This window comes from Manis pentadactyla, chromosome 1 (genome assembly GCF_030020395.1).
Source record: "Manis pentadactyla isolate mManPen7 chromosome 1, mManPen7.hap1, whole genome shotgun sequence".
Lineage (NCBI taxonomy): Eukaryota > Metazoa > Chordata > Mammalia > Pholidota > Manidae > Manis > Manis pentadactyla.
Window position 1 is genome coordinate 130,144,165 of NC_080019.1, and position 144,179 is coordinate 130,288,343.

Sequence of the window (144,179 nt, forward strand, 5' to 3'; positions counted from 1 at the left end):
TCAGAATGTTAGGTAGAAAGAAAGAGCAGCCAGAAAAGGGGAAGATAAAGTTCAGAGAAACAGCCTCCCAGACTCTGCCCAGGTGGGAGGTCCATGTGAAGACAACAAAGGCTTTGCAGGGAAGTAGCTTCCTTCCCAACCAGATCCTCCCCTAAAATCACTCATCTTTTGAATAAACTCAGATTTGCTCCCTACAGAGTTTTCTCTACATTAAGAATTAGTCATTATTGAGAAGTTTAATATATAACAATTGCTTTCCTATTACCTATTGCATGAAGAAAATTTATAATCCTATTTTGCTTCCCCAGGCAAAGAACATTTAAATTTAAATAAGGATATTTGCACAGAATTTAAATATAAAGAGACTGAAATCAACCAATTTAGAAATTATGAAGCCAAAGACAATTTATTAAACTGTTTTTGCAGTTTATAAATTGAATTTACATATTTCTTTAGGCATAGGATCAGATGAAGCATGGAAAGTCTTAATTTTTGTTATACATTATTTGTCATTATATTTCTCTCTACCCAAGATATTTCTGCCCCAAAGAGCTATGCAACATAGGTTGGTGCCTCCAAGGCCCTGAATACCATGGATCATATTGTAAACCCAAAAAGGCCAAGTAATACTTGGTTTGTAAAAATAACCCAGAGATATAAGGAAAATCACAATGCAAACAATAGATTCTAACACATTTTTCCATATTAAAACACACTCACACATAAACCCTCATACACATACCAGATAGGACACTGTTTAAAGTTTTATTTAAAAAGAAAAAACTTCAGTTTCTGGTAGAGTCTAGTTTCTATTCAAGTCAAATAAATGATAATTTGTATATATCTTTAACCCCTTTCCATAGGTTTTATAAATCAGTCTGATATATGCTATTCTAAAAACAAATTGCATTTGGAAAGTATTTAATACAATTAATTGTTAGGCTGGAGAAAGGAAAAACAAGGACATGCAAACAGAACAGAGAGATGCCATAGGGGGAGAACAGACCAGACCCCAAAGTCCGTGCCATATATGGAAAGGGGACAGCTCTCCCTGAATTCCATCCTGATGTGCCAACTGGGACCTGGATGTCAGCCTCCTCCATCTTTGAAGGAAAAAAGTTTCTAGTTGACTATTATGTCACCTTTAGCCAATCATACCTCTCAACACCCCTTAGGATAGCTTGCCCACTCCTCCCCCTCCTAATCCCTTATAAGCCCCGACCTCCCTAACTGGGCGTGACTTCTCCGGCTTGTAGTACCCAGGCTGCGAGAACATCACCCGGGGGTATTTAAATAAAGTACCTGGCCCTTTGTTGCCTCTCTTTGCCTGCTTATTGCGGCTAGAATTTATCTTACATTAATGTCTTATCATTTCTTGTGAGCCAAAGATAAAGTATACTTTTTATCACTTAATGAATTATTCATTTAAATAATAAAGCTTATAGCTTCTACGAATTTAAAGGTCTGGCTACAACTGATTAAATAAAACAGTATAGCTGAAATCCTGATAGATCCCATGTTATCAGAGTTATAAATGAAGATTATACTTCCTATGATTTGTTATAATAAATATTCAATATATTCTCTGGTTACTGTAAAGTTCAGAACTAAATTTGATGTTCAATATCTGTATTGCATGCTCTTATGATTAGAATATTTTCCACTTACTCCCTTTAATGGAGATGTTGCCTAGTCTGCATTTTTTTGTGTGTTTATGTTGCTTTAAATTTATTTGTGGAAATGAAATACATACCTAATTATTTATATAAATTAAATGTAGCACTAGTCTATTCCTGCTGAAAATTTCTAGTGGGACTTTCCAACTTTTTCTTACATATGTACAGATTCTTATTACATAGATAACACATCTGAATTACTATATACATTTTTCTTAAAAGCATATACTGGTTATCATTAACCATTGCCTCTAACAGTTTATTTTAAGAAATAGGTACTCAGATGATTGGCTAAAAAATAGCATATTTGTGGGGCCAAATCTCCACATTATCTAACTATTAAGTTAGTTGTCACCAAAATATGAATATGTAATTAGCAGGGGTTTTTTTTTGAGGGATGCCAGGATCTAAGTTTTGGATATTTTAAATGAAAAATATATGTCATATAAAGGATTGAGTGACATTTACAAATACAGGTCTGGAGTTGATGATCTATTCCCTACAATCCAGTAGAACTCAATGAATGTAGTGACTATCTAACTTATTTTCCTATTCAACTCACATTTGAAATTGAAACGAGGCACTGTGACTAGTTAAGCTAAAATGACAGATTTAAATTCCAGCAACTCAGGGTAAGCAAATTGTGTGAATGTTTTTCCTATTACAAAATTGATTATACTTCCATGAAAATTGTCTTAGACATTCATTATGACCAAGTGCTGCACTGCAGCATTTCCCATCTCAGCTGAAGGAAACATTTACTTCTCCAGCTTCTGTTTACATTCAATTCAAAGGGAAATTCTGTTATAAACATCTCCAAATAGCTTCAAGATACGGTTCTTTTCTACTTTTGAGCTTCTTTTATTCTTTGTCTGCTTTACTGAATTACCTACTAAACAATCTTCTTGCTTTCATCTCTCTGCTCTAAAGATAGTTCTCATAAGAGAAGTAATAGTGATTCTTTTAAAAGATAGAGTTGATGTCAATTAATTCAATAATATTTTTCAGAAGACTTCCCATTTTTCATTAATTAGATGTTGATTTCTTTCTATGACTTCCTCTGACGTCCTATCTCACTACACTTCCCTTGCTTTCTTGGTTCTAAGCAGACTGGTCTCCAAGATGTTCTTTGTATACATCAAGCATATTCCATCTCTAGGCACTGCCTTAAGTAATCACTAAGTCTAGTTCATTATATTTTACCATTTCTTTTGCAGTTGCTATATTTATTATTTTCTCACTGCCTTAATTGTCTAAGTGAGGAAACCACAGTTGCTAGATTCACCTGTGCATTTTCATAATATTTATATTTTATTATTTTTATTGTGGTAAAACATTTAATGTGATATATACTCTCATAAACAAATTGCTAAGTCTATAGTACAGCATTGTTAACTAAGGAAGAAAAGGGAAAAGATTCATAAAAGTAAAATCAGAAATGAAATGAAACATTGCAACTGCTACTAAGAAATGAAAGGGATTGTAAGAGACTACTATGGACAATTATACATCAACAAATTGGAAAAATCCAAAAGACATGGATAAATGCCTAGAAAAATACAACTAACCAAGAGTGAACCATAAAAAAAAAGAGGAAATCTCAGCAGATATTTAAGGAGATCAAGTCAGTAATCAAAACCTCCTAACAAAGAAAAGTGCAGTACCAGATGACTTTACCTATGTATTCATAATTTCTACCAAAAAACTTGGCACAAAGTGAATATTAAATTATGTTCTTTAGTATAAAGCAAAGGTTTCTTGAATAAATAATTGTCCCAGATCATCTCCTACTATTCTACTTTTTTATTATAGTTCATCCTCCCAGATTAAAAATTCTGCCAGAAAGGCCCAAGCTTTTCTGTATCTTTGTTTTCACTGAATTCTTGGTCTGGAATGCCATGCCTCTTATTACAAATATTATATTTCTTTCACATTCTCAAATAAGCTCCTCATCCTAGGAAAAGTTTACTTATGAGAGGGCAGAAATCATTGCTTTCTGTACTTTGATTCAAAAATACTTTCTTATATCCCTAATAAATATTTTTCTTATGATAACTCTTTAATTTTCTTTTAAGCATGAATTATACAGTTTAGATATTAGAGTATATATGATAATGTATCAATATATATCTAAGAATTGTATAATAATATGTAAAGTGATTCTATCAAAACATATTAAGCCTATTAAAACAATTGTGATATGAGAAAAGATATCTATATTTAATGTATATAGGTTTTATTTTTTCTTCTTTCATTTTACAGGGGGTAAGAAAATATAATGTGTTTCTATGTCTTAGTCTCATTTTCTTAAGTGATATGACAAAAATACAGAATATATATGTGTAAATCAAACATTATCCAGGCCAACAGTAGAAAGTGTCCCCTCAATGAGGTTCTATCTACTTCAAATATGATAGTTTTAGATGTTGAGAGGCCTGCGAGTCTAAGAAATTGTTTTAAAAAATTATTGCGCTATACAACTTTTCCTTTTATTTCCTTTTTAATGTTCTAAATCAAATCTATGTAAGTTAGTCTCTTATATTCACTGAGAGAGATAACAAAGACAGAGTTTCTGATGCCAAATGCTTACAATTATTTTTGAAGGAAGCAGCTTGGTGTATGGGATACAGCACAGATATTGGAGCCCTGGTCCTACAGTTTCGTTTTGGTTCATTCAAGTTGCATAAATTAAGACATCAGATAACCTCCCTGGGACTGATTTTTCATATTGTAAGATGATATATCACTTAGAAGAATGTCATTATGATTAAATGATATAATGTAGGTAAAAGCCAAGCAACTATTATGACATATCATGGATCTAATACTATAGTGCAGGTGAGGTTATCATTTACATATGATAACTCTCCTAAGAAATTTAGATTCTATTTGTTAATATAGATTTGTAAAAGCATATAGTTCTTCCTAGAAAATAACAATATATGCAGGTTTTACTGTGTAATCAGTGAACATTACATTAAGAGAAAAAGTAAGTACTTTAAATTACAGCTAAATTTAAAATTTTATGTTCAAGTTTTGTTGTTATCACTATAAAGAGTGGAAAATAATTATTCATTTCTTCTGAGACAATATTCTTTAAAGGACAAGATCATGATTGCTGCATAACAAAGATGTGGATGTTGATCGTTATTTATGGAAGATTTTTCAGGATGCCATGAGTACACTAAAGCTCCCAAAAGGGAATCACCTATAATGATGCATCCAAAGTCTTTCTAAATTGCTAGGAATTCTGATACCCTTTAGGCTATTTTGTAAGTAATTATTTTTCTATTTTATTTAAGTTCAAGATTTAATAGTTGGATTTGATTTTTTCTAGATTAGACTAGTTATGACTTTCTTCAAGTGGTTGTAAAACTTTCCCTCAATATTTAACTTCTTTGCTTGAATATTAAGGAATTATGAGTTAATGACATATCTGAGTTTGTACAGATTAACGTGTGAAATTTCTAGATGGACTCCAATAATTTTGTGATTATGAAAGGCTGTATACAAATATTAACTGGCTCTGTATCCTGCTTCTAACTAGTATCAGTTTCTGCTTTCTTTATGCAGTTTATAAAGACCCAGAGTCTATATTCTTATTCCTGTACAATCTCAAACACGAAAAATAACCTTTGCAATATATTTGATCACTATGTTCATTAGCAAGTAGTATCTGAAATTAGCCAAGTAGGCAGATGAGTTTCTAGCATCTACATGAAAATGGAGCCTCATGCAGTTTAATAAGGACTTATTTACAAGTTTTCTAATAGTAATGCAACTTTCCACTCAAATAAATCCCTATTATCACATAGATCATTCTTTAACCATGTATTTGCCTAGATTTGCTAGTATGTTTTGCAAAATTTTAATATAAAGGGATAGTCTATGTTTTATTATATTATTGCAACTTTTGTAAAATTTAGATGTTAGCTTTCAAAAGTAAATTTTGTGGGTTGTATCTTCTATGATTAATATCTCTTTAGATACCATAAAACTTTTCTGCTCACATATATTTGAAAGAACCTAGCTATAAAAGTATCCATAATCAGAGAAACAGAAATTGTAATCTGAGGGGTGGGGTACTGTTTCTCTGGTTTTATTTTGCTTGAATAAGATTTCTTTCTATTTTCAATAGTTTGAGGATTAGTTTGGCTTTCTGCTTTTCAGTTGATGCTTGATACTTTATATTTTCTAAAAACAAACAAGAATCCCATAAAATACTGTCATTTACTTTGCCAAAGTAAATTTACCTTCATAGAGGTGTAAAGATCTTTTTGTAACATTAAATTATATTATTATAAGAACTTGAATACTTTAACTCATCCATGTGATTTTTTTCACAGCTTTAATTATGAAAGCAACATAATATATATTTGCATATTTTTAAGACTTTATATTTTTAAAGCATTTTTATGTTTACAAAAAAATTGAGAGAAAGGTACAGAGATTTACATACTACCCATCTCCTCCATTCAACATCCTCACCAAAAGAGTCCTTTTATTTTCAAGTATGAACCTGCATTGATACATTATAATCACCTGAGTCCATGGTTTCCATTAGGGTTCGTTCTTGGTGTCATACATTCTATGGGTTTGAACAAATGTATAACAACGTGTATCTATTATTATGGTATCATAAAAAGTATTTTCACTACCTTACACATCCTTTGTTCTCTGCAATTATCTTTCCTCTGCCTGACTTTGGCAAACACTGATCTTTTTGTTTTCTCCATAGTTTTACCTTTCACAGCATGGTCATATAGTTGGAATCTTATAATATATAGCCTATACACATTGGCTTCTTTCATTTAGAAATATAAATTTAAGACTCATCCATGTCTTTTCATGGCTTCATACAAGTTATTTTTTTATTCTGTGCCAAATAACATTCCATTATCTGGCTGTACCAGGGCCTATTTATCCATTCACAAATGGAGGGACATCTTGGTTGCTTGTGTTTTATGCAATTATTAATAAACCTGCTATAACCATCTCTGAGTGATTTTTGTGTGGACATACACTTTTGGGTAAATACCATGGAGCACTATTGTTGAATCACATAGTAAGAGTATGCTTAGTTTTAAAAGAAATTGCCACAGTGTATTCCTAAGTGGTTGTACCATTTTGCATTCAACCAGCAATGTATGAGAGTTTCTACTGCTCAGTAGAAATAAGTTTCTACTTGTCAGCATCTGTTATCAGCGTTCCAGATTTTGACCATTCTAATACATGTGTAGTAGTATGGCATAGTTGTTTTAATTTGCATATTCCTGATGACTTATGATATGAAGCACCATTTCATATTCTTTTTGTTTTTGACAGCTGTAATTTTCTTTGAGTTGACTTGTCTGTTGATTCTTCAACTCATTTTTTTAATCTAGTTATTTGTTTTCCTACTATTGAGTTGTAAAAATTCTTTGTATATTTTGTATAACTGCCCTTTACCAAATGTGTCTTTTCTGATACTTCCTTCCAGTCAGTTTGTCTTCTCAATTTCTTGAAATTCTCTTTGGCACAGAAGATATTCTTAATTTTTATGAAGTCAAATTTATCAGCTATTTCTCTTATGAATTGGATCTTTGTTCTTGTGTTTAGAAGAGCATCATGATCCATTTTGAGTTAGTTTTTGTGAAGGGTTTTAGGTCTGAGTCATTTTTTTTTTTTTGCATGTGGATGTTGTTTCATATGTCCAGTTGTTCAGCACCATTTTTTGAAGAGACTATCCATTATACTACTTTTTCTCTTTTGTCAAAGATCAATTGACTACATTTATGAGTGAGTAATTCTGAGCTTCTGTTCTGTTCCATATACCTATTTGTCTATTCTTTCAACAATACCACACTATCTTGATTACTGTAGCTTTAGTAAGTCTCAAAGTTATATTTCATCAGTACTTCAACTTTGTTTTTCTCTTTCAATACTGTGTTTCCTACCCTGGGTCTTTTGTCTCTCTATATATATTTTAGAATCAATTTGTTGATATCCACAAAGCAACTTCTTGGGTTTTTTATTGGGATTGCATTTACTCTATAGATCAAGTTGGGAAGAACTGGCATCTTGATAATACTGAGTCTTCCTGTCCAATAACAGATTGTATCTCTATTTACTTAGTTCTTTGATTTTGTCTATTAGAGTTTTATAGTTTTCCTCATGTAGATTTTACACACATTTTGTAAGACTTACACCTAAGTATTTCATTTTTGGGGTGTTAATGAAAATGGCATTGTGTTTTTTATTGCAAATTCCACTTGTTCTTTCTTGGTCTATAGGAGAGCAATTGTTTTTTGTATACTGACTTTGTATTCTGATACATTACTGTAATCACTTATTAGGTTCAGCAATGTTTGTGAATTATTTTGGGTTTTCTATATAGATGTTCATGTCATCTATTAACAAAGACAGTTTATGTCTTCCTACCCAATATGTAAACTTTTATTTCCTTTTCCTGTCATATAGCATTAGCAAGAATTTCTAGAACACTGTTGAAATGCAATTGTGAGAAACAACATCCTTGACTTGTACTGATTATAAAAGGAAAGTTTTGATTTCTCACCCTAAATAATGTTAGATGTGCTTTTTTTTTTAGATTGTCATCATTAAGTTGAAATGTTCTCCTCTATTCCTAATTCTCTGAGTTTTTATCATGAATGGATGTTGGATTTTATCATATTTTTTATGCATCTATTGATATGATAATGTGAATATTCCTTTTCAATTTGAGATGTGATGGATTACATTAACTGATTTTCAAAAGTTGAAGCAGCCTTGTATACTTAGAATAAACCCCACTTGGTTGTAGAATATAATTTTCTATTTTATTTTTTTAATTTAATTTCCTAATGTTTGCTGAAAATTTTTATATCTATGTTCATGAGAGATACTAGAATATGATTTTCTTTTCTTGTAATGGCTTGGTTTTGGTGTTATAGTAATGCTGGATTATTAAACAAGTTAGAATATACTCCCTCTCTTTCCATTCTCTGAGAGAGATTTTACAGAATTTATATTTTCTTCTTTAAATATATTTGGGCCTACTGTGCTCTAGTTTCGAAGTTATTGATTCAATTTCTTTAACAGGCATAGGCCTATTCAGATCATCTATTTCTTCCTGTGTGAGATTTGGCAGATTATATATTTCAAGGAATGGTTCATTTCATCTAACTTATTAAATTTGTGGGCCTATGTGTAGTATTTCTTTAATATCTGGGGTGATATTTCCTCTTTCATTTCTGATACTAGTAAATTTGTGTCTCCTCTTTTGTTTCCTTAGGTTGGATACAGGTTTATTGATTTTATTGATCTTTTCAAAAAGCCAGTTTTCAGTTTTGTTGTTTTTCTCTATATACTTCCTGTTTTTAAGTTAATTTATTTCTGTTCTAATTCTTATTATCTCTTTTCTTCTTACTTTTTCTAGTTTCCAAAAGTGGAATCTTAGATTTTTTTATATCAGCTCTTTCTTCTTTTCTAATATATGCATTCAATGCTGTAAATTTTCCTCTATATATTGCTTTTTCTGCATCCCACAAATTTTGATTAGCTATATTTTCATTTTTATTTAGTCCAAAATCTTTTTAAATTTATCTGAAGAATTGTTCAGATAAATTAATTTTTTTTGCCCAATTTATTATTTACAAATGTTTAATTTCCATATATTTTGAGATTTGCCCATTATCTTTCTGTTATTGATTTCTAGTTTAATTCTACTGTGGCTTTGGAGTCAACATTGCATGATTTCTATTATTTTACATTTTTAAGGTGAGCTTTATAGTCCAGAATGTAATCTATGTTGGTCAATATTCTATATGAGATTGAGTAGAATGTACAGTCTGCTGCTGTTGGAAGAAATAATCAATAGATTAACTATTTCCAGTTGATTAATTATTAAGTCCAACTATGTTCTTCTTGATTTTCTGCCTGCTGAAACTGTCCATTTCTGAAAAGGGGGGTGTTAAAGACTCCAACTATGAAAGTGGATACTTTTATTACTCTTTGCAATGCTGTTAGTTTCTGTTTCACATATTTTGACACCCTGTTCTTAGGTGCATATATATATATTAGAATAATACATTTTTGGAGAATTGACCCCTTTATCTTTATGTAATGCCCTTCTTTATCCTTAATAATTTCCCGTACTTTGAAGTTTGCTCTATGTGAAATATAGCTACTCTTGCTCCTTTTGATTACTATTAGAAAGTTGTGCTGCCCTCCACACCTTTACTTTTACTCTATATGTGTCTTTATATTTAAGTGGGTTTCTTATAGATAACATATAGTTAGGTGTTGTTTTTTGGTCCATACGACAATCTCTTTTAATTGGTTCATTTAAACTATTAGCTTTCAAAGTGATTATAGACATAAATGGATTAAAATTTGCTATACTCACTAATGGTTTTAATTTGTTGTCCTTGCTTTTTGTTCCTATATTTGCTTTCTACTCCTTTTATGCTTTTTCTGGCTTTAATTGAGCATTTTATATAATCCCATTTTTATCTTTTCTTAATATATCAGTTATTTGTAATACACAATAACTAATCAAGATCACTTTCAAACAACCCTATACAACTCCAGAAATAGTTTTAGTATCTAACAAAATAATCTAAGCCCTTCCTGTACCTTATATCACTGCTATTATTCACTTCACTTATATATAAGCATACTTATTCATATACATATATACACTATTTATATCTGTATATAATATATACACCTAAGTGAACACAAACGAATGTTGTTGCTATTATTTTGAACAAACTGTTTTCTGTTAGATCAATTAAGAATAAGAAAACAAAAGTTATTTTACTTTCACTTACTCCCTATTTGATGTTCTTCCTTTCTTTACATAGATCTGACTTTCTGACTTATATTATTTTCCTCCTCTCTATAGTAACTTCTTTTACCATTTATTTCAAGGTAAACCCATTGGCAAAAAAGTTGCTTCATTTTTGTTTGTCTGAGAAAATATTTATTCTTCACTTTTGAAGGGTTATTGGGCAAGAGATAGAATTTAGGTTGGTGGCTTTTCCTCTCAAGCTTTAAATATTTTACTGCATTCTTCTCTTGCTTGCATGGTTCCTGAGGATAAATTAGATGTAATTTTTATCTTTGTTCCTCTATAAGTAGGGTGATTTTTCTCCCCCTTTGGCTTCGTTCAGGATTTTTTTCTCTATTATTGAATATTGTAGTTTTAAAATTATGTAACCTGTGTAACTTTTTTGGTATTTACACTGCTTGGTCATGTCTGATCTTGGATTTGTGGTTTGGTAACTAACATTAATTTCTGAAAATTCCCAGTCATTATTATTTCAAATAATTATTTTCTTTTCTCTCTTTCTTTTCTTGGCCTTCCATTACACATTATACCTTTTTCAGTTGTCCCACAGTCCTTGGATGCTCTATTCTTTTTTCACCCAATCTTTGTTCTCTTTCCTTTTCAGTTTTAGAGGTTTCAATTGATATGATTGCTAGGTCAGACATTCTTTTCCTCAGCCATACCCAGTGTATTTTTGCTTCTTTCTTAGCATTTCCATTCTGTCTAAATTTCCCATATGTTCTTATGATATGTATCATACCTGTCAGTCCAAATATAGTATCTTTACTAATGCATATAACTCAACCTCTAATATCTGATATTGTATTGATTTGGATAATGTTTTTGTTTCTATATCTGTTGTAAAGACCATCAGAAGAAATTTGCTTCAAACTGTAATACAAGCAATGCACCTTAATTCTTCCAATTCAGAAACATATATACTCTCCCCCACCCCCGCCATCACATCTTTTCTCTATGGAACTTGATCAGTTCTCCACTGTCTAGAAAATAATTCTGGTCCATCATATCAATGATATCATGCTGTTTGGATCTTTTCAGACATGTAAAATCCAGAGGATAGAAAATAGATCATACAAAAATCTAAAAATGGTTAAATTCAGTAAAATTTTTGGCGTCAGGAAATAAGGAGCATATCAAAATATCCCTTCTAAGATAAAGAACCTGTTACTGTATTTGGCCTCTCCTAACAATAAGAAATAAACACAATGACAAGTGGACCTCTTTGAACTTGGGGAGGCAACATATAACTTAATCAGAGATACTAGTCTATACTATTTACTGACTGACTTGAAAAGCTACTAGTGTTAGTGGTGTCTAGAAATAATAAGACTTCTTTATAGGTCTGGTCTGCCCATGAAAGATGCCACTGGGGTTCTATGAAAGATACAATGGTTGTTGAGGTATCTGTAGCAGATAGTAATGTTTCATGGAGTCTTTGCCAGGGCCCTTATGATAGAATACAATATAAACGTTTAGGTTTGAGGCAAGCCAATTCCACATTCTGCAAGGAGATATTTAATTTTTAGAAAAAACATCTAGTCTACTATTGGGCCCTAGTACAGACTGGATGCTTAACTATAACCCATCAAGTTGTTGTGTTTCTTGATCTTTCTATCCCAAAGTGGGAGTTTCCTGATCAATCAATCTATAAAGTTGGTGTGCACAGAGGCAGAAGGACTCTATCACTACATGGTAGTGGCATGTACAAGTTCAAGTTCAAATAATTCCTGAAGGATTGGATTGAAGATGGCGGCATGAGAGGAGACAGAGGCTTTCTCCTAAAACTGGATACAATTAGAAAATTTAATTGGTGCAACTAATCCTGAGACAGCAAAAGGAAAGAGGACGGCATCAGACTGCACACACCTGGAGAAAAGAGCAGACCTCAGTGAAAGGGGTAATGTAAAAGAGCTGTGGCTCCGCGGGACCTGAGCCATTCTCCCACCCCAGCTCACCGGCGGGAGGAAGAAAACTGGAGCAGGGAGGGAGTGGAAGGCTTGGGACTGCTGAATACCTAGCTCTGGAGATCTGCTCTGGGAGCACAAACCTACATTTCATGGTGCTTTCATGAGACTCGCATGACTACTGGGTTGGAAAGTTAACACAGGCAGAGTTCCTGGGGAGACTGGGGTTCCAGCCACTAGAGGAAAGCAGGGATCCATATCTGGCTGCTCTGGGACAAAAACTTATACCTGTGTGCCTGGCCCACTGGCTCAGGCAGTAGAGACAGGCACAGCACATGGGAGGCAGGGAACAGCTGTTTCCTCCCCCCAGGCACCAGTAACGCCCCCCTGTGACCCCCGACATTGCTTCAGGGACTGAGCAGCTCCAGACACTACAGCTTCTGGAAACTAGAGGGCACCATATACAAACATGAAACGCCAAAGGAACCTTGTCCAGAGTAAAATTATTAATACAACTCGTGAGAAAGATTTAAATGATATGAACCACATGACTCTTCCTGAAAGGGAGTTCAAAATAAAATAATCAAAATTCTAATGGAGATATGGAAAGACATCTAAGAACTCAGGAATGAATTCAGGTCAGAGATCCAATTGCTGAAGAGCACAATGGAGGGTATTAAAAGCAGGTTGGATACAGTGGAGTAGACAATAAATGAAACAGAAACTAGAGAAGAGGAATACAAAGAAGCTGAGGCACAGAGAGAAAAAAGGATCTCTAAAAATGAAAGAATATTGAGAGAACTGTGTGACCAATTCAAGCGGAACAATATTCGCATCATAGGGATACCAGAAGAAGAAGAAGAGAGAAAGGGATAGAAAGTGTCTTTGAGGAGGTAGTTGCTGAAAACTTCCCCAATCTGGGAAAGGACATAGTCTCTCAGGCCATGGAGATCCACAAATCCCCCTACACAAGGGACCCAAGGAAGACAACAGCAAGACACATAGTAATTAAAATGGGAAAGATCAAAGATAAGGACATAATGTTAAAAGCAGCCAGAGAGAGAGAGAGAAATAAGATCACATACAAAGGAAAGCCCATGAGGCTAACATCAGACTTCTCAGCAGAAATCTTACTGGCCAGAAGGTAGTGGCATGATGTATTTTATGATATGAAGCAGAAGGGCCTGGAACCAAGATTACTTTATCTGACAAGATTATCATTTAAATTTGAAGGCAGGATTAAACAATTTCCAGATAAGCAAAAGCTGAGAGAATTTACCTCCCACAAACCATCTCTGCAGTCTATTTTGGGGGGACTGCTATAGATGGAAATGTTCCTGGGGTTGGATAGCTGTCACCAGAGGTAGTAAAACCACAGTAGGGAGGGTGGAGCAGCTGATTGTGAGGCAAATGCAAAATTAAACTGACTATCCCCAAAGTCAATCAAGGGATAGACAAAAAGTACAGAATTTGATAACTAATATATAAAGAATGAAGGAGGAAGAAAAAGGAGGAGAAATAGAAAAGAACCTTAAGACTGTGTTTGTAACAGCATACTAAGTGAGTTAAGTTAGACTCTTAGATGGTAAGGAAAGTAACCTGGAGCCTTTGGTAACCACAAATGTAAAGAATGAAATGGCAATAAGTACATACTTATCGATAATCATGGTAAATGTAAATGGATTGAAAGCACCAATCAAAAGACATAGAGTCACTGAATGGATAAAAAAGCAAGACCCATCTATATGCTTCTTACAAGAGACTCACTTCAAACCCAAAGACATACACAGACTAAAAGTCAAGGGATGGAAAAAGGTATTTCATGCAAACAATAGGGAGAAAAAAGCAGGTGTTGCAGTACTAGAATCAGACAAAATAGACTTCAAAACAAAGAAAGTAACAAGAGATAAAGAAAGACATTACATAATGATAAAGGGCTCAGTCCAACAAGAGGATATAACCATTATAAATATATATGCACCCAACATAGGAGCACCAGCATATGTGAAACAAATACTAACAGAAATAAGGAGGAAATAGAATGCAATACATTCATTTTAGGAGACTTCAACACACCATTCACTCCAAAGGATAGATCCACTAGACAGAAAATAAGTAAGCACACAGAGGCACTGAACAACACACTAGAACAGATGGACCTAATAGACATCTATAGAACTCTACTCTCAAAAGCAACATGCTACACATTTTTCTCAAGTGCACATGGAACATTCTCCAGAATAGACCACATACTAGGCCACAAAAAGAGCTTCAGTAAATTCAAAAACATTGAATTTCTACCAACCTACTTTTCACACTACAAAGGTATAAAACTAGAAATAAATTGTACAAAGAAAGCAAAAAGGCTCACAAACACATGGAGGCTTAACAATACGCTCCTAAATAGTCAATGGATCAAAGACCAAATTAAAATGGAGATCCAGCAATATATGGAAATAAATGACAACAACAACACAAAGCCCCAACTTCTATGGGATGCAGTGAAAGCAGTCTTAAGAGGAAAGTATATAGCAATCCAGGCATATTTAAAGAAGGAAGAACAAACCCAAATGAATAGTCTAACGTCACAATTATCAAAACTGGAAAAAGAAGAAAAAATGAGGCCTAAAGTCAGCAAAAGGAGGGACATAATAAAGATCAGCGAAGAAATAAATACAACTCAGAAGAATAAAACAATAGAAAAAATCAATTAAACCAAGAGCTGGCTCTTGGAGAAAATAAACAAAATAGATAAGCCTCTAGCCAGACTTGTTAAGAGAAAAAGAGAATCAACATACATCAACAGAATCAGAAACAAGAAAGGAAACATCATGATGGACCCAACAGAAATACAAAGAATTCTTAGAGACTACTATGAAAACCTATATGCTAAGAGGCTGGAAAACCTAGAAGAAATGGACAACTTCCAAGAAAAATACAACCTACCAAGACTGACCAAGGAAGAAACACAAAATGTAAACAAACCAATTATCAGCAAAGATATTGAAACAGTAATCAAAAAACTAGCCAAGAACAAAACCCCTGGACCAGATGGATTCACCTTGGAATTTAATCAGACATAGAGAGAAGATATAATTTCCATTCTCCTTAGAGTTGTCCAAAAAATAGAAGAGGAGGGAATACTTCCAAACTCATTCTCTGAAGCCAAAATCACCCTAATACCAAAACCAGGCAAAGACCCCACCAAAAAATAAAATTAAAGACCACTAACCCTGATGAACATAGATGCAAAAATACTCAACAAAATATTAGCAAACTGAATTCAAAAATACATCAAAACGATCATACACCATTACCAAGTGGGATTCATCCCAGGGATGCAAGGATGGTGCAACACCCAAAAATCCATCAACGACATCCACCACATAAAAAAAGGACAAAAACCACATGGTAATCTCCATAGATGCTTAAAAAGCATTTGACCAAATACAACATCCATTCATGATAAAAACTCTCAACAAAATGGGTTTAGAGGGCAGGTACCTCAACATAATAAAGGGCATATATGATAAACCCACAGCCAACATCATACTGAGCAGTGAAAAGCTGAAAGCTTTTCCTCTGAGATCGGGAACAAGTCAGGGATGCCCACTCTCCCCACTGTTATTCAACATAGTACTGTAGGTCCTACCCATGCCAATTAGACAAAACAAATAAATATGAGGAATCCAAATTGGTAAAGAAGGAGTTAAACTGTCACTATTTGCAGATGACATGATATTTTACATAAAAAACCCTAAAGAGTCCACTCCAAAACTGCTGGAACTGATATTGGAATACTGCAAAGTTGCAGGACACAAAATTAACACACAGAAATCTGTGGCTTTCCTATACACTAACAAAGAACTATAGAAAGAGAAATCAGCAAAACAATTCCATTCACAATTGCATCAAAAAGAATAAAATACTTGGGAATATACTTTACCATGGAAGGGAAAGACCTGTACCCTGAAAACTATAAGACACTCTTAAGAAAAATTAAAGAGGTCACTAACAAATGGAAACTCATCCCATGCTCTTTGCTAGGAAGAATTAATATAATCAAAATGGCCATCCTGCCCAAAGCAATACACAGATTTGATGCAATCCCTATCAAATTACCAACAGCATTCTTCAATGAACTGGAACAAATGGTTCAAAAATTCATATGAAAACACCAAAGACCCTGAATAGCTAAAGCAATCCTGAGAAGGAAGAATAAAGTTGGGGGGATCTTGCTCCCCAACTTCAAGTTCTACTACAAAGCCACAGTAATCAAGACAATTTGGTACTGGCACAAGAACAGAGCTACAGACAAGCGGAACAGAATAGAGACCCCAGATATTAATCCAAACATATATGGTCAATTAATATGTGATAAAGGAGCCATGGACATACAATGGGGAAATGACAGTCTCTTCAACAGTTGGTGCTGGCAAAACTGGACAGCTACATGTAAGAGAATGAAACTGGATCACTGTCTAACCCCATACACAAAAGTAAATTCGAAATGGATCAAAGACCTGAATGTAATTCATGAAACCATAAAACTCTTAGAAAAAAACATAGGCAAAAATCTCTTGGACATAAACAAGAGCGACTTCTTCATGAACATATCTCCCCAGGCAAGGGAAACAAAGGCAAAAATGAACAAGTGGGACTATATCAAGCTGAAAAGCTTCTGTACACCATCAATAGAACAAAAAGGTACCCTACAGTATGGGAGAATATATTCATAAATGACCGATCCAATAAAGGGTTGATATCCAAAATATATAAAGAGCTCACGTACCTCAAAAAACAAAAAGCAAATAATCCAATTAAAAAATGGTCAGAAGAGCTGAACAGTTCTCCAAAGAAGAAATTCATATGGCCAACAGACATAAGAAAAGATGCTCCACATCGCTTGTCATCAGAGAAATGCAAGTTAAAACCACAATAAGATATTACCTCACACCAGTAAGTATCACCATCATCCAAAAGACAAACAACAACAAATGTTGGCGAGGTTGCAGAGAAAGGGAAACCCTCCTACACTGCTGGTGGGAATGCAACTTAGTTCAACCATTGTGGAAAGCAGTATGGAGTTTACTCAAAAACTCAAAATAGAAATACCATTTGACCCAGGAATTCCACTTCTAGGAATTTACCCTAAGAATGCAGCACTCCAGTTTGAAAAAGACAGGTGCAGCCCTATGTTTTTCGTCACACTATTTATAATAGCCAAGAAATTGAAGCAACCTAAATGTCCATCAATAGATGAATGGATAAAGAAGATGTGGTACATATACACAATGGAATACTACTCAGCCATAAGAAAAACAAATGCTACCATTTGCAACAACATGGATGGAGCTAGAGGGTATTATGCTCAGTGAAATAATCCAGGTGGAGAAAGAAAAGTACCAAATGATTTCACTCATATGTGGACTATAAAACAAAGAAAAACTGAAGGAACAAAACAGCAGCAGAATCACAGAACCCAAGAATGGACTAACAGTTACCAAAGGGAAAGGGACTGGGCAGGAGGGTTGGGAAGGGAAGGATAAGGGCAGGGAAAAAGAAAGGGGGCCTTACGTTTAGCATGTATAGTATCAGGGGGGCATTGGGAGTGATGTGCAACACAGAGAAGACAAGTAGTGAGTCTATAGCATCTTAGTACACTGATGGACAATGACTGTAATGGGGTTTGTCGGGGGGGACTTGGTGAAGGGGGGAGTCTAGTAACCATAATGTTCTTCATGTAATTGTAGATTAATGATAATAAAATGAATTTTAAAAAATTCAAAAGTCCTGAAAAAAAATTCCTGAAGGAATAACTGAGTTCCATAAACAAGATTCTTAGATTGTCATGGATCTTACTCCTGCTATATTACCTCCTATACCTCAGACTATATTTATGGCACCTTGAGAAATTCTCTATGATCATATGATTGAGAAAGCAAAACTTTAGTCCTGACATACAGATAGTTGTACACACTATCCATAATATGCTGGCACTACCAGAAATTAGACAACTGGTACACTACAAGCCCACTCTGGCATTTCCCTGAGGAAAGTTTCTGCTTAATTAAAATCATTTAAATAGGCAGAATCAGTTTACCTGATCATTTATTAGTCTAGAAAGATAGTCAGAAATAAGATTCTACAGTAAATAATAGTTTGTGGTACATACATTGAGTGGATGGCTAGGGTCTTGGAACGAACATAACTAGAAAACTGGTAACAAGTAGTTTTGGGAATGAGCTATTCAAAAAGATTTTTTGAATGAGTGTAGAACATACAGATATGCATACATATTAAAAAAGCTCAAAAAACACTAATCTTAACAGATATGATCCTAGTTACCCAGTGGCCAAAGTTAACTGTTTTTTGGATATCAGGTGCCAGGAATGACCTGCAATCCCTGAGACGACTGATGAAAGAATACTCCACACCTTACTTTACAGCAAGAGATGAGAAGGTGAAGTGGTCAGCACTCAGAGGTGAAGACCCTTTCCTTCTTTTTGCTCCAGTATTAATTATGTGCTTCCAAATCTTTACATCATTATTAAAAATACCACAGGTGCAGATCACAAGAGTGCAAAAAGTCACAGGATGTAATCATTCTTAAACCTTTCATACAATCAAAGTCTTTCATGTGCTGATTATTATCAGAGACACAAAGCAGAGCTCTATTTGTGCTACACGCTTGGTTAAATTAGAACTATACATGCAAAAACAGCATTTGTGAAAAACACCTTCAGGCTCATGAGAACAACAGGAGCAGGCAACCCTTGAGGCTTTCCAACAATAAAGTTTTTATGCAGACCAGGCATTCTAAGGGTCTACGCCCCATTCAGTAGTCCTATGATGCCGTCTGGAAGTTTCTATCTATATCTTAGCAATCCAGCACTGTGCACAGCCCTGTCATTAACATTTCTGTCCCCCACAGTCATGCAGGCTTTTTGCTCAGCTACATTTGCTCTTGTGCAATGAGGCCATAAACAGTGTCTATGGGGAAAGTCAACTGCAGAGTAGGAGCTGGGACAGTACAGCTATGAGTATGAACTTTAGCTTGATTATATCCTAGCAAATCTATCTACCTAGAAATTACTTCTATCTCAGGGTCTCAGATTCCTCCTTAGTAAAATGGGGATACTAATCATATATGTGTGATAGGTTTGAATAAAAGCTTTAGTGAGATAATACACATAAATATATAAGAATAATGGTCACTACAATGTAAGCTAGGCTTTTTTCATTAGTTCTACCTTTCATTCACTCATGTATCAAGGGTATTTTATAAAATGATATGAAACATTTATGAATTTCCTATTAGAAATAGAAAAGTATAAATGACAATTAAATTAAAAGGCTAAATGTATAACAGTCTGTATCCAAGTAATATTACTAATATTATACTATTTCATTATACATTCATATTTTCTATCAGCCAAATGCTTTTCTAGCAAGGATGAAGAAGTTAAAATAGACAAAAAATCCTACCCTACAGCAGAATATAGTCTATTGAGTAATAGAATATATAAAATAAGTAAACTTGTCTTGCTAATGGGTTTCAACCCAGGCAAGTTTGGTATGGATTCAGTGTGACCAAAGAAATTGACCGCAAAATACTCTTTTGGGTGAAAGGGTCTTTTACTCCTTTCCCCATGGGCGTTACTGAAGGGTCTATATATAGTGCTACTGGAGGTGCATGCACTGGCCACAATGATAAAACAAAACTCCCCGGAAAGATGCTCCTACCTTCTGGCTGTTCAGGATATATTACAATGACCTTTGGTGGCCACTCTGCTGTTATTCCAGCAATACACAGGAGCCAGCTTCCAGAACTTGTCCCCAAGGTGCCAGGAGAGCCAGCCATCGTTGGTCCATGTGCCAAAAGGTCCAAGGCCACATCCACTCAATGGAGTCTACGAGGTTCAGTGCAGTTGGTGATGGCAGCAAGAGGTTATTCTGGTAGTCAAACCTTGGCTCAGTGATTCTTCCTTGGTTTGTACTTGTAGTTGTATAGGGGAGGCAGCCATGTGTGTTAACATGTCTATGGGGCTCAGAGCTATCTTTTGGGGTCTCTCGTTCAAACGCCGTAACACAGTCCATAAGTGGACTGACCATCCCTGCAGACTATTGGTATCTGACTTTAGTCTGGATTTTAACAAGCCATTGTTTCGCTCTATCATGCTTGCTGCCGTAGGATTGTATGGCACATGAAACTTCCACTTGATTCCCAGCTGTCGTATCCATTCTTGCAGTGTATGTCCTGTAAAGTGGGTGCCCTGATCACTCTCAGCCACCTGTGGTTGGCCAGAGGCAGCAAAGAGATGCTCCAGGCCTCTTTTGGTCACCTGCTGGTCTGCACAACAGGTAGGAAAAGCAACCAGAAGTCCAGTAGCTGTGTCCACACAAGTCATCACATACTGATATCCTTCTGACACAGGTAGAGGCCCAATATAGTCTATCTGCCACCTGATGAGGGATATAGGCCCCTTAGCTATTGTCCTATGTTGCTGTGGAACTCGGTGTAAGTCCCTTTTGGAACACACAACACACTCCTTCTGGGCTTTAGTAACTTCCTCGAAGGTCAAAGGCAAGCCCCACTGACTGGCTACAGCCCACATTGTCTTTTGCCCTGTATGCAACAAACGCTGAAGTAGCCATTGGGCTACATCAGTGGCAGGCTTTCCTTCTAACCAACATATCTGGGCCAATTTATCAGCCTCATCATTTCCTGGTTATGCCAGTGGCAAATGACCTGTCACATGGTATACTGTAATTATTTTAGTCTGACTACAGGCCCATAAGTCTTGTCATAATACTTGCCCCCAAAGGGGTCAGTGACCAATCAGCCAGTTGGCATGGTACCAGGTTGGTAGCCACAGGGTCAAGCCCCAATAGACAGCCCAGCTGTCAGTGCAGACAGCTACAGGGGAGGGCTCCTTGGTGATCACAAGCCAAACAGCTCGCAAATCTGTCAATTGGCTGCTCTCCCCCTCACCGTCTTCCATCCATATTGTCTCAGTCTTAGGATGGAAAGCTATGGCCCTCTGTTTTGCGGGCTGCCCATGGCTGGAGAGATCTGTGTACCATGCATCTTTGGGTATCGGGGCTTTTCCCTCCCAAAAGGGACTCTCTCTACTGATAATGGTTCAAAAGCAAGTTCTTCCTGCTTTTTCACTAGTATATGTCACTGACCCCAACAAGTGTTGGAGTTCTTCACTCAAGGGGCTACTAGAGAGGGCACTATGCTGCTGTAGGTAAGCACCCCACTTGGCTAGTGTGCGTGTTTGTGCCACACCACTCCTTGGCTTTTGGGTCCAGTACCCACCCCAAGATAGGACAGGTGGTTATTACCTTTAATGGGGCCATTCCAGTGATGAGTTCTGTAGCCATCAAGGTGTGATATATGCAGTCAGTTGTTTTTCTTTCAAAGTGTATCCTACCTCTGCTCCTTTCCAGTGTTGTGACCAGAATCCAACAGTTTGGTGAGTTCATTCAAGCCGCTGCCAGAGACCAAGCCACAACCATCTTCAGTGACATGAACATCCAGCTCACAGGGCCTTGATGGGTCTATCACAGTCAAGGCCTGTATGGCCTTGACTGCCCATTTTGCTGTAGTAAAGGCAGATAAACATGTCTCATCCCAGTCCCACCTGACACCCTTTCGTACCAACCGGTGTAAGGGTTTCAGAATTTGTGACCAGTGCAGTATAAACACTCTCCAGTAGCCTAGAAGACCCAAAAACTCCTGTAGGAGTGCTACAGTTGTGGGATTTTGTCTGTAACTGCTTCTGGTATAACCTTGGTCTTACCTGACCAGACGACCCCCAAGAATTTAACAGACAAACCAGGTCCCTGATCCTTGGTGCTGTTCACAGCCCATCCTTTCTCCTGGAAATGTTGCAGCAGTCTAGGTGCACCTTCTAGATCTGAAAGAGAATCGTATGTGAGCATAACATCATCAATATAATGGTACAGCTGCACCGTTGGTGGTTTCTCCCATGTAGCCAAGTCCTGAGCTACAAGTCCATGACAGAGGGTGGGGCTGTGGAGGTGTCCCTGTGGGAGGACAGTGAAAGTCTACTACCATCCTTCCCACATGAAGGCAAACTTTCTGACTTTCCAGCTCAATGTCAATGGAAAAGAAGGCATTAGCAAGATCTACCACATAATGGTATGTTCCTAGTTCATGGCTAACGGCATCCATCAGGCCTGCAATAGAGGGGACAGCAGCATGCATAGGGGGTATGACTTTATTCAGTTCCCTGTAATCCACAGTTATACGCCAGGAGCCAACTGGCTTTTTTGCGGGCCACACTGGGAAATTGAAAAGACTATGGGTGGGCTTTATAATACCCACATTTTCCAGCTCCTGGAGAGTTTCTCCAATCTCTTTATGCCCTCCAGGCAGTTTATATTGTTTGGTATTAGTCATTCACCAAGGCACAGGCAAAGCTATGGGCTCGTGCCTAGCATGTCCGCTCAGAACTGCCTTCACCACACGTACTCTCAGTCTGAACTCACCTGCAGTGGTTTGCAACCATAGACCCTGCAGGATATCAATCCCCAAAATTTACTCAGGAATAAAAGATATATACACAGTATACTCTTTTATGGGTAGACACCCTATTCCCAAAGGGATCTGGGCTTTTTTTACTCTGATAGCCTTCCCCTAATATCCATCTATGACAGTGGGGGTCCCAGAGAACCACTCAGGGCTACCATGAATCAATGAACATTCAGTCCCTGTGTCCACTAGAGCCAGGACATGTTGTATATTCACTGGGGACCAATGGATAGCTATTTCAACATGTGGCCTCCGGACACCTCCTGGTCCCTCAGGGCAGATACCTTGACCTTTCCCTCAGTCAAACCGCATTCCTCAATCACCTTCCTGTGTGGGCTCAAGTTAGGTTGGTTTGTTTTCCAGCAGAAGTCTTGCAAACACACAGGCCGGACTCGTGGCTCTGTTCCTGACCTCTGCCTCTTTGGTCTTAAAGGCTGGAACTGCTGCTCTGGTTTCAACTGTTGCCTTAGCTCTAGTAAGATCCTATTGAAATTCTATCTAATTTCCTTCCATCTGCTCCTGCCCGTATTAAATTAACCCACCCATATCTGGGTCCTCGTAACCTTGATAGGGCCCTATAAATTCTTCTTGTGAGTAACAGGTCTTATTTCTTTCTGGATTCTCATTGCTTCTGCCTCTCCTAATTCTGCTACTGTATGTGTCACCTAGCTTATGGGATGCCCTAAGTGAGGGGAAAGAATGGTCACTAGAGACCCAACGAGGTATGTAGGAGCTGTTTAAAGTACAATATTTCTCATCCCAGTAGTGAAAATCCCTTCATCTAAGCCATAATTCTCTGGACTATAGATGGCATTTCTTATGCCTAGCTCTCATAGCACCTGTTGGAGCTCAGCATACGTCTGCCATCTTATAGGAGAGCATGGCAGATCACCCGGATTGGACCACACAGCATGAAGTGCAGCCATAAGCCAATCGAGGAGGGAGTGACTCCCTGGGGTCTGATGTGCATTTTGTAGTCGCTGCCTCAAGGCAGGCTGCATTGTCAGGGAAGACAGCTTTCCCATCTCTGATCCCAACAGAAGAATTCCATCCACCCCTAAGTCCCACAGACACAGGAGCCAAGCTGATATTGACTCTGAGGGCCTCTGTCTAAACCAAGAGCCCAAATCCACCAGCTCAGCCTGAGTACAGGGGCAGACCATAGAGTGCTCCACGACCTGGGGAGGGGACCGCTCCTCTCCTTGGGGAACTTTCAGCTGCTGGGTCTTTATTTTCTTTACAACCACTGGGCATGCTTTCAATACAGGAGGTGCCAGTGCCTCTGGCACCACCCCATCATCCTTCCCCAGCTCCTCCATTTCTGGGGCTGATGGCACCTTTCCTCCCTTGAGTGCCTCCTCTGCTACAATCTTTACCTTTTCTACTGTGCCTCGCAGCAATGCTACCTCTGTCTTCAGAAGCTCTTTTACCTTCAGCTCAATGCATTGCAGCTGATGTTCTCATGCCACCTCTGCCTGTGCTTCCCTCAGGAGCTCGTCTTTTTCCTTGATGGCCTCTTCCTCCTTCAGAGCACCTGGCAGCACTGCCGGCTAGTCTCCAGTGGCACCTTGCTGCTGGCACTCTCGTGCTGCCTCCTCCCGCATCAATACCATCCCAGTCCTCAGCTCATCCACAGAACTCTGCAGCTTGCGTTCTCATGCTGCCTCTTGCAACAATGCTACTGCCCTCTTTAAGGAATCTACTGAAGTTTGCAGCTCGTGTTCTCGCGCCACCATTTCTTGGGTCTCCTCTGTAGACCTTTCAAAGACTGTGAGAAGCAGCCAACGCACAGTTCCTGCTGCCTCACGGGCACTCTGCTTCTCAAAGTCTCTGCTTGCTATATTAAGAGCCACCCCTACTGCCTCAGGTGTCACTTCCAGTGGCCTCTAGTCCTGGGGTCGGGCCCAGTCCTCTCTCTAGGAGGCAAGCCACCTCAGACCACATACCCATTGGGGGACAATCCATTGTTTCCCCATTCACAGGGGCAGCCCACCAAAGTACCCCTTCCATAAGGGCAGCCTGTCTTCCCTTGGTCAACAGTGAACCCTGCGTACTTTGCCAATTGTCTTGCTAATGGGTTTCAGCCCAGCAAGTTCGCTATGGATTCAGTGTGACCAAAGAAATTGAATGCAAAATGCTCTTTGGGATGAAAGGTTCTTACAAAACTGCCATCTGGCCCATCTCTCTCTCCTGCTCCTGCAGCAACCACCCAGATCCTCCCCCTAACCTCTCAGGTACAGATAAGCCCTCTGTTGCCCAGTTAATTACCCATTGATATGGAGATGAAAGATGCAAATGCACTAAAGCATACTTCTTTACACCTCTGAACACCTGTTGATATGCAGATGTACCAAAGCCAGGGGAGATATTCTGGAAATATTACAATTTATCCACAAAGCTGAATATTATTTTAGACAATCTATGGTTCTCTGTAGTATTCAAATTTCAAATTAAAATATATTCAAATAGGAAAAGTGGTTGGTGCAAAAAGTTTTGAAATGCACTGATACTGGAAATAATTTTTTAAATGTTATTTTTTAAAAAGTGAAATGGTATTTTTTTATGCTGTCTTTCTTTTATTTTATTTTTCTTTTTAAGAAGCACCCATGCTCTCTTTTGTGGACAGATACATCAGAAAACCATCCTGGAGCCATTTTATTATATGTATGGAGACAGAAATGAAAATGACAGTTTATTTATATATTAGTGTAATTTACAAGTATATCAAAGTACTTCTGAGGTATTCATGTTTAATAAAAAACAATCACATACTATAGTGTCATCTACATGTATTTGTAATGATACCCATATAACAAAAGATAGGTTATTATTGCTAGTATATGGCCACATATAATAGAAAACACGATGTTTATACAGTTAACTCAGTGAGCATTTTCCTTCTCTTCCCTGGGCTTGATGGGAATAAAGACAGATCTAGTAAGAGAAAATTAGAACAAACACATGTGTACAAGATGAATAAATATTCCTACAGCATTGTATGCAATGAGTGCTCTGCTGAGAAGATAAGTTCTCTGGTTTCTAAATCCTTTTAAAAAGTGGTAAGAGAACTTTAGAACAGCTGTCAATAAGTTAGGCCTGCTATCTAAGTTCTGCTCATTACCTCTCTTTTAAAATAAGTTTTCACAGTAACACAGCAAGCACATTAATTTATATATTATCTACGGCTGCTTTCCCACTTCAGTAATTGACTTTAGTATTTACAAGAGACCATATGGTTCACAAAGCCTAAAATATTTATTATCTATCTCTATACAGAACATGCTTGCTGACCCTTTAGTTTAGGGTAGTAATTTCTTGATAGTTAGAACTAAAAGGGACAGGAAGAATGAGCCAAGGTAGATTTGAAGTTACAGTTGACTCTTGAACAACATGATTTTGAACTGTGTGGGTCCACTTACATACAAATTTTTTTCAATAAACATATTGGAAAAGTTTTGGAGAATTTGTGATGATTTGAAAAAGCTACAGATAACAAACTACATAACTTAGAAATATTAAAAAAATTTGGAGAACATTAGGTACGTTTGAATGAATAAAATATATGTAGATAGTAGTAGTCTATTTTATCATTTCCTACCATAAAATCAATAGTAGGTTAGTAGTTAAACTTTTGGGGAGACAAAAGTTATATGTGGATTTTTAGCTGCATGGTGATCAACATCTTTAACCCCTGCATTTTTAAAGAGTTAACTGTATACTTGTGTCTTGACTAATAAAATGATTTTCTCCATCAGAACCAGGCATTATATGTTAATACTTGTAGGGTATGGCTTTCAAATGAATCTGTCTACTGACCTTGAATTTCTGTTTCCACATACGCTGATATTCAAGGACCACATATGTCACTGTAAAGGTCTGATGAGCTTCATTCCATAGTCCAAAGATAATCATACCATGCATTCTTCACAGTTCCTATAGAGGTATTATTATAAAGTTCTCGCAATTCTAGCTTTCATGTATGGCTACTCAGTGGATATTGCTTTGCATGTGATATAAAGTATAAATAAAGAAAAGTAAGTATATGAATTGCAATGAGCACACAGCCAAATTATAGCTTCTTGTGGTGAGTAACTTAATGTTGCATTATATATGAAAATATAAATGTGCCTGTTACATATTAAAACTTTATATTTAATCCACATTAATGCATATTAGATGTTATTTTTAGAAGTAAATAGTAAATCATAAAATTAAACATCAGATGAGGGTATATGTCTTTTGAATAAATTTAAAAATAAAAGTAGACCAATATGAAATATACATTTTGACTATAGATACAGTACACAAATAGTTTAAGCTAGTGTTTTTAAGAAATGTCACAAACAACAGCAAGAGCTAATTCAATCATTTAAGAGATATTTACTGAGCATTTACTATGCTGTTCTTTATGGTTATACGTGCATTATAAGTACACAGTTTTAGGGATAAATAAAGCAGATAAAATCCTTGCTTAGATACCCAGGGAACCATTTTACTATAGTTTACAATTCAATTCAAACCATTTTGAATAATGTCTGTAAATTTCTAAAATCTAGTCACTCATTGTTTCAAGATACAGGAACTGAGAAAAATGAATCAAATTGATGCTCTGCTCAGAGAAAATGCTCAGAGCCCACATTTTCATTCCTGAAATTCACTGCAGAATTTTCCTAAAGAGCTTATGGTGCATAAAAATTGGCTCATTATTATTAGTCTTTCACACTGAACTAAATGGAGTTCCCATGAATCAACTGAACTTTATTTACTTTTAAATATCATTAGACTTGTTTATTTTTCTCTCTTGCTTGGATAGCTGTAGCAAATGTATTTGAATGAGAAACATTTTCCCTCAAGTTACAGAAATCATTCATCTATATTGGTGGGTTAAAGTATATAAGAATGAAGAATATACATGAAAATCAAATGTCCTGCGAATTAGATTTAAAAAAAGAAAACATTTGCTTTGTAAAGAAATGGAAAATTGCATTTTTGCTCACTATCTATCAAACAGGCCCTCATGGAAAATACTGTTCTTTATCTGGTTAGGGTACAAGCATTGTATTAACTGAAAGAAAATTGTTTGTAAAATATATTTGTGTACTCTAATATGAATTGGTATATTCTGAAAACATGTGTTGCTTATGTTCTACGGTAGTAGCTGCTATAGAAATGCAAAATTCATTAATTTACATGGAGATTGTGAAATCAATAATTTTTTAAATATCTGGCTAGTTTTTTTAAAACAATGTAATCAAATTATCTGCTATTTCTTATTTCTACTGCATTACCCTATAGTACTCTGTCTCCCCTGTCAGTTCTAACTTCAGCTACATAATCATGTATTTTGGCCAAACTTCAGACTTAGTAATCTTGCTAAGGTGCTTCACTGTAAGTCTGGGGAAAAGGAAATCCTGGGGCAAAATACCCCTAAAAACCAAAATCAGTCAAAGGAGAAATAAAGTATAAAACCCGTTTATTGCTTACAAAACTGCACTCCGGCCCATCTCTCTCTCCTACTCAAGCTGCCACAACACTGGCCCTCCCCCTCACCTCTCAGGTACAGATAAGCTCTCTGCTGCCCAGGTAATCACCCATTGATATGGAGATGAACTTCTTCATTCCTGTGGAAAGATACAAATGCACTAAAGCCATGCTTCTTTCCATGTCTGAACGCCTATTGATATGCAGATATACTAAAGCCAGGCGAGATATTCTGGAAATGTTTCAATTTTACCCACAATCCACCTTTCCAGAAATCTCACCTTACAATTTACTCGATCCCCCTCTTCCGACCAATCTAGTAACATGCAATAGCACCAGCAATAAAATCTTGATAATCCTCAAGCCAGAGGATTCAGCTAGGTTACTTTATAGCACAATCTCTCACTAAGCACAAAAATACATTTCTACACGTGTTTACTCATTCCTAACAATCATGCTACATTGCTCACAAAACTTTTACCAAACATTAGACAAAGTCAAGCCTCTCTTTAAACATTATTTTCTTGACAACAGCAACACAATCATAATTCTCAAGCCAGAGGATTCAGTTAGGTGCAAAGTCCCATGCAGATTAAGTCCAAAGCTCATCTATTCCAGCCATTATGGGGCAGATGCAGCCAGGGGGTGCATCCAGGACACAAAGATGGTAGAAGCAAATAACTGTGATTGTCAGGGGCCAATTTGCTGTTATTACAGGAATACACAGAAGGCCAGCTTCCAGACCTTTTCCCCAAGGTGCCAGAAGAGCCAGCCTTAGCTAATCCATGTATTGAAATGTCCAGGGCCATGTCCATTTTACTCCTAATTGCTGCACCCATCCTTGCAACAGATGTCCAATAAAGTGGGTACCTTGATCACTCTCAGTAACTAGTGACCAACCATAGGCTGCAGAGAGACACTCTAGGCCCCTCTTGGTGGTTTGCTGACCTGCACAACATGCAGAACACTCCTTCTGGGCTCAGCTGACTTCTTCAAAAATGAAAGATAAGCTACACCAATGGGCCCACACTGTCTTTCAAGGTGTCTGTGCCATGACACTCTGTGCCCTTTGGGTTCAGTCTTGCACCCACTCCATGATGGGATAGGAGGTTATTACCTTGGTTGGAACTATTCTGGTGATGGGTTCTGTAGCCAGCAAGGCATGTTACACAGCAGCCAGTTGCTTCAAGGTGACCCAGACCTCTGCTCCTTTCCATGGTTGTGCCCAGGCTCCGGCTGGCAACAAGAGTAGCAGCAGTGGCAGAAGCAGTAGCCTAAGGCTCGGGCCACAGGCCAAGGTCTGCGTGGCCAGCAGCAGTGGTGGTGCCTCCACGACCACACAAGTGTAGACACATGTGTCTCGGTGAGAGGGCCGGTTCTCCCTATTATTTCTGGGGATGGCCTTCCCAAAGGGCACATGCATTATGACAGATTTCGGGTTCACAGGAATCCTGTTGACTTTCACCATTTGTAAGTCCCAGGAAATGAAATCCCGGGGCAAAATACCTCTAAAAGCCAAACTAAGTCAAAGGGAGAAATAAAGTTTAAAACCCATTTATTGCTTACAAAACTGCAGTCCAGCCTATCTCTCTATCCTGCTCAAGCAGCCACAACACTGGCCCTCCCCCTCACCTCTCAGGTACAGATAAGCCCTCTGTTGCCCAGGTCATTACCCATTGATATGGAGATGAACTTCACTCCTGAGGAAAGATGCAAATGCACTAAAGCCATACTTCTTTCCACCTCTGACTGCCTATTGATATGCATATACACTAAAGCCAGGCGAGATATTCTGGAAATGTTTCCATTTTACCCACATTCACACACACACACAAAAACTGTATAGATAGAATTGTAAGATAAATTTTAGCCTAAATAAGCAGGCGAAGAGAGGCAACAAAGGACCAGGTAGTTTATTTGAATGCAACCCCTGGGTGGTGTTCCGTGGTCTGGGTGTCACAGGCCAGGGAAGTCACACCTGGCAAGGCAGGCAGCAAGTTTTTAAAGAAGGCAGGGGGAGGGAGAGCAAAGGTGTACAGTGGTGCAAGAATTGGCTCATCTAGGGTATGTGGGGGTCTCTCATTGGCCTTTAGTCAGGTACTGGAAAGTTACCACTAATCCTTTAGCTTGGGGGAAGGGCTCTAGTTGGGAGGGTTATCCGATCAGGCTCTGGAATGTTGTCAGACTGGAACCTGTTGGTCTCTTCACCTTGTTTGGTGAGGCCTGAGCTTGTCCATCAGGCTCACCCCTTCCCCTGATGCCTCCAGCCTAACATTTTAGCCTTTTAGTCATAATGAGCAATGACTCCATCTTGCTACTTCTGGCTGACAAGGGGCATCGTGGGGTGGGGGTTGTGGCTGGTATTAGTCCAAAGGAGGGGGTATAGTGGGAAGAGGTGCGTAACAGTGAAGTAACATCTGGTTGGCGGCGACCCGGGTCATCTAGGTTAGCCGCTGTTGGAGGAACCTGAGGACACAAGGGACAACTAAGAATAAACTACAAATTGTTATTAAGGGGCCCAGTAGAGGCATTAGCCAGGCCATTATGGGGGACTGGAATTCTGGAATTCTGGATCGAGTTTACATTTCAATGACTAGTATTAGGATTTAGTATAGATAAGACTGCATTATTGAAACAATACTTTTCTCTAAAATCACCCTCATTTTATTAAAAGTAGTCAGATTAAGAAAATAATTAAAAGTTGGCTTGATTATTTGCATAAGCGCAGCAAGAAGAGCAATTGATTACATAGGCTCTTTTAAATGTGCTTTGCTGGAACTTTTTATAAGGAATTTGAGATTGGACTTTTAAAGGCTTCTTGAGGCCAGAAAGCCAAGCCGGACTTGCCATCAGGTTGTGCCTGCAGTACCTGTACATTTGGGTGAATTCCTCTCTTCTCTGAGGTTCCCAAGACATTCTTGAGGTTCTTGCACTTGCCAGGCAGTGACCTTCCTTACTCACCTGGTAAGGCTGCTGGGAACTCTGTAAGCAAGGTACCAGGCCAGTTCTTCCAAGGGGCTTTGTTGGCTTTATAAAGTCAATCTTAGTTCCATAAAGCTGTCTGTTCATATCTGATTTTACACACATGACTCTCAGGTATGATGTTCCAGTTAAAGCCTTGGTGATATAACTGGTGTTTTTAATTGGTCTTCTTACAAGGAAAGCAGATTTTAATTGAACTTGTGCAAATAAACATACTGCCATGAAATATAAAAATAGTCATTGAGAGTTTTTAAATTCTGGAGGGATCAGGTAGAGAAAAAGATAAGGTTTCAATTCTGCTTATAAAGGCAGTCATTTACTAAACTGTTGTCAGCTTAAGAGAAAAAGCTTAAAACACTTTATCAACATTTGAAACAAAAAGCCACAAAATCATCTTCTTTAGTTTACTTAATCCTATGTAACTAATACCTGTTCTGCTGAAATCTAGTTCTTTACTAGCTTAAGAGTAATAAAACAGTGGCTATAAATAGTAAAAGACTTACAAATGACAATGGTTAAAAATATGATTAGAGCTTACTGTAAGACAGTTGACATAAGGAAATTCTGATATTTCTGTAACACAAAACATTTAGTAACAAAGTTTAGCATTATTCTTTTTGACAGTGCTTTCTAGATAATTAAGCAGATAATTATGTATCAGGTAAATAAGTTAAATTAGCCAAATACTTTCTCCAATAAGAAAAAGTTCCTCTGACATGTTCCAGGAGCCCTCTGGAAAATATCAGAGTTAACTAGAGGTAAAAGTACCTTTCAGAATTTGATTTTAGGAAGTTGTCAGAAGAAAGTTTCTTTGGCACTTGCTTAGATTATAGGTTGCCATGAAGCAATACTCATCCAATTAACTAGAATGACAACAAAGTACTTCAAAGGCAAATAAAGAAGGTTACACAGTTGTTAGCAAAGTTTAGCTTTTAGTCCTTTTAATATTAAGATCTCATTTTCTTAAAGACTCTGACAACTCATTGAGACTGTAAGCATAAGAAACTGCTTTGATAAAACAATTAGAAGAACTCTCTGCAACCTTTCAATATTAAGAGCAGGCTAACAGTTAAGAAAACTTTGTCTTTTTAACTGAAAACAAAATTCTAATTTTGTTGTGTACTTTATACCGAGACTCATTTGCTTTAATTTTATATAGCATGACCATATTAAATACTTCTACAAACTTTTTACAACTTTCTTTTTACATTTAGATTTCTCCTTCTAAATAAACAGCTGTATTTTAGAATGAAGTTACTTTCTTTCATCAAAAGATATATTTTTTAGCATGCAGAAATGTTTTCCTTACTACTTTCAGTAGTTTTGATTAGAACTTAAAACTATTACTTTAACCTTCAGTGATCACTGAAAAATAGGCTAGTGTAAACTGTTACAATAGCATTCTTCAGATTGATACATCTATGAATGTATATTATCATTTTTGGAAATGTGCTTTAGAGCACAATTTCTTATTAGGCACAAAATATGTCTATATAACTTAGCAAAATTTAAGAATTTTGGTTACTACAAAAATTCTCAGGCTGTTTGCATATATATACACTGTTATACATTAATACAGTATTATTATTAAGATATTTATTTGCTAGGCTTGTTTACTTATTTTTAGCAACTATGCTAGATTACTTACAAAACCTTTACTGAATGTTAGACAAAGCCAAGCCTTTAAGCATTTTATTATTAAAAGATTTAGCAGATAACATTGACTTATATGACCTTAGGTAAACTTAGACAGCTGATAACAACAAGGACATGCCCACCTCAGCCAAACCCAAATTAGCATTAATGCTTAACATTTTTATCAGATTTTCTCGAAGTTTTAGAATGCCCAATTTTCACAAGCACTTGTTTTTAAATAAAGTATTTTCTTTTTGGTAGATAATTATTTTTTATTGAAGGGTAGTTGACACACAGTATTACATTACATTAGTTTCAGGTGTACAACATAGTGATTCAACATTTATATACATGACAATTCTAGGTACCAGATATCACCCTACCAAGCTGTTACAATATCTTGACTATATTCCTTATGCTATACATTACATCGGTTACTTATTTATTTTACCATTGGAAGTGTGTACGTTTTTTTTTTTTTTTTGTGAGGGCATCTCTCATATTTATGATCAAATGGTTGTTAACAACAATAAAATTCTGTATAGGGGAGTCAATGCTCAATGCACAATCATTAATCCACCCCAAGCCTAATTTTTGTCAGTCTCCAATCTTCTGAGGCATAACAAACAAGTTCTTACATGGAGAACAAATTCTTACATAGTGAATAAGTTACATAGTGAACAGTACAAGGGCAGTCATCACAGAAACATTCAGTTTTGCTTATGCATTATGAACTATAAATAGTCAGTTCAAATATGAATACTCATTTGATTTTTATACTTGATTTATATGTGGATTCCACATTTCTCTATTATTTTTTTAATAAAATGCTGAAGTGGTAGATAGATACAAGATAAAGGCAGAAAACATAGTTTAGTGTTGTAAGGGAGCAAATGTAGATGATTAGGTGTGTGCCTGTAGACTATGTGTTAATCCAAGCTAGACAAGGGCAATAAAACATCCCTGTATGCAGAAGATTTCTCTCAGAACAGGGGGGGTGAGGTTCTAAGCCTCACCTCTGTTGATCCCCAATTTCTCACCTGATGACCCCCCTGTGACTGTGCCTGTCTTAGGTTGTTCCTCCCTTGAGGAATCTTACCCGTCTCTGGCTAACCAGTCATCTTCCAGGGCCATACAGGGAAATGTAAATTTGGTAAGTGAGAGAGAAGCCTTATTGTTTGAAATGGTTAGCTTTTTATTTCTTTGCATATTTATGCCCTGTAGCTTCTATGCCCAACATTTGTCTTGAGGTATCTTTACCACTTGGAAGAATTATGATACTCGGTAAATTTGATATGAGGAACGAATTCTATTTAAGGGTTGTAATTAGGAAGGAAGAAGAAAAGCTATAGAAGTAGCAGGTGGAAGAAAACATGGAAAGATTGATTATTTCTTTGACATATCTTCTTGTAGAGTAACATAAGCATGTATAGGTTTTAAGCTACTACTTAAATTGCGCACACACATTAACATAATAGGAGTATAGTTACATAACCAAAGCATATCTGTAATTACCAGCCATCTCCAGTGAAACCAAGAAAATCAGTTAGGCACCTTAGGCATTTGTGAAAACTTATCTATGATATGGTGGATATTGTCCAACTGAACTTGAACAGTCTGAGAGAAATCAGACAAATTAAAACAACCCATTCCTGGGGATTGTTCACATCCCATATGTTCTTTTAACAGTAGATAGTCTGTAGTTGTAAGATTTTGGAGCACTACAATTTGCACTTCTCCTAATTCTTGGTTGAGTTCCAACAGTATAGATCCAGTCAAATTTGTTGTTTTACTGTATGCACAGGCCAGCTTACATATCTCCTTCTTCATTCCCATGGCAAGTCCAGGAACTGGTGGGATGAGTGCATCTACAGCTGTAGCAGTGCGTGGATCTTTGTTGGGGTTTTTTGATGCTCATCTTCTGGCATGAGTCTTCCAGAGAGTGCTGATGTTGGAAGTTCTTTTTCATATCGTATCTTAGTTCATTTTCGGGGTAGCCCAATTAGGCTTTGATCCTCTGTATAAACACAAACAGACCCTTTGCCTACACTTTATTATGCCCTTTATACCCTTGTGTAGAACTCATTGCAGATTACCACACAGGAACTGCCCTTTTTTTTTTGTTGTTGTTGTTTTGTTTTGTTTTTGGTATCACTAATCTACACTTACATGATGAATATTATGTTTACTAGACTCTCCCCTATACTAGGTCTCCCCTATAAACCCCTTTACAGTCCCTGTCCATCAGCATAGCAAAATGTTGTAGAATCACTACTTGCCTTCTCTGTGTTGTACAGCCATCCCTTTTCTCCTATCCCCCTATGCATGCTAATCTTAATACCCCCCTACTTTTCCCCCCCCTTATCCCTCCCTACCCACCCATCCTCCCCAGTCCCTTTCCCTTTGGTACCTGTTAGACCATTCTTGAGTTCTGTGATTCTGCTGCTGTTTTGTTCCTTCAGTTTTTCCTTTGTTCTTATATTCCACAGATAAGTGAAATCATTTGGTATTTCTCTTTCTCCGCTTGGCTTGTTTCACTGAGCATAATACCCTCCAGCTCCATCAATGTTGCTGCAAATGGTTGGATTTGCCCTTTTCTTATGGTTGAGTAGTATTCCATTGTGTATATGTACCACCTCTTCTTTATCCATTCATCTATCGATGGACATTTAGGTTGCTTTCAATTCTTGACTATTGCAAGTAGTGCTGCGATAAACATAGGGGTGCACTGATCTTTCTCATACTTGATTGCTGCATTCTTAGGGTAAATTCCTAGGAGTGCAATTCCTGGGTCAAATGGTAAGTCTGCTTTGAGCATTTTGATGTACCTCCATACTGCTTTCCATAATGGTTGAACTAACTTACGTTCCCACCAGCAGTGTAGGAGGGTTCCCCTTTCTCCACAGCCTCGCCAACATTTGTTGTTGTTTGTCTTTTGGATGGCAGCCATCCTTACTGGTGTGAGGTGATACTTCATTGTAGTTTTAATTTGCATTTCTCTGATAATTAGCGATGTGGAGCTTCTTTTCATGTGTCTGTTGGCCATCTGTATTTCTTTTTTGGAGAACCGTCTGATCAGTTTCTCTGCCCATTTTTTAATTGGGTTATTTGATTTTTGTTAGTTGAGGCGTGTGAGCTCTTTATATATTCTTGACGTCAAGCCTTTATCGGATCTGTCATTTACAAATATATTCTCCCATACTGTAGGGCTCCTTTTTGTTCTATTGATGGTGTCTTTTGCTGTACAGAAGCTTTTCAGCTTAATATAGTCCCACTTGTTCATTTTTGCTGTTGTTTTCCTTGCCCGGGTAGATGTGTTCAAGAAGACGTCACTCATGTTTATGTCTAAGAGGTTTTTGCCGATGTTTTTTTCCAAGAGTTTAATGGTTTCATGACTTACATTCAGGTCATTGATCCATTTTGAGTTTGCTTTTGTATATGGGGTTAGACAATGGTCCAGTTTCATTCTCCTACATGTAGCTGTCCAGTTTTGCCAGCACCATCTGTTGAAGAGACTGTCATTTTGCCATTGTATGTCCATGGCTCCTTTATCAAATATTAATTGACCATATATGTCTGGATTAATGTCTGGATTCTCTAGTCTGTTCCATTGGTCTGTGGCTCTGCTCTTGTGCCAGTACCAAATTGTCTTGATTACTATGGCTTTATAGTAGAGCTTGAAGTTGGGGAGTGAGATCCCCCATACTTTATTCTTCTTTCTCAGGATTGCTTTGGCTATTCGGGGTCTTTGGTGTTTCCATATGAATTTTTGAATTATTTGTTCCAGTTCATTGAAGAATGTTGCTGGTAGTTTCATAGGGATTGCATCAAATCTGTATATTGCTTTGGGCAGGATGGCCATTTTGACGATATTAATTCTTCCTAGCCATGAGCATGGGATGAGTTTCCATCTGTTAGTGTCCCCTTTAATTTCTCTTAAGAGCAACTTGTAGTTTTCAGAGTATAAGTCTTTCACTTCTTTGGTTAGGTTTATTCCTAGGTATTTTATTTTTTTTGATGCAATTGTGAATGGAGTTGTTTTCCTGATTTCTCTTTCTGTTGGTTCATTGTTAGTATATAGGAAAGCCACAGATTTCTGTGTGTTGATTTTGTATCCTGCAACTTTGCTGTATTCCGATATCAGTTGTAGTAGTTTGGGGGTGGAGTCTTTAGGGTTTTTTATGTACAGTATTATATCATCTTCAAATAGTGACAGTTTAACTTCTTCTTTACCAATCTGGATTCCTTGTATTTCTTTGTTTTGTCTGATTGCCATGGCTAGGACCTCCAGTACTACGTTAAATAACAGTGGAGAGAGTGGGCATTCCTGTCTAGTTCTAAATAAAGTATTTTTAAGCTATACACTTAGACACGCAAATGCACAAACTGAGATATAACGACTATAGTCAGCTACACCCTCCACACAAAAGCATATACACAGACAGACAAACTGATATAAAGACTTGAGTCACTGATATCCAATTGCCTTCCCTCTCCTCAGCTTCTGGTCCATGGCTTCTGGAACCAGAGGGTGGGAAGAGCGTGTTCTGATGGGGGAAGAGGGTGGTGAAGGTGGAAGGAGAGGGGGTGGTGCAGCCACCGGAAGAGGAGAGCAGGACAACGGCATGGTTGAGAATGTAGGACTTTAAGATGGAGGCGACATGTGTGAAGACAAAGGACTTAAAGATGGTGGTGGAGAGAGGGGGAGGGGATCTCAAGCTGAGGGAGGTAGGCGAATGAGGTTTTCTGGCGGATCTGAAAAGGAAGGACTGACCAGAGTAAGAGGCTGACAGTCTTTAACTGGAGATTGGGCTAGGAGAACCTGAGTCATTGAACACAACATAAAGGTTTGGACAGGAGTGCAAAGTCCAAAAGCCTGCACATATGGGATTTCACTCTACTCTCTGCTCCAGTGGCAATAATTTATCAAGGTTGGTGAGAAGTCTAAAATTGAAAGTTCCCTCAGGGGGCCAGCAAGATTGATTGTCCAAGGGATACTGAGACCCGGCCTCAGAGCAAAGAAAGAGTAGCTTCTATTTGCGAACTTCCCGGGACAAATATAGAGTAGCCAAATTAGAAATGAGACACCACCGTGGGTTCTGAGCCTCTGCTTTTGAGGGCTGGTTCCTAATGTCTGCGCCACTCCCCAACTAATCCTGCTGAGAGTAGCGCCCAGCATCCCAAGTGCGCCAAGTCAGGGAAGACATCCTGGGAGTCTGGGTGAGGAACGTCTCCCACACCGCAGGGCCTGGGGGGGGCCGGATGCCTGCAGAGGGTGGGCCACCTGGACATACGTACGATTTCTAATGGACCAGGTGAAATGGAGTTAGGGAGGGAAACAGATCAGGGGAACCTGAGGGACTCACCGGAAAATAGTCCATGCAGCGGAGAACAGTCTGAGGTACCGGGTCGGGGAAGGAGGGTGCAGAGCCACCAGTGGCCGGCCGGGGCTCCACACTCACATCCCTTCCCGGGTTTTCCATCACCAAATGTAAGATAAATTTTAGCCTAAATAAGCAGGCGAAGAGAGGCAACAAAGGGCCAGGTAGTTTATTTGAATGCAACCCCTGGGTGATATTCTGTGGTCTGGGTGTCACAGGCCAGGGAAGTCACACCTGGCAGGGCAGGCAGCAAGTTTTTAAAGAAGGCAGGGGGAGGGAGAGCAAAGGTGTACAGTGGCGCAAGAATTGGCTCATCTAGTGTATGTGGGGGTCTCTCATTGGCCTTTAGCCAGGTACTAGAAAGTTACCACTAATCCTTTAGCTTGGGGGAAGGGCTCTAGTTGGGAGGGTTATCAGATCAGGCTCTGGAATGTTGTCAGACCGGAACCTGTTCGTCTCTTCGCCTTGTTTGGTGAGGCCTGAGCCTGTCCATCATGCTGACCCCTTCACCTGATGCCTCCAGCCTAACAAGAATAACCAAATTTTTTTTCTTTACTAAGATTTTCTTACTTTTTACCATTATAGTTGCTCTCAGAGTCTTTTTTTCTTTTGTGTAGTCAATGGGTTGGGGTTGTTTTCTAACTTTAGAGAACATGAGAATCTCCTAGAGGGCTAGGGGAGCAGCCACCTGAGCTGTGTCTGATTCACTCTTGGGGTGAGGCCTGAATATTTTTATTTACATCATGTTTCCAGGTGATGTTGATGCTTTGTTTCAAACTACTTTTGGAAACATTGCCTGAGGCCATAAACAAACTTTTTAACTTTACTGCCTGTATCTTGATGCTCATTTTCCTCAAAATAATATAGACTGCATTTTTAAGGTAAAATAATAAACTAACTCCGAAAGTGTGATATTTGCAAATGAAAGTGGAAATTAACAATTGCAAGAGCCAAGGGTCTACTTAGTATTCTCCTTTTAAACAGTGCCTGGTCTGCAATTTTATTTTCCATTTTTTGCTTGTTTGCTATATTGTTTTAGTGATATAAGCTATTTTTTGTTTCTGCAACAATTGATTTATGGTTATTGTTACAACACATCTGAAAAACACCCATCAGTGAGTATCATTGTATAACATGGAAAAAATAATTTTGATATTACACAAATATCAAGCATAAATACAATTTTCCCAAAGCCACTAAATTTGATGTATTGTTTTGATGAAAAAGATAATTTTAAACATATTGCAGTATTCAGTACTTTGGATTGGTGCAGTAAAAAAGCCAGCATTTCCAATATTGTATTACCTGGCATTTGAATTTAGAATTTTTGTTATAATGCATTCTTGGTTATTCTTTTATAGAATAAATTAAAATGGATATTAATATTTTCATGAACACTTTGGAATAACAGGAACAGGCACAAGGTCACAGTATACTTTATTTCAAAATCTATACAAAATGCAAGAAGAGGTACCTACTTTTATTTCAAATATTAGTTTAAAATTAGAAGCACTATGAAGGATATGATACTGGGGTAGGCAGATTAATGCTCCTGTTCAGTACCACCCTCCCCAAAAAAGAAAATTCCATAAACTAATATTTTGAATATACTATTGTACATGCTGTCAGTCCGGGGAAAGGAAATCCCAGGGCAAAATACCCCTAAAAATCAAAATCAGTCAAAGGGAGAAATAAAGTTTAAAACCTGTTTATTTCTCACAAACTGCAGTCCCAGTCCATTTTTCTTGTCTGCTCCAGCAGCAACCACACCAGCCCTCCCCCTCACCTCTCAGGTACAGATAAGCCCTCTGTTGCCTAGGTATTCACCCGTTGATATGGAGGTGAACTCCTCCACCCCTGAGGAAAGATGCAAATGCACTACAGCCATACTTCTTTCCCCCTCTGAACACCTATTGATATGCAGATATACTAAAGCCAGGCGAGATATTCTGGAAATGTTATAATTTTACCAACAGCCCACCCCTGCAGAAATCTCGCCTTACAATTTCCTCGATCTCCCTTTTCCCACCAATCTAATAACATGCAATTGCAACAGCAATAAAATCTTGATAATCCTCAAGCCAGAGGATTCAGCCTATGCAGATTAACCAAATGTACTTTACAGTACAATCTCTCACTAAGCACAAAATATGTTTCTACACTTGTAAACTTTTCCAAACATTAAACAAAGTCAACCCTCTCTTTAAACATTATTTTCTTGAGAACAGCAACACAATCATAATTCTCAAGGCAAAGGATTCAGCTAGGTTACTTTCAGCACAATATCTCACTAAGCACAAAAATACGTTTCCACACTTGTTTACTCATTCTTAACAATCATGTTAGATTGCTCACAAAACTTTTACCAAACATTCGACAAAGTCAAGCCTCTCTTTAAACATTATTTTCTTGATAACAGCAACACAATCATAATTCTCAAGCCAAAGGATTCAGCTAGGTTCAAAGTCCCATGCAGATTAAGTACAAAGCTCATCTATTTCAGCCATCATGCGGCAGCTGCAGCCAGGGGGTGCATCCAGGACACAAAGATGGTAGAAGCAAATAACTATGATTGTCTGGGGCCAATTTGCTGTTATTACAGGAATATACAGAAGGCCAGCTTCCAGGCCTTTACCCCAAGGTGCCAGATGAACCAGCCATCATTGGTCCATGAGTAGAAATGTCCAGGGCCACATCCATTTTACTCCTAATAGCTGCACCCATCCTTGCAACACATGTCCAATAAAGTGGGTTCCTCAGTCACTCTCAGTAACCAGTGACCAGCCATTGGGTGCAGAGAGATGCTTTAGGCCCCTCTTGGTGGTTGGTTTGCTGATCGGCACAATGTGCAGGGCACTCCTTCCTGGCTCCGCTGACTTCTTCAAAGTTTAAAAACAAGCCACACTGATGGGTCCACATTGTCTTTTGCCCCATGTGCAACAAACACTGATGTAGCCAATGGGCCACATCAGAGGCAGGCTTTCCTTTTAGCCAGCACATCTGGGCCAATGTGCTTCATCATTCTCTGGGAATGTCAAAGGCAAGTGGCCCATCACATGATATACTGTAGGTGTCTGTGCCACACCACTCAGTGGCCTTTGGGTCCAGTCTTGCACCCATCCCACAATGGGATAGGAGGTTACCTTGGTTGGAGCTGTTCTGGTGATGGGCTCTGCAGCCAGCAAGGCGTGGTACAGAGCAGCCAGTTGCTTCAAGGTGGTCCGGACCTCTGCTCCTTTCCATGGTTGTGGCCAGGCTCCAGTCGGCAGCAAGAGCAGCAGCAGTGGCAGAAGCAGTAGTCTTAGGCTCGGGCCACGGGCCGGGGTTGGCATAGCCACCAGCGGTGGTGGCACCTCCATGACCACACAAGTATAGATAGATGTCCCTTAGCGTGAGTGCCACTTCTCCCCATCATTTATAGGGGCGGCCCACCCAAAGTTCACACCCATTATAACAGATTTTGGGTTCAGAAAATGCTGCCGACTATGCCAATTGTCAGTCCAGGGAAAGGAAATCCCAGGGCAAAATACCCCTAAAAATCAAAATAAGTCAAAGGGAGAAATAAAGTTTAAAACCCGTTTATTTCTTACAAACTGCAGTCCCAGTCCGTCTTTCTTCTCTGCTCCAGCAGCCACCACATCGGCCCTCCCCATCAACTCTCAGGTACAGATAAGCCCTCTGTTGCCCAGGTAATCACCCATTGAAATGGAGATGAACTCCTCCACCCCTGAGAAAAGATGCAAATGCACTACAGCCATACTTCTTTCCATCTCTGAATGCCTACTGATATGCAGATATACTAAAGCCAGGCAAGATATTCTGGAAATGTTACAATTTTACACACACATGCCAAAGGGGAATTAAGTTTGTGCATGAAATTAAGGTTGTGGCTTGTATGCAATGTATAAAGGTGGAGACACTGTAATCTCGTGATTATTTTTTAAAACACAGGCTTCTTCTGAAAAATTTTACATATGTCCTTATTCATTTTGGGCAGAAATCCTGACGCTAATTTGGTTTGATAAAGGCTGAAAACATTTGAGATTCTTATAAAGGATTTATATACTTACTGTTGTAATTGACTAATATAGTTTAATTAAGACATTTGTATTGTGAGATTACAAAATCACAAATTTATATTATATTATGTTCCATTATTATTTTATTCATGTCACACATATTTTAAGAGTTTTACTGCTATGCCAACATGCAATATATCTTGAGAATATAAAGATGAATATAGCTATGATCCCCCACCTTTTAAGGTGTTGCCAGACTAATTGAAGATGACATACATTAAAAAAAATTACAGTTCTGTGCAATCTGTCTTACCAGTTTTATATATGTACTTTATTACCCTTGAATTTAAATCTATTGCTTAAAATTGCCAAAAAAATAAAAAAGAAGTGGGGAAAGCTTATTACATTATTTCCTCAGGAAAATTAATTAGCATTGCAAAGCTAAAATCAATTATAAATTAGTAAATTATTCTTGAGAAATGTAACAAGACTTTTCTTCTGGTTTATTAGCTTAAATAACCTGAAAATATACATAATTAGGTGCAATTACTTTAATATACCATTTTATTCCTCAATGTCTACCTACACATATAAGTTTTCTTTACAATTTTTTTTGTTACATTAAATATAACAACTTATAATTATAGAGACAACCAATTTCTAAAACAAAAAAAGTACAACTGACAATATGAAATGTTTCTAAAAATATTAATAACCCATTTTAATTTATTCTCTAAAAGAAAAATCAGAACAATTTTTAGGTCCAGAGCATTCTTCATTGTGATTTATAATTATTTGACATTGAAATAAAAAGGATATTTTAAAAAATTATCTTCTCTGAAGTGGAACCCTCTTACACTGCTGGTGGGAATGTAAACTAGTTCAACCATTGTGGAAAGCAGTATGGAGGTTCCTCAAAAAACTCAAAATAGAAATACCATTTGACCCAGGAATTCCACTCCTAGGAATTCACCCTAAGAATGCAGTTTCCCAGTCTCAAAAAGACATATGCACCCCTATGTTTATCGCAGCACTATTTACAATAGCCAAGAAATGGAAGCAACCTAAGTGCCCGTCAGTAGATGAATGGATAAAAAAGATGTGGTTCATATCCACAATGGAGTATTATTCAGCCATAAGAAGAAAACAAATCCTACCATTTGCAACAACATGGATGGAGCTGGAGGGTATTATGCTCAGTGAAATAAGCCAGGAGGAGAAAGACAAGTACCAAATGATTTCACTCATCTGTGGAGCATAAGAACAAAGCAAAAACTGAATAAACAGTCTAGTAACCATAATGTTGCTCATGTAATTGTACATTAATGATAAGAAAATAAAAAATAAAAAATTGAAGGAACAAAAAAACAGCAGACTCACAGAACCCAAGAATGGACTAACAGTTGCCAAAGGGAAAGGGAGTTGGGAGGATGGGTGAGAAGGGAGAGAGAAGGGGAATAAGGGGCATTACGATTAGCACACATAATGGGGGGGGGCACGGGAAAGCAGTATAGCACAGAGAAGACAAGTAGTGATGCCATAGCATCTTGCTATGCTGAAGGACAGTAACTGTAAAGGGGTATGTGGTGGGGACTTGATATTAGGGGGAATCTAGTAAACCACAATGTTGCTCATGTAATTGTATATTAATGATTCTAAAATAAATTTTTTAAAAATTATATTCTCTGCCTTGAGTTTATTTTTAATATGATTTTTGTGATTTTAATCCATGATAGAGAATTAATATACAAGAGCATATTATATTATGATCATAAACATCCACTCACTAAGTGGCACTCTTCTAAAACACATCACGACAATTTTTTTTCCCATTCTCAAAAACATAAAAAAAATTGTCAGTTTATTGTACAACTAACATTTAATTATATTAGTCATTTTAATATGCTATTTAATGGTGCACAAATTGATCTGCAGATGGGTTTTGTCCATAATACACATGTGTGCAATGCTAGTCTGTAAATCCATTTCTTAAATATTATATGTATAGGTTCAGAAATCATTAATTAATTGTGATTTTTTTCCTTATCTTGACTACAAAAATTGCAATATAGCAATTGCAACTGGAAAAGAGTAGAATGCAATGATTTTAACTAATCTAAATATTCACAATTGTGATTTTATATAAAATATTATAGGTATAAGCAACTTCATTTGATAAATATTTTAATGTAAATAATTATATAGAGTGAGAGATATATATACACACATATATATAATCATTCACAGATTGTCTTCTTTGTTTCTCACAAACTTAAAAAAATGTATGAAAGTACATCATGGGAGATCTTGATGGTCATCTCTGTGTTTTTAATGAAGACTGGTGGATTAAACACACACATACAAGAAGACTTAGAAAAATATTACCTTTTCCCCATCTCCCTGAGTCTCTGACATTATTACTCAAATATTATTCCAGATTCATTTTCATCAGTATAAATGATAGACAATTATGGAAATAAATTCTGCCTTCCAGTATGGTTTGATTTGCATTGTGTTTTATGAAGATGGCTGAACATATTCAGTTATCTTTTGTCCCCATCAAGCACTCTCCTTCCTCTCACCTCTCAGTGCCTTCCTCTTCTCCTCAAAGCCTTCCTCTATACTCTGTAGAAATTCCATTCCATGATCAGCAAATTATCCTTTATCCTTAACACTGTTTCAAATGTTTTTTCCACTTCCTTGCCATAACTGGAAATGGCCTGTTCACCAAGCAGGCTGATCTGTATCCCTCTTATTATTATTCATTACCATTATTTAGAACTCTTGTACTGGGGTCACTCAGTCTTCCTTTTTCCCTAAAGCCATTTCATGAAAGCCATTCATCACTCACCTATCTTTTCAAACTAAGAGAAATGATAATACTAATAATATTAATACTGATAATTCCAAGGCATCCAGGGTCACCACCATCTATCCTTCCCCTTGTTGTCATTCTCCTCCCTCTGGTGGGAACCTCCAGGTTCATTGAAGACTTTAGCAAAATGTTTTACTATATTCTCTACTCCATTAGCTTCTAAATTATAAAATGACTTACTCATCTTGAAGAAATTGCTCAAGCATTCTAAGTAGACAAGATAAAAAGGAGATACTGATATTATAAAACTTCAGAGAGAGTGTTTTGAGCACAGTGCTGAGGGAGGAATGGACCTTGTAATACTTGGTGGATAAGTGTTTGTTTGTGTTTGTGTATATTAATTTACAGAATTAAAAAAATACTTTGTATAAGAGGAACTGGAACATAATTTGTATTAAAAAAAAGGATGAGCAAATGAAAATTTGATGATTAAGTTATGGCCTAATATGGAGATTTAGAAAAATAAAGGTGTAGGCAAAGCTGTTATACAATAAAATCTGTGGCTTGATTGCTTAAAGTAGTCAATCTCTTTTACTTTAATAGATATTTTTAAAATTTATATAATGGGGATGAGGACATTACTTTAATTTAAGAATGACTGCACATTTACAAGACTGTGATGAAATAAAGATAAAGAACTTTAAGAACTAAATCTGGTAGTATTTAATACTATTTAATTTTAAAGATGATTTAGAAGGGATTCTGGTAGGAGAGAGTGAAAGGGAAACTATTCTAAGTCATGTTCACAATTTGAATATGAGTTAAAACTGCTCGTGTGTTGCATTATTCAGTAATAGATTTAAATAGGCAATTTTCAAATTCGCTGTTGTATCAGAATCAACTGGAGACTTATTAAAAATACAGATGTTTAAGACTCAGTGTCAGAAATTTGATACAAAAAATATGGGTTGAGGCTTAGTCATTTTCTCTTTTAATAACCACTCTCAGTTATTTTAATGCCCTTCTAAGTTTAAGAACCAGTGCATGTAGTAGGTGGGTTTTCCATAATTGTGCTATTAGAAGCTTGGAGAAACCTCTCTCCTAAAGAGATCCCTATTAAGATGGGCAAAATTAGAACACACATGTATCAAATTATCAAAGACTTACAACAAACCGAGAAGCATTTATTCAACTTTATGAAACTCAGTAAGAAAAGCAGGAGACTGTGGCATCTGAGCTAGGAGCTGTACCCATGCCCCACTGCTCAGTCTTGTGGAATAGCTGTTTCATGAGGTTCTGCTGCTGGGTAGCAGTTTGCATTTCCCACTGATCCTTAAATGGAAAGACTATTTTGTGTGGTTTCAACAGCTGGTGAGCATTGGGGAAACACATTTTCACAGCTCTGTGCTGTAGAAGGCTTTTATTGAGTGGCTAGAGTCAACTAGGTAGCACCCATTTCCCACTAACTCTCACTGCACAGGAAAGATCAAAGAGGGGGATCTTGTAAAGAAAGCCATGTGTTCTCCCTTTAACACATAGCTGTGTATTGAGGGAGAAACTTCCCTGGTGGACTTGGTAGATGAATGGCATCTCACATCAACCCAAGCCACCCAAAGAGAAGATCTAATTCTGGATTGATTGGTCAGACAGTGAACATTGGCAGATGATTCCATCATCCTTGGCTTTGTGTTGTGCAATATCCAGGACACAAGACAGTGATAGCAGGTCCTGTTCCACTGGGCAGAATTAGTGAGGACTGTTGTAGAAGAACAAGTTCCTTCTTCCTCCTCTTTTTCCTGCTCCATATCTCAGGACTTTGGCCAGGAGGAGGGTCTTAGCAAACCTCAAAGACTGATGATGCCTGTCTGTTGCTCAGAGGCTTGACTTACTTTGTTAGATAAGATTGAGCAGTGATGAAAAGGTACTAATGAAAAACAACAGATCATCCAAGTAATAATGAGTCAGAGCTAACAGTTGGTGTAATAGAAAAAGAGGTTTACCAACCAAATTTAGTGAGGAGATAAGAGGAGACAGTTCAAAAAATAAAAGAAAGCTAAAACCTGGTTATCCATGGTGGTCAGGAAGACTATGTGAAAGACCAAGGCTGTGCTCTTTGGCTATCAGAGGCTATGCAGAATGGGAAGCTCAACAACTAAACAAATTAGAAAACAAACAATAATAACAAGCCCTTGAGACTTGGGGTGGAGGGTGGGATTCAGAGCTATTGCAATATACTATCCAAAACGGTCAGTTTACAATGAAAATATTTAGGACATACAAAGAAACAAGAAACAGTGACCCATACACAGGAAAAAAGCAAGCAAGAGAAAAATGCCTGTGAGGGGGTCCAAATATTGGAATTAGTAGAAAAAGTAGCTATTGGAGCTATTATAGAGCTATAAGAAATATATTCAAAGATCTAAATGAATTTATGGTTAAGGATATAAAAGAGGTATAAAGACAATGTTTCATTAACAATGAAAATAAAGAAATTTAAAAAAATTATTAAATGGAAATTCTAGAGCTGAAAAATACAGGGACTAAAATGAAAAATTTACCGGGAGGGTTCAACAATAGATATGACCTGTCAAAACAGAATCAGTGGATTTGAAGATGGATGGAGACTGCGTACTCTGAAAAAGAGAGAAAAAAACTCATGAAGAAAAATAGAGAACCTCAGAGAAAGGTGGAATACTATTATTAAGTAAAGCAACTTAAATGTAATGAGAATATCAAAAGAAGACACAGAATAAATATTCAAAGAAATAGTAGTTGTAAACTTCCCAAATTTGATGAAAAATATTAATTTACATATCCAAAAAGATCTATGAACTTCAGCGAGGATAAATACAAAACATGTTAACCTGCAGGCACATTTTTAAAGTTTAGAAAGTCAGAGAGAAAATCTTGAAAGTAGCAAAAGAAAAATGACTATTCACGACAAGGGAACTCCAAAAATATTAACAGCTAATGTGTCATGAGTCAGAAGGCAATGATATGACAGATTCAAACTGCTGACAGAAACAACCGCAAATTGTATAGCCAACAAAACAATCCTTACAATTTAAGTGAAATAAATACATTTTTAGATTTAAAAAAACAACAGAAAATGTGTTGCTAACGGATGTGAGCGTGCAATATGGAGTTGCTTTCGTCAGGCTTGCCTGCTTTCGCACCAGCTGCCTGTAAACACACTCCACCCTAAAGGCATGGGGGGGAACGCCCAAACCAGGTCACTCCGAAGCCCCCCCAGGTCACTCTGAATGTCAGGCGAGTCGGCGAGCGCCCTACTGGATAACACCACATGTGGACTGTAGCCTCTTATCTCTGACCCCAGATGGAGGGACTGAACTATATAAGGGACTGGGCACAGCCCCCGGGGCAAACTCACCCAGAGGTCCCCACATCGGACCACCCACGTGTGCTCAGAGGCTGGCTCCTGCTCATCTGTGCGTGCTCCTGCTCTGTCACAGCCTCCCCACTCCACTGGAGCTCTCCATTGCACCGCCCCCCCTTTGGGACAGGTGAGAGTCTGACTGGGACAGCCCGGACCTGAACCACTCGTCACGACCAGTATGAGATGCATTGATCCGTGATATGTGTGATTTTCAGGTGTGAGTGATCCCCCTTTGAGTGTTATGTGAAAGGAAACTGCAAAATAAACCGTGTGATTTGTACAACCTTAAGGGTATTAAATTCATTACTCCACCGCCCTGTGGATCCACACTTCCTGATCCACTCATGTCACTAACACATCTACTTTATAGTAAATGCTAAAGGAAATTCTTCAGGATGAAAAGTGATGCTATTTAAACTTGAATTCATATGAAAAATTAGAGTACCAGTAAAAGTAATTTTGTAATTATTTATAAAAAACGTCATTATTCCATATTTATTTTCCTTTCTTCTTTTAGAGAAAGTATCTGAAGAAAGGTAATTGCATTTATATGTGTGTTTGTATGTGTGTTTATAAAGATGAAGCATGTACAGATTAAATGACCTGCCAAGGACATGTAAGTTTGGTGAGAGTCAGGAATTGAAATCATTTTTGCTGACTCCTGCCAAAGACTTTCTTCCATCTCACTAAAACACCTTTACCTACATATACATACATGGATTAAAAACAGCGTATCAAGAAGTCAAAACACACATTTTAAGATACATAATAAACCATAGCTAACAAAACAGATCAAACTAGCTTAAATCTTAAATTCTCAAGTATTATAAACCTGATGTATTTAATGACTCACAAATTGATTTTAAATGACTTTAACATCAAGGAAAGTACTAAACATAACAAATTATCTAAATTACCTAAGGAATTTATGGGTAGAAATAATCGTCTACTTTTACTTACAATAAGTAAGGATATTAAGATTATATGAAAAATACTAGAAAGGCAATATTAAGTATTGATGAGAATCCAATTCCCTAGTTGGGCACTAACTCACCATATGAATCAGGTCAAATAGTCTTTTCATCATTTTTAGATTTTGTTACATAATCTGGAAAGAAATATTACTCAATAAATTCACTGATTTCACTGTTAAAATAATTCCCTTCTAAACATTTTTCTATTCTATTAACCTCACAGTTTTATAAATGGTGACTGTGGCTCCTAGCTCTAGTCTCTGCATCAACTTGATTGGTCAAAAGCTTTGATTTACATGCTAAAATTGGCAAGAGTAAAGTTAGGGTAAATTTTATTCATGTATTATTTTGGAATTATTTTAGCTGTTACCAAGGATCAGTCATTATTTTTATTTGAAATTATAGCTTGCTATTGTCTGATTTACAGTTTGAATTATTGGTAAGTTTGGATCCAATTTTGACTGAAGATATTTACATCTCCAGTGGAAAAGGAGTTAGCATTCTGTCTTAAAGCTGGATTTTTTAAGTCTTTCAAAGAACATGTGATTGAAATACTACAGAAAGCAGTTTAAAGCAGAAAATGAAGCTAGTGTAATCCTAACAAAGTCAGAGAAAAGAAAGAAAATTTAGATCTTTATTATACATGTATGAAACTATAAATAAATAAATATATGAAAAAGCTCACCCCTGACACTTTGTAATCAACATCCAAACCTCATTTGGGTTTATAGTTGAATTTAATTGCCAGATTGGTCAACCAGACCACACCAAGTGAAACAAAACAAAACCCCAGTCAAATAATGTGTTTTAAGTAGTCCAGTGTTGAGTACTGTCAAGCAACCATATAAGCAAATTCAAATCCTCTGGCTGTGTATACACCTTCAAGCCACAGATAAAATTCATGAGCTCATAGTCAAAAAATTTCAACACATACCACATGTATGCAAGTGAGCATATGCACATGCATGCATGCACACATACATGGCATTATAAGTAGAAAAATGAGTAGAAATGTGAACTCACTCAATCAGATGCAAAATTGTTAGTATTAGAGTTACTAAAATTAAAATATGTCACCTACAAGAATTACTAAAATGAAAATTAAAATAAATGCTTCATATAGTTAAAGAAATTAAAAGTGTGTGGATAAAATGAAAGTTCCTGTGGCCAGGATTCTCACCTGGCCCTGGTTTGCTAGCTCACTACACACATGTGGGCAATATGTTGCTATTAACTCTATATAAAGAGCTCTGCCCAGCACTCTGGGCAACACAGTGGCATGGCTACAAAACTGCAGGAGAGCAGAGCAGAGGCTGGAGTAGTGGCAGTGCCAAGGACAGAGGCCCAGAAGATAGCTGTGTGGGACGACTGTACAGGCAGAAAGCCCAGAGTACCGCTGTGTGGACAGAGAGGCCCAGGGGCCAACCATGCTGGCAGAGGGGCCCAGAGGCAGAAACTGGCTTGCTGCCTGCAGACTAGCTCTGAGTGAACGGGACTTTAGTGATTGACGTGCCACTGTGGAAATAAAGTTGGGTATAACTCTTTCACCCCAAGAATGTTCTACTGTCATTTCTTTGGTCACATTGAATCCATAGTGAACTTGACAGGGGCTGAAACCCATTAGCAAGACAGCAAGATTTCACATATTAGTTTTTAAAATTATTATAAAATTACTAAGTAGATTTCAAAAATAAACAGTTTTAAACATGGAAATAAAAATATATTGACATTTTAAAAATCCTGAATAAAAACAGTTTAAATAATGGAACAGGAACAGAAGAAGACAGATTAGTATTCAGAAATAAAGGTAAAAAGACATTTAGAATACATCAAAACAAAAAAGACAGAAATATAAAATATTAAAGATAGGTTAAGAGATGAGTAAAAATTGAGAACTGAAACAGAATTCCATAGGAAAATACAAAAGAGTTTAGAAGTTTCTTGACTGAAATAACAAAATAAATAATAATTTTCAGGAGTCCAAAATTCTCAATTAGGATACATGAGAATAAATCCATACCAAACTGCAGAACCATACTGTAGCAGGCAGCCTAATGACTCTTTCAAATATATCCATGTCCTAATTCCTAGAACCTGTGAATATTTTACTTAATATAGCAAAGGGACTTGGCAAATATAATTAAGGTTAACGGTCTTGAAGGGGAGACATTATCCTGGATTATCCAGGGGTGCCTAATATAATCACACAAAGACTGAAAGCCTGAACACCTTTCCTGGCTGTAATCAGAGACATGTGTCATGAAGATTCTACTTGTTGCTTCTGAAGATGGAGGAAGATTCTGTGAGCCAAAGAATGCAGGCAGCTACTAAAAGCTGGAAAAGGCAAGGAAACAGGCTCTTACTCTAGGTCTTCCAGAAGGAAACCAACCCTGCTGAACCTGTCTTGCCCACAGACACCTGTGCTGAACTTCTAATTTACAGACATGTAAGACAATAATTTGTGTTGTTTTAAGCCACTAAATTTGTGGTTGTATGGTACAGCAGCACAATAAAACTAATATAAACACAGATACCTCCTAAAATACTCAGAGAAAAAGACAACTTTCAACAGGAAACATCAGACTGACAATGGATTCCTCAAAAACATCAATAGCATTCAGAAGTATGTGAAATAACATTCAAAGATCTGAAAGAAAACACCTGTCAGTCTAGAATTGTGAATCCAGTGAAAATATTATTCAAGTATGAGAGCAAAACAGAGATGTTTTCACATAAGCCAAACCTAGTGAATTTACAACCAAAAAAATGTCACCAAAATAAAGTCTAAGAAATGGTCCTCAAAGTGTAGTCCTTGAACTAGTGACATGAGCATTACCAGTAAGATTTGTGGACATTAAAAAATGTGATAATCACATGAAATAAAATATGTGTAAGAATAGATGCAGGAAAATTTTTGATAAAATTGAACTGTCTATTCATGATATCAGCTTTTCAAAACTAGTAGTAAAAGGGATTCTATAATTAGTTAAAAGTAATGCACAGGAAATCTACAGCAAATGCTGTACATAATGACAAAACTTTCCTTCCCCTTTAAGATGAGTAATGAGATAAGCATGCCTACTAGTATCTTTCATATAAAACACTAAACTAGAGCAGTTACCCTGCACATGGAAACATAATAGTCCATTAAGTATGATAACTGAAAGTGGAAACAAAAATGATATATGATACTAGATGGTATGATTATGTTCATAATCATTGCACAAGTAAATTGCTTTTCAGTCCAGTGCATTTACCAAATTAATTTTCAGTTTGTAACAAGTGCTTAAACTGTATCTCAGGAACAACTTGCGAAAAGTATCTCCTGTACTTTTTAATATTTATGAAGGAGACAACTAAAAAGTAATAACTTTCCCCTAACTACCTTAAATGTCTCCTTGATAATACAACTGTTTGATACTGTATATTCTAGTAACCTCTTATTTATAGAATCTTTTCCCCATTATAATTAAATAATAAGGCATGAAACTTTTTGGATAATAAAATTAAGTTACTCCCAAATTTGGTTAGGCAAGAGCATTGTGAATGCAAAATGGGGGTCAAGAGTCAACCTCAACTGAATAAGTAAGCGAAGACCTGGATATTGTAAAGGTGAATGTAAATATTCAGTTGAATGGTTTCCTGGAAAATAATGCCACATATAGTGCTAAAGAATGCTTCTAATTATTTAAAAGTGTATGTTTTTTTCTGTGTGTGTGTGTGTGTGTGTGTGTGTGTGTGTGTGTGTCTGTCCATAGTAATGAGTTACACTATTATCCAAATTAAAAAAACACAAGTATTTCATCATGAAATTTTCTCTTCCAGATGAAAAATACATTCTAATTATTTTCTTATGAGTATTCCACCTACAATTTAGTAAATAATATTAATGTATAATTGTACTTTATAAAAGTACAATAAACACTTGATATGGGTATGTATCACATGGAACTGTAAATGTACTTGAGTATACAAAGTAATATTTACAGATTTGTGTTGTCTGTATTAAACCCATACAAATAAAAGGACATCATCTATTGCAGTGAAAGCTTCAGGATTTGGAGTATTGGTAAAACTCAAGAAAAACAAAGTCTCATGTCTCAAATGCCATTGCACAAATAAAAGTTACAGAAATACTTTCTTATGTGTTATTCCATTATTTCAAATGCAGAAACAAATATCTCTTTTACTCACTGTGGGCAATTTGAAATTGGCAAAAATACTTTCATAATTTTATGAAGACATCAGATTTAATTCAACTGTGTAGATGGCTGATTATTTACAGTGTGATCAAGTGATTTGTTGGCCTGGTGAATCTGAGAAATGTTGTTACTCTCTGAGGGATATAATATATATGTGATAATATGAATCCATAGTTCTATCTCAGTAATCTGAATAATAAAGGCTGGAAAACAAATTGTTCAGTTAAGGCAATTGTTTAAAATACTTTTTATGGAAAGAATATTAGCTATATAAGGAGAGCAAGACAAAATTCACTCTTACCAAGTAAGCTTAATGCCATTTATTCAGTAATCTTCACTAAAGTAAAATTATATACATAGTTATATATAAATGATTGCATAATTATATAAATTATACATATATGGTAAAATTATGCATTCTATTTCCAAGTAATAACTACCTAAGTTTGGTATCTTCCATAAAAAATGAGTCTGGTTTTTATAAAATCCCCAATAATGTATAAAATCTTTCATTGAAGCATATATTAATGAAAAGAGGATACGTTTTTTTCCAGTGAACTGTATATTTCAAATTACATCAGTGGAAGTGGAACATTTTCATTAGAAGTATTTATTTAAAAAAATGTTTCTCTCTAGTACCTGAAGGTTAAAATATAATAAAACCACCTTCTGAGAAACATTTCTGAATTCATCTGCTGAGTGAACTAATCACCCACTTTACCCATTTGCAGACATCTCAACTAATTAAATCCAATAAAGGAATTTTCAGACATCACTTTTGGAAGATAAAGTACTTCTTGGGTTTATTGAACTTCACTTCAGAAATGAAGTAAGTTGGAATCAAAGAACACTGTGAAAATGGTTCTAAAAGATGAGTGAAGTAGCTGAATTAGGATTGTACTCTATTGTTTATATTCTGACCAGAGTAGGTGTTAACACATTCACATGAAAATCTAAGTCAAAGAAGCATAAGTCACAAAACCTCCAGATTGCACATATATATGAAAAGTAGTCATTCCAAAATAGTTATGTCATTATACATATATTTCTATCTTACGCAAATGCAGAAAATTCAACATCAAAGCACTTGAGGTATGGTACTATCACTGGAGAAGTGACTGCCCTCTGTAAGATTTGTTTATTCACTGCAACTTTCTTTAGTATTTCTGATAGTTTCAGAATGGAAATGATTAATCATTTTTATAGAGAGAATTATCCAGGGAAACAGAATACCAAAACATGCAGAAGGCCAAAAAGCATATCAATGTATTCCAAAATAGGTAAAAATTAATGGGTGTATGTAGGTTTCCTTTCTCCTTTCATTTAGCAGATGATAACAGGGCATGAACCAAGTGTACATGGAGAAATAATTTTCTAGAAGAAATTAAAATTGTGCTTGGGTATTGTTTGCATCCTTTAAAAAAGGTCCCCAGGAAAAGAACCATCATTTTTGGGCAAGAAGACTCTATTACATATAGATTGTATATATTATATGTATATTCCTTGTCCCCATGGACAGGTACTTGGAAAGCAAAATATTCTTTCATGAGAAGGATTGGTGGACACAAAAAACGTACTTGCAAATATAATGACTATAATATTTTAACAGATAACCATTTTTATATTCAATCAAAAGAATGGAAACATGTTTTGTGCTTGTTTTACAGATTACTGTGTAGTTCCATCTCAAATTCTGAGATGGTAACAATCAGTTGCTGAAATGAAAGCTCTAAAATTTGCAGTTCAAGGGCTGTCACTTTATAATTAACTACATGTTTTATTTCACTATCAGTTAACAAAGCATTTTACTAGGGAAGAACCAATGAAGATACATAGAACATCCTCATTTTAATCTGACGATAATTAGCTGATGAGGAACTATTAATATATTAAATGCCATGATAATATTGGCATTTCTATCCTGTTTGTGTCATTTCTGCTATTATAATTTATGTGAGCTACAAAGTAAAAACAGACTCAATATTGGAAATCAGTTTGAAATGAGGACCCAGCCCTTATGTCAACTCTTTATTGATATTATCAAGATACTTGGACTAATATTTGTATATCAAAAAGAGAATATCAGTGAGTCAAAGAAGTTTCAGAGTTTAGACAGTGCCTTTAATTAATTATATGAAACTTGGCTTTTACTCTGAGTAAAATGGGAAACTATTGGGGTAATCTGAGTGATACAGTTGATCTTAAGCTTTAACTGGACTATTCTTGCTGCTGGGAGATAAAAACAGAAGGGAGGAAAAGTCAGAATGAGAAAATAAGTTAGAAGGATATTGAAACAACTTGGTTAACAGCTAATTACCTCTGGACCAGCAGAGGTGAAAGATGTGAGAAGCTGGCACAACTCGATATGTTATTTTTAATGAAAACTCTAATGGGATTTGCAAATATGTACGATATGAGGTAAGAGAAAGAAAGAAAATACAAGAATAATACCTTAGGTAACTGGAATGAAGGAGTGGCTAATAGCTGAATAACTAAGATGAAATAAACATAGAGGTAGAACAGTTGATGGGGGATAGATAATCAGGGATTTAGTTTGGAATTTGCTGTCTATGATTCCTCTCTCATAACCAAGTAGAGACATCTGAAACATAGAGGGAAGAGTCTGGAAATTAAAGGAAATAATTAAGTTAAGGGTATAAATTTGGGAATTGAAATCGTAAAAATTATAATAGTTATTTAAAAATAAACAATAATAAAGGAGATGAGTAATAAATAATATGAAGACTAGAAAATCTTCCAAGATTAATGAAAAGACCAAAGGAAGTATATCTAGATAGAGAGATCCAAGTATTGAACCCAGAGACAGCAGAATATTAGGAATTAGGAAACACGAGGGAATCAGTAAAGGAAACCCAAGTGAAGAAAATGATCCAAAGAGGAGTGTGGGACCAGCTTTGTTATGCTGTTTGTGTTAGCTCAAGCCAATGGAATTGGCTCTAGTAGTTTGCTTGGTTGCCTGTCTGAAATTGAAAACTTGGCCTGCATTCAAGGAGGATGAGATGCAGTCCTTGATATCTTATAGGTGAAGGTACCCAAAATGTAATGTTAGAGTGGATTAATTGAACTCCATACTCATTCCTTACCCCGACCACATATTTCAAGCAGACCCAAAGGGCATGTCCTTTACTAAAGCACTGACACCCACATTAGATAAATAAGGGATGGTAACAGTGACTGTCCTGCCAGTATAATGCTAGGGGATTCTGCCTGAGTTCCCAGTTACTAGTAGAGATGATGGAATCCTGGAGAGACAGAGGACATTGCACCACTACAGACAAGTTGAGCACAAGGACCATAACGCATAGCAGAACAAAGTGGAACCCAGAATGTTTCATGTATTGGATTTTATGGTGCAGGGTATTTTTTCTAGTATCCTGGTAATGAAACAAATGGGAAGCCTTCTAAAACTCTAGAGGTGTTAGTAAAGTTTCTGGACAGTCTTTTCTATTCCATTGTCTATTTGATGTTCCAGAAATTTTATACCATCTTAATTAATGCATATTTAAAATAAGTCATAATACTTATTGGCGTATGCCCTCCTACTTTGTTCTTATTCTTTAATGCCTTGGCTATTAGTGGGCTCACATGTCAATACCCCTACGCCACTAAAAAAAAGATTTCTGTTATTATGAGGGATGGTTACATTGAATCTAAATATAGATTGAGGGAGAAATGGAGCTTTCATTTTGTCAATTGTCCCAATCCAAGAATATGATATATCCCTTGACATATCTATGTCTTTAAAAATTTTCTCTCAGTATTTTGTTTTCCCATCTTTATTTGAGCAGACTCTACATCTATTTTTTAAAATATATCTCAATCTTTCTTAATTAAATTTTAAAAAGTCTGTGTAAATAACTGGAGCCTCAGTCAATGTTCTGGGCCTACAGTTAATTGAAGTTTCACTGAAATAAAATTGCTTCTCTCTTCATCCAGATGATTTAGTGGAAAACCAACTATATCCACAGTGAAAAACCAGCTATATCCATAGCAACAGACAAGGCGGAGGCATAAAGTTATCTATATCCTGACACAGATGTTTGGAACTGTAGTATCTGTCAGCAATGGTTTCTTGAAGCTTTTTTTATATGCCCACTTCTAAGTTCAGTATTGTCTGCTTCAATCACTTGTGCCCTTCTTTGCATTCCTTGTAGTTTTCTCGAATGTGGTACTTGGAGCATTAGCAAACTCCTCTCCAGAGCTACTGTAAAGCCCTTGGCGTGTTACACATCCTCAAACAGCACTCATAAATACAAAACCTAAAACTTCACATTAATGCCCAGAATAGAGTGGTAGCTCTCATCAACTCCTGAATCACTTAGAAATGTGTTTGAATGTTTAAACTACCCCATGAAACTCAGTTAATAATAGCCTAAGTGTATAGGTATATTTTTCCTCATATACCAAGAAATCAAGAGGTAACAGGAAGAACTTGTGCAATGATTCAGCAATAGCATCCCTCTGCATTATACTTAGCAAACTGACCTATCATTTCATGGTTGAAAACTGCACTGAAGCTCCAGACTTCATTTCCCTTTCAAAGCAGAAAAAAATAAAAAGGAACATCATCTATTCCCAACTGTCTCTTTAATAGGAAAGCAGAAGCTTTCCTAAGAACCTTGTCCCCACAACAGGAAATTTCTGTTTCTGTGTCATTGTTGTTATCTAAGTACATTGAAAAACTGACCAAAAATAAAAGTATTTAACTTTTCTGGAGTCTATCATATGGGCAGAAGAGGAAGGATGCTGGAATTGGTATGTGGTTAGCCAAATTGTACTATCAGCTTAAAGCCTTATGATTACACATAATTATTCCAGGAATCTACTCTTTTTTAGCCATATTTCTTCTGTGTAGTAGTGCATTATATTGCATTGTTACAAACTATGCTACTATGGTGTGTTTTTTTAGTCCTGGAGAGGTTAGAGGTCAACAACAGATACTTAGCAAGGGAGAGTTTTAGACTTCTTACACATTTCGTCCCAGCATATATGAGAACCCAGAACCAACCACCTTTTTCTCCCAGCAGAATTTATACTTGGTTGAGACACTTGGTAGTAAATATAATTAAATTTTTTCTTAATCTATGAAGAAGAATATAACAGTAAATGATTACATACTTCTGACAATGTGCCAAGTACTCTGTTGAATTTATAACTACTCACTTATTTAATCCTTGCATAAAACATTTTACCTTATTTTGAAGATAATAAGACTACAGTCCTGTAGAGCTTAAGTGACTTGCTCAAGGTCATTCAGGTAGTTTTTGGCAGAACAAGAGTTCAAAGCCAGGCAGCCTGTTTCCAGAGTCCATCCTCTTAACTATACTATATTGGCAGTGAAGGAAGTTGTAAAGAATTTTCCAGCATCCAATATTTCCTCTATCAACTTTGGCAAGTAAAACTATTAAAAGGAATTCATAATCATATTTGAATTTTGTGCAATTACAAAGGAGTATTTAAAACTTATTGTGTGAGAACCAAAGATAAAAGAGCTTTCCCCTTATATTTTTATTGAATATATGTGACACACCTATTTATGGTATGTTCATAAAAAAATGTTTTTAAACTCCATCAGGTACAGTTCTGAGAGTGGAAGAGTGTTGTATTAATAATTAAGCCAGGACAGCAGGCATAAAACAGAATTATTCCCTGCTAAACTAGGATTTTTCATCATCCTAATTTTAAATTCTCAATACATTCAGTAGAATTACCTTATTTCTTTGCTACAAACTGAAAATTCTAATTTAAATGATTCATCCAGGTTTCCCTGAAGCATGAACTCAGTTTTAGAAATGCACCTTTTCATTTCATGTTAGGTAAATAACTGTCACTCTATGCAACTAATATCCATAATTGGGAGCTTGTTTTTGATTGTCTTGTCAGATTCCCTACTGCTATAATTGTATTCATTATTCAATCTTTGGGTCGAGAACACAAGCAAACCCACAGAACAACACACTATGAGATGAGATAATGATCTCCAGCTTTGAAAATCATAGTTTCAGAATCTCCTTAATGTTTGTTTTCTGAAAATGCCTCAGCTTTTTCCTGATGTGTGTGTATTACAAGGAACTATTAACGTGACACTGCAGTGATGAGTAATATTTCGAGAAAGAGTGAATACTTGAAGAGTAATTGGGCAAAATAATGTGAATTACTTAAATAGATGTGTTCATATTTTTCTTACCAATATGATCGCCTAAACCTAGCAAGATAGTCTTTGGTATTCATTCTTCCATCCCTGGAGAAAGAAAGATGTAAAACATAAAGCTCAGCTCTGATCACATCACTGCCCTGCTTAAACATACTCACCAAGTATAATTTAATGTTTTAGTCAGGCTTCCAAATGTTTCACAATCCAATTCCCTTTAACCATCTTTCATAATTTCTAACACATACACATTTTTCCCCACATTTTAACATTTATGAACTAAGCAGAATATCATGATCACATTTCATTCAGCATCAGTCTTTCTTTACAATTTGGATAGTTTCTGCTGTCATGTTTCCAAGTTCACTGATTTTTCTTCTGCTTTGTCTCATTTGCTGTTAGGATTATCCAATTCTATTTTTATTCAAAAGTTATTTTTTATCAACTAAAAATGTTCCCCTTAATTCTTTTTTCATAACTACCTTTTCTTTCCTCATTATATTCATATTTTCCTTTAAATCCTTGATCATATTGAGAACAGTGATTTTAAAGTTCTTGTCTAATTATGCCATCTCTGTGATTTCTGAGTTTGCTTCTATTGAATGATATTCCTCCTCATTATGGGTCACATATTTCTGATTCTTTGCATTTATGGTAATTTTTGTTTAGTGAACATTTTGATTGTTGTATGTATGAATGTCTAGACTTTGTTGTCTTTTAATTAAAGTTATTATTATCATTGTTTGGTATGTACTTGAATTACTTGCAGATCAAGTTTATCATTTTGAGATGCTTTTTTAAGCTTTATTTGGCAGATCTACTTCACTCCTTAGTGTGAAAGCAGGATACTTATGGAGTCTTCGTTGAATGCCCAGGGTATTCAGTAAAGGCCCTCCATTCACATCAACTAGAAGTTGAACATTTCTGCACCACTCATGTGAATGCTGAGATTTATTCAACTTAGAGCCCCATAGCAGTGGTTACTGACTATCCTCATGGAGTTCCCATTGCATGTGCAGCTTAGCATTCTGCAAAAACTCAAGGAGCTCTATACAGATTCATGTGTATCTCCTTAACTGCATATTTTCCTTCTCTTTAGTACTCTATCCTACAACTTCTATGCATCTCAGCATGACTCCTACCTCTTTCTCCTCAATTAAGTGAGACTGCTATGATCTTTTTGGGTTTCACCTCCTTGGCTTTCATCCTGGAAAGTGCTTCCAGCTCAAAAACCAGGTTATCATACGATCAACTTATTTGTTTCCTTTCTCTTACTGATCACTCTCCTACACTGTCCTAAGACAATTGTTTTAATTTTTTTCCAGGTTCTTAGTGTAAATGTGAGGGCAAGTAGAGTATCTTTGTCATGGGAAAAAGTAGGAATCCTCAATACAATTTTAAAAGGTAAGAGTTTCTAGCTTCAGGGTAATTCTTCATAAGGTTTCTCACAATATTGCTTGTCTTCTTGCATTCAGTGTTGTTATCAGTCTGAAGTTTGTTTCTTTGTAAATAACTCTTTTTATACTGTATTTCATAAATTTTAAATTATTATTCTCAGTGTTCTAACTTTATATGTTAGGAGTTTAATATTATTTGTTCCATTCTAAATATTTGTCTTCTTTATTTATGACATTTTAAATTCTCTCTCCTACCCTTTTCTTTCCTTCTTAATCCTATTCAACAAACTTTTGATGAAATTTGGCCTGTGGAAAGTCCTACTGGGAGACCAAAGAGGGAGATAAGGAATAAGCTAGTAAATTTATCTCCTACTGTTTCAGGTCTTATTCTTGATATTTCCTTTTTGACTTCAGTTTTTATAGAAAAGACCCCATTTTTGTGTTCTTTGCTCCTGTTCATCACTATATTTTCCTCAGGCTATCTTGGAACCAGCTGTGTTACTAATGTATTTCAACCATGTCAATCAAAGATACATTTCTGTTTGCCTTGTCAGATTATCAGATATGACATGGAACATTTAATTAGAGTATCAGGATAATTTTATATTAATATGACAAAGTAATTGATGACTTTTAATAGTAATTAAAAAAAATCTTTGTCGATATTTTAAGTTGGACGAAGTTTGATACTATTGTTGAAACAGATTGGAAAACTTTCAACAGCTCTTAAGAGGGCTGAAACCTCCATAACATTTTTAAATCAAAGAATGTAAGTTTATTCTGTGGTCCATCTGCTGGATGTTTTTTTCCTAAGGTGATTCTTCTATTTCACTGACTGCCAATCTTACTAAAAAATATTCATCAGTGCAACATTTAAAATGAAAATTCTAGGGATTCTGAATTTTTTCCTTCATTATTTAAGATAATTTTGAGAAATGTGGAAAGTTTTTCCTAATAATTATGAGGAAAGTTTAACTAAAACTTATGTAGAAAACGGAACCAAATTTATATAAGCAATTTCTTACAGTCTTCTTTATATAGCTATCACAGGATATCTATTAAAGTTTATGTATATTATGGATAGCTTATTCTAAGAGAAAAGTAGTAAATAAAAGAGTTGAGAGTAATAAAACAATCATTTAATTTTTATCATCTGGAATAGATAATTACCAATCTGTCATATTTGCATGCAGCTTCTCTGAAATGAAATAAACACATATACAAAGTTAAGACTCAATTGATCTCTATTCAATTGCCATTCCTTTTGTTGAGTCTCTAGAATTAACCATTGTCATGAAGTTGAGGATTATATTTCTTATAGGGTATTTTCCCTACATTCATAAAGTATACCACACATAAGTACTCTAAAATATTTTTACACTTTTTATTCTTAACAAATCACCTCAGTTTAAACATATAATTTTGCACTTTGCCATTTGACATATACCTTTATAATATAAATATATTTATACAAATAGATCAATTATTTAGTTTGCAGTATATTTTATGATTAATTATCAATGTTCATACCGATGAGTGGGTGTGCTGGAGGTACCTACTAATGGATCTTGAGAGCCCACTTGTATATCTCTTCTAACTCCTACATTCAGTGACACTATCTATAGTGGTAGATTGAATTGGCCATAGTGGGTGGTATTTACCCCATGAAAATTGGCAAATGTTAAAATCAAGTCATTGAGATATTTATCACTCCCTACACCTATATACACTGCTTTAGCTATGTTTACCAATATCAAGGAACACAAATCGCACTTCACATTAACTACTTTTTTATCCCTTTTAAAACTACATTTGTATCCTTGGCCTCTATCACATAAATTTTGGAATAATTTTGTTATTATGTAAAAAAAGTATGGTATAATTTTCTTTAAAATTCATTGAAATTACCAAGATATTAATTTTGAGAGAATTTACTACCATGGTATGTTGAAGTTTTTCATCTATGGAAAGAGTGTTTTTTCTCTATTCAGATTTTCTGTTAGAGCTACTCATAGTTTCCAAATAAATACAGGCATCCTCAGATATATTGCCGGTTTGGTTCCAAGCCACCACAATGAAGTGAATGTCATAATAAAGCAAATCAAATGAATATTTTTTTCTCCAAGTGCATATAGAAGTTCTGCTTATATTATAGTCTGTGAAGTATGCAATAGCATTATGGTTAAAATACAATGCACATACCTTAATTAAAAAATAATCTAAATCCTAACTATCATCTGAACATTCAGCGAGTCAGTCTTTCGGTCTTTCGGTTAGTGGAGGGTCTTGCTTGGATGTTGATAACTGCTGACTGATCAGAGTGGCAGTTGCTGAAGGTTGGCATGGCTGCGGCAATTTCTTAAAACAAGACAATGAAGTTTGCTGCCCTGATTGACTATTTCTTTCACACACAATTTCTCTGTAGCATGTGATGCTATTTGACAGCATTTTACCCACTGTAGAAATTCTGTCAAAATTGGAGTCAACATATTTCATTCTATTTGATGCAATTGTGAAGGGAATTGTTTTCCTGATTTCTCTTTCTGCTAGTTCATCGTTAGTGTATAAGAATGCAACAGATTTCTGTGTATTAATTTTGTATCCCGCAACTTTGCTGAATTGAGATATTAGATCTAGTAGTTCTCCAAAACTTTTGTCTAGTAGTTCTCCAAAACTACTAGATTGAGATATTAGATCTAGTAGTTCTCCAAAACTTTTGTTTAGTAGTTTTCCAAAACTTTTGTCTAGTAGTTCTCCAAAACTACTAGATCTAATATCTCAATTCAGCAAAGTTGTGGGATACAAAATTAATACACAGAAATCTGTTGCATTCCTATACACTAATGATGAACTAGCAGAAAGAGAAATCAGGAAAACAATTCCCTTCACAATTGCATCAAATAGAATGAAATACTGAGGAATAAAACTAACCAGGGAAGTGAAAGACCAATACTTTGAAAACTTCAAGACACTCGTGAAAGGAATTAAAGAAGATAACAATAAATGGAAACATATCCAATGCTCATGGATAGGAAGAACTAATATTGTCAAAATGGCCATCCTGCCTAAAGCAATCTACAGATTCAATGTAATCCCTATCAAAATACCAACAGCATTCTTCAATGAACTAGAGTAAATAGTTCTAAAATTCATATGGAACCACAAAAGATTATGAATAGCCAAAGCAATCCAGAGAAGGAAGAATAAAGCAGGAGGAATTATGCTGCCTGACTTCAAGCTCTACCTTGAAGCCACAGTAATCAAGACAAATTGGTACTGGCACAAGAACAGACTCATAGACTAATGGAACATACTAAGGGAACCCAGATATAAACCCAAGCATATATGTTCAATTAATATATGATAAAGGAGCCATGGACATACAGTGGGAAAATGACAGCCTCTTCAACAGCTGGTGTTGACAAAACTGTACAGTTACATGTTAAGAGAATGAAATTTGGATTACTGTCTAACCCCTTAAACAAAAGTAAACTCAAAATGGATCAAAGACCTGAATGTAAGTCATGCAAACATAAAACTCTTAGAAAAAAGCAGGCAAAAATCTCTTGGACATAAACATGAGCAACTTCTTCATGCACATATCTCCCTGGACAAGGGAAACGAAGCAAAAATGAACAAGTGGAACTATATCAAACTGAAAATCTTCTGTACAGCAAAGGACAACATCAGTAGAACAAAAAGACATCCTACAGTATGGGAGAAAATATTCATAAATGACATATCGGATAAGGAATTGACATGCAAGTTATATAAGGAGCTCATGCACCTCAACAAACAAAAAGCAAATAATCCAATTAAAAAATGGGCAGAGTAGCTGAACAGACACTTTTCCAAAGAAGAAATTCATATGGCCAACAGGCACATGAAAAGATGCTCCACATCCCTAATCATAAAAGAAATGCAAATTAAAACCACAATGAGATATCACCTCACACCAGTAAGGATGGCCAATATCCAAAAGGCAAACAACAACAAATGTGGTGAGGATGTGAGAAAGGGGAACCCTCCTACATTGCTGGTGGGAATGTAAATTAGTTCAACCATTGTGGAAAGCAGTATGGAAGTTCCTCGAAACTACTAAAAATAGAAATACCATTTGACCCAGGAATTCCACTTCTAGGAATTTGCCCTAAAAATGCAGGAACCCAATTTGAAAAAGACATATGCACCCCTATGTTTATCGCAGCACTATTTACAATAGCCAAGAAATGGAAACAACCTAAGTGTCCATCAGTAGATGAATGGATAAAGAAGATGTGGTACATATACACAATGGAATATTATTCAGCCATAAGAAGAAAACAGATCCTACCATTTGCACCAACATGGATGGAGCTAGAGGGTATTATGCTCAGTGAAATAAGCCAGGCAGAGAAAGACAAGTATCAAATGATTTCACTCACATGTGGAGCATAAGAACAAAGTAAAAACTGAAGGAACAAAACAGCAGCAGACTCCCAGATCCCAAGAATGGACTAACAGTTACCAAAGGGAAAGGAATTGGGGAGGATGGGTGGGAAGGGAGGGATAAGGGGGGTAAAGGGGCATTACAATTTGCACTTATAATGTAGCAGGTGGGGGAGTGGAAATGGGGAAGGCAGTTTAGCACAGAGAAGACAAGTAGTGATTCTGTAGCATTTTACTATGCTGATGGACTGTGACTCTAATGGGGTATGTGGTGGGGACTTGATAATAGGGTGAGTCTAGAAACCATAATATTGTTCATGTAATTGTACATTAATGTTGGCAAAATAAAAAAAAAAACGGAAAAAGAGTTTATCTACTTGGACAATGAGTCCATTAAGTGGCTTGAGACACCTAACTGGTCCCATTCCCATTTACATCTTTGCAAATAAAGGTTGGTAACTCAAAAAAATAAAATAAAATTGGAGTCAACCTCCTTAAACCGTGTCACTGCTTTGTCACCTAAGTTTGTGTAATATTCTAAATCCTTTACTGTCATTTCAACAATCTTCATGTCATCTTCACCAGTAGATTGTATCTTAGCACTTTCTTTGATCATCCATAAGAAGCAATTGCTCATCTGTGAAAGTTTCTTCATCAGATTACATCAATTTAGTCACATCTTCAAGCTCTGCCTCTAATTCTAGTCCTCTTGCTGTTTCCACTATTTCTATAGTTACTTCTTCCACTAATGTCTTACCTCTTCAAATCATGCATTAGGATTGAAATCAACTTCTAAATTCCTGTTAATATTGGTATTTTGAACCTTTCCCATTGACTCATGAATGTTTTTAATGGCATCTAGAATGATGAATCCCTTTCAGAAAATTTTCAATGTACTTTATCCAGATCCATCAGAGGACTAACTATCTATGGCAGCTATAGCCTTACCAAATGCCTTTCTTAAATACTAAGCTTTGAAAGTTGGAATTACTTCTTGATCCATGGGCTGAAAAATGGATAATGTGTTAGTAGGCATGAAAACAACATTAATCTCATTGTATATCTTCATCAGATCTTTGGGTTACCAAGTGCATTGTCAACGAGCTGTGAGCATTAATAATTTGAAAGGAATCTTATTCTCTATTCAGTAGATCTCAAAAGTGGCCTTAAAATATTCAGTAAACCATGTTGTTAGCAGCTGTGCTGTCATCCAGATTTTATTGTTCTGTTTAAAGAGCACAGGCAGAATCAATTTAGCATAATTCTTAAGTGCCCTAAGATTTTCAGAATGGTAAAACACACATTGACTTCAAGTTAAACTCATTTGCTTCATTAACCCAGTCAGCCTGTTCTTTGAAGCTTTGAAGCCAGACATTGTCTTTTCTTTTCCAGCTATGGAAGTCCTAGATGGGATCTTCTTCCAAAAGAAGGCTGTTTGGTCTGCACTGAAAATCTGTTGTTTAGTATAGCCACCTTTATTAATTGTCTTAGGATCTGCACTACTAGCTGTCACTTCTACCTCAGCCCTTCAGCTGCTTCACCTTGCCCTTTTATGGTTTAGAGGTGGTTTCTTCCTTCCTTTCTCTTCCTTCCTCCCTTCCTTCCTTCCTTCCTTCCTTCCTTCCTTCCTTCCTTCCTTCCTTCCTTCCTTCCTTCCTTCCTTCCTTCCTTCCTTCCTTCCTTCCTTCCTTCCTTCCTTCCTTCCTTCCTTCCTTCCTTCCTTCCTTCCTTCCTTCCTTCCTTCCTTCCTTCCTTCCTTCCTTCCTTCCTTCCTTCCTTCCTTCCTTCCTTCCTTCCTTCCTTCCTTCCTTCCTTCCTTCCTTCCTTCCTTCCTTCCTTCCTTCCTTCCTTCCTTCCTTCCTTCCTTCCTTCCTTCCCTCCTTCCTTTCTTTCTTTCTTTCTTTTCTCTCTTTCTTTCCTTTCTTTCACTTTAATTTTTTGAGGTGGCTTCTTTCTTAAACCACATGAACCAACCTCTGCTAGCTTCCAACTTTTCTTTTGCAGGGTCTTCATCTATCTCAGTTTTCACAGAATTGAAGAGAGTTAAGGCCTTGCTTTGAACTAGGCTTTGGCTTAAGGGATATTGTGGCTGGTTTGATCTATCAAGACCAGTAAAACTTTCTCCATATCAGCAATTAAGCTGTTTGGCTTTAGCATTCATGTGTTCACTGGAGTGACACTTTTTATTTCCCTCAAGCACTTTTTCTTTGCATTTACAGCTTGGCTTACTAGCACAAAAAGGTCTAACTTCAGCCTTTTTGGCTTTGAACATGCCTTCCTTACTAAGCTTAATCATGTTTAGCTTTTGATTTACACTGATAGACATGTGTCTCTTCCTTTCACTTGAGCACTTAGAAGCCACAGAAGGGTTATTAATTGGCCTAAATTCAATATTGTTGTGTCTCAGGAAATAGAGTGGCTCAAGGAGAGGGAAAGAGGCAGAGGAATGGCTGGTCAGTGGAGCAGTCAGACACACAGCTTAATCAACTAAGTTCATTGTTTTATATGGTCCTTGTTTGTGGAACCTCAAAACAATTACAATAATAACATCAAAGATCATTGATCACAGATCACCCTAACAAATATAAAAATAATGAAAAAGTTTGAAATATTGCCAGAATTACCTAAATTTGATGCAGAGACACAAAGTAAGTGAATGCTGTTGAAAAAATGGCATAGATAGAATTTTTCAATACAGGGTTGACGGAAAACTTATATTTGTAAAAAAAAAGATATGTGCAAAGTGCAATAAGGCAAAGAACAATAAAATGAGATATGATTATGTTCATGTTACTCCAGCACATTTTAAAATTTTTACTAAGCACATCACAAATTTTGTTGATATGAGTGATTTTGTTCTATTGTGTTTTGCTGGTTTATAGGAACAATGTTGACTTTTTAATATTGATATTTTAACAAGACTCTGTGTGAACTTTCTTATATTCTATTATTTTTACTCTGGTAGAGTCTTTTGGGTTTCTATCTAATTATAAATAACTAAAGAACTGATATGTCAGCAGAATTATTACTTCATTCATAATTTTGTTTTGTTTTAGTGTATTGCTTCACCTAGGGTAACAAGTATAAGATTCAATGTTGCACTTAACAGACTATGTCAAATTTTTATTGAAAATGGCAAAGCTTCAATGATTCATAATTAAGTTTTAGGTTTGATGAAGTTTTTCAGTAAATACCTTTTGAAGTTTAAGGAAAGTCATTTACAAATCTTAGATTTTTGGTGTGTTAAAATTCATTGTTATTCAACATAGTCATGTACTGATTATGAAAATGATATAGTTTATCTCCCTTAATCCACTAAACGTATTGGTGGATCTGGAAACAGTTTCAATCTGTGATGAAGCCTATTCTGGTGACTCACAGCTGTACTTATGCCTCTTGGGCTGACCTAACTCTCAGAGTTGGCTAATGAGGGCAAGAAGGGGGCTCTACACAATAGTCTGCTTGGATGCTTTGGTCTGAGGCCAACTTGAATGTGAGTTCTTGGATTTATTTGTTTTCTTGATGTGTAGCCTTAACCTTTAGATAATGACAAAAAGGTATATTTAAAACCTCATGATTTATAACCTAATATAGCTTGAGTTCTTGGCTCAGAGTTCATGGGAAAAATAATGTGTTGTTCCTAATGTATTCACAAACATAAAAGTTTTTGTTTCATTTAATTACATGTAATCCAAATACTGTCTTTTAAAAAAACTTTCCTTCGATACTGCCTTTGGTGTGACCTTACAGTGTCACCTACCACAGGGCCATTTTAGGTGGGAACTTTGAATTATTTATTTATTTTTCTATTTAACCTCACTAAGGATGACTGACACAACGTGAAACAGTTTTCTTTTCACTAGCCTTGTACTATTTGATTTGACAGCTGCTTGTTTTATGTTGGCTTCCAAATTAAAAAGAAACTACTACAAACTCACCATTATGTTTTGTTTCCCTTCGCCATAATACTTGGTGATGGTATATTATTTTTATATTCTTCTAAGATATTTCATATTCAATTTTGTGTTTATGTGGGATTACTTTTTATTTCATTTACAAAACTATACTATTCTCATTAAACAAGTAAGTTACCCTGCCTTATTTTTTTATTCATTATCAAAAATATTTTAAGTATAGAAATACAGAGATAAAACTGGATACCATACAACAGGCAGGTGAAGGTTATTGAAGGGAAAACAATTATTAAGAATGTTTGATATCTAGATCTGGATGATGGTTCATGAGTATATAGACATCAAAATTCATCAAGTTGTACATTAAGATTTGTTCATTTTGTTGTCATGTACCTCAATATAAAAATAAGAAAATATATACAAAAAGAGAAACAAAACATATGTCTATTCAAAGACTTTTACCTGAATTATTTTAAAAAGATTTTTTTAGAAGACATGCTCCTTGATTAGCAAAAGTTTCCTGTAATATTGAGACTGTTTTGAGTGCAATGATTTTTACTAGTGAATAGCTTGTAGTCCTTTCAGTTGTTTCCATTAATTTATTTTTCCCATTTTATCTTTAAGATGTTTAAGAAAAAATTTATTGATAATTTAATTGTGATTTTTTTCCAATTTTATTCTTTTACTCTATCTTATGGATATATTTTTAATTGGCTTAATTTTCCTACTATAAACTGTCTCTTCTTTATTCTTCCACATTAAAAAAGATATTTCAGTTTTCTTGCTGTTTTGTTACATGAATTCTTGTCCTTTATGGCTTTTGTCTCCTGTCTCTTGTCCAGGGAGAGAGACTGTGTTACCTAGATTATTCTCATGTTCTCTGACAAAATTCTTTAACTTAGTGATTATTTTTATAAAGCTTTTTTCATTTTTCTTATTTTTGATAAGTTTCTTTAAAGATTCAGATTACTTCTTAATTATGACATACACACATCCCACAAGTTTGTTATGTACTCCTTTTGTTAGCCTTCATTTCCATTCACGGAGACAGAAGTAGTAGCAGAGAAGCAGGTTCCTTGCTAACAATCACATTTTGGGGACAGTATAAGGTATAAAGTAATGCCCTAGGAAAAGGGACAACTCTGCTGTAAGCATTTTATAAACTCTGCTGAAGTGATACAGTTTCACACCAAGCCATGGCTTGGGACAATGTAATGTGGTAGACACTTAGCTTTCAGCTCACTTCTACCAATTAATATTTAGATCTGGATAAAAATCAGCCACTTGCATAGCCACAATCACTGAATGAATGCCAGCCATGACATGTCACCTGCTTAAGCACTTGCCTATAGTTGATTTCCACAGAACTCTGCAGAATGCCAGCTCCTCTCTGGAGTGACTTAGCTCTTAACAACCATAAATATTTGATAAATCCAGAGTGATTGCTCTTTAACTTATCAGTTAATACCAACAGAGCTATTTGATTTCCAAATATTTACAATTGTACTGTTTATACATGCTATTGAAAAATAAAGTAGGGTAAATGGGATTGGAAATGTCAGTGGGCTTTCTTTTTCCTTTCCTTTATTTACTTAAAGGTTAGACATCCTAGTCATATACATTTTTTGGTTATCTTTACAATGTTACAGTAGTTATAAATATATCCTCATAGCTGAATTGTGGCTGTGTTATCACAGTTTTAGATTAACTCCTGTGTCTCTAGCATTTGAAAGAGCAGTAATTTTTTTTGTCTAATATGAGACACTATTACTGAGATAAAGTTAAGTCAATTAACTTCCATATTATTAATGAAATGCATAGGAAGTAAAGAAAGATGGGGAATCTCTCTCAAGGAGGAGACATCTCACGAGAAAGAATGCAAATGTACACAATGGAATACTATTCAGCCATAAGAAAGAAACAAATCCTACCATTTGCAACTATAGGGATGGAGCTGAAGGATACCATGCTTAGTGAAATAAGCCAGGTGGAGGACAAGTACCAAATGATTTCCCTCTTTTGCAGAGTATAACAACAAAGGAAAACTGAAGGAACAAAACAGCAGCAGACTCACAGACTCCAAGAAGGGACTAGTGGTTACCAAAGGGGAGGGTTTGGGGATGCTGGGTGGGGAGGGAGGGAGATGAGGATTGTGGGGTATCATGATTGGCACACATGGTGTGGGGGGGATCATGGAAGACAGTAGCATAGAGAAGGCAAATAGTGACTCTGTGGCTCTTACTACACTGATGGACAGTAACTGCAATGGAGTAATGGTGGGGGACTTGATAATATGGGTGAATGTAGTAATCACATCATTCTTCATGTGAAACCTTCATAAGAGTATATATCAATAATACCTTAAAAACAAAGAATACAAATGTAACTGAAGATGGTTTTGTTTTCATAGAGGTAGACTACATACATGCGGTTTATCTTTCAGAACTGGAAGACAACTAGAATTAGAAATGACAATCTTCAGATATAGCAGGTTGCAATTTTAAATAGTGCAGTCAGGTAAGAGCCACTAAGAAGTTACTTAAACATAGTACAAAGGATAGAAAAGAGTTCGCCATGAGGATTATCATTATTGGCAGAAGCAATAGCCAGTGTAAATATCCTATGGAAGAAGCATATGTGTAACAGTACAAAGAACAATGTGCCTGGGAAAAGCAAAGAGTGAGATCAGAGTGGTAACTGAAATCTCTCTCACAGAGCATGTGTGAACCTTGGCTTTTACGCTGATAGAAATTTTGAACTGTTGAATGGATTATGGATTGAGCAAAGGACTGGAGTACATTGAATTAAATTCAGATGTATCACTCAGGCTACTAAGTGAAGAATTTACCACAGGGAGAAAATAGTACAAGTATTTAGATCACATGTAGCATTATATAGGTGAGAGATCAAGATGGTATTAGTAAAGATACTGGAGAAGTGTTCATATCTTAGATTTGTTCTGAAGATAAAATGAATGAGGTATAATGACAGATTAAATGTGGATTATGTAGCCAAAAATGACCTCAGTTAAAATCCCTGTATATTATGAGATTGTGTTTTTTATTCAAAAGATAATATAAACTCTTTTAGAAATGTGTCTAACCTACAAGTACACAATGAAAGAACATATTCTAAGATGCTTATCTTCTGGAAAAATTTTAAAGGATAATGTGTTTATATTAAAATTATTGGTTATAATTACTCAACTGATAACAATGTTGATATTATAAGCACAGCCTTCCAGATCTGCAACTCCATTCCTTATCATCGAGAACCTGGTTCTTATCCTCATTAACACATTTCCCCATTTGATCAATATCCCTTATGTAACCAACCACTCTCTCACTGTCTCCTACACGTTCTCCCCCTCAGATATCCTTTTACACATGTGAATTACACAGCGTGAACTGGGCCACCTTCCACATGGCTTTTACGCTGTCTTTTGATTAGACTCTGTCAATTCACAGTGGGCAGTCCCTCATCGTGAATGCCCTTTGCCTCCTTCTCTGGTTCTAGCATCCTGTATCAGCCACTACTGCAAAGGGACAACTTCCTCACCTGGCTTGGGCTCTCAGATACTGTGTCAGGCCTCAACCAATGTTGACACTCATCCAACTCATGCCCTCTCGCATAAGGCAGCACTTCTCAGGCTCCAACAAGGGAAGGGAAGGAAAGGGAAATAAATGAAAATTAAAGAAAACATAAAAACATTTATATATATAATTTGTCACTGCTCAAAAAGCCCAATATTGTTACAATGACTGATCTTCCAAACTGATCTATTGCAGAGATTGCCAAACTTTTTCTGTAAAGATCAAATATTTTAGATTTTCCAGGTATATATGTTCTCTGTTTTTTTCTCCTCCTTTTCCTACTTCTTCCTCTACTTCTTTCTCTTCCTCTTCCCTTTCCCCTTCTCCTGTACTCCGTCCCTCACCCCTTCTGCTTCTTTTTCTCCTCTTCTTTCTGCTTCTGTTTTTCCCTTTCTATGAATTTATAAAAACTATTATTATATCATGGCCCATACAAAAATAGTCTGTTGGCTTATCACTTGATCTATGGATTCAAAACAATCCCAATCAAGATCCCAGACAACATTTTTTTGATAGAAATGAAAAAGCTGATTCCAAATTTCATATGGAAATGGAAAAGCCCTAAAATAGCCAAAACAGCTTTGAAAAAATTAAGTTAGAAGGCTAATATATCTCAATTCCAAGACATTAATCAAAACAATGTAGTTTTGACATGTGGAAGACAAATAGATCAATGGAACAGACTAGAACACCCAGAAATATTCTCATATGGATTAATAAGTTTTAACAAAGATGCAAAGGCAATTCGATGGTGGAAAGAGTCTTTTCAATAAATAGTAATAGAACAATTAGATCAGAAAATTGTTCAACTTTGATCTATGTCTCGTACTGTATACAATAATCAACTCAAAATGTTCATAGACCTAAACATAATCTCTACACCAACAAACCTTCCAGAAGGAGCATAAGAAGAATTCATGTTACTTTTTGTTGGGCAATAATTTATTAAATATGGATATTTAAATATAGGTATTAAAATAATGTTTTATAAAGGAAATGATTAAAATTAAAAACCTCACCTCTTCACAAGACAGTATTAGCTAGTGAAAAGACAAACTACAGACTAGAGGGGAAATCTACAAAGTAAATATTTGATAAAGGATGTAGATCCAGAAAAAAAGGAAAGTCAAAATTCAAAATAATAAAATAGCCCAGTTAAAAAATGTACACTATTTGAAGCACATTTTACCAAAGAAGGATGTCAAAAGTATATGAATTGATGCTCAGAATCACAATCCATTAGCAAATGTTAAGTAAAAGCACAAGTTAGTATTGGACACCTGTTAGAAAGGCTATAAGTAAAGACTGGCCATTCAAGTATTGGTGATGGTATAAAGAAACTGGAATTCTTAATATGCTGCATTGGGAATGTAAAATTGCAATAAATTAATATGAAAAGTAGATGGGTCATTTTTTTACTAGTTGAACATGGAGCTACCATATGACCCAACCATCTGCTCCTAGGCATTTATCTAAGGGTGATGTAATCTTATGTTAATGCCAATACTTATATGTGAATGTTCATCAGCGCTATTCATATTAGGCAAAAATCTGGAAAAAAATTCGTCAATATAGTTGAACACATTTTGGTATATTCATACAATGAATACTACTCAGCAATATAAAGGAACAACTACTCATATACACAGGAATCTCAAAAATATGATTCATGAAAGAAGTTAGAAACCAAGGCTACACTTTGCATGATTCAACTCATATGATGTTCTTGAAAAGACAAAACTTTAGGTCATGTAATTGTAGATTAATGATACCAAAAAAAAAAAAGATCTTCCAAAAAAAACCAAAAATAAACTTTAAGGACTGAACATAGATCAGTTATTGCCAGGTGCTAGTAGTAGGTGGTGGAGAGGTAGACTGCAAAGGGATATGAGAGAACTTTATAGGGCTATGGAATCATTCCATATCTTAACTGTAGGTGCAGTTATAGAACTGTGTCAGTTACCAAAGCACACTGAACTGTATATTTTGAGTATTATTATGTGAACAATACCTCAATTTAAAATAAATATGCCCATGTTTTTGGAATGAGACACTCTTTGTCACTGAATTACTCTTTATTACATTGTACCTTCATACTTTCTTCTTCCTTTTTTAAATTTTGTTATTAAATATACATTCCCTTTTAAAATTCCCCCTCCTCAGAGATTTAAAGAGTTATTTTATTCAGAAGTGGTATTAAATTTCAATATCCTTTTCTTACACACCAATTTGTCTGCACACTCTATCTTCAGTTAGTACATGTCAGACACTGCACTTTGTACAAGGTATTCTCATTGTTTTAATTCTCTGTAAGACATATTTTCTCTGTATGACACTTTGTATAAACCTTCAATATAAAAATAAATTGAATTGAGCTTGTTATAGCTCTATCAAAGAAGGATGCATTTGGGAAGAATTCTGTCTGGAAGATAATGAGCAAGTACGTAGGTCTGCATCACCATTTTCAGAATGGTGTATAGAGTTTTTTCTTTGAAAAATGTGAATATAAAACATACTACACTGTGATTCTATTCGGGAAGTATCATAGTTTAGATCTCCCACTGCAATTTTTTCTCAATTACATTATCTTCTACCTTAGATTAATAAAGATTAAATATTTAATTTCTAAATCAAAGTTTCATATAAATAGTTCCCTAGTCCTTTTTCCATATGAAAGGGAAACTTCAGAATGAAGTTTTTTTTTAAATGCTGAAGCCAAACATTGTTCTTTCACAGTATAGTTATATAATCATATTTTCTCTCCAAAGATGTACTTCTATCTCCTGTGATGTGTAGTATGTTGTTGACAAGATAAAGGAGGTGTGAGTCTGATACAGCTCTGAAACATACTATTTAAATTTTTTTTCAAGGCATCTATTTTTGTCTCAGAATTAGAGCATCATCACTTTATTCAGTGATTGTACATTTAGAATGAAAACATTTGCAGACACGGTTTTTGGTAAATATGTGCATTTTGCTTAGAAAACTTGAAGTTTTTATTATTAAGTTTTTTACTTTGAGGAAATTGTGGATTCATATTGAACTATGGGAAATAATACAGAGAGATCCTATTTATCCTTTACCCAGACTAGAGAACTTGATGTTTTAAAATTAAGGTTGGCTTGTTTTTTGTTTGTGTGTGTGTCTGAATTAATTTGATAATTAATTGATATGGAAAACTATGTCTGTTGCTTTGTGAGGTCCTTTTATGTTTGAAACATAATTACATAATTAAATATTCCTATGTAGTACCTCTTACATTTTTCAGGAATACAGAAATTAAGGATATTCTATTTCAGGTGATTAAAAACCTAACTATCCTAATTTAAACAAATTTAGATTCATTTGTGCCCCAAAAAGTAAGAACAGAACCAGCTTCTGATTTAGCTGGTTTATCTTTTTCCATCACTCAGTCAGTTTTCTTTGCATTGGGTTAATTATTAGGTAGACTCAGACTTCCACATTCACTCCTTATATAACTAGTAAGGTATTAATAGATCCTTTTACCTGAAAGTCTCTGAACTCCAAATTAGAAACTTATCCAAGTAGTTTTGTCTCTTGTTGAGTATTTTTTGTGAAATTAAGGCCATACCACCAATATATATGTGTTAGATGACATTTGAAAGCCCAATTTAATAAGTAACATTTATTTATAATTAAGAATGTATCCAGTACATCTTGAAGCACTTTTACCTCCCTTAATTATAACAACCAACAATCCCTATAGAAAAGACTAAGATTATAGTTTGTAAGTGGTAAATCCTCTGTTATTACATGTAATAAGTTATTTATTATATCTATTAAATCTTTTCTAGGATTGTCTGCTCAAAAATTCATGATACCAAGATAACCTAAACTAATATTTAATTTTATATTACAATACATGTAATTAATTTATTCTACATGTCATCTATGCTTAGGGGAAAAAAATTCTCCCTTCTTTCACTAAATATATGTTGAACACATCTATGGGTTTTTTTAGATCATTAATTTAAAGGAGCAGAAGTTACTGGTCTGCTGTAAGTGCTGATTTCTTGGACCAGGAATATGACTGCTCGGAGAAAGGCAGCTCTTAATTGGATTATTGACCTTTTCCAGAGTTCTCCATTTCCCTGGCCTTGCTTTCTGCTGAAAACCATTATTTTTGAGGAGAGGATCTCTGTATTTTCTATTTAAAGGAATGGCCTTTCTATTTTATTTTATTCTTTCTCTATCTATGTTTATCAGCTTTATTCTTTATCTCTGTCATTCTCCTTCACATTTGAGATCCAGTTTATTTCTTTCTTAGCAGAAATATGTATTGCTTCTATGTATTATCTATTTTTTTCTGTTAATGCTAGAAAATCCAGATTGTTTTCATTAAGAATGCTGGCAAAAATATGAAACAAATTTTTATCTTACTATGTGAACCTCTAATCATATCAAAACTGTGGCATCACAAGTTAGACTGTCAATTTTTATTCCTTATATGTAGTATTCTTAAATAAATCAAATTTTAAAGTTAAAAAAGGAGGCCAGCCACGCTTAAAAATAAGATGAGCATTACCACAGGTGAGATCAATCATGGCTGAAACTGGTCCAGTGGCAGTCATCCTGCTGGTCTCCAAAACAAATGTGAGACCCAAGTAATGAAAATGATTATGACCGAAGCTACCTTTGCCGGTCTCTTTTTTGGACCTGCCGTATAGTATAAATCCTTAGTCTTGGATAATTTAGCTCAAAATCCATGATCACTGATCGGACTGAGCCACCACTGTGATTATGATACTGGAAGGATCTGGGAGGCCAGGCTACCTGCCAGTTTGAGAAATGGATCCATAAAATTCTCAGCAACAACCATCCTCAGGACACTGTATTAGGACCTCGTTCCTAAATGAGGAGGTTATTGATTCAGGTAGAGGTAGCCAGATATGGAAGGGTGATGACTGTGAGAGAAAGAAATGTAAACTCCCATCTGTACCAACTCACCCCTCCACATATCTGAACACATGTAAAACACATACAGGTAATGCTATTCTTTTACAGCACTATGATATTTTTATGTATTACACTTAAAAAACTTTTTAGACATTAGCTTATGATTATACATATTAAAGCATTACATTGAAAAGCTGAAATTTGCTGCTATTATTTGGGAAAAAACATGACAACATACATTATGATAGAGAAATTAAATATCCTTATTTGCGTGTGATTTTAAGGTCTATTTCTTGATGTAGCATTTAATCATAAATAAGTTAATTGAAGATTTATGGATTTTGTTCTTCCTTTGCTGAAACAGTATTAGCTAGGGTTTTTAACTGAACTTGTTAAACAACTGTATGTTTATTCTATCACACATAAACATTTCTTACTTCTATAGTTAAAAAAGTCAATCCCTAGAAAAATAGTTATTGAATAAATATTTCTTCATCTCAAACATACTTCCATTTATGTTATTTTCATTAAATTGTGAATGAAATACTGCAGTATTTAAACTTATGAATAATAAACTGCAGTCTTTTCAAATATTGGATAAAATGCAAAGACTTATTAATATTAGCCTAGATATATATTTGTTCATGTTATTATTGACATTTTTGAGGTTGCTTACTTTGATAACCTCCACTTGTATTTGCTGCTATGATATACAAAATATTATCATTTCTGTCCCCTTTGTAGTAAACTAATTTAGCATATAAACCTCACGATGTATTTCTGTTACTTGCCTATGATTTTAAAATATGTTGATTTTGAAGAGTATTACAGTTAAAATAAAATAATTTTATAATGGAAACTTGCCTTCCTGTGTCATCTAAAACAGCAAACAAAACATTCCTTTTAGGTTTAACCTGGTATCTACTATTACATTTTGAAATTCATGCCGCTCTTTGTGAGATGAATTATCATTGGCACATTTTCTTCAAAGAGCAGTTAAGATTTAACAGAACTGTGCTACTGGAAATATATAAACATAAGTACATGCATTAATACACAAATAATTATTGATTCAGGAAACTTCCAATTCAGTTATACCTTGTTAGGTTCCTAGGAAAATGCAGTGAACAATGCAGGGAACTTATTAGAATAAGAGCCAGCAGCCTGTGAAATATCTAGAACAGCTATGAACATCAGGCTCCAAAATTTCTGTTGGTTTGGCCCACATTTGCTTTATTGTCACTTCAGCCCCAATCAAAAACATCTCAAATAAATTGGGAACATTTAAGAGGCTATTTTATGTGTGCTCCATCAAATAGCCATCTGTCTTCTTGGCCTGTATATAGCAACTATGAATTTCCTTGCCTAGTCTTCCTTTCTTTCCTCTGTGTTGGAGGAACACTTAAGATGCTTGGTACCTGCCAAAGGCATCACCAGTGCTGGCCTGCCACCAGAACTTCTGCCAGTGTAGGTATCACTGATGATGGAACTTCCAGTATGAGGTCTGCCAGGGGCACTTTTCTCCTGAAGCCCACAACATGCTGTCACAGTGTCTGGTTCTACCCATCTCCACTGTACAGTGCTTGTCAACTAGCCTAAAGTCCCATTGTAATTTTTATTAAATCATTTTCAAAGTTTGTTTTGGTTTATTAATAACAATTCTATTATCCTAGGACTCAGTCATAAATCCAGTTAGGGCAAAAATTAAAGGGAAGTGAGTAATAGACACTGTATTTTGAAATAATCCTCTTCTACAATACAGTTGTATTACCCTTGATCTAAATGTTAGTACCCATCCTGTTTTCCCTTGAAATGAAATGTTTCCAGGATGATTCATTTTCCTTTATGTAAACAAGGACCAAATGAACAAGCAATCTATATTCTAGACTTGCCTACACGTGGCTTCACCTCAGAGTAGCAAAGTTTAGGTCAAATTTGCATTTAGGTAAATAAAGTTATAGGTAATTACAATGGATTTTATTTTGTTAGACCACTAGAAGAAATAATTTTTTCTTGTTGATTTCCAAATGTGTAAATATGTTTTGTTTTGTTTGTTTGTTTATTGTTATTTTGGTTGGAAAGAGGACTCTAATTTCCTTTATGAGTAGCTTATCAGGCAGCTGCACATGTTTTTCCTCAGCTGCAGGCAGAAAGGATTTCTGACATGACAAGTATCACAAGTGAGTATTTAGCACAGAGAAGAAATGCAAAAAAACATAAATCTTCAAACCTCCTAGTAATTCAGTAGGAATCTAAGCTGTAAGAAGAAACAATTCCTTTTCATTATTCAAAGAAATTATCCTCTTTAGAAATCCAATTTGGCTGATGTAAACAAAAAAACACTTTTTTAGAGATAAAAACAAATTTGAATTCTCTCAAAAATATGTTTTCAGGTTAAATCCACTCATGTAGGAAGTATCTGCCATTGGCAGTGTTTAAAGGACATCCTTTTCCCTCTGGACAACATGACAGGACATTAAAGTTTGCAATCGCCAAGGGAAAGAATTTTGAGAGCTTCTTTATTCAAGTGGGGACCATATTTTTTAGACATTTTTAAAGGCTATCTGTAAAAGCCAGTACCACTCTGGACAATGTGTTTGTATGTCAATTTTCATACATGGATGTGCTCAAACCCAGGAGGTTGACTTTGTCTTACATCACTATAATTATTGGATTATTAGATAAATATTAATTTTTGATACCTACACACAGTGGAACACATGACAGGGTCAAGATATACAGGTGTATTTATGTTTATGGTTTGCATATGTGCCTATACACACAGAAACATGTATAGACATTTATGCCTAAAGTAAGTTCTGGTCAAAGAGATATGAGCATTAACTCTGTGGGAAGCATTACATGGGATTTATTGCTTTACAGAGTATTGATTTTTGTACCTAAAAAGTTAAAATGAACAGCAGCAGCAGCAACAATTAAAAAAAACAATAAGCAAAAGAAAACAAGATGAGGCATATATTACTTTTCCAAGAAACTCGATACTGGAAACTTGTCTATCCTAAAATCTAGATAGGCCCATTTCCTATCAGGTTGGTGCCTGCTGTATTCTATGATCCTCATTTTATTATTTATAGAAAAGTCAATTTTTTGGATTATAAACATTCATTTATTTATCAGAGTTGCTTGATGATAAACATATCCAACATATTAGTCTTGCATAATTTGCCTATTACTCTATTAATAATTGAGTACTTTATAACACTGATGTTATGCTCAATATGAAACTTAATTGCATTGGATAGGCACCTAATATTGTACAAGCAGAGCTCTCATAAAGGTGTCTGTCTGCAAGTCAGCTAATGTGCTCAGTTAAGATTTTTTTGGAATTTGACCTACACGATTACTCCTGTTTCTAAAGTCTTCCCACTTGAGAAGCTATGGCAAAGTGATCTCATGCTGGGGAGCATGGGGCCAAAGTAGCTGCTTTTCAAACTGCTAATTCCTACTGATAAATTAGTTAACCTCATGGGATATTTAAAAAAAATGACTACTGGTAAAAAATGACCATCTTAAGTTTTTCTCAAGTTACTGATGTGATTTTGACCTGTTTGTTTTTTTAAAAATTTCTTAGCAAAGTGTAGATATTATATTAATGCAGTAATGATATTTTACTACCCAATCTAATAGTCTTTCATGGTTTTTTTTTTAAAGAGTCCCCAAGGATAGAAAGTGTTTTTATAACAGCATAAGATAAATATTCACTTACATTTGCATGCAGAATTAACTGTTTACATAGTGAAAATGCACTTACTTAATTTAACGGTTTACAAACAAAATTCAATGAATTTGTTGTGTATATGAAGATTTAAGTTGTTAGTTTTGCACAGTCAACAGATGATTCCCTGAGACAGTTGGTACAGCACCACTGCACAAAAGATATCATACTCCATTGCTATTCTACAAAAAGAAAAATAGCATGTAACCCAAATATCTTAAATATGTTTTCCTATTTATGTGATTATACCATTTAACGTTAAGTTCATGGTAGAGTTCGGGCATGTCACTTTCTTGTTTTGGTAGAGTAAATAGAGGGTAAACTGGCATTTATCATTTGGTCTCTTTTAGTACTTGATGTTTGATTGCCTGATATGGCAGGAAATAGACAGAGATTTGAGCCATGAACTCTAGTTTCAGGCTAGAAATTCTGAATTTCTCCAGTATGTAATAAGACTCTGAAGACCGGATACTTAACTAAAAGAGGCATTTTCATATTTCAAAACTAGAAGGGTATTTTGGCTTCAGGTTTAAAGGCAGAACCTACATGAAGCCTGACTCAGATGACTTAAATTTGGTAATCTTAATTATTTGACATATTCTCCCCACTTACTCCTCAAATTGGACCATAATATTAAAGAATCTGCTTCATTAAAATAGAGACAATTTACCTCTAACCTTACTCAAACTGAAGCACCTTCATTCCATTTCCCATTAATTTAACCATGCATTTTCTGCCTTTTTCATTATCAAATAGAATATGAGATGCAACGCCTAATTTAGGCAGTGCTTAAAATTAAAGTAAAAAAATTCCCTGAAGATGGAGTAAAGTACCCGTGAAGAGTCTTTCTATGGAAAAACACTTCAAAGGTGTGAATGATTTTAAATTAGACAACACATTTGATGCTTGCATAAATATATTTACAGAAATGTCAACAAACCATTAGGAACATGAGAAAATCAGAAAGAAAATTTTATTGAAACTTTAGTAGATATTACTGAAACTCAATATAAAGGGAATAAAAATTGATAAAAAGTAGTTTAAGTGACCAGAGGGAAATATCAAGTCAGTTAAAATACATGTACATGAAATTTGAATGGAGAAAAGAGAAGTGTTGCAGAAAAATATTGAAGAAAACAATAGGAATTTGTTTTCCTGTGAATATTCAATCTCAGAATTACTGACAATGAACCCTCTGCAGTAATGAGGCAGGCACACACACCTATGCTAAGTCAGTGGGAAAAACACTGTCTACCTTCATGTAGTAAAAAAGAGTTGCTCTTTCTAATTCCTAGTCAGAGCTTAAGAAATAATGGGGTGTAATCTGTTATCTATGTCATTTGTCATAACTCACAAGAAGAACAGAGAGCTGAAGTGGTTTTATAAGCTAAACTGACATTTAAACAACAGTTTCCAAAATAGACTGGTTCCTGCTAAAATTGAAGTTTTAAATAGGAACCATAATCTTAAAACACAATACTCAAAATATCCAGGATATAATCCAAAATTTTTCTCCATAGAAGAAATAGTATAATCTCAATTTGAATGATAAAAAATCAGACACCAACACAGATATGACACAAATGTTGGAATTGTTGAACAAATATTTTGAAGCAACTATCATAATAGTTCAAAAAAAACACTTAAAACAAGTGAAAAAAAAAATCTCAGCAGAAATATCAAAGATATAAAGAGGAATCAAATGATAACTTGAGAATTAAAAATTTCAATAAACAAATGAGCAGAAAACTATGGGAGAGACTCAAAGGCAAAACATAGAGAACAAAGGATAATGTCACTGAAATTGAAGACAGGTCAATAAAAAATGGTCCAATCTAAACAAAAGAGAAAAAGTGAACAAAACTAAAATTTAGCATGTGAGACATCTGGGGCAATAGTCAAAGATCCAATATCTGTGTCATTGGAGTTCCAGAAGAGTAAGAATGTACAGATAAAATAATGTTAAAGATATTAAGCTGAATATTTCTCCAGTTTGGCAAAAGATATAAACTTGTGTTCAAGATTCTGACAAAATCCCAAAGAAGATAAACATATAGAAAACTATGCACAATTTTTTCCAAAAATTAAAGAAAAACATGTCTTGAAAGCAGCTGTACAGAAACGAAATGTCGCCTATAAGAAAACAACAGTTTGAATGACAGCAGATTTCTCATTCAAAACAATGGCATCAAGAAGGAACTGGAACATCATTTTTCAGTGCTGAAAGACAATGATTGTCAACATTGAATTTTATATCCAGGAACAATGTCCTTCAGGAATTAAACTGAAATGAAGACATTCCACTGTGAAGGAGGGCTTAAAAGAATTTTTCACAAGCAGATATGCTGCAACATGACTAAAGGAAGTTCTTTGGACAGAAAGGAAATATTGAGCGAAGAAAGTTTGGATTGTAGGTATGAAATTAGATCAGCAAAAAGGGCAAATATATGAGTAAGTAGAATACATTATTATACACATCGTTGATTTCTAAAATTGTGCACTACTATCAAAAGCAAAAATTATAATATTATCTGATGTATTTGCCAGTGTCTGTAAATTTTTTATAAGATTTTAATACTGATTTTTAAAATATTATCTTAAATGCAATCATGAGGTTTCAGGAGCAGAGATCAGGAGGATTATTACCAACAGCAATAATCACAACAGTTCATCATGTCCAATTCTTCTCTCTTTTGGAGAAATATGATGAGAGCTACTAGGTGGTTAGGAGTCATATACAAATGGATACCTTATATCACAGGGAGAAAACTATGAAATTCGAAATCTAGGAGTTTATATGAGTTATACAGGTGACACCCTCCCAGGAAAGAAATCATTGATCCCTAGTCATTTATAATTATTTATAATATACACCACTGACTTTATGTCTTTAGATTTTATACCATGTTGAAGTAGAAGCAAATTCTCTAAAGCAGATAAAGAAGAAAGCCCCTTCCCTGGAGGGAAGCATTTGAATCCAGGGAAAGTAAATATATTACCTTTTGAATGAGAGACAATGGCTAAAATTCTAACAGCTTTGTAATATGAGGAGCAAATAGTCTGGAGTAAAGGAGACATTCTTTAATATGACTATTTCCTTTGCTCCAGAAGCTAACTTGTTCAGAACTATGAAAATAGTAATGGTACATTACCTTTCTGGCAATATTTCAGACAACTATCTCACAATTAGAGTTGAAAAGAAAAAGTAAAGGGACCTAACTGGAAATAAGATATGTATATTTCACTTAAAGAAATTAAATGGTGATAATAGTAAGAGGCATCTCAAAAACACTATTGAAAATAAAAATGTTTATATAATACTAAGGGAGAGGAAAAGGGGAAACAATAAACAGAAGGAACGAATAGACAAAGAAAATAATACATGCCATTTATTTTTAAAAATCAATAGTTACATTAAACTGTCCAAACTCATAAAATAAAAAGACATATATTAGCAGGGTGGATGGAAAACCATAACACAATTGCATAATATCTATCAGAGATACATGTCAAATATGTATGTTGGCTAAAGGTAAAAGGATGAAAAAATATTCATTGGAAAAACTAATAAAAAATGATGAAGTGCCAACATTAATAATATCAGTCAAAATAAACTGAAGAACAAAAAAAAGTGTCAGAGCAAAGAGAAATATTACATAATGATAAAAGCATCAACTCATTAAGAAGATATAATGAAATTAAATGCATGTGGACCAACAGCTACTAAATACATGAAAGAAAAAACTAACGAACTGAAAGGAGAAATAGTGAAGCCCATAGTTCTAGTTGGAGACTTCAAAACCCTCAGTAGCCAATATTATCAAAATTATAAAAAAATTAATAATACGTGCAAAGTTCCCTCATTGACATTTACAGAGCACTCCATCTAACAGCAAAAACAAATACTTTCAAGTGTGCATGATATTTTCATCAACACAGACTCTACCTTAGGTAATAAAGCAAACCTTATTAACATAAAATATTAGAAGTTAATAAAAAACATGCTTTCTGACCATAATTGAATTGAACTAGAAATCAGTAACATATGAGAAAATTCTCCAAGCACTTGGAAATCAATTAGCACATTTCCAAACAAATAAAGCATATTTTGGAGAGAAAGTATCAAGGGATCAATCATTTACTGAACTAATTAAAACTGAAAATATGATTATCAAAATATTTATATAATTAAAATAAGCTTGAAAAAACCTAAAATTAAGAAGCTAGACTTTCACCAAAAAAAAAAGAGAAAGAACAACTTAACCTAAAATAAATAGGAAGAGACATAATAAAAATTAGTGAAAGAAGTGAATTATATTGAAAACAGAATAATGTTAAAGAAAATTGATGAAACCAAAGGCTGATACAAAAAAAAGATCTAAGAAACTGGTAGAATTCTTGCAAAGCTAAAAAAGAAGAAGAGAGGACACAAATTACTGATAACAAAATGAAAGTGAGGCCATTTCTCGATCCCAAGGACATTAAAAATTAATAATTGAATATTACTAATAAAGATATCCTACAAGTTTGATAAATAAGATGAAATGGACAAATTCCTTGAAAGGCTAAATAAATAAACAAATATAGAAACAAGGAAAAATAGAAAACCTGAATAGCCTTCTATTATTAAAGGAATAATCCTAAGAAAAAGAGGTCAATTCCCATATTAACTGATAAAGTCTACAAAGCATTTAAGAAAGAAATAATACCAATTCCCCACATTGTGTTCCAGAAAAGAAAAAGAAGCAGCATGGGAAGCACTTCCTAACTAATTCTATGAGACAAGTGTTAATTATCCCTATAAAAAATTAGATGAAAGCATTAAAAGAAAACAAAAGTCCAGAGGATATCTTTCTCATGTATACTTTTCATGAACATAAACAAAAAAAATTCTCTACCAGTGACATCAGCAAGATGGCAGTCTAGGAAGCTGCTACCTGATTCTCCCATAGAAACATTAAAAAAATAACTAGAGACTAGCTAAAATAACTGTACAGGAGCTTTGGAAAATAACAGAAGGTTTATCACAACCAAGCAAATGACCAACCAAGCCAAAACCACATTCAAAAACCTTAGGAAATATTGTGGCATTTTACTTATTCTTGTCCCATTCTCTCCCCTGCTCTATGTAGTCTTGGATTTGGAGACGGTGGTAGCCCAACTCTCAATTTGCTGCTTGAACTGGAGGCAGCAGAGCAGATCTTACAACAATGTTCTAACCTGTCTGCATGACTGAAGGACTGTTTCACCTAACGTGGAGTTCAAGTAGGAGAATGAAGGTAACAGATCCCAGGCTGTGGAAAGCAGCTGAAAGCAACAGTCACTGTTCATAAACTCAGAGTTAAATAGGAAGTGTTTTGGACAAATAATAATCTTTCAGATACTACATTACAACTGTCATTTTAATAGTAGTAAGCTATTCTATACAAAGAATCTGACATGAAATGTGAATACAGATACAGTGTTTCAATCAAAACAATAGTAAGACAAGGGTAAAACAAACAACTATGTTTGTGCTATGTTTTAACTAAATAAAAGACCAAATGATTATAATATAATTAATTCTATGTTAACATACATTTTGTCTGACATCATAACTAGGCATAAATGTAATCCCTAAAATTTACTATTTTTCAAAGATAATTTTCTTCTTTACTTTTGCACATGCAAACACAAGAAACTCACTCTCATTTCAGTAATATATGGTAAAATCTTAGGAAAATTCATTTTACATTCAAACACCCAACTGTAGAATAGTTAGGATGCTTGTATTGTTGTACATGCAAAATGTGCTCTACCAAGTCAAAAATTATAGCTTCGGACAATCAGAAATAAAAGACTACAAATTAGTCCTAAATAAGAAGCAGAACACAAAGCAAATACAATGTTTTGTTTTTTCTTTAACAGATGACCTAGCGTATGGTGTTAGCATGAAAAATATTTGGACCATAGTTCTCCAACTTTTAATTAGCATATAGTTTTTGTCAGCTCTTGAACATCAAAAAAGGATAGCTTAGTTATGTTAAATTTCTTTATTTGGAAAGCAATGGAAAACAGCTTCCCTTTTTAATTAAAACAGTCAATATTAGGAATTTATATTTAGCTATCTTTTGATGTAAGTTACTATGATATTAGCAGCTTTGTGATTTCTTACAGATATAACTGGACTGATAATTGCTTTATTAATTGTAATTTTGAATTAATTTATGCCTCACATTTCAAATGAAAAGTAGATAATAAAAGTGGAGTTCTTTATAAAGCTTAAAAGTCCCAAGCCAGCCCCTTGTCAATTACTGTAATATGCTTAGTGGAATTTAGCCTATCTCAATATATTTTGAAATTTAACCAGGAATTTTGGGAGTAGGGAGATTAAAATTGAAATGCATCTCTCCTCTACAAAAGCATTAGTTATTTTTAGAGATTTCATTAGAATTAGGTAAAGTAAACAGATATTTGAAATCCATGAAATCTTATTCAATGCACATTTATTCTGCTACATTGGTTCATATGTGAAATGTGAAGAATATAAATGAATAGAAGTGTAAATATAGTATTTTCTCATTAGTTTGTTGTGAAATTATACTATACAGTGGCCTAACAAAAATGGTCAAGATATATGTAAATAAGAGCTGTGGAACATCTAAATAAATTGTGGGTATATAAGGAAATAAACGAAGTACATGGTATTTCATGAAATTTATAAATATTGATCAAAGATAAATGAACAGACCAATGCAATATGGTATTTATCTACTATATTTTCAGCTTTGTAATATGTCTGTCATGATTTTGTTGTTTTTTAGTGTTTATACTCTTTGGTCATCATGAATATACTTTCAATATCAATACAGATAGATGGGATGAAATTAATTTTTCAGATTTTCTAACACTGACAATTTGATGAAAGTACTTTAGTGGTATTCACCCAGACATGATGAAATGGATTTTGATGGTGATTACAATTATTTGATAACTTTGTCTTTTAATACAGAAAGTCAAACACCTTATACTTGTATATAACAACTCACATATCTGTTTGTGCCAGTATATATTAATTTTTGTAATAAGACCCAGAATTGACCACAAGGACCAGGTAATTCAGAAAGGCATTCTCATGGAGGACAACAAAAACGCTAGATAAAATACAAAGATTATCTTCTTAGAGGTATCAAAGTTATTGTATGATAAACAACAATCATCCAGCTTAAACTGTAAGAAAATAACCATCTGGAGTTCAAGTACAATCTCAAAATAAATTTTTTCCTGAGTTCAGTTTCTGATCTGGAAGGAACAGTTGCAAATATGAGCTGCCATTTTCATGATATCACAAACATAGGGAGCCGTTAAGTTTAAGCTAAGCACACAACAAAATAGGAAACTGTGTTAAGCCACCCCTTATGTAAACTGATACCTCAAAGGGCTTCACACTAATGGTAAGGTAAAACAGAAATTAAATAATGTTCCAGTGCAGACTTATAACTCTATGTTAGCTTGAATTGATATATGAAAACTCTATAGTGTTTGCTAAGGTGTTGTCATAGAACATTCAAATAATGCGGTGCACACAGCACTGATGGAACACCCAGATCTTAGTTTCTAAAATCTTTTTCCAATTACAGGGAGCCAGCATTCCTTAAAGAAGTAGTTAATTCCAGGCATGAGTCAGGGAAAATACAAGATGAACCTTGAGCACCCCGTGATGTCAGAAAGTGAGGAAGTGCTCAAAAAAATGTAAGCATGTCAAAGAAACAAAAGAACCAACTTGAAAGAGCTCCCAGTGGCAAAAAATGAGAACACTTGAGCAGTAAATTAAATAGTAACAGCATTTTGTTTTAACCCATAAAATGAAATATTCCTAAGACCCAACTTATGTAAGTATGTATGTGTATTGTATAGCAGCTCTGAAAAAGCAAGAGGGATCCCCCTTGGAAAATCAGATGTACTTCAGATGTGCAGTTTGATGACAGTCCCCAAAAGAATTTGAGAGAAAGTTTATTATTCATACAAAGGACTCCTGAGTACAGATAGGTGGATGCAAGCAAGTCCAGGCTGGCTTGTTTAAAAGTAGAGGGAGTGGGTTTTGGTCTTTACCACGGCTAAAGGTTGAGATGAGGGGAAAGTTCTCGAACACAAGATTCAATTTCCCACCAATGCAAAGTCTTGGACTTTCCTATCTGCTTGTCCAGATGTGGAGAAAAAGAGAAAGAAAGGGTGCTACCTAAAAACAAGTCAGCAAACATCAAAATAGAGGTCAGATGGTACATTTAGGAAAATTAAACAAATGGGGGAGAGAACAGGAAGCTGTTCCTTACAGAAGGATTCCAACTAATTAATGGAGAAGGAATGAGGGAAAATAGAATCACTATTAAACCAAGGCAATCTTCAGAAGGAACCAGTTTGAAATCTTATACACTGCTAAAGTTAATAAGCAGTGCAGAGAGTAAAAAGGGTTCAGAAGTCTTTGCAGATAGAGTACTTAGGGAGGATTTCTCTGCCTCCTTGTCTCTGTCTTCTTCACACACACTTAAGTTTGACCTAATCTTCGGAGGACAGGACCTATGACTTGGGAGAAAAATCACAAATGAAGACTACATTCTTATCATTCTCTAACAAGTCAGGATGGGTAGACTTTCCTTTTTTCTTTTTTGATAATGAAAGAGAATGTTTTATATCTTAAACCTCTAGGAAAGAAAAGTAACATAAAGGAGAGATACATTTAATCATTGGTATGTTTGACCAGAAGAAGTTAAAGTTTTAAGTAATTCCTTTTCTAAAGCAGTCATATAATGTAACTCTTAATGTTCTTAACTTGTTTTCCTAACATGGAGTTATAAATTTTGCTTAGGTCTGTTCCCCACACTGTTGGGAACTTGGAGGTTTGGTTTTAAGTAAATTTGTGAGTCAAGGATAGTTAAAAATCTAGCTCTTTACATCTATTAACAGACTTTTAGAATACATTCATTTGTAAAGGTAAAAATATTTTAAAAAAACAATTAAAAACTTAGAATATTTATGTTCATCCAGAAAAAAATGTTGCTACTTTATTGAAAGGCCACTCTGATCATGTCTAAATTTCCCCCATCCCTCAACATGCTTTGTGCATGGAGATATATAGGAAAAATAAATAAACGAGTGACTTGGGAAAACATACCATTTAAAATGCAAAAAAATAGTTGGCTGTACCTTAGGGTAATAAGTTTACAACAGAAACATAGGCACACATTGCATTCAATGAGGACGATATGTGAAAAAGATCAGTATTTTTTAAAATTAATGTGCTAGCTTGTGTTACTGGGAAATATGTATTTAATAATAGCTCCTAGTGTTTTTTGTTTCCTTACAACATCCATACAAATTAACTTTTAATTCTCAGAAAAGAGAAATTGCGTGTGGTATTTGACAACTGTAAATAAACATGTCACTTCTTCCTTACTGAAAAGAAAGCACACTCATTTTAATTTCTTCTGTAGGTTTAGTCCACCAGTAGAAAGAACCACAGAACAATTGTCTTTGTTTAGGTACAACTTTAAAAACTGTGAACTATATTTCTGAGGTCTAGGTTGTTTTGCAGCTAACTCTCCATTTATGTGTATTACTTTTCATGGGCTCTAAGTCATTCCCCCACTAACTTCTGATCTTACAGTTTTGTGAATGCTTATATTTATTAACCCTACCATAAATTCTGATTTCTTAACGTTGGATCTGCTTTATTTCTGACCTAGTATTTATTCAGTTTTTCCTCCATATTAAATCTAAGATGTGAGTACAAAAAGGAATATGATTTTTTACTACTACCCTCTAGCAAAGATTTAAAGCTTCTGCTTAACCATAATCACTATCACATATGTGAAATGACAATGTAGGAATGCAGATGTGTGGGATTGTTAATAAAGTTGACCCTTCCTCTTGGCAAGGGCAATAATACTCTCTTGTACATACAGTTATATTTGACAACGCGATTAGAAAACAGCCTAGTAAAAATATTTTGCTGAAGTACAGAATGTCCACAGGGATTTGCTAATTAAATTGTTAGAGGCATGGTTGAGCAAGTTAACTACTGTGGTTCCATGCGTTCAGGGATTCACTGGGTCTCATTATGTCAGCCAAGACTGATTGCCAGAAGAGGAGTGTGTGTCACAGCTTAAAACACTTTGTCTCCCTGGAGGGGGTTCAATATTTGTGTAGTGATAATTGAAGTTTACAGGAAAAAGCACTATGTTCTTGTCTTGGTGGATAAATTTTATGATAGGGGAGCAAGACTGATGACATTTATATCTCTTATTATTTGATTAATTTTCCAAACTAACAGAACTAATTTATTATGAATAATATGTAATATTTGTGGAACCGGTTTAAAAAGCAACCCCAGAACCTGAAGACCTTATATTACAGAATAGTTTTATTGATGAAATATAGACTATTTTTAGTTAAACCTGAACATATAGGAAGAGAATGTGGATAAAATGCTAGCTAACTCATACGTTGGGAAGATTAAATAAAATCCTATGTGAAAAGTACCTCCTTTTCTTTTAAAAAATGTTGCTTGTCCAACCACAAAATCATTCTATCGTTCTTAGAGTTGACATTCAGTTAAGAGAGTTAATTGTCTTCACTAAATTGAAAATAAGAATGAGACACTCCCTTCCACACAGTAATGGCTCTCCTCCACACACAGTGCAATGAACTTGTATAAATAATGAGTAATTTGTCATCTAAGCATTTAAATAGTAAATATTAGTTTGCTGATAAACTTTTAGCTATTTTACTTTTACAACCCTGAAAGAAAAACTGAATAAAACAATGAAGTAAGTTAAAATGCAGAAAAGTACCAAGGATGAATGGGAAAAATGGTGAATTTTGAACACTGGCTTTGCACATGTCTCCTGTATTGAGTTTGGTCATGACTGAGAAAATCACAGTAAGTTTTGTTTCTGTGAAATTACTTTTGGGGATTATCAGTCTGCATGCTAGAAGGTTTTCCATTCTCCATTCACAATCCCTGTGTCTGTATGAGGCAGCACTGTTAGATATCACAGTTTTCCTACTATGTATCAGCAAGAGAAATCACAGATGTAATTGACAAAAATAAAGAAAATACTTAATAAGAAGCTTCTCTGAGGATTACCAATTTCCTAATTTATTTTATTCAGAAAACTAACTTACTATCTAAACGTCTTTAAGTGCACAGGTTTATTGCAGATTCTAAAGGAAATAAAATTGGACTTTGAGAGCTCTTAGTATACTGAGGTACCTGTGGTTGCTACAGAGATAACCTCTACCTGCCTACTCTGTTCAAAGTCCCTAAGTAAGAAAAAATAGGCACTATAATATTTAAAGATTGATCAGGACTAATATATGTTTTGTGTTTTGCTCTTTGTCTAAAAGCTTCTAGGAAAGTCAGGAATAGATTATGAAGTTGCTATAATCACTCTTATCATTTGGATGAGCAAGCAGAGTCAGCAATCACATAAAATTGTCTCTGTGTCTATCTTTCTCCCTCTGTTTTCTTACTTACCCAGTCTCTTCTTTCTCTGTTCACTTTATCTTTCTCAATTATTGTTCCAGTGCTTAAATAAATTACTACCAATTTAAGTCAGAAATTTAAAAATACATATTTTCGTGGAGTAAAGCACAGAGGTTATTAATATATTTAGACTAAACATTTTATATAAAGGGCAATGCTACAGCCAGTAATAAATGATTTCTTGGTTTCATTTCTTTATTATTAGTGAAAAATGATAAAGTTAATCTTTTCTTAATTTTTAAATTTTGGTATCATTAATGTACAATTACATGAGCAACATCATGGTTACAAGAATCCCCCTATTATCAAGTCCACACCACATAACCCATTACAGTCACTGTCCATCAGCATAGTAAGATGCTATAGAATCACTACGTGTCTTCCGTGTCTTATATTGCCTTCCCTGTGTCCCCCCACCACTACATAATGTGTACTAATAGTATGGCCCCTTTTGTCCCCTTATCCCTACTTTCCAACCCATCATTCCCAATACCTTTCCCTTTGGTAATTCTTAGTCCATTCTTGGGTTCTGTGAGTCTGCTGCTGTTTTGTTCCTTCAGTTTTCTTTTATCTAATACTCCACAGAGTGAAATCATTTGGTACTTGTCTTTCTCCACCTGGTTTATTTTACTGAGCATAAAATCCCCTAGCTTCACCCATATTGTTGCAAATAATAGGATTTGTTTTCTTCTTATGGTTGAATAATATTCCATTGTGTATATGTACCACATTTTCTTTATCCATTCATCTACTGATGGACACTTAGGTTGTTTCCATTTCTTGGCTATTGTAAACAGTGCTGTGATAAACATAGGGGTGCATATGTCTTTATCAAACTGGGCTCCTTTACTCTTAGGGTAAATTCCTAGGAGTGGAATTCCTGGGTCAAATGGTATTTCTATTTTTAGTAGTTTTGAGGAACCTCCATACTGCTTTCCACAATGGTTGAACTATTTTACATTTCCACCAGCAGTGTAAGAGAGTTCCCCTTTCTCCACATCCTCACCAACATTTGTTGTTGTTTGTATTTTGGATGTTGGCCATGGTAACTGGTGTGAGGTAATATCTTATTGTGATTTTAATATGCATTTCTCTTATGATTAGGGATGTGGAGCATCTTTTCATGTGCCTGATGGCCATCTGAATTTCTTCTTTGGAGAAGTGTCTGCTCAACTCCTCTGCCCATTTTTTAATTGGCTTATTTGCTTTTTGTTTGTTGAAGTGTGTGAGTTCTTTATATAATTTGGATGTCAAACCCTTATCAGATATGTCATTTATGAATATATTCTCCCATACTGTAGGATGTCTTTTTGTTCTACTGATGGTGTCCTTTGCTGTACATAAGGTTTTAGTTTGATAGAGTCCCACTTGTTCATTTTTGCTTTTGTTTCCCTTACCTGGGGAGATATGTTCATGAAAAAGTTGCTCATGTTTATGTCCAAGAGATTTTTGCCTATGTTTTTTTCTAAGAGTTTTATGGTTTCATGACTTAAATTCAGGTCTTTGATCCATTTTGAGTTTACTTTTGTGTATGGGGTTAGACAGTGATCCAGTTTCATTCTCTTACATGAAGCTGTCCAGTTTTGCCAACACCAGCTGTTGAAGAGGCTGTCATTTCCCCATTGTATATCCATGACTCCTTTATCGTATATTAATTGACAATATATGCTTGGGTTTATATCTGGGCTCTCTAGTCTGTTCCATTGGTCTATGGGTCTGTTCTTGTACCAGTACCAAATTGTCTTGATTACTGTGGCTTTATAGTAGAGCTTGAAGCCAGGAAGCGTAATTCCCCTTGCTTTATTCTTCCTTCTCAGAATTTCTGTGGCTATTCGGGGTCTTTTGTTGTTCCTTATGAGTTTTAGAACTATTTGCTCCAGTTTGTTCAAGAATGCTGTTGGTATTTTAGTAGGTATTGCATTCAATCTGTAGATTGCTTTAGGCCAGATGGCCATTTTGACAATATTAATTCTTCCTATCCATGAGAACTAGTGGTGTTTCCATGTATTGGCATCTTCTTTAATTTCTCTCATGAGTGTTTTGTAGTTTTCATAATATAAGTCTTTCACTTCCCTGGTTAGGTTTATTCCTAGGTATTTTATTTTTTTTGATGCAGTTGTGAATGGAATTATTTTCCTGATTACTCTTTCTGCTCATTTATTGTTAGTGTATAGGAATGCAATAGATTTCTGGGTATTAATTTTATATCCCACAGCTTTGCTGAAATCAGTTATTATATCTAGTATTTTTGGAGTGGATTCTTTAGGGTGTTTTATGTACAATATCATAACTTCTGCAAACAGGGACAGTTTGACTTCTTCCCTGCCAATCTGGATTCCTTTTATTTATTTGTGTTGTCTGATGGCTGTGGCTAGGACCTCCAGATTTATGTTGAATAGAAGTGGGGGGAGTGGGCTTCCTTGTCTTGTTCCTGATCTTAAAGGAAAAACTTTCAACTTCTCGGTGTTAAGTATAATGTTGGATGTGGATTTGTCATGTATGGCCTTTGTTATGTTGAGGTACTTGCCCACTGTAACCATTTTGTTGATAGTTTTCATCATGAACAGATGTTGAATTTTGTCGAATGCTTTTTCAGCATAGATGCTGAAAAAGCATTCAACAAAAGCCAACATCTATGCATGATAAAACTCTAAATAAAATGGGTATAGAGAGCAACTACCTGAACATAATAAAGGCCATAAAGAAATAAAAGATATTCAGATTGGTAAGGAAGAACTCAAGCTGTTCCTGTTGCAGAAGACATGGTATTGTATATAAAAAACCCTAAAAAAATTCATTCCAAAACTACTAGATCTAATATCTGAATTCTGCAAAGGTGCTGGATACAAAATTAATGCACAGAATTCTGTTCCATTCCTTTACACTAACAATGAACTAGCAGAAAGAGAAATTCGGTAAACAATTTCACTCACAACTGCATCAAAAAGAATAAAATACCTAGGAATAAACCTAACCAATGAAGTGAAAAACCTATACTCTGAAAACTATAAAACACTCATGAGATAAATTAAAGAAGATACCAATAAATGGAAACATACCCCGAGCTCATGGATATAAAGAATTAATATTATCAAAATGGCCATCCTGCCTAAAGCAATCTACAAATTCAATGCAATCCCTATCAAAATACCAAAAGCATTCTTCAATAAAAAATAGCAAATACATCTAAAATTCATATGGAACCACCAAAGACCCCAAACAGCCAAAGCAATCCTGAGAAAGAAAAATAAAGCAGGGGGAATTTCACTCCCTGGCTTCAAGCTCTACTACAAAGCCACAGTAATCAAGACAATTTGGTACTGGCACAAGAACAGACCCATAGACCAGTGGAACAGACTAGAGAGCCCATATATAAACCTAAGCATATATGGCCAATTAATATACGACAAAGGAGCCATGGATATACAATGGGGAAATGACAGCCTCTTCAACAGCTGGTGTTGACAAAACTGGACAGCTACATGCAAGAGAATGAAACTGGATTATGTCTAACCCCATACACAAAAGTAAACTCAAAATGGATCAAAGACCTGAACATAAGTCATGAAACCATAAAACTCTTAGAAAAGAACATAGGAAAAAGTCTTTTGGACATAAACATGAGCAATTTCTTCATATCTCCCCAGGCAAGGGAAACAAAATAAAATTGAACAAGTGGAACTGTATCAAACTACAAACTTCTGTACCACAGAGGACACCATCAGTAGAACAAAAAGAAATCCTACAGAATGTTTGACATCCAAATTATATGAAAAGCTCACACACCTCAACAAACAGCAAATTAGGCAATTAAAAAATGGGCAGAGGAGCTGAGCAGACACTTCTTAAAGAAGAAATCCAGATGGCCAACAGGCACATGAAAAGATGCTCCACATCCCTAATCATAAGAGAAATGCGTATTAAACCCAAAATGAGATACCACTTCACACCAGTTACCATGGCCAATATCCAAAAGACAAACAACAACAAATATTCGTGAAGATGTGGAAAAAGGGGAACCCTCCTACACTGCTGGTAGAAATGCAAAATAGTTCAACCATTGTTGAAAGCAATATGGAGGTTCCTCTAAAAACTAAAAATAGAAATACCATTTGACCCAGGAATTCCACTCCTAGGAATTTACCCTAAGAATGAAGGAGCCCAGTTTGAAAAAGACATATGCACCACTATGTTTATCACAGCACTATTTACAATAGCCAAGAAGTGGAAACAACCTAAGTTTCCATCGGTAGATGAATAGATAAAGAGGATGTGATACTTATACACAATGGAATATTATTCAGCCATAAGAAGAAAACAAATCCTACTATTTGCAACAACATGGATGGAGCTAGAGAGTATTATCCTCAGTGAAATATGCCAAGTAGAGATTCACATGTATCAGATAATTTCACTCATCTGTGGAGTATAAGAACAAAGCAAAAACTGAAGGAAAAAAAGAGCAGCAGACTCACAGAACCGAAGAATGGACTGACAGTTACCGAAGGAGAAGGGACTGGGGAAGATGGGTTGGAAGAGAGGAATAAGGGGGTAAAAGAGGCATTGCGATTAGCATGCATAATGTAGCAGGGGGGAATACGGTGAAAGCAGTATAACACAGAGAAGATAAGTAGTGATTCTATAACATTTTACTACACTGATGGACAGTGACTGTAATGGGGTATGTGGTGGGGACTTGATAATAGGCATAGTCTAGTAACCGTAATGTTGCTCATGTAATTGTACATTAAGATACCAAAATTAAAAATTAAAAAAAAAATACTCTTTTGCATAATTAATAGTTGCTAAGAGAGAATAGATCTGAAGTGTTCTCATTACAAGAAAAAATTCTGTAGCTATGTATGGTGACAGATATTAACTAGACTTACTGTGATTACTTCACAGTATATGCAAATATCAAATCATTATATTGTACACCTGAAACTAATATAATGTCTGTCAATTATACCTCCATAAAAATGTTACCTTAAAAGAAAAAGCCTCAAGAAAGTGAGATTAATATAAGAAACAGATCATCATTCCACAACAAAACCTTTCTAAGGGCTACCAGGAATATGTGAGTCTTATCACTCATATTCATCCTCAAGTTAGATTTTTATATTTTTGTGCAAAAGACTGCGCTTTATCTTGTAAAAGATCAATGCAGAGTTAATCAAATTTCTTCATGAGAGAAAGTAAAATGATTGGATAGCAAAAAGAATTCCATGTAACCAGTCTTCAGAAAACACCTCACATTAAGGTGTGTACATGCCAGTGTTTGCATATGCATGTGCGTGTTATGTGGATACAATTAATTTAATTGTAATCATATTTTATACATTTATATGATTGGAAGAGGTGAGTACAGAATATTAACACAATAGTTAGAAATGAAGCTTGCAATTGATGTTCAATAGTGCTGTAATGAAATCTGTTTTGTTTTGTTTTTTGCTTTCCAAAGACATGAGAGATAAACTTCTCTTAAATAAAATGCTGAAGAAGTCCTAGAAACACCTTTGTGAAATACAGCTATCTCATCTCTATTATTCCAACCATTTTAAATATTAGTACCTTTTTTGAAATTAAGGAACACTGAGGTACACATTATTTGACATGATACCAAAATTTACCTTATTAGTAAAATGGATGAGTCACCATATTTACCCAACACTATTTTATTATGCTTTTACTGTGGCTGGGCTACAGTTTCCATTAATTTTCTTAGGAAATCTTATTCATCATAGGATATATTAAAATGTTGAATTACTACCAAATATTGGTTTTCTCATGAGAAAATAAAATTTGATATTATAACATGATTTTTAAAAATTTAACTTTTAACAATAACTACCCAGTGGCACACATCATGGCATACCTTAATGAAATAAATAGTTTTCAAATTAAAACCTAATAAATTAATGATTTTTAAAAAAATCTTAGTAAACAGATACTCCTATTAAGGTATTTTTTATACCCACCTCTTTTAACTAGGGTATATTAATATATCACATTCTGTTCTTTGTTGATTTTAGAAAGATATTACATTTTGTCCATATTTTTGTTTTTGGTTTGTTTATAATTATGCTTTAAGAGAGAAGAACCTATTCAATCTTTCAAATGTTAAAATATGGAACTTGGTTATATTCTCAAAATAAATAATTTAGCTTCCTACAATTACATTGGAAATTGGAATCATATCTGTGGTTTAACATAACTTGTCACAAACTATTATGACACACTATATGAGTTTCTTTTGTGTTTCTTTCCTCTTGCTCACTTGAGGATTAGATACATATGGCAACTCATTTATGTCAACGATGTTTATTAATCACTTCCCATTATTTCAGTTATGATGTATGAAGGCTTTCACACTTCTGAGATTTCAGAAGTATCTAAAACTGATGATTACCATTTCCTCATTTAAAACTTATTATGAAGTACTCTCCTGAGAAAACAGCCACCTGTGTCCAGTTAGCAGCTTACAGTCATCTAGAATTCCTGACTGTAAAGCTAAAACCTGTTTACTTTCTATTCTTACTTTTCCACCACAATGCCATTCAACAAAATTGGTCTCATTGGTTTGCTATTAATATATCTGTTAATGTAATTAATCCCTTATCAAATAAAAAGCCACTCTTTTTTTCACTCTATTTCTGCCCATTTTTGAATGGGTTTAAGAAAACCAAGTAGCATGTAAATCACAATGTGGACATCCAAGCATCCATAAGGTGAGCAAAAATATGATATTAATTACTTCCTAAGGTTTGTATGTTTAATACAGGATTAGCTTGCATAAGATAAATGTATAGCCATAGAGAATAGGTTAGACCAAATAAATGTCATATTATAGAAGAATATATGTCAGATAGTTTATATCCCTTAACTATTTTTAAACAGAAAGAAATAAATGAAATACAAATGCACAAAAAAGATCATTTAAATAATATCCTTATCATGTTCTCCAGAAATTGATAAGCAAACTTCCAAATACTTTTTTCTCTCTCTATATTCAGGAGCATATATAATTAGAAAAGACTGGTGATAGGAGGATGTAGGATTTTACAAAAATAATATATTTTTATGTAATTAACCTTTAAATTTTTCAATACATAACAATCAAGTCCCTAGCTGATAACTGGCAGCAACACCTAAAAATTTCACATGCACAAAGTACACAGTTAGTAATTTTAGTAAACAATAGTGTGGCCAAGTTGGGGTTCCTATGGCCAGGATCCTCAATGAACTTAAACCACCTGATGATGTAACTGGCCTGTTGTTAGGCTAACACTTCCACACCTTTAGGCAATAAGCTATTATTGAACTATCTAGAGAGCTCGGCCCAGTGCTCAGGGTGGAGGCAGAGATGCTAGTGCTCAACCTACTGATGGGAGAACAAGCTGGGTAATAAATCCCTTTCACCCCAAAATGTTTTGCTGTCAATTTCTTTGGTCACACTGAATCCATAGTGAACTTGCCTGGGGCTGAAACCCATTGGCAAAAAATTTGGCAAAAGTCAGCAGGGTTCACTGTTGACCAAGAAAAAGGACAAGCTGCCCTTATGGGAGGGGTGCTGCAGTGGGGAGTAATAGGATTCTGTGAATGGGGAGACAGTGGATCATCCCTCAATGGGTATGTGGTCTGAGGTGGCTTGCCTCCTAGAGGACTGAGCCCCACCCAAGGACTGGAGGCAAGTGGAGGTGACACCTAAGGCAGTAGGGGTGGATCTTGGTATAGTAAGCAGATACTTTGAGAAGCAGAGTGCCCATGAGGCAGCGGGGACTGTGGGTTGGCTGCTTCTCACAGTCTTAAAAAGGTCTACAGAGGAGACCCAAGAAATGGTGGCATGAGAATGCGAGCTTCAAACCTCTGTGGATTCCCTGAGGAAGGAGATGGCTTTTATGTGGGAGGAGGCAGCACAAGAGCACCAGCAGCAAGGTGCCATTGGAGACAAGATGGCAGTGCTTCCAGGTATTCTGAAGGGGGAAGAGGCTATCAAGGAAAAAGGACGAACTCCTGAGGGAAGCACAGGTGGAAGTGGCATGAGAACATCAGCTGTGAAGCATTGAGCTGAAAGTAAGAGACCTTCTGAAGACAGAGGTAGCATTGCTGAGAGGCACAGTAGAAAAGGTAAAGGTTGTAGCAGAGGAGGCACTTGGGGGAGGAGAAAGAATGGTGCCATCAGCCCCAGAAATGGAGGAGCTGGGGAAGGATGAAGAGGTGGTGCCAGAGGCACTGGCCCCTCCTGTATTGAAAGCACGCCAGTGGTTGTAAAGAAAATAAAGTCCCAGCAGCTGAAAGTTCCCCAAGAGAGGAGCAGCCCCCTTCCCTGGTCATGGGGCACTCTATGGTCTGCCCCTATACTCAGGCTGAGCTGGTGGATTTGGGCTCCTGGTTTAGGCAGAAGCCCTTGGAGTAAATATCAGCTTGGCTCCTGCATCTGTGCGACTTAGGGGTGAATGGAATTGTTCTGTCGGGATCAGAGATGGGAAAGCTGTCTTCCCTGACAGTGCAGTCCACCTTGAGGCAGCGATTACAAAATGCACATCAGTCCCCCGGGAGTCACTCCCTTCTCAATTGGCTTATGGCTGCACTTCATGCTGTGATCCAATCCGGGTGATCTGCCATCCTCTCCTGTTAGATGACAGACATATGCTGAACTCCAACAGGTGCTATGAGAGCTAGGCATAAGAAATGCCATCTATAGTCCAGAGAATTATGGCTTAGATGAAGGGATTTTCACTACTGGGATGAGAAACACTTTACTTCAAATGGCTTCTACATCCATCTTTGGGTCTCTAGTGGCCATTCTTTCCCCTCACTTAGGGCAGCCCATAAGCGAGGTGACACATACAGCAGCAGACTTAGGAGAGGCAGACTACAAGAATCCAGAAAGAACTAAGACCTGTTACTCACAAAAAGAATTTACATGGCCCCATGAAGGTTACAAGGACCCAGATGTGGGTTGATTTAATACGGGCAGGAGCAGATGGGAGAAAATTAGATGGGAAGTCAAATAGGATCTTACTAGAGCTATGGCAACAGCTGAAACCAGAGCAGCAGTTCCAGCCATTAAGACCCAAGAGGCAGAGGTCAGGAACAGAGCCATGAGTCCGGCCTGTGTGTTTGCAAGACTTCCTGCTGGAGAGCAAGCGAGCCAACCTCACCTGAGCCCACACAGGAAGATGATTGGGGAACACAGTTTGACTGAGGGAAAGGTCAAGGTATCTTCCCTGTGGGACCAAGGGGGGACCGGAGGCCACATGTTGAAATAGCTATCCATTGGTCCCCAGTGAACATACAACGTGTCCTGGCTCTGGCGGACACTGGGGCTGAATGTTTACTGATTAATGGTAGCCCTGAGCAGTTCCCCGGGACCCCCAGTATCATAGATGGATACAGGGGTAGGCTATCAGAGTGAAAAAATACCCCAAATCCCTTTGGGAATAGGGTGTCTATCCCCAAAGGAGTATACTGTGCATATATCTCCTATCCCTGAGCATATTTTGGGGATTGATACCCTGCAGGGTCTATGGTTGCAGACCATTGCAGGTGAGTTCAGACTGAGAGTACATGTGGTGAAGGTAGTTCTGAGGGGACATGCTAGGCACCCGCCCAGAGCTTTGCCTGTGCCTAGGCAGGTGACTAATACCAAACAATACAAACTGCCTGGAGGGCACAAAGAGATTGGAGAAACTCTCCAGGAGCTGTAAAAGTGGGTATTATAAAGCCCACCCATAGTCCTTTCAATTCCCCAGTGTGACCAGTAAAAAAGTCAGATGGCTCCTGGCATATGACTGTGGATTACAGAGAACTGAATAAAGTCATACCCCCATGCATGCTGCTGTCCCCTTTATTGCAGGCCTGATAGATCCCGTTAGCCATGAACTAGGAACATACCGTTATGTGGTAGATCTTGCTAATGCCTTCTTTTCCATTAACATTGAGCAGGAAAGGCAGGAACAATTTGCCTTCATGTGGGAAGGACGGCAATGGACTTTCACCATCCTTCCACAGGGATACCTCCACAGCCCCACACTCTGGCATGGACTTGTAGCCCAGGACTTGGCTACATGGGAGACACCACCAACAGTGCGGCTGTACCATTATATTGATGATGTCATGCTCACATCTGATTTTCTTTCATATCTAGAAGGTGCAGCACCTAGACTGCTGCAACATTTCCAGGAGAAAGGATGGGCTGTTAACAGTACCAAGAAGGTTCAGGGACCTGGTTTGTCTGTCAAATTCTTGGAGGTCATCTGTTTGGGTAAGACCAAAGTTATACCAGAAGCAGTTATAGACAAAGTCCAGGCCTTTCCTACCCCCACAACTGTGGCATTGCAACAGGAGTTTCTGGGTCTTCTAGGCTACTGAAGAGTGTTTATCCTGCACTTGGCAGAAATTCTGAAGCCCTTATACCAGTTGGTATGAAAGGGCATCATGTGGGACTGGGGTGAGACATGTGCATCTGCCTTTATTACAGCAAAATAGGTAGTTAAGGCCGTGTAGGCCTTGAGTGTGATAGACCCATCAAGATGCTATCAGCTGGAAGTTCATGTCACTGATGATGGTGACAGCTGGGGTCTCTGGCAGAAACTTGAACGAACTCGCCAACCCATTGGATTCTGGTCACAACTCTGGAAAGGGGCAGAGGTTCAATACACTTTGATAGAAAAATAACCAACTACTGTATATCATGTCTTGCTGGCTACAGAACCCATCACTGGAATGGTCCCCATAAAGATAATAACCACCTATCCCATCTTGGGGTGGGTACAAAAAGCCAAGGAGTGGTGTAGCACAAACACCCACACTAGCCAAGTGGGGTGCTTACCTACAGCAGTGTAGTGCTCTCTCTAGTAGCCCCTTGAGTGAAGAACTCCAATGCTTGTTGAGGCCAGTGACATATACTAGTGAAAAGTAGGAAGAACTTGCTTTTGAACCATTAGTAGCAGAGAGTCCCTATCCGGAGGGAAGAGCCCCATACCTGAACATGCATGTTACACAGATGGCTCCAGCTGTGGGCAGCCCCCAAAATGGAGGGCCATAGCTTTCTATCCTAAGACTGAGACAATATGGATAGAAGATGGTAAGGGGAAGAGCAGCCAATGGGCAGAGTTCCAGGCTGTGTGGCTTGTGATCAGCCAGGAGCCCTCCCCTATAGTTGTCTTCACTGACTTCTGGGCTGTCTATCAGGGCTTGACCCTGTGTCTACCAACCTGGTATCATGCCCCCTTTGGGGGCAAAAATTGCGGCCAGACTTATGGGCCTGTGGTCAGGCTAAAATAATTGCAGTATACCATGTGACAGGTCATTTGCCACTGGCATCCCCAGGAAATGATGAAGCAGATAAACTGGCCCAGATATATTGGCTGGAAGGAAAGCCTGCCTCTGATATAGCCCAATGGCTACATCAGCATTTGTTGCATGTAGGGCAAAAGACAGTGTGGGCTATAGCCAGTCAGTGGGGCTTGCCTTTGAACTTTGAGGAAGTTAGTAAAGCCTGGCAGGAGTGTGTCGTGTGCTCCAAAAGGGACTTACACCGAGTTCCTCAGCAACATAGGACAATAGCTAAGGGGCCTATATCCCTCATCAGGTGGCAGATAGACTATATTGGGCCCCTACCTGTGTCAGAAGGATATCAGTATGCAAAGACTTCTGTGGACACAGCTACTGAACTTCTGGTTGCTTTACCTACCTATTGTGCAGACCAGCAGATGACCAAAAGAGGCCTGGAGCATCTCTTTGCTGCCTATGGCCCACCACAGGTGATTGAGAGTGATCAGGGCACCCATTTTACTGGTCATACATTGTAGGAATGGGTGCGACAGCTGGGAATCAAATGGAAGTTTCATTTGCCATGCAATCCTATGACAGCAGGCATGATAGAGCGGCAAAATGGCTTATTAAAATCCGAACTAAAGTCAGATAACAGTAGTCTGCAGGGATGGTCAGTTTGCTTATGGACCATGCCATGGTGTTTGAATGAGAGATCCTGAAAGGGAGTCCTGAGCCCCATAGACATGTTAACACATATGGCTGCCTCCCCCATACAACTGCAAGTACAAACCAAGGAAGAATCACTGAAGCCGAGGTTCGGCCCCCAGAATAACATTTTGCTGCCAGCACCAACTGTACTTAACCCTGGAGACTCCATTGAGTGGATGTGGCCTTGGACCTTTCAACACATGGATCAACAATGGCTGGCTCTCCTGGCACTTTGGGAACAAGGCCTGGAAGCTGGCCTCCTGTGTATTCCTGGAATAATAGCAGAGTGGCCACCGAAGGTCACAGTAATAGATCCTGAACAGCCAGAAGGTAGGATCATCTTACTGTGGAGTTTTGTTTTATCATTGTGGCCAGTGCATGCACCTCCAGTAGCACTATATCTAGACCCTTCAGTAACCCCCATGGGGAAAGGAGTAAAATGATGGTATACTAGACCTGGAAGGGACCCCCTTCGTGCTACAGTCCTATCACAGGACCACTCTCTTGCATGCATCCTACCTGATGGACAAGATTTGCATATGTTGGTGGCATTAAAACATGTATCTTTTCACCCCTAAAGTCATTGTGGATTGGGAACTTCCACTGGTTTGAGGATTATTATACTTTTTGTTATTAGGAACCTCCTCTTGCTTGAGGATTATTATAATTTTTGTTACCTGTATCAAAATCTTGCTGTATCTTAATTTTTATTATCTCTAAGTTGTTGTTATCTTTTGTTGCTACTGTGGAATCTGGTTACAGTGCTCCAGCTTTCTCACACAGGGACCATTGTGGAAGATTGAGAGCATGTAGGTTGTAAGGTGAGAATCCTAGAGGGGTGGAGTGTGGGCAAGTTGGGGTTCCTATGGCCAGGATCCTCACTGAACTTGAATCACCTAATGATGTAACTGGCCTCTTGCTAGGCTAACCCTTCCACACCTTTAGGCAATAAGCTATTGTGCTATATAGAGAGTTCGGCCTGGTGCTCTGGGCAGAGGCAGAGACCCTAGTGGTCAACCTACCTCCAGGAGAATAAGCTGGGTAATAAACACTTTCACCCCAAAAAATGTTTTGCTTTCGATTTCTTTGGTCACACTAAATCCATAGTGAACTCACCTGGGTTTGAAACCCATTCACCTGACAATTAGTCATTCTAAATGTCTGTGGGAACAAATATGAAGAATGATTGTTACAAAATGAAAATGGAAATTGGAACATTCTTAAAATTTAGGAAATTATGAACACAATAATACCATAAATATATGTAAAATGACTAATGGGCTTTATGTAAGTCCATATAGCATCAAAATTAAGAATGATCAAAGCATCAATATTTCAGGATACTTACTGTAGGTGAATATAGTCCACACATGCCAAGTTGCTTTTGGCCAAATAAAATCTGGCCAATAATATAAATTTAGTTTTCTTCTTAAACTGAAATAAATGTTTTATTATTTTATGTTATATATAACTATATTTAGAATATTCCAAATAGAGTACAAAAATGAGTATGCCTAAGTTCAGGAAGGTCAAAAAGCTCTCACATCTAAAATAGAGTTTATAATTCAAGATAAGTGGATGTGCTTAGACATCTGGGTAAGAGACGGTTTACAAATGAGATGGGACTGCTTCAGATAAATCTTGATAGGGATCATGATATGTCTTCAGAAAGGAATCAATAGGTAAAATGGGAAATATACAAAATAAGCTGAGACATATTCATCTGTAACCTAGTTAGCATGAAGTGAAGACATTTTTGGTGATAGAAAAAACAGAAACTGGAAAATGGAATCTTCAGCAGTATTTTTGCCATTTTATTAAAAGTACAAAATATAGAGGATCATGGGAATATGGCGGCATGAGTAGTTCAGTGGAAATCTCCTTCCAAAAACATATATATTTATGAAAAGACGATAAATACAACTATTCCTAAAAGAGACACCAGTGGATGCAGTACAACAGCCAGTATACATCTACATCTGTGAGAACTCAACATCACATGAAGGGGGTAAGATACAAGCCACGGCCAGGAGGGAACCAAAAGCTCCCCCAACACAGAACCCAGCGGGAAGAAAGGAGTCAGAACGGGGAGGAAGTGAAATCCCAGGACTGCTAAACAACCAGCTCTAGGAATCCATACATGGAGCACAGACACAAGGTGCATAGGGTGCTGGAAATTAGAGAAACATTAAAGCAAAACCTGTGGGCAGGTCCCTGCAACCAGTGCCCCTGAGACAAAAGAAAAGCAAGTGCTTTTTGCAAGTCTTAAACAGACAGGGACCCACAGCTGGGCGTAGCCATCCCAGCATACTTAGACAGCAGCTGGGAATCCCGCGGAACTTTAGGAGCCCTAACCCCCTGGGCAGCAGCGCAGCTCTGAAGAACCTCACAGCACTAAGCAGCCTGCCAGTCCTTCCCCCAACTGGCACGAACCCTGACACACCAGCCCAGTAGTGGGAGAGTGGCAGTGCGCGGTGGGGGCGGCAGCATCAGAGGGGACTGAGAGCAGCCCACATGCACCGGCAGCACCAGAGGGGACCGAGAGCAGCTCGTGTGAGCCCACTGTGGTGGTGACCGAACAGCCCGGGAGCGACCCGTGCACACTGGCAGCAGTGGCGCCAGAGGAGCCCAGGAGAGGTCCACGTGGGAGAGGCCCACGCACACCTGCAGTGGTGCCAGATGGAGCAGCCACTCTCCCAGCAGCCGACTGGAATCCCAGACAAAGGCAGAGCTGCCCGGGCCAGACCGAAAGGCCGCTGCTGGTACACAGCTGCCAGACAGGGGCGCCACTATTATGAAGGAGTGTACCTGGCATGCCTGCCACTCCCTGCAGGGCTCTGCACTGCTCTGATGGAGACCCCAGACAGCAGCTTAGGGGATTAACCCGGTGGCTGCTCCAGGAGTGCAGGTAACTGACATAGGCAGCGGAGAAGGGCAAGGCACCCAGCAAGCAGGAAAGGACTTTCTTCTCCCAGATGACAGAACCGCAACCTGCCTACAGCCACCGCTATCACCATGAAAAAGCAAAAAAATTTAATTCAGTGCAAAATAGTTCAGACAACCTCTGAGAGAAGATCTGCAGAGACAGACCTAACCAGTCTCCCTGAAAAAGAATTCAAAGTAAAAATCATAAACATGCTGACAGATCTGCAGAGAAATATACAAGAGCTAAGGGATGATGTCTTGAGGGAGATTACTTAAATGAAACAATCTCTGGAAGGATTTATAAGCAGAATGGATAAGATGCAAGAGGCCACTGATGGAATAGAAACCAGAGAACAGGAACGCATAGAAGCTGATGCAGAGAGAGATAAAAGGATCTCCAAGAATGAAACAATATTAAGAGAACTGTGTGACCAATACAAAAGGAACCATATCTGCATTATAGGGGTACCAGAAGAAGAAGAAGAGAGAAAAAAGGGATAGAAAGTGTCTTTGAAGAAATAATTGCTGATAACTTCACCAAACTGGGAGAGGAAATAGTTGCTCAGACTATGAAAGCACACAGAACTCCCAACAGAAGGAACCCAAAGAGGACACCACCAAGACACATAATAATTAAAATGGCAAAGATCAAGGACAAGGGCAGAGTATTAAAGGCAGCCAGAGAGAGAAAAAAGGTCACCTACAAAGGAAAACCCATTAGGCTATCATCAGACTTCACAACAGAAACCTTAGAGGCCATAAGAGAATGGCATGATATATTTAATGCAATGAAACAAAAGGGCCTTGAACCAAGGATACTGTATTCAGCATGATTATCCATTAAATATGATGGAGGGATTAAACAATTCCAAGAAAAGCAAAAGTTGAGGGAATTTGCCTCCCACAAACCACCTCTACAGGGTATTTAAGAGGGACAGCTCTAGATGGGAGCACTCCTAAAAAGAGCACAGAGCAAAACACTCAACATATGAAGAATGGAGGAGGAGGAATAAGAAGGGTGAGAAATAATCATCAGACTGTGTATATAATAGCTCAATAAGCGAGTAAAATAAAACAGTAAGGTAGTAAAGAAGCTAACCTTGAACCTTTGGTAACCACGAATCTAAAGCCTGCAATTGCAATAAGTACATGTCTTTCAATAATCACCCTAAATGGAAATGGACTGAATGCACCAATCAAAAGACACAGAGCAATAGAATGGATAAAAAAGCAAGACCCATCTATATGCTGCTTACAAGAGACTCACCTCAAACCGAAAGACATGCACAGATTAAAAGGCAAGGGATGGGAAAATATATTACATGCTAACAACAGGGAGAAAAAAGCAGGTGTTGCAATTCTAATATCAGACAAAATAGACTTCAAAATAAAGAAAGTAACAAGAGATAAAGAGGGACATTATATAATGGAAAAAGGCTCAGTGCAACAAGAGGGTATAACCATTATAAGTATAAATGCACCCAAAACAGGAGCACCAATATATGTGAAACAAATACTAACAGAATAAAAAGAGGAAATAGAATGCAATGCATTCATTTTGGGAGACTTTAACACACCACTCACTCCAAAGCACAGATCCACCAGAGAGCAAAAAAGTAAGGACACAGAGGCACTGAACAACACACTAGAACAGATGAAACTAATACATATCTACAGAGCTCTACATCCCAAAGCAACAGGATACACATTCTTCTCAAGTGCCCATGGAACATTCTCCAGAATAGACCACATACTAGGCCACAAAAAGAGCCTCAGTAAATTAAAAAATATTGAAATCCTACCAACCAACTTTTCAGACCACAAAGGTAAAAAACTAGAAATAAATTGTACAAAGAAAGCAAAAAGGCTCACAAACACATGGAGGCTTAACAACATGCTCCTAAATAATAAATGGATCAACAACCAAATTAGAAAGGAGATCCAGCAATAAATGGAAACAAATGACAACAACAACACAAAGCCCCAACTTCTGTGGGACACAGCAAAAGCAGTCTTAAGAGGAAAGTATATAGCAATCTAGGCATATTTAAAGAAGGAAGAACAATCCCAAATGAATAGTCTAATGTCACAATTATCGAAATTGGAAAAAGAAGAACAAATGAGGCCTAAGGACAGCAGACGGAGGGACATAATAAAGATCAGAGAAGAAATAAATAAAATTGAGAAGAATAAAACAATAGAAAAAATCAATGGGACCAAAATAAACAAAATAGATAAGCCTCTAGCCAGACTTATTAAGAGAGAAAGAGAATCAACACACATCAACAGAATCAGAAACGAGAAAGGAAAAATCACGAAGGACCCCACAGAAATACAAAGAATTATTAGAGAATACTATGAAAACCTATATGCTAACAAGCTGGAAAACCTAGGAGAAATGGACAACTTCCTAGAAAAATACAACCTTCCAAGACTGACCAAGGAAGAAACACAAAATTTAAACAAAACAATTACCAGGAAAGAAATTGAAGTGGTAATCAAAAAACTACCCAAGAACAAAACCCCCAGGCCAGATGGATTTACCTCGGAATTTTATCAGACATACAGAAAAGACAAAATACCCATTCTCCTTAGAGTTTTCCAAAAAGTAGAAGAGGATGGAATACTCCCAAACTCATTCTATGAAGCCAACATCACCCTAATACCAAAACCAGGCAAAGACCCCACCAAAAAAGAAAACTACAGACCAATATTCCTGATGAATGTAGATGCAAAAATACTCAACAAAATATTAGCAAACTGAATTCAAAAACACATCAAAAGGATCATACACCATGACCAAGTGGGATTCATCCCAGGGATGCAAGGATGGTACAACATTACAACATTCGAAAATCCATCAACATCATCCACCACATCAACAAAGAGGACAAAAACCACATGATCATCTCCATAGATGCAAAAAGCATTCGACAAAATTCAATATCCATTCATGATAAAAACTGTCTACAAAATGGGCATTGAGGGCAAGTACCTCAACATAATAAAGGCTATACATGTTAAACCCACAGCTAACATCATACTGAACAACGTGAAGCTGAAAGCTTTTCCTCTGAGATCGGAAACAAGACAGCATTGCCCATTCTCCCCACTGTTATTCAAAATAGTACTGGAGGTCCTAGCCATGGCAATTAGACAAAACAAAGAAATACAAGGAATCCAGATTGGTAAAGAAGAAGTCAAACTGGCACTATTTGCAGATGACATGATATTGTACATAAAAAACCCTAAAGACTCCACTGCAAAACTACTAGACCTAATATCGGAATTCAGCAAAGTTGCAGGATACAAAATTAACACACAGAAATCTGTGGCTTTACTATACACTAACAATGAACTAATAGAAAGAGAAATCAGGAAAACAATTCCATTCACAATAGCATCAAAAAGAATAAAATACCTAGGAATAAACCTAAACAAGGAAGTGAAAGACCTGTACCCTGAAAACTACAAGACACTCTTAAGAGAAATTAATGAGGACACTAATAAATGGAAACACATTCCATGCTCCTGGCTAGGAAGAATTAATATCATCAAGTGGTCATCCTGCCCAAAGCAATATACAGATTCGATGCAATCCCTATCAAATTATCAACAGCATTCTTCAATGAACTGGAACAAATAGTTCAAAATTCATATGGAACCACCAAAGACCCTGAATATCCAAAGCAATCCTGGGAAGGAAGAATAAAGTGGGGGGAATCTAGCTCCCCAACTTCAAACTCTACTACAAAGCCACAGTAATCAAGACAATTTGGTACTGGCACAAAAACAGAGCCACAGACCAGTGGAACAGAATAGAGACTCCAAACATTAACCCAAACATGTATGGCCAATTAATATATGATAAAGGAGCCATGGACATACAGTGGGGAAATGACAGTCTCTTCAACAGATGGTGCTGGCAAAACTGGACAGCTACATGTAAGAGAATGAAACTGGATCACTGTCTAACCACATACACAAAAGTAAACTCCAAATGGATCAAAGACCTGAATGTAAGTCATGAAACCATAAAACTCTTAGAAAAAAACATAGGCAAAAATCTCATGGACATAAACATGAGTGACTTCTTCATGAACATATCTCCCCAGGCAAGAGAAACAAAGGCAAAAATGAACAAGTGGGACTATATCAAGCTAAAAAGCTTCTGTACAGCAAAGGACACCATCAGTAGAATAAAAAGCATCCTACAGTATGCGAGAATATATTCATAAATGTCAGATCCGATAAAGTATTGACATCGAAAATATATCAAGAGCTCAGGCACCTCAACAACCAAAAAGCAAATAATCCAATTAAAAAATGGGCAGAGTAGCTGAATAGAGAGTTCTCCAAAGAATAAATCCAGATGGCCGACAAGCACATGAAAAGATGCTCCACATCGCTAGTCATCAGAGAAATGCAAATTAAAACCACAATGAGATATCACCTCACACCAGTAAGGATCACCATCATCTAAAAGACAAACAACAAGAAATATTGGCGAGGTTGTGGAGAAAGGGGAATCCTCCTACACTGCTAGTGGGAATGTAAATTAGTTCAACCATTGTGGAAAGCAGTATGGAGGTTCCTCAAAATGCTCAAAATAGAAATACCATCTGACCCAGGAATTCCACTTCTAGGAATTTACCCTAAGAATGCAGCACTCCAGTTTGAAAAAGACAGAAGCACCCCTATGTTTATCACTGCACTATTTACAATAGCCAAGAAATGGAAGCAACCGAAGTGTCCATCAGTAGATGAATGGATAAAGAAGAGGTGGTACATATACACAATGGAATATTACTCAGTCATAAGAATAAAAACAGATCCTACCATTCTCAACAACATGGATGGAGCTAGAGGGTATTATACTCAGTGAAATAAGCCAGGCGGAGAAAGACAAGTACCAAATGATTTCACTCATATTTGGAGTATAAGAACAAAGGAAAACTGAAGGAACAAAACAGCAGCAGAATCATAGAACCCTAGAATGGACTAACACTTAACAAAGGGAAAGGGAGTGGGTAGGAGGGGTGGGAAGGGAGGGATAAGGGCTGGGAAAAAGAAAGGGGGCATTACGATTAGCATGTATAGTGTGTGTGGGGGCACGGGGAGGGCTCTGCAACACAGAGAAGACAAGTAGTGATTTAACAGCATCTAACTACACTGATGGACAGTGACTCTGAAGAGGTATGTGGGGGGAACTTGGTGAAGGGGGGAGCCTAGTAAACATAATGTTCTTCATGTAATTGTAGATTAATGACACCAAAAGAAAAAATAAGTACAAAATATAGTATTTTGTAGATAAGATTAATGAGTCATTTCATTTCCAGTGCTTGATTAAAATTTCTCTTAAGGACACCTAAATTGCTTTGTCCTGATCCTATCCATTCTCAATAATTTTTCAGTGAATGATTTTGCTTTAGTATATAGATTTACAGCTTAGGAGCACCCTGAAATGATGCTTGTTATCAATTATCTTTCTGGAGATATTGAGTTAAAATGAATATATTTGTATTCTGATTAATTTTGTCCCCAGGAATCACCCTTTAGAGCTTCTATGCATTTAGTCAAATATTGTTCTCTATTATTAGGACCCACAAGTGTGGTAGTCTCATTTTGTTCATGTGAAACTTTCAAAGTGCTGCCAACCAGTTATGCATCAACTATATTGTCTTTGTCAACTTAAATTTTCATACTGCTAAACTTAAACAAGTTCCATGATGTTTTCCACATGTGGCCACAAAGCATAGAAAGTTTAAATTAAGAAATTATTTATATCACCATTTCTAATAGTATTTTCCTCTTTCCTAGGAAGTCTTTGTAGTATAGAATAACACTTTCCTTTAGAGTTCTCCCATAATCATTCTCCACAGTGAAGTGTCTTTCAGAAACATTTTTTTCATAAATGTGTCTTATCTTTGTAATGTCTTATTCAAAATTTCACCTAGAATGTCTAAATAACAGAGGAAATTCATCTCTGCCTCTATTAGATCTAATGAAAATTGAGTATATTACAAATAGAATTCTATAAAGAATATAGATATATTCTCCATAAAATGAAATGAATACTTGAATCAATACCATCTCCAGAACAAAAAGCTCCAAACATATGCATGGGGAATTAAGAAAATGTAATACAACATACAATTAAAAGTCAGGTGGCAAATAAGTCAGACAATAAATAGAAGATAAAAATTAAAACATTCTAGGAATTGTTATTTTATAAAATGACAGAAGGATGAATTCACACAATAAAAACATACTGATATATACTGAGGACAAGGCAGAATGTAAAAATGAAGTTATATATGAAAGTTATTGACATACCTTTCTAAAATATTTAGGGAGAAAATAATGCCAACAAAATTCTCAAACTTCTTCATAGAGAGAAGTATTTTGAACAACTACAACAAAATAAGCGTTAGGAAATATTTAACTAGATGATTCTCAGATAGAAATAGTAGACAAAGGGTAAACATTAAGAATCCTTCTTCAATATGGAACCAAATTTTAATTGGATAAAACTCTTTGACACTTTCTCAGGAGAATAAAGTGTTACTAGATTGAACCTTTAAAAGTGCTAAAATTATAAAGGGCAAAGAGAAAAATAAAACACATGGAAAGAATAAAATCATGAATAAATTTTATCAAGTCTCTCTGAGGGTAAAAAAATTCCAGTCTAAAACCTTAAACCTCTATGAGATTCTTCAAAAGTAGAAAGAGCCAGGTGACAGAAAAGGAAACTATATTTTATGTTCTGTGTGTATTTGGTGGATGAAGGAGAGAAGTCGGAAGTGAGAATTAAAATGTGCAGAATAACATGCTGCCAATTTATATATTTTAATGTAAGTAATTTCCCTTATTTTTATAGCCCTGGTGAGATGAGATACTAAGATTCAAATCTTCCACTGTTCTTCCACTATTCATCCTTGTCTCATTTAACTAGCCAGTGATTTCTGTAGCTTGTCAGCTAGAAACCTAACTGATGGAGAAGTTTGCTTGGCTGACTGTGTTTGTAAATAAAGTTTTATTTGGATATACACACACACCACACACACGCACCACACACACACAAAATCTTACACCACTCAATGCAGGCATATTTATTTGCTTTTTCTAGAAAATGGAGTTAAAGCTAGCACTGAAGTTATTGCTGTGCTTCTTTGTGCCAAATCTAATTCTACTTCTATATTTTTCAAAACATATGTTAAGTTGCAACCTCATCAACAAATGGAATCTTTGTAACAAGCATTCAGGTGAAAAATAGGCTCAAATAGTTCAATTTGTGCCTATATGTTTAACTAACTGCCTGTAAAACTTAAAAGCTATTTCTCAGAAGACATGCAAATATGCTTCTATGTTCCCATTCTTACTTGGGAATAAAGAAAATTGGGTAAAAGTGAATCTACTGCTAAGGGAAGCTGCTCATTTGAAACATTTTTAAAAAAATTGATTAAAACCGGAATGGTCAGTCACAAACCTTAGCTTTGAAGGTTTTGAGGCATGACTTGAGAAATATTTTAAATTCCTGATGAGTAAAGCTTAAAAAGCAAAATAAGACAACTGTGATATAATCTAATATAGTTCAAAAGTTTAAAAAACTGTACAGTAAATAGAAAGGAATCCAGGAAAGTTCTGCTAGATTCTGGCTAAAAGAAATGCAGAAAGATTAGAAGGTCTGGAGGGTTTTCTATTCACAAGTCTTGTCAGTCAAAAAAGTAAAAACTTAGTGTGATATTTATTTTCAAATGCCAGAGCTGAGGTAGAAACGCAACGTTCAAATACAAGAGCCATGGGAATTAAGAACCAGAGTTCAAGTGAAACATGTTTAAGAATTAAAAATGCAAATAGTTCCATGGCCTAATTACAAACTATTTGAAAGGAAAATGTTTCCTCTTGCTTGTAAAGGGCTTGGAAAATGAATATGTATTTGTCATGAGAACAAATAGGGGAGGGCATGTGTGATCAATGGATTAGTACCTATGACATTGAAGTTTAGGACATTCCTCTGAAGGCAGACTGCTCTAGAACAAATTTCACTCCCTGCTGCTGCTAGTAACCTGAATGACCTCGATTTGGGGGAAGAAAGGAATTTCAGTGAGTCTTAGTTTGCTCACTGTAAAATTGGGATGATCAGAGCATCTCCCTTATTGTAAAATAGTATATAATATACTTAAGCACTTGGAATACACAGCACTGAATAAATGTCAGCTATTATTACTAATTGTACAAAAGTTTGTCATGTTGATCTTCCAATGTCACATTGTTTATTTAACTTTTTTTAAAATGCAACTTTAAGGTACATTTCAGAAGTGATAATGAAACCTCCTCGGACCTCTCCCATACTACTTTTCAGTTTTGCTTTAGTATGTCTTGTCTATTCTAATTCTATAATCCTTCATGGAATTTAGAAACATTAACTTCCCAAAAGTTCAATTGGTATTTTGATTGATAGTATGCTATAATATTTGCTCTCCTTATAACACTTCTGAATCAGGGACATGGTGTATTTCTACTTATTCAAGTCAAGCATATACATATTTCAATTGATATTTTAAATGGCATTCAATATAATATATTCTAAGTAATATTTCTTAGCTTTTATTTTGTCTTTTGGGAAATGGGAAGCAGAACTAAGTCATACCTCTGTATTTAAATTAAAACACATTATGTATGTGTTTAAAATTCCATGTATTAAAGTTCTAAGTATTGAAGGATGTAAGAAATGAAAAATAATTTTTATTCATTATTCTATGACTTCTTTTTCTATATTCTTCAGTCTCCAGTTATTTCCATAAAATTATTCATTATTCATATGTTTTATATCATCTTTTAAAATGTATATTTCCAATTCTTCCATTTGTTTTAACATAATTAGCAATGGAATAATCTTGAATATAAGATTAATTTATTTCATTAAAAAAATCTCAAATTTTGGACAAGCTTTAATTTTTCTTTAATTTGAAATATCACTATATTTATTTACTTATTTTTCATCTATTTTTGAACTGTAAATGGGTCCATTTTTAGGAAGTAGGATATTATAAAAGAAAGCCACAGTTGCCCATCTGCTTTATTAAGTATATTCAGACAGAGATCAGATTGTTTTTCCCCAAAGTATACCTATCAATGCTGTTAAAGAGATTGAATTTATTTGACCCTATAGCAGAGACTCTTATATAAAGATGTTGGGAAATTTGAACAGCTACATGCAAGAGAATGAAACTGGATTACTATCTAACTGCATACATAAAATAAAACTCAAAATGTATTAAAGACTGAAATGTAAGACATGAAACCGAAAAACTCTTAGAAGAAAATATAGGGAAAAATCTCTTGAACATAATAAGCATGAGTAATATTTTTCTGGACACATATCCCTCGGTAAGGGAAACAAAAGCAAAACTGAACAGGTGGGACTACATCAAACTAAAAAGCTACTGTACAGCAAAGGAAATCATCAGCAAAACAAAAAGGCAACCTACAATCTGAGGATATATTCATAAATGATATATCCAACAAGGGGTTAATATCTAAAATATGTAAAGAACTCATATAACTCAACACCAAAAAAAGAAACAACCTGATTAAAGAATGGGTGGAGTATCTGGACAGACATTTTTCCAAAGAAGACATATAGATGGCTAATAGGCACATGAACAGAAGCTGCACATTGCAAATCATCAGGGAAATGTAGATCAAAACCACCATGATATATCACTTCACACCAGTCAGGATGGTCACTATCCATAAGATAAGAAATAACAAGTGCTGGCAATGATCTGGAGAAAAGGAAACCAGCTACACTGTTGGTGGGAATGTAAATTGGTCTGGCCGCTATGAAAGCAGGATAGAGATTCCTCAAAAAACTAAAATAGAAATACCACAGTATTTAAAATAGTCAAGACATTGTAAACCAAAGTGTCCATCAATAGATGAATGGATAAAGAAGAACTGGTACATATACACAATGGAATATTATTTGGCCATAAAAAGAAAGAAATCCTATCATTTGTGACAACATGGATGGACTTAGAGGGTATTGTGCTAAGTGAAATAAGCCAGGTGAAGAAAGAAAAATACCATATGATTTCACTTACATGTGGAATCTAAAAACCAAATAAAACACAGTGAACAAAATAGTAATAGATTCACAGACAGTGAGAAGTCACTGGTGGTTACCAGGTGGAGGGTTTGGGATGGTGGGTGGGTAAAATAGCTGAAGGGAATAAAGAGGCAAAAAACCTCAATCACAATATAAATTAGTCATAGGGATGACAGTACCTCATAGATAATATAGTCAAGAGTTCTGTAACATCTTTCTTTGTTGACAGTAACTATACTAGTAGAGAGAGACATTTAATAATGTATATAACTGTCAAATAATTGTATTGTATACTTGAAGCTAATATTATATATCAACTATATTTCAATAAAAAATTAAAAATTTAAGAAACAATATTTCAAATATTTTAGTGGGAATGCAAATTGTCTCAACACATCAATATTCCAAATTATATTACAAAATATAACCAAGGTAAAACTGTGATGTAAGAGTAGTATTTATAAATTGCTTTTTAGCCACAGAAGTATGTAGTTACCTCTGATGTTGCACTATTAGAAGCTCTAATATGAATAATTAAGTAGTATTATTATTTCCTGAGCAGAATGGTAGGATTCATGTATCTTACTGGTGTCTTTTCTTATAAAAATAAGGGTCTTATAATTAGTCTTGTGTATTCATTTCATTTTTCCTTTGGGAATGGATCTATTTTTATACTTGAATTAATATCTTTTGTACCTTACAAATGTTTACAGGAACAATATTAGTGATTGTTAAGTTTATAAGATGGCTGAAGATCATACTGAATTTGTATGATGAACATGAATATCAAGAATATATAAATGATTTCAAATATTATCATAATTATAATTTCCCTATTTGCTTTAGACTTGTCTATTTTTGCATAAATACATATGTGTTAAAAGGTCTTTTATTTATTTTGCTCTAATTCTACTGTGTCTCAGGAATACTTTTAAAAACTGTATGTAAAACTCAAACTGTGATTCAGAAGTTATCATATATTCACCTATTTTAACTCATATTAATAAAATGTATTGCATTTTTATTTTTGAGGTAAATTCTCCCCATCCTTCTTTCTAGTGTCTGTAATTGGCACTTTTCATCAAAGCAGCTTACTGGGTAAAGTGCTCAAACGTGAAGAGGCTTCTTTAAAGCATTCCCAATTTCAGTTATTATTAGCAATCTAGAGAATTCAACAGAAGTGTATGAGAGAATATAACATGGGCTTGCTGCTAAGTACAATGTGTATGAAAAGAACACCTGTAGTTGATTGTGTTTTTTTCCTCTCTGTGTTTTCTTGCCTAATAATCAGTTATTTGTTTCTTTTATAATTTTCAGCTGGCATACATGACACTTAGAAAACAAGAGTGAAAACAAATTACCTAGAAGAGTGTAGCAAAAGAATAGAAGTTGTCCTCATTTTGTATTTCACTTGTCTCTTGTCTTTAATCAAGTTTATTTCATAATGACTTCTTAGAATGAATTAGATATTGTTCAGTGCAACCTGTGGCTGTGAATACAAACAACTGAAGAAAATGAACTGTCTTTCCTAATCATCCTGACATGCTCAACTAACAGCGTTAGAATAGAAAATTGATCTAACACAAAAACACAAGACAAGAAAAAAGGAAGGAAAGAAGGGATATAAGAAAGAAGGAAAGAAAAAGAAGACAAGATCAATAATACATTTCAAAAGTAATCAGACATGTGTTAATAAAATGCTTTCTGGCAATATTACTACCAGTCACCAAAATATCTTGGGAGCAGCAAAAAATTGGGTGTTAGTATTCTTGCTTTGTGGCTTCACTATGAAATGAACTCTAGCAAAATCAAGCTCAATGATTTTTCTTCATCCTGCTCCTTTTTGCCTGTTAGATTTGAAAGAAAATTGGGATCCGGTGTAATATCAGTTACATTGCTAGGGTTGGAAGAAAATCAAATTCATTTATTCATTATAATGTCCCTTTTTCAACATTATTAAATCCTAAATAAATAAAAGCAATTAAGAATATGGGCAGCATACAAATGTAAACATAAGTTAATTTTTGAAATGCATGCATTTATCTTTCACCCTATGATATCATGATAATTAGTTAAATATAAGTTTAAATGCTAAATGGGAAATACCATGGTATCATTACTATTATTAGATCATCATTTATTACATGCACTACTTCATCATAACTGTCAGATATAGTGCAGGCAATTTTAGGGTAATCAGTTTTAATAACATGAATGGATAATATTTAAAATTATTTGTTAACCCATATAATAGTTGTGTCAAACTTCTAAATAGTTTACTAGATCCTAGGATTTAATAGTATATCAAAAAAGTTGTTTTTCTCATATTTAAATAATACTGCATGTCATATTGGCAATATCACATACACAATATTTAAAGTTGTATGTGAAAAGCTGATTCAGGTGTGATAGAAAGTTGTGAACCTTACCAACTTCTTGCCATGGTTTAGGTTTTGCTTAACTTTTGGTACTCTTATGTACCCATTTTTAATGCAAGTCCCAGCCAAATTCTATTTCATTTTCTCACTCTCAGTTGTTTTCTTACATTCTTAATTCATCCTTACTGTAATACTGGAGATATGAAAAGCTGTTTTGAAATAAACAAAATGCTTTGTTTCTTTTAAAGTCTGGGATCTTAATGAAAGTATATGAAGAATTCAAATGAATGATAGGTAAAATCTACAAAAGTCTAAAGCAGTATATATCAATATATTTTGGCGATTATAATCAATGTAAGAATATATCAAATATGTCATATAAAAATCATACAGTAACTGCTTTGGCACTGCCTATCAAATACTTAGTTTGATGGTCAGAATACATATAATAATATTCTATATTTTATAGGAAAAGCTTTATTTGGCAACTTGGAGAGGTTTAAAAAGAATTCCTTTTATGTTACTCATACAGATCAGCCTTGTGGTTTCCAGAGGTGCAGGGTCAGGGAGGGGTTGCAGAAAGGTGGTGAAAAGGTACAAATTCCAGTTATAATACATGTAAGTAGTAAGGGTGTAATGTACATGAAGACTATAGCTAACACTACTCTATGACATAGAAAGTTGTTATGAAATTCTAAGAGCTCTCATCATGAGAACGTTTTTCTTTCTGTTTCTTTTTATTGTATCTATTTGAGAATATGGTTAATGGAATCTATCGTGATAATCATTTCACAATATTTGTAAATCCAATTACCATGCTGTAAGCCTTAAACTTATACAGTGTTTTTGTCAATTATTTTTCAACAAAGGTGAAAAAAAAATCTTCATTTCTCATTTTGCTTTAATTTGGGAAAATAATGAAATCTTTTAAGAAATCTTACGGAAACAAGGAAATGATAGGTAATCAGGGCAAGGTCACTTTCAATCTAGATGTGAAGGTAAAACTACAGGACTATCAAATGAAGAAGAAATAAAAACATTTAATTATAGATTAAATAATGTAGAGAACTCTTATTAGAAGTTTGGATAAAACAGGAAAGGGAAGAATTTGGTCACTAAGAACAGATGAGAGTTTGAAGATCAAATTTTTTATTCATTTTGGAACTTGTTACCAGTAAGGCCTTCCTTCTGCTGCCTAACTTTTTCTCTGATTAGAAGCCTTTATGGGAAAATAAACACTTCAGTTCTAAGCTTTATTATCTGTTAACCTATAAAATACAGTTGACTCTTGAACAACACAGGTTTGAACTGCATGGGTCCACTTTATTATTTTTTTTCAAAAAATTTATTGGAAATTTTTTGGAGATTTGTGACAATTTGAAAAGACATTTTCTGTAGCTTACTTTACTTTAAGAATATTGCATATAATAATACATATAACATGCAAACTATGTATTAACCAATGATTTATGTTATCACTAAGGCTTCCAGTGAACAGTAGGCTATTAATAGTTAAATTTTTGGAAAGTCAAACATTATACATGGATTTTTTACTGTGTTGGGGGCTGGCACCCCTGACTCTAGCATTGTTCAAGGGTCATCTATAGTTTTTTCAACTCCCCACAAATTGTGTGGCTAATAGAAAATATCAAAATACTTTTTAACGTTTCTTTTAGCACTGTATGGCTTCTTATTGCTTCTGTAAAAATATCATAGATTTAGCAGCTTAAAAATTCACAAAGTCATTATCTATAGTCTGAAGAACAGTTCAATGAAGGTCTCACAGCGCTAAAATCAAGTTATTAGCAGGGTTGTGCTCCCAACAGAGGCTCGAGGGTGAATCTATTCCTTTGTCTTTTCCAGCTTCTAGAAGCTGCCCATATTTCTTGGCTCTGGGTCCCCTTTTTAGCCAGCAATCACATCATTCTGACTCCAGTTTCTTCCCTCATGTCTCCTTTTCTGAATTTCTTGCTTGCCTCTTTCACTTATATAGATAGACCTTTGTGATTACATTGGGCCCATCCAGCTAGTCCAGAATATTCTCCCCATCTCAAGATACTGAACTTAATCACTTAGTAACTTAATCAAAATCCTGAATTAATAAAATAGAATTCTGCAAATTCCCTTTTGCAGAGATTACTTCATAAACATCTTCGGGAAGTGGGTTGAGGCATTCTGCCCATCATGTGATCTATATGGTTAACTTCCCATGAATAATATATGGCCTCAATGATTTTCAGTTGCTCTACTCAACAGATCCTACCTACCATTTTTTCTCCCATCTAGGTTAAAAATTTGTATTTCATAAATTTAAACCTTTCACTAAATTCTTGTTTTCAAGCTGAGAATTTAGGCTGGGTTAGATCTTAGTTCAGCTATTCTTGGGGTTAGAAAAAGTGATATTAATGAGTATTAATTAAGATTTATTTTTAACCTCAGGAAACTATCAATTCTCACTCACTGAGGTTACTTTATAATGATTCTTCAGGTCTCTTTCTCTCTTCTTTTTGCATGGAAGAGTGGCTTTTATCAAATCTTGTAGACATGTAAATGATACCTATAACTTAATTTAATGTTGTTACAAAAGCTGATGATTATGTAATTAACATAAACCATCAGTTGTGAATCAAATAAATGTATTGGTAAGTAATGAAATTAGCATACATAAAGGAGATCCAAGATTCAAAATACTATGTCCTTCCTAATTGTCTGACAATGGGAATTAATTCTCATCAGACTCTATATATTCTATTTCCTTGCCCTTTCTGTGTTTCTCTTCCCCACTGGTGCCACTTCCAACATCTCAGTAACAGACAGAGGGAATATCACAAGCAATTCTGAATCCAGTACAGTAGATCTCATTTCAGGCATGTTGCATTTATGTAATTCCAATTGTTTTCATAGTAGTTTTTGGAAACTAAGAGTCACCCTGATGTTCCATATCTGTTGAAGATCAGTTAAAGTAATCTTTTGCTGATGAAACCTTATACAAACATTCTAAACTACAGTAACATTCTCTTTTGGTTTTCTTTTAGAAACAGAAGTTATTTTTTCCAACTTAGTTATACACTCCCTCAAATTGTGTTAGTTTAGGTGTGACTCAATCTAAGCTCTGAGACAATAAGTCTTAACTAATGCTTTTCATCAACCATAATATTGTTGTTGGGCAGCTGCATCTGGGGAGCTCTGTCTGTGCACTAGATGAAACCTCAACCTGGATGGCGGAGGGTTCTAGACTCTAGACAAGGAAGAATTCTTGAAAAGGTGGGCTGAGTGTAGGTAAAGAAGGAATTCATTGAAGTGAATGACAGCAGGTGTGCAGGCAGTAGAGAGCAAGGAAGAGCAGAGGGAGGAAAGGGAAGCTCCTTGAACTCCTGCTCAGCATAGGGCAGACCCTTTGCCAACAAGTAAAGCCAGGGTAACCTGGTGTCCAGGGTCTGCTTGAATCTGCACAGCACTAAAACTAAGCTCCTACCACTCCAGGATTTGGGGAAGCTGCAAAGTACTAGGTGGAATGAGATTATGTTATGAGAACTTCCCAAAGCAAAGAAAAGAGATTTTCAGGGAGGCTACTAAAGAACATGATCTTACAGCTGCAGTCCTGTCCAGGTCACCCAGGCAACAAGAACTTGTAAGCCCAAATCAGAGATTTCAGTAGTCCTTCTCTACTTGTCTAAAGTAGGACAGAGAGAGTGTAGACCTGTGCTTGAGTCTAGAAAATAGAATGAAATAGCAAAGAAACAAAGATGCATACCCCTGGAAGAGTAAAGACACAGAACGCAATAAGTTGAGTAGGAAGAAGGCTTTATTTAAGACAGAAAGGACACACTCAAAGAAAGGGAAGTTCAGGCAACTGCAGAGATGGTGCAATTAAGGGCTTAGGACCCTGTCTTTTGAGGTTTTCAAGAATAGGGCAAAGGGCAGGTGTGTGTGTATGTAGGCTTGACATGTGGTCTCATGATGTCTCTCTCCAGTGAAAGACATTGTGTCACCATCTACAGTCAGTCCTCCAGGTCTTCTGCAAGATAAACTTAACACAAGGAATTTACCTGTCTGTTCTTCCTCGATAGTGGTTATCCTCAAGCACTGAGAACATACAGGTTAGGACTGCTTGCCCTGTCTTAAGATAGGTTGTTGGCTGACTACCAAAGAGTGTTAAGAATCTTACCTCCTAAGTCCCTGTTTTTTAAAATGGAATCTTAGCCTTAAGATGGAATCCCTTCTGTTCTTACTACATATTTATATATTGGCATTTTTCATCACAAGCAGGAAAAGCTAATCATGATGCTTGTCCCACATCCCTGCTCTACCACAATATCACACAGAAAGTTAGTTATATCTCATATTACAAAGTAATGACATAAAGTTCATTAATTTATGATAATACACCCTTCCTTTCTGAATCTTTCTCTATGGCCTTGAGTAAAACAGAATCAGAGACAACTGTTGTAGAAATAATTTAATTACACCTGGTTGAGTAATACCTATTTTAATACATCTATTCCCATATTCCGATCAGGATATTTTAATTCAATCATAATCCTATCAATGTTTCAAAAAGGACAGAAATCCCTTAGATTCTACTAAAATTTCTACCTCAAAAGTTGGTATGAATGTTTTGATAGATATTTTTCCATTTAAATATGTAACTAACATTTTGTTCGATGAATGTGATAGGAAACATTATCTATCAACATTAGAAAATATCAACTACCATTTCTAAAGAAATTAAAAGTAAAAGTAATTATTTCATATGTGGGTTTAGAAGATTCTCCTTCAATTTAAGTAAAATCCTCCTACACATTTCTTTTACTTTGTTCAGATTGTAAAAGTCAAGATACATGTAGATCTAATGTTAATATATTAAATTATTATTCATTTAAAAATTTTTAAGTTTTGTAGAATTTATTTTTAACAAAGTCTTTACTTATTGCATTGATATATATTACAGGGAGTCATCTATGAAATGGCACTTAACTTAGGAAGTTCTAATTAATACTTCATTGCTAGAGGTTCCTCAATATCTTTTAATACTTTTCAATAGATGATCAGAATACAATAAATATCAGTACGATCATTAAAACGGTTTTCTAAATATTCAAAGAAGGTTTATTCAGGCCTGAATTTTCTAATAATTCAGTCAAGGCACTGTCTAAATATGGCCTAGAATATCTCTCTAACTTCTGTTCTACTGAATCAATCTCTAACATAGCAAAAATCTTCCTTATCACTTCTCCTGTTCTGAAAAGACTGTGGCCAAAATTTTTTCAGGTGAAAATTCAATAAAATATATTACAATGCTTATATTTTTGTGAATATTGATTATTTTCTGTTATTTGGGAAAATAAATCAAAATATTTTAAAGTGAAAAGAATAACTAATACATAACAATTTTAATAACAATGTACTTACACTTTTCAGGTTTAAGTTTAATAGCAACTATTTTCTAGTCTTATTTTATATGCAAAATATTTTTAATCAGAGCTTATACAACTTCTTACTACTTACACAGCTACTGCCCCAGCCCTGGTTACCATGATGTGTTCCTTAAATTGTTGCAATATCTCCTAAAACTTCTCCCTACCCCCACTTTTGCTCCTTTGCCGTCCATTCTCAATAAAGCAACCATAGTGATTTAGATAAAACATTAAATTTGTATCATGTTACCTCACTACTCAGAACTGCCAGGGGTATTACATATCAGGACAGAAATCAAGAGTTCTAAAAATGACTGTGAGGGATTATGTCATATGTTCCACACAAACCATTCCTTCGACACACATTCTGTATTGGCATCACATTCTACTTTTCTACTCTCTTCCTTTCTTCTTCTACATGGGGCTACATTAGATGTCTTGCTATTTCTCAACCATAATATGGTATTCTAACTTACAGTCTTTTTACATATGGTTCCTTTGCCTGATGCTCTTTCCTCGCAGACATTTCATGTACTCTTCTGTACTATATGTCACCTATTAGTAAGGTCTATACTGACCACCTATATAAACTGCTTCCCACCAACCACACCTTGGCATTATTTTTCCACTCTCTTTCTTTAATTTTCTTCATAACTTTTATTGTCAGCTGACTTGATATACATTCACATATCTGTTCATTGTTAGTCTAATGCCAAGAGAATATGCAATGAGTGCACAATAAATATCTGTTGAATGACTTAATGAATAAATGCAAGAAAAGGAGGAGCTTTTCTCCTGTACCATAGACAGGCAACCTGAAGCCCTCTGGCTTAATCCACCCAGCCACCTGCTTTTATAAATAAAGATTTATTGAACACAGTCATGCAAATTTGTTCACATTTTGCTTATAGCAACTTTTGCACAACAGTAGGGTTGAGTAATTGTGACAGAGAATGTGAAATCAACAAAGATAAACGTTAGCTACCTGTGTCTTTATGGAAAAAAATTGTTAACCACTATTTATATAAATGGTTTTCATTCTCTACTCTTCTTTTTCAAATAGACAGGAGTAGCTATTTATTATAATATTCAATATTTCCATCAAGAAATTGAAATCTGATTTTGATAACTTTTAGGAACTAAGATTTATACTGGATCAGGGGGATACGGTTTTGGAGTCAAATTTCACATGAAAATTTGTGACTACGTGAAAGGAAGTTTAACATTTCTGTGAGCTTTCCTTGGAATCTTCCCTAAGAATATCTTAAAAGATTGAAACAAAACACCACAAGCTAGTCACTTAATCAGAGGAAATAAAAAGATCACTGAAAAATAAATGACAGTAATTTGCATGAAAGAAATGACATTTCACTGAGATATGTTGGTTTATCTTTCATCTTTCAAAACTTACATAGAGAACATGTGATGTTTAGTTCCATTGAACAATTAAATATTTAATGAGAAAGAACACTAGTTGTTAAGAAATGCTTTCATTGATTATTTTCTAACCAGTTAGAAATTGCATACAAAAGTCATATATTAAGGACTTAATGAGCAATACAAATTACTTTTTCAAAAATGGCATATTGTATCACAAAGTTTATGTTGTAGCCATTCTTATTTTCCCCTATGATATTGAAACCTTAGTAGAAGGAGGAATACTAAAGTGAAGTTGATGATTTGTATTATTTTTATCTGTTCAATTGTTTGGTTGTCAAAGTCATGTATTCTCTAAGATCTCTGATCTCATATGTAGAATATGGTAAGTTATTTATCCCCCAGTTCTCTGAAAAGGAAATAAGATGATAAATGAAGTGGAATGAGGTTCATAAATGGAAATTGAATTAATTCACATTTATTCTGAGGAAATCTGTGCCATGATTAAACAAGTTTACTTAACAAATGGAAGAATGCAATTTGTATTTGCAAACCACTGGTAATTCAAACTTCATTGTTCTGAATTTTGTGATAAGTCAGTCAAATGAATTGTCTTTACTTGGTTAGTAAATTATCAGAAGTTGAACATACTTGTATCCATTGCTTAGGTTAAGGAATAAAAGTTTCCAGAAGACCCTACTGGTACCTCAAGCCAATCACACCTCCAATCCTCTTTCCAAGAGTTAACTATTATCCTGATATTTACACCAATCAGTTCATTGAATTTCTTTATGGTTTATCAAGCATGTGTGGTTTATAAGCATGAAACATTAGCTTTCCCATTTTTTTTAGCTTGTTTTATTTTATAGGTTGGGTCTCTTTTGCTTTTTTTTCTTGATAATATTTCCGTTTTAGACTCTGAAGTTTGATCTGGAAGGTTTCCTGAATCTGAATCAGGCTGACTGCATACTCCTGGTACAGTCTAAATTTTCAAGAAAAAGATTTGATAAAGTCTTTAGATAATAATGGATTATTTCAATAGGAAGCACAGAACATGTGCCCTTGGCTTTAATTTTCATTGGGTTGTTTTGAGTCATTTGTACCCAATTTCTCATCCCATCTTTCACTGGAGGGTTAAAATTATGGTAATTTCATTCTATCATTTTGTTTTAACTTTTCAGGTGAAAAAACTTTGCAAAAAGATGTGAGCTTTCACCTAGTACTTGGTTACCCAATGGCACAGTTCATATAGGAAAGGTGTATTATCACCTGAATCTATCATTTAATCAGGTTTCAAAAAAAAGAATAGGTTCACTGTTATTCTCAGAAATTGACCAATTATTATATTTCATATTAATATGAACTCATGGATTTATAATGGGTCAGGCCTTTTATCCATATCAAGTCTCAAAGTACCCCATCTTTGACAAGTTAAAGCCTCAGAAGGTTGGCTCTTGAATACTTAGAGCATGCCCTTAGTGGGCCTTAATAATTTTCTTGCTTTCTGGTATGTCAAGATTTCTATCCCTTTCTTTTAACCTTGTGGATCAAAAACTTTTTAATGGAAATTATCTTTTAATGTACATTTTATTCCCTAGGCAGGGGATCCTTTATTTTTCCAAGAAGACCTATTCTTCTTTTAATTGGACAGTATGGCAATCTGAGTTGATCATTTTTTCTTGGCCTTTTCTGAGGATTTAGGAAAAATAGGATCCTCTATTTTTCCAAGAAGGCCTATTCTTCTTTTAATTGGAAAGTATGGCAAACTTTCTCTTGGCCTTTTCAGAGGATTTAGGATCAATAGGTATAGATAAAGTCATACAGAAAAAAATATGTTGTGAGTTTATATTAATATTTCCATTTCTTTTCCAACCCAAAACTATGGAACTTGTTTTCATAGTTCCACGAATGATGGATATTATTCTGTATTATATTATATTAATTATACTATACTATATTATATTATTATATTAATTATATCATATCATATTATACTACATTACCTCTGTGTCACATCTGTATTACCTCTGTGCCACAAAACATACACATTGATAATTCTGGTTTGTAAGAACACAGGAGATGACAGAATGAGAACATCCCATGGTTAGTCACTTGCTTTATTTCACACTGCAATACAGCTTGGTCACAGAAAAACAATAGTAATACACCTGTAACTATCACACTCAGGGGGGAAATATGTTCCCACACTGGGGCAAGTAAACTTTGAAGCTGAAATCAGTCAGAGAAAAATAAAGTGGGAAAAAAAGCATTCATTGCTTACAAGCAGTCATCTACTTCTGCTCATCCAGCTGCAAAAAGACCCCACCAAACCCTTCTACTTCAGGTGTGCCCTTGCTCCCACTCCCCTTGTAATCACCTGTTGACATGGAAATGGCCTACTTCTCTCCATCCCTTGGAAATACCTATTGTTATGAAGATGCACTAAGGCCAGGCAAGAGATTCTGGAAATACTGCAGTTTTACCCACAACACCCATCTCCACTTATGATTACCAGCAAGAATTTTCATTTTTGATGTTTTGCATTTTCTCTTTTCTCCAATTTTTATCGTTTCTGTCTTGATGATGTGTATGTTCCCTCCTTATTCCTGACTAGAGGATATCAATCATATTGATGTTTTCCACACCAGTTTTTGGTTTCATTGATTTCGTTTACTTAGTTGTAGGGCCAAGTGGTTTAGGTATGTTCATCAGAGCAGTGTTACCTTCTTTCATGCTGTCAGCCTTGCTGACTTTGCCTTTCTACTTCACTTGGCTTTCTTTCACCTTACAGGTGTCAAATCAAACATAATTTAACTTGGCAAACATATGTGAGAAATTAGGTCAAAAGTGAAGATAAATATAAGCTAATATGGGAAGTATTAACCGAGTACATGGCTCTGTTACATATCTCTTTTGTATCTATATCTATTATCTATATTAGAGGCTGGCAAACTACATTGTGAAGGTCAAATCTAGGCTCCTGGTTGCTTTTGTAAATAAAGTTTTATTGAGACTCAGTCATGCTCTTTTGTTTGCAACATATTATCTATGGCTGCTTAAGTATTAGAGTATTACAGTGGCACAGTTGAACAGTTGTGACAGACACTTGTCTGGCCCACAAGACTAATGTATTTAAATTATGCATAGCCATTTACAGAAAAAGGTTTGCTTACCTCTGATCTATATCATCAATATTATTATTTATATAACGTCTATTCAATCTATTTGCATGTATGCATTTATGCATACATACATAGATGCATATATCTGAGTATACAAATTCCTCCAAATAAATATTCTTAATATATATATTCTTCCAGAAATAGTATTTGATGATCCATGAGGTTAAAACATAAATAAAAAAGACTACTATATAGTAAGAGTAGAGCAACAACAAAAATAATTTAAAAAACAAAGGAGAGTGATATTTTGAATTTGATAAATCATTTAACTTGGGCACTAGTTTGTTCTGAGATTACTGGCAGGTAAGACAGTAAAGATTAAATGTTGGACTACATTGTTCTTACTAAGGTATATGATAAATTAAAGCAAATTCAATAAAATAAGGGAGTGTTTTCCTTCCTATTCTTTTCTGTAGATTTAAAGAAAGCAGCCACACTGACCTTGGGAATATAATCTGTTTACTGTTAATGTGAAGACTTGGTTGTAAATACAGAATGCTTCATAAAGCAAGTTTTCTGAGAGCTTTATCAATAACAAAGACAGACATTTAAAAAGGTTCACTTTATATGTTAGGAATGAAACCATGGTAATATAAGGAGACATAAAATTGAATTATAAAATATATACTTAGATTTTCAGTAAAAAAAAGAAAACATTCAGAGTAGCCTATTTAAATGGAATTGGTAAGTATATATTTTGAAGGTCTTTTTCATTGTATTTTTATATGCCTGAATGCTGAAGTAAATATATACTTCCTTAAAATCTGATAATATGAAGGATTTACATGAATGAGTAACAATCATTTTTCTCAAAGTTCAAAAAGTTATTAGTTTAACTTAATGTTTTTGTCCTTATGTACATAGGGACAGGTGATATTGGCTTCATTTAGCTCAGGGAAGTGCTGAGTCTTAGAGAAATTGTTGGAGTGAGAATGTAAAAACTAATGGCTTTTAACTGATAGTGCCATTGTCCTCCTTTGTATAAAGAAAAAAACAACGTGTTAGGCAGAAAGAAAGAAATGAGTGGGATGAAAAGGAGACAGGGATCCCCCAAAGATGACTCAGGGAGTTGATCAACTAGAACCAGAAAGCCAGAAATGACTCCGAGAGTTAATCAGGTAAAGCCACAGGGTCCAAGAGTGACTCAGGAAATGTCCAGGGTCCCCCAGATAAGAAACAGCAGAGGCACAGGCACAGCGCAGTCCCTGTCCCCATTTCACCAATCAGAACAAGCCTAGAGAGTTAACAGCTGTCAATCAAAGACCTCTCTGCCCTGCCAAAACTATACAAAAGAAGCCTCAGAAGGAGCATCCACACCTGCCTGTCTTATCTTAGGCAGGTCCGCCCTGTTACTCTGTGCAGAGGGCATTAAAACTGCTTTCTTGACTTTGGTCTCTCGTCTCACTGTATGTGACTTCCCTGCGACACTGAGCTGAATGCTTTCCTTCCTAACAAATGCACTTATAATTTCTTATTTTTATAATTGCAATATCCTATAACAATATACTACTATAATTTTTATCACTGTGTTGATGCCTCATTCACTATAGTTGACTCGGTAATGTAGTATAAATATTTGATTTTTATTTTCTCAGTATTTTACTGGATAATGTATTCATGTAGCATACAAATAGAAAAATATGTTTGCATCATTTCATATAAACAAGTTGGATTTTATAAATTTATTGTTAATTTGTAAATAAATCTATAAAGACAGCAGAAAGCAGAAAGAATGGAAACTCTCCCCCCATTCTCCTCAAGAAAATGAAGGCTAGTACTAATACACAGTATTAAAAATCTTTCTCTACCTAGGTATAGTTATACGCCAAAAAGATTTTTGTAATACAGTACTAATTCTTAAGGGGAGAAAAATAGAAGAAAATTTCCCTCACTGTTTGAAAATTTCAGCAAATATTTCATTATTATTTTTTTAAATGCTATTTGGCCATCTTGGCAGGGCAGCTGTGTCCACCACTCTCACCTACAATGTCACAGGGACCTGAACGTCAGCTTTCAGAAGTGAGAAAGTAGACTCAGTGACATGTAATATATTGAACAGAAAATTATTTTTCTTATAATCTCCATTGGCCTTTCATGATGCCTATGAGCCTTTCCTTTTTAGAGGGGGGTTACCTTTCCATTTTACTTTCTCACTAACTCTTTTACATTCATATGCTCTATAAATAATAGTATCAACAGAAGGAAATAATTTGAACACAGACAATTGTCATCTCAAGTTTATCAAGATTTTAATTTCAAACAGATAATCACTGATTAGGAAATACACTGAGAGGAAATAGTTTATTTTACTCTTACTACTCCCATTGTACTAGTAAAGAGAAAAAGCCTTTGAGAGGTTAATCGACTTGCCCAAGGTCACACTGGTAGTGAAAGAATGAGCCACAATTCTAGTTATATAATTATGTTCAGCAGACGTTTACAAGTAAGATATACAACAGCTAATGTGTACAGAACGTTTGCCATGGGTCAAGCACCCTCAAGTGTCTCATCTGCATCAACCCATTAAATTTATAATAGGTAATAAAAATTTGGATTTGTTATATCGCAGTTTTATACAAATTAACCAAACATTAAAGACAAATGCCTTTTATATACTCAAAATATGGTTTAATATTCCTCTCCTAACTCACCCTCTTCCATCAAACATGTCTCCAAACATTTAGAAATGATCACTCAGTAAAATTTTACTCTGACAGTGAAATAACTAGCTCAGCTCCCTGTGACATATTTTGAACTTACTTTGTTGACTGAAAACATAAGTCTACTTTGTTTCAGTATGTGAAAAGTGCAACAGCCTCAATTTTGTCATTGTTTTATCTTTTGTAGGAGATTAAGAGCAGCATATTCTGATATATGTTTAAGCTATGAGAAGATCTTTTTGAAATATTCAAAAAGGAAGGTTTTTTGGTTATGTATGTTTGCATATTTAAACTTGGATTCAATGCTAGCAAAAAATAATTATAGCTAACATGTCTCATATAATATTGTCTATACTTTTTCTTGCCAAAATTCAAGTCATTCATAATAGCAAGTTATGTGTTTATGGGACATTAATCAGGCAATCTGCCATTGTGGGATATTTAAAAAGGCCTTGCTAAAGGAGAAGAATGAATAGAAGATTTCTTAGGAAAACTAGATTATAGATACAAAATTTCATTTATTTTAGCTGGCTAGGTATCATCAACCTTATGGTCAGTAGCATGTGAGAATGGCAGAATTCAGAACAGATGGAAACTGAGTCCCTGACACAATCAAATCACCAGATTAGCCATATTACTAGGTGAGAGAGAAACATCACTATTTTAAACCACTATGTTGCAGGGTCTCTTTTATAGCAGCTTCACTTATACCTAATTATTTATTATGTCACATTAACAAATTCTAACTTATCATTCAACAAATATGACACATTGCATAATAAGGGTACATTTTATGAAGTATATTTTTTGTTATTTCTCTAGTCATTTCTACAGTCCACTTATTATTTATAATATATCATGACTAAATATACATAAATATATTGGTTACCCAATCACTTGGTTTGTGTTTTTACGTTTGTTTTGTATGAATTCAGGTTTTCACATGATTTGTTAATCTATAAATGATTATACATAGGGGATATTTTATAATCTCCATATAATTATTATTTTTAATGCTATTCCAAGCTCAACCTTATGAGAAAAATAGGATTTCATTCATAAATGGCTTTCTGCAGAATAATTCCAATACAAATTATTCAAAAGAGGAATTTTTGAGTATTTTTTTCTCCTCTTGAAACTCAGTTCTGGCATGACACCCATAGGTCTCCATGCATTAAACAATGAGATCCACATGGTCTACTCTTCCTATAGCTTCCACCAAAGTCAGAGCTAGGTTTTGGTTTTCTGCTCCATTTCAATAGCTTCGTAGTGATGGGAAAATGAAGTCAGAGAGGGAACAAGGGACTTGATTAAATTCTGAGTAAGGTTATTTCAAAAGATCCAACTTTGGCCTCTGAGCTTTGCCAGTTTCAGGAGGAAACAGCAAGAACATTAGGAGATTCCTGTAGTAAAACAGATTCACAGGGGGTGTGATGAAGCACAACCCATACGGTCTTGCTGAGCTCTACTCATTCTTAGACTTAAGGTACCATGTTCCTTCAGGGCCCTCTCCAAAATCCTCCCTCACAATATAATCTTCTAAAATGTTCAAACATTCAAATAAATGAATAAGAAATTATTTTCAGGTGTATACTTTTTTGGGTCTTACAACATAAACCTTAGTTGACGTGTGGAATATTTATGTCTTGCCTATTGGCTTTCAGGCAGATGGGGTGGTCAGTCACAGACAGACCAGAACACAGATTAAAGTACCAGGGATCCTTCTTGCCCTATACTTCCCCAAGTAAACACACACACACACACACACACACACACACACACACACACACACACGTATATTTACATATGTGAATATTTACATATATAAATATACATATATTTTACATATATGTATAATATATATTGTATATAGTACATAAAATATATATTTAATTTCTGTAAACACATTTATTTCTCATTGTGTTAGTTGGTGCAAGATGAGAATGAGCATAAGCTGGGCTTAGTTTTATATGGCAGTATCTTGCAAAGTGGATCGTATGCATCCCAAGGAGGTTTTTTTATATAATACTCCATTGGGCTACAAGAAGAATATAATGCAACTTTTAATATGCATATCTATAAGATTACAAGTACACATGTATATTTACATATAAAACATTGTATATGTGGATATTGAAAATATAAATTGAAATTAAGCTTTTAATATTTAAAATATGGAACATTTGTTGTGTCTTTCACACATATTGTACAGATATTAGATGCTAGGTTTTGTAAGCCAGATACTCTGGAAATGATTTCTCCCTATAATTAGGAACAGGGCCAATATAATTACTCCCATGGTTTCTATTCGGCATAATATAGAAGTCTAGCCAACATTAAGAAAATAAAGTATATAAAATAGAATAAACAGTTTGAATGAAATAAAGTTGTTTGTCTTCAGAGAATATTAGAATCTACTTAGAAAATCACAAAGAATCCATAAACACACATATACAGTAATTAGTAAGGTCACAAGTAATAAGGCCTATAGTCAAAAAATAATTTAATTTTAGTATACTAGCACTGAACAGTTGTTAATCAAAATTAAAAACAGAGTATATATTTGCACTCCAAAATACCTGAAAGAATTTTAGAGATAAATCTTCTAAAATATATACAATGTCTATGTAATATAAACTATGAAACACTGATGAAATAAACCAAAGATGCAAATAAATGATTGAGATATCATGTCATTCCTTAAATTACACTATATTCCTAAGATTTCAATTCTCTTCAGTATTAGAGATCTAGAAAAATCATTGCAATTTCAGTAACACCCACACCATTTCTTTTACCATTGGACAACACGATTTTTAAAATACATGTAGAAACACAAATTAAAATAGCCAGAAGTCTTTTTTTAAAGAACAGTTAGATGATTCACATTACCTGATTTCAAGACATAACATAAAGCAACAGTCGTTTTACTAAAAGTAAAACCTAAAACTTTTAAATTAAAAAACCCAGAGAATGAAGTATACAGGAATATCTTTATGACTTTGGCATAATCAATGATTTCTTAGACATGACACCAAAAGCACATTCCTTAAAAAAAAGATAAATTGGACTTCAAAATTATTTTATTAAGGTATCATTGATATACACTATGAAGGTTTCACATGAAAAACACTGTGGTTACTACATCCACCCATATTATAAAGTTCCCCCCAAAACCCCACTGAAGTCACTGTCCATCAGTGTAGTAAGATGTCACTACTTGTCTTCTCTGTGATACACTCTCTTCCCCATGACCCACCCCACACCATGTGTACTAATCATAATAGCCCACAATCCCCTTCTCCCTTCCTTCTCACCTTCCCTCCACCTCCCCTCCCCTTTGGTAACCGCTAGTCCATTCTTGGATGCTGTGAGTCTGCTGCTGCTTTGTTACATCAGTTTTGCTTCCTTGTTATACTCCACAAATGAGAGAAATGACTTGGTACTTGTCCTTCTCTGCCTATGTTCTTGCAAATGGTAGGATTTGTTTCCCTCTTATGACTGAATAGTATTTCATTGTGTATATGTACCACCTGTTGTTTAGCCATTCATCTACTGATGGACACTTAGATGGCTTTCATATTTGGGCTATAGTAAATAGTTTTGCAATAAACATAGGAATGCATATGTCTTCTTGAATCTGAGAACTTGTTTTCTTTGGGTAAATTCCTGGGTCAAATGGTATTTGTATTTTTAGTTTTTTGAGGAACCTCCATATTGTTTTCCACATAGGTTGAACTAATTTACATTCCCACCAGCAGTGTAGGAGTTTTTGCCTTTCTCTGCATCCTCGCCAGCATTTGTTGTTCCTAGTCTGCTCAGTGTTGGCCATCCTAAGTGGTGTGAGGTGAAATCTCATTGTGGTTTTAATTTGCATTTCCATGATAATTAGTAGTGTGGAACATCTTTTCATGTGCCTATGTTTTTTTCTAAGAGTTTTATGGTTTCATGACTTACATTCAGGTCTTTGATCCATTTCAAGTTTACTTTGTGTATGGAGTAGATGTCTTTTAGGTCAGTCTGGTCTAATGTGTTGTTCAGTGACTCTGTGTCCTTATGTATTTTCTCTCTAGTTGATGTGTCCTTTGGCGTGAGTGAAGTGTTGATGTCTCCTAAAATGGATGCATTACATTATATTTCCCCCTTTAATTTTGTTAGTATTTTTTTCACATATGTAGGTGCTCCTGTGTTGGGTGCATAGTTATTTATAATGGTTATATCCTCCTGTTGGATGGACCCCCTTATCGTTATGTAATGTCCTTCTTTGTCTCTTGTTACTTTCTTTGTTTTGAAGTGTATTTTGTCTGATACAAGTACTGCAACTCCTGCTTTTCTCTTTCTTTTAGTTGCATGAAATGTCTTTTTCCAACCCTTTACTTTTATTCTCTTTATGTCTTTGGGTTTGAAGTGAGTGTCCTGTAGACTGCATAGAGGTGGGTCTTGCTTTTTTATCCATTCAGTTTCTCTATGTCTTTTCATTGGTTCCTTCAGACCATTTACATTAAGGGTGATTAACAATAAATATGTACTTATTGTCATTGCAGGCTTTAGATTTGTGGTTACCAAAGGTTCAAGGGTAGCTTTCTTACTATCTAATAGTCTAATTTAACTCACTTAGTATACTGTTACAAACACAATCTAAAGGTATTTTTTTTTCTCCTCCTCCATTCTTTACCTATTAGGTATCATAATGTATACTCTTTGTCTATCTCTTGACTGAATTTGGGGGTGGTTGAGTTGATTTTGCATCTGCTTAGTAATTAATTGGTCTACTTTCTTTACTGTGGGTTTATTTCCTCTGGTGACAGCTATTTAGCCTTGGGACACTTCCATCTATAGCAGTCCCTCCAAAATACATTGTAGAGAAGGTTTGTGGGAGGTAAATTCTCTCAGCTTTTGCTTATCTGGAAACTGTTTAATCCTTCCTTCAAATTTAAAGATAATCTTACCGAGAAGGGTATTCTTGGTTCAAGGGTCTTCTGTTTCATTTCATTGAATATATCATGCCACTCCTTTCTGGCCAGTAAGGTTTCTGTTGAGAAGCCTGATGATAGCCTGATGGGTTTTCCTTTGTATGTGATCTTTTTTTTTTCTCTACCTAGCTGCTTTTAATAGTCTGTCCTTATCCTTGGTCTCTGCCATTTTTATTATTATATGTCTTGATGTTGTCCTTCTTGGGTCTCTTGTATTGGGAGATCTGTGCACCTCCATGGCCTGAGAAACTATCTCCTTCCCCAGATTGGGGAAGTTTTCAGCAACTACCTCCTCAAAAACACTTTCTATCCCTTTTCTCTCTCTTCTTCTTCTGGTAACCCTATAATATGAATATTGTACCATTTGTATTGGTCGCACAGTTCTCTCAATATTCTTTCATTACTAGAGAACCTTTTTTCTCTCTGTGCCTCAGCTTCTTTGTATTCCTGTTCTCTAATTTATATTTCATTTACCTTCACCTCTACCTCATCTAATCTGCTTTCAAATCCTTCCATTGTATGTTTCTTTTCAGATTCTGTATTGTTCAGCATTTTTATCTCATTCCTAAATTACTCCCTGCATTCTTGAATATTTTTGTGTAGCTCCATGATCATGTTTATGATTTTTATTTCAAAATCTCTTTTAGGAAGATCAATGAGTTCAGTTTCAATTGGCCCTCTTTCTGGTGCTTGTGGTTTTTTTGTTTGAACTAGGTATTTTTAACATTTCATATTTGTAGGTCATGTCTTCTGATGCCTAAAATATCAACTCTCTGGAGCTGCTGAGCCCCTGAAGCGATGGTGGGGGTCGCAGGAGAGAAGTGCTGGTGCCTGGTGGGAGGAAAGAGATCTTTCCTGCTTCCTAGCATCAGTTTCTGTCTCCACTGCGAGAACCAGTGGGTCAAACTGGCAGTAAAAAGCCTCTATGCTTTGTACTTGTAGCTGCCATAGGTGGGGCCAATGTCTGGTTGGCCTGGCTCAATGTCAGGGGCCCTGTTTGTGAGCTGGTGCCAGCCAGGAAGAAGGTGCAGCACGCTGTGTATCACGGTGGGGGCCCTCGTAGTTCCATTGCCAACCAGGGGTATGGAGGACCTGAAGCTCCTGAAAGTTCCCAACCTATTGAGCAGTTTTGTCCACCTGTCATTTCTCCTGAGCAGTAAGCTCTGTGCAATCCTTGCCCCTTTACCAGCCCTCTCACTGTTAGGAAAGCTACCTGCCTTTCTTTTGTCCCAGAGTGGCCAGATGTGGATTCCTATTTTCCACAAACTGCTGGGATCTCAAGTATTCTGCCTTTCTTAGCTTTCTAACCCCACTAATCTCCAAACATCATGTAATGTAGGTTTATGCTCCCAGAGCATATCTCCCTGGCTGGGGGTTCAGCAGTCCTAGGCCTCCACTTCCTCCATTTCTCTTCCTCCCTCTGGTGAGCTGGGGTCAGGGAAGGGCTTGGGTCCCTTCAGATCACTGCTTTGGTACTTTCCCCTTTCCCCTCAGGTCTGCTGGTTTCCCCAGGTGTATACAGTCTGCCACAGCCTTCTTCCCTGTTGCTTTTCCAAGATTTGATGTATTTGCTATACTTTTGTATTATATGTGGTTTGGGGAGAAGATTTCTGTCTCACCTCTCATGCCACCATCTTTAATCCTCCACCTGGATCTCAAAATTTTGTTAAAAAATAATTTTTCAAAATACAGTTAGAAGGGGAAAAGAAGACACAGACAGAGGAAATATTTTCAAATCATATATCTGATAAAGGATCTGTATCCAGAATCCATACAGAAAACTCTAAACACATCAATAAGAAAACAAATAATCCAGTTAAAAAATGATCCATGATCTGAGCAGGTGTTTCACCAAATGAGATGTACAAATGCCAAACAAATGATATTCAACATCAGTTGTCATTTGGTTTTTGCAGATTAAAAACTACATCGCATATATGTGTATATCTGAACCAATGAACAAAAGGTGATACTCAGTGTCAGAGAGAACATATAGAGTAAAGGAACACTCATGCATTGTTGGTAGATGTGGAAAATATTACAGATTGTGTGGTGTGGAAAATACTTTGGTGGTTTTCTTATAACATTAAATATATCTTTACCGTATGACTCAGTAACTCCACTCCTAGATATCTCCCCAAGTTTACACCAAAACCCATATAAGAATATCAGTGCAGCTTTATTCATAATATACCTAAACTGGAAACAACACAAATGTACCTCAACTAAGACACAGGTACACTGTATATCCATCTGCTTACAATGGCATATTAATAAGTGACAAAAATGACAAATTAAGTCAATAGCATAGAAGAATTTCAAATGTGCTATGCTAAGCGGATACGCCAAACTTATAATGCTATCTACCATGTCATTTTATATGTATGACATTCTGGTCTAGGAAAAACTATTGGGACCTGACACCGATTAGTACTGGATGAATAAGAAGCTAGTACAGCTACAAAGAGCATTTAAGGGAAATGTCTCAGGTAATGGAACTGTTATATGTGTTGATTCCTGTGGTGACTATACGACTGCACTCATCTGCCAAAATTCATGGAATGGTATACTAAATATGGTGAATTTCATTGCATGTAAATTTTACCTAAATAGTGACAAAGGAAAATGATCGCACGTTACCGTCATTTCCTGTTAGTTTCCCTTTCTGATCACTTTCTTTCTGAAGTAGCATACTTCAATCTGAGATCACTTTCCTTCTTTACCATTTCTTATAGAGTATATTTGCTAACATCAAATCATCTATGCTGAATTTACTTTCTTTGTGATGGTACAGGTCCCACTTTGGTATTTTCACTGTTCTTTTTAGCTTGTTTCTTTTGTCATAAATACATTTAGAATGTTGTTCCATTATTTTCTGGCATTCATGGTTTTATTAGGAATGGCTCTAAGAAGATAACTAGATCTCTAGAAACCAGCTTAGCTTTAAATATAATCAGTTACTTCCCTTAGAAAAAAACATGGGGCAAAATGAAACCCAAGGCAATACTGCAAGTTGGGAAACTGCTGCAAGAGCATCATGACAGAAAGATTTTGGAATATTGTTCTTTACTTTCTTTTTTTACAAGTAACTTTTGAATAAAATTTAGCACCATTTGCATAAAACAGGAATTCTTTGTTTGTATAATATATATATAATATATACACATACACAACATATATGCACATACATACACACATGTTCAGATTGATTTGACTTCTATGCTAAACACATATATATATATGCAGCATTCATAAGTCATATTCAGTATTCATATTTTCTACACCTAGTATGTTCCTTTACTCACTCCTTGTGTAGAAATCCTTAGAAAGAGTATACATTTTGAAAGTGAAGCTATCTCCTATAAGATAATAAATATAATCAATTTAATGTGTAATAAATATATGCTATACCTAACATGCAATAAAGTTTAAGTATGACTCTAACCTATTAATTGTATGCTATTTGAAAGTACATAAAATGACTTTAATATATAGTACATACCCTCTTTATTTTATCACATGAAAGTTGCAATATGCATAACAAATATTTGAAGCAATAGATGGCACTATTGGTCCATTTTTTTTAATGCAACCATCGGTTTTATCTTGTGTACCCCTCCCCCATCTAGCCCTCATTATTTTCCTACAGTTTTATAGGTCACTGTATGAAGGTAGTTGAAAAAATAATTTGAAGACAGCTTTTTTTAACTAGGCAACTTTGATTTACCTTTCCTCTCTCTGTAGAGTATATTAACTGAAGAATGACTTGAACCTGAAACAAAAGGCTTTAGTTCTTTTTGTGTGGTTCAGACAGATTACTCACAAAATCAGTTGGAAATTGTCACAGTGTGCTGCTCTGGGACCATCCATCCTCTGCATCTTTAGTTTATCAAGAGCATTTTTTCCAAGTAGCTTTCAATAATACTTTCCGTAATACCTACTTAGCCTTTGCAATCGCTTAGATTATAATATAATCTTTAATATTAAAGCTAAATCAAATGCAATGAGAAAATAGCCATATGACCAAAACTTTTTTCTGTTATCCTATAAAAATTTAAATTTAAATGAACAACTGTATCTCATGATAAGAAATAAAACTTAATTTTGAAGCATCAGGAGAGATATGATTAATGCATAAACAAATGATGGCAATTATAATGTTAAAATGAAGTGAATCCTACATTGTGGAAGAAATAATAAAAAGGAACAGTATTTCATGGGTCACCTAGTTAATGGTCTTTTTAAAAAAATGCCTAATACTATGGGGGCAATTGGCATTGACCTGTGAAGTTAATTGTGGTCACCCCTGCCTTGAGATGATTATTGGATGCTGTCTGATAACTAAATAGTACAGCTCAGCTGCTGAATTCATTTAGTTCTCAGGTTTTCTTTCAATGAGTGTGTTAGATTACAAAATACATTAGGATTTTAGTGTGTTAGATTTCAAAATAAATTAAGATTTAAAAGTTGTGCTTGTTTTTTTCATAAATCAAATATCAATTAAACTTAATAGCTATGGTTAAAAGGTATCAATTTAACATCACAAATTTTTTGTGAAGGCTTTCAGCTATAAGAATGCAGTATTATGGAGCCACAATAAAGTGGTGTGCTATCAATCTTTTTTCCCCACCTTAAAAATAATGTGGCACATTTTGTTCTGCAACATAAATAGCAACTGACATTCAAAAAAACTGAATTTTTCTGTACAGCTTATAGCATAATCAAGACACCATGCCCTTCTTTGTTTTGAATTTCCTAAATGTGAAAAGATAACTCAGAATTATCAGGATCAAAACATTATTTGTGTTTTAACATTCAGTTTTTACCTTGTGCTATTTCAATATCTAAGCCTACACAAATGATAGTAAAAACTTATTTACTTAATATATTCAGATTATAAATCTCTTTGTAAAATTTCTTTTTATATAAAAAATCTTTAAGATAAATAGGTCAAATACTGCAGTATCCAAGTGCCAATTGTCATTTGAGAAAAATGATACTCAGTATGAACAAGTAAATTGCCTGGGGTCAAATAGCAAGGGACTGACAAAGGCCTTAAATGAAGAATTTTGACCTTTTGCCTCTGACTCTTTCTGCAGCCTTATGCTGCTTCCAATTTGAAAATAAGATTTAATTCTCCGATTATTACTTTAAAGATCCAATGTTTTTGAAAAAATTGTTTAAGTAATTTTAAAAGCCACAGGATGATGTTATAAAGTGATTATTTTATTTAACAGACTGTTACTGTATCATCATATTTCATAAGCATGAAGGTTTATTAATGATTTGTATGTACTACAAAACTTTCTACATATTAAGTTTAAAAATGGACCACAATATTTAAGAATATATAAAAGAAGCTAAATTTTTCACTGTAAAATTAAAGGAGCTGATATGAATTATACATTAAAATATACTGCACTTCATTATGTCAGTAAAGAGAATTTCTTAGAAGAGCTCTTTCAAAATTGCAATACAGACTCCAGAGCATGAGCAACAAAACAAAAAAAGATAAATTACACCTCACCAAATTTAAAAGCCTTTCTTGACCTAAGGATACTATAAAAAGTAAAAAGACAACCTACCGAATGAGAGGAAATATTTATAAGTCTTATATCTGA